At 46.7% G+C, this 118,266-nt stretch overlaps 2 protein-coding genes across 6 annotated transcripts; both read right to left on the bottom strand.

Moving 5' to 3' along the window:
* Positions 1 to 15,704: 15,704 nt before the first annotated feature.
* Positions 15,705 to 19,592, bottom strand: MYL7 (myosin light chain 7). The gene is made up of 7 exons (XM_075601726.1): positions 19,504 to 19,592; positions 18,655 to 18,765; positions 17,668 to 17,743; positions 17,120 to 17,224; positions 16,742 to 16,820; positions 16,559 to 16,607; positions 15,705 to 15,880 (listed from the first exon to the last, which is right to left on the bottom strand). The coding sequence occupies exons 1-7, from the start codon at positions 19,504 to 19,506 to the stop codon at positions 15,776 to 15,778; spliced, it is 528 nt and encodes a 175-aa protein (XP_075457841.1). The 5' UTR covers positions 19,507 to 19,592; the 3' UTR covers positions 15,705 to 15,775.
* Positions 19,593 to 22,735: 3,143 nt separating this feature from the next.
* GCK (glucokinase) lies at positions 22,736 to 117,017 on the bottom strand. Of its 5 annotated transcripts, XM_075601724.1 has the most exons (12): positions 114,548 to 117,017; positions 101,080 to 101,805; positions 98,521 to 98,868; positions 48,054 to 48,216; positions 45,567 to 45,721; positions 37,372 to 37,491; positions 35,881 to 35,976; positions 32,413 to 32,512; positions 32,026 to 32,209; positions 26,474 to 26,629; positions 25,997 to 26,230; positions 22,736 to 25,499 (listed from the first exon to the last, which is right to left on the bottom strand). In XM_075601724.1, the coding sequence occupies exons 4-12, from the start codon at positions 48,160 to 48,162 to the stop codon at positions 25,355 to 25,357; spliced, it is 1,299 nt and encodes a 432-aa protein (XP_075457839.1). In that variant the 5' UTR covers positions 48,163 to 48,216; positions 98,521 to 98,868; positions 101,080 to 101,805; positions 114,548 to 117,017; the 3' UTR covers positions 22,736 to 25,354. The 5 variants fall into 5 exon arrangements, with proteins under 5 accessions (XP_075457839.1, XP_075457840.1, XP_075457838.1 ...); XM_075601725.1 differs by lacking the exon at positions 114,548 to 117,017 and having other exon boundaries at positions 101,080 to 102,066; XM_075601723.1 differs by lacking the exons at positions 98,521 to 98,868; positions 101,080 to 101,805; positions 114,548 to 117,017 and adding exons at positions 85,465 to 85,532; positions 86,807 to 87,091.
* Positions 117,018 to 118,266: the final 1,249 nt, after the last annotated feature.

Genomic DNA, 118,266 nt, shown 5'->3' with positions numbered 1-118,266 from the left:
GGGGGAGAGAGAGCAGGGGGGGGGGGAGAGAGCAGGGGGGGGGAGAGAGCAGGGGGGGGGGAGAGAGCAGGGGGGGGGAGAGAGCAGGGGGGGGGAGAGAGCAGGGGGGGAGAGAGGGGAGAGAGCAGGGGGGGGAGAGAAGCAGGGGGGGGGAGAGAGCAGGGGGGGGGAGAGAGCAGGGGGGGGAGAGAGCAGGGGGGGGAGACGAGCAGGGGGGGGGGAGAGAGCAGGGGGGGGGGGAGGAGAGCAGGGGGGGGAGAGAGCAGGGGGGGGAGAGAGCAGGGGGGGGGAGAGAGCAGGGGGGGGGAGAGAGCAGGGGGGGGAGAGAGCAGGGGGGGGGAGAGAGCAGGGGGGGGGAGAGAGCAGGGGGGGGAGAGAGCAGGGGGGGGGGAGAGAGTAGGGGGGGGGAGAGTAGGGGGGGGGGAGAGCAGGGGGGGAGAGAGCAGGGGGGGAGAGAGCAGGGTGGGGGAGAGAGCGGGGGGGGAGAGAGCGGGGGGGGGGGAGAGAGCGGGGGGGGGGAGAGCGGGGGGGGGGGGAGAGCGGGGGGGGGGGGGAGAGAGCGGGGGTGGGGAGAGAGCGGGGGGTGGGGGAGAGAGCGGGGGTGGGGGAGAGAGCGGGGGGGGAGAGAGCGGGGGGGGAGAGAGCGGGGGGGGGGGAGAGAGCGGGGGGGGGAGAGAGCAGGGGGGGAGAGAGCAGGGGGGGAGAGAGCAGGGGGGGAGAGAGCAGGGGGGGGGAGAGCAGGGGGGGGGAGAGAGCGGGGGGGAGAGAGCGGGGGGGAGAGAGCGGGGGGGAAGAGAGAGCGAGCGGGGGGGGGGGGGGGAAGATAGCGAGCGGGGGGGGAAGAGAACGAGCGGGGGGGGGGAAAGAACGAGCGGGGGGGGGAAGAGAACGAGCGGGGGGGGGGGAAGAGAACGAGCGGGGGGGGGAAGAGAACGAGCGGGGGGGGGAAGAGAACGAGCGGAGGGGGGGGGAGAGAACGAGCGGGGGGGGGGAAGAGAACGAGCGGGGGGGAGAGAGCGAGCGGGGGGGGGGAGAGAGAGAGCGGGGGGGGAGAGAGAGAGCGGGGGGGAAAGAGAGCGGGGGGGAAGAGAGCGGGGGGGAAGAGAGCGGGGGGGAAGAGAGCGGGGGGGAAGAGAGCAGGGGGGAAGAGAGCGGGGGGAAGAGAGCAGGGGGTAAGAGAGCGGGGTGGAAGAGAGCGGGGAAGAGAGCGCGCGGGGGGGGGGGAAGAGAGCGAGCGGGGGGGGGGAAGAGAGCGAGCGGGGGGGGGGGAAGAGAGGCGAGCGGGGGGGGAAGAGAGCGAGCGGGGGGGGAAGAGAGCGAGCGGGGGGGAAGAGAGCGAGCGGGGGGGGGGAAGAGAGCGAGCGGGGGGGGGAAGAGAGCGAGCGGGGGAAGAGAGCGAGGGGGGGGGGAAGAGAGCGAGCGGGGGGGGAAGAGAGCGAGCGGGGGGGGGAAGAGAGCGAGCGGGGGGGGAAGAGAGCGAGCGGGGGGGGGGAAGAGAGCGTGCGGGGGGGGGAAGAGAGCGAGCGGGGGGGGAAGAGGCGAGCGGGGGGGGAAGAGAGCGAGCGGGGGGGGGGAAAGAGGAGCGAGCGGGGGGGGGGGAAGAGAGCGAGCGGGGGGGGGGGAAGAGAGCGAGCGGGGGGGGGGGAAGAGAGCGGAGCGGGGGGGGGAAGAGAGCGAGCGGGGGGGGGGAAGAGAGCGAGCGGGGGGGGGGAAAGAGAGCGAGCGGGGGGGGGGAAGAGAGCGAGCGGGGGGGGGAAGAGAGCGAGCGGGGGGGGGAAGAGCGAGCGGGGGGGGGGGAGGAGAGCGAGCGGGGGGGGGGAAGAGAGCGAGCGGGGGGGAAGAGAGCGAGCGGGGGGGGGAAGAGAGCGAGCGGGGGGGGGAAGAGAGCGAGCGGGGGGGGGAAGAGAGCGAGCGGGGGGGGGAAGAGAGCGAGCGGGGGGGGGAAGAGAGCGAGCGGGGGGGGGGGGAAGAGAGCGAGCGGGGGGGGGAAGAGAGCGAGCGGGGGGGGGGGGAAGAGAGCGAGCGGGGGGGGGAGAGAGCGAGCGGGGGGGGGGGAAGACGAGCGAGCGGGGGGGGGGAAGAGAGCGAGCGGGGGGGGGAAGAGAGCGAGCGGGGGGGGGGAAGAGAGCGAGCGGGGGGGAAGAGAGCGAGCGGGGGGGGGAAGAGAGCGAGCGGGGGGGGAAGAGAGCGAGCGGGGGGGGGAAGAGAGCGAGCGGGGGGGGGGGGGAAGAGAGCAAGCGGGGGGGGGAGGAAAAGAGCGAGCGGGGGGGGGAAGAGAGCGAGCGGGGGGGGGGAAGAGAGCGAGCGGGGGGGGGAGAAGAGAGCGAGCGGGGGGGGAAGAGAGCGAGCGGGGGGGGGAAGAGAGCGAGCGGGGGGGGGGAAGAGAGCGAGGCGGGGGGGGGGAAGAGAGCGTGCGGGGGGGGGAAGAGAGCGAGCGGGGGGGGGGAAGAGAGCGAGCGGGGGGGGGGGAAGAGAGCGAGCGGGGGGGGGGAAGAGAGCCGAGCGGGGGGGGGGAAGAGAGCGAGCGGGGGGGGGGAAGAGAGCGAGCGGGGGGGGGGGAAGAGAGCGAGCGGGGGGGAAGAGAGCGAGCGGGGGGGGGGAAGAGAGCGAGCGGGGGGGGGAAGAGAGCGAGCGGGGGGGGGGGAGAGAGCGAGCGGGGGGGGAAGAGAGCGAGCGGGGGGGGAAGAGAGCGAGCGGGGGGGAAGAGAGCGAGCGGGGGGGGGGAAGAGAGCGAGCGGGGGGGGGGAAGAGAGCGAGCGGGGGGGGGGAAGAGAGCGAGCGGGGGGGGGGAAGAGAGCGAGCGGGGGGGGAAGAGAGCGAGCGGGGGGGGAAGAGAGCGAGCGGGGGGGGGGAAGAGAGCGAGCGGGGGGGGGAAGAGAGCGAGCGGGGGGGGAAGAGAGCGAGCGGGGGGGGAAGAGAGCGAGCGGGGGGGGGAAGAGAGCGAGGCGGGGGGGGAAGAGAGCGAGCGGGGGGGGGGAAGAGAGCGAGCGGGGGGGGGGAAGAGAGCGAGCGGGGGGGGGAAGAGAGCAGCGGGGGGGAAGAGAGCGAGCGGGGGGGGGGAAGAGAGCGAGGCGGGGGGGGGGAAGAGAGCGAGCGGGGGGGGGGAAGAGAGCGAGCGGGGGGGGGGGGAAGAGAGCGAGCGGGGGGGGGGGGAAGAGAGCGAGCGGGGGGGGGGAAGAGAGCGAGCGGGGGGGGGGAAGAGAGCGAGCGGGGGGGGAAGAGAGCGAGGGGGGGGGGAAGAGAGCGAGCGGGGGGGGGGAAGAGAGCGAGCGGGGGGGGGGGAGAGAGCGAGCGGGGGGGGGGGGGAGAGAGCGAGCGGGGGGGGGGGAGAGCGAGCGGGGGGGGGGGGAGAGCGGGGTGGGGGAGATAAAAGGGGGAAAGCTCAGCCTCAACACTGACAGATCTGCAGACCATCGCTTGACAGTCCTGTTTATATATTCATATATACACATGGTAATTATATAATGTGGGGGGCATACAGTAGTAACTAGCATCCCCCCTCTATTTTTTTTCCACTCACCCTCCCGCTCCCGCCAAGGCTTCTCTCCGCCCGGCCGCACCACGATATGCCAGGGTTACTGAATCACAGTGCGACGTCCTGATAACGGCGCCATACCTTGGGAAGGTTAGGGGAATTAGTTTACAGTATTACAGAAATTAGGTGAACTTTTTGGCCGCCATATTGGTGGAGGCATAGAAACGTAACTGCAGATTCGCCGATTTGATTGAGTTTGATGCGGTGAAAAATTACATTTTGATGTGTGGGACTCCGTCATCTTGCAATTGAGAAAGACTAGTAATGAGCGACATTGTGTACTAAGTGGGTCACTGCCTATGGAATAAAAAAAAATGCAGTTTTCCCAGGTGGGGAGGTTAAGTGATTGTGTAACTGAGAGAGTACTAACTGTGCATATGTAGTCTCAGAGTAATGACATCTAGAACTGTGACAAACCAGCACCGAATGAAATAATCACATATTGTACGCTCCTGAAAAGTAACAGTCTAATCTGGATGTGAGGAAATACTGTGTCCTGGGATGTAGCTGGTATGAAGAGCGGAGAACAAGGGGTCAACGTGTTCCTGGGCAGTGGATATTCACAGTTGAGTGCAAATAGCCACACGGCTATTCGCACTCAGTAAAACATCCCAGCCTGGAATCGAACCCTTGTCCCCTTACGGCTATTCGCACTCAGTAGAACTTAACTGAGTGCGAATAGCCAAGCTGTTATGAACAGGTTTCTATGCCTTTATTCACCACGAAAATATCAGAAAGTCTTATAGCTCAGTGGTTATGCAGCAGTTATGCAGCAGGCCATTCGCATAGTGGACCAGGGTTCCATTCCTGGCAGGGATGTTTATTTTTTCCATTTTATTTTCTACTGAGTGCGAATAGCCGTGCGGCTATTTGCACTCAGTAGAACTTAACTGAGTGTGACTAGCCGAGCTAGTAGACTTAACTGAGTGCGAATAGCCGAGCTGTTATGAACACGTTTCTATGGAACTTAACTGAGTGCGAATAGCCGAGCTACTGAGTGCGAATAGCCGAGCTAGTAGAACTTAACTGAGTGCGAATAGCTGAGCTGTTATATACAGGTTTCTATGCCTTTAATCACCGTACTAATGGCCTGGAGCATAACCACTGAGCTATAAGACTTTCTAATGCTTTTTAAGGGCACAGAGGCATACAAACCTACTGACAGTACAGTGTTCCTAACAGCTCGGCTATTCGCACTCAGTCCTCAGTTCAGTTGAGGGCAAATAGCCGCACGGCTATTCGCACTCAGTAGGAAATAAAATGGAAAAAAATGCATGCGGCCCATGCACAGGCCTACAACGCGATCTGCGTTCTGAGGGGAGAGAGAACGTTTGCGATGGGAGGGGGGCGTGGCGGTAGGTTTGCGGGGGCGTGGCCATGATGTCCCCGCGGCTGGTACGCCCTCATTGGCTGAACCGCCGGCGCGGCCTGGCCACGCCTCCATCGCAAATGCCAATCTCAAACTCCCCTGCCAGCTTGGGAAAGGTGAGCGACACGGTAGGGACTGGGACGGAAGGAACTGGGTGGGCGGGGCTTGATCGCACAGGCCTGCGCTGTAGTACTTACTTGGACCGCAGCCTTCGGAGCAGCTTACGCGGTGCGTGCGCAGGCGTGTGTAAATGCCGGCGACAGCCCAAGTTTAAATATACGCGCTGAGGGGAGCGGAGGAGGGGTCACGTGACACCAAACATCCAATGGGGATGAGGGACTAGACTCGTCTCCCGCCCCACCTCCGCCACACCCTCGCCCCGCCGCCATAGCGCGCTCACTGCCTCACCTGTCAGGCCACAAAAAAGCACCAGCTTCTGTAGGCGAGGCAGAGCAGGAGCGCGGCCCGAGGCACCATGCCAGAGTCCTTAGGCGCGCTGCTGCTTGGCACTGAGCCTCTGCAGCCGCAATGAGAGCAGCTTTAGCAGGGGCTCGCGCACGCCTGCGGAAGCGTGTCTTAATAAATCTTTCGTTTCTTAGCTTGCCAGAGCGCAGGGCCGGTCACATGAACGTTTCGGCCAATGAGGGCGCACCAGATCCGTGACGTCACTGGCCCCGCCCCCAGACACGCCCACGGACGGCGCGCACTGTAAGGCCATGGAAAGCACTGCTTTCCCTCAGCCTCAGCGCACCTCCGCACGGCTTCAGTCTCTATGGACCTAAGCCTTAGGCTGCGGCCTGGGAGGGAGCGTGGCGTGCTGGCACACGAGCGCTGCGCCCTTGCTCGGCCTGTGCAATTTGTGGCTAGGTGCACGCTCATCTGGGGGCGCGGGCCACAACGGCACTGAGCTGGTTCGCCCTCATTAGGTGAACCTCTTGGAGGCGGCAAATTCAATTTTGCTTGCTCTGCAAGCGTCTCAAGCCCCGATGCTCACCCTGGCCAGACACATAAGGCCTTGGCCAGGGTTCCTGCTGGCGTGCGGAGGCGCGCTGAGGCTCAGGGGAAAGCGGGTGCTTTCCCTGGCCTTATACAGCGCGCCATCTTAATCAGGGCCGCCAACAGCGGGGGAGAAAGGGTTCTGGCGTCCCTGACCCGGCCACCCGGGCCCCAGCGCGGCCGGGCGCCTGTTAATAAAATAAAATAAGAAATTGCTGCAAAAAAAATGGCGGTGTCTCCCTGTGGTAGCGCCGGATGTAGTCATGGTTAAGTTTCCGGCACGCCGGCGTCAGAGGGAGCCCTGTTTCACGTGGGAGCTGGCGAGACAGGTGCTTCATGGCTGATGTCAACTGCTGTGACCCCCCATCGGCCCAGCTTCGGCCCGCCACCGCAGCACACTGGTGCGCGCGTGAGCAGTGGCGTGATGCCTGCAGCGGGGCTGGAGGCAACTGCTGTGACCAGCCTCCGGGCTCCCCGCTGCACCGCCACCCCCACCCTCTGCACCGCCACCCCCACCCTCTGCACCGCCACCCCTCCCTACCCCCCCATGACAGGGCTGTCCCGCCACACACCACAGTCGCCTAGACAACCCACGCAGCCGCGGGAAACCCCTGTACTGCCGTCCCCCCCGCAGCATTGTTCTCCCACCCGCAGTACCGCCACAACCACCCGCAAGCACCCTTGCGCCGCGCCCCCCCCCCCTGCTGGTAAGTCTGATTTTTTGGGTGTGTTTGGGTAATTTTTTTTATATTTATTTTATTGCAGCTATTTTTATATTAATACACATTCTAGTGAGAGAGACAGAGATATATATATATACACATATATATATATATATATACACATATATATATATATACACATATATATATATATACACATAAATATATATATACCACAAAAAGTCACATAAACACACTTAATACAACCTTTTTGTATTAACAATTTATACATTTACATGGCCAGATAGTGGATTTACCCTCTGGCCGAGCAACTATTGGCCCAAGCAGCACATGTGTTTTTTTTTAAATTTCCCGCGCTTGCTGAAACAAAAAAATACTCCCCCTCCCTACCATCTGATTGGCGCGCGCTCCCAGGCTTTGGTGGGCGCGCGGCCAGACTCTATATATTAGCCCGCCCCCAACGAGCAGCCATTCCACGGAGAACACGGACACAGTAAGTATTATTTTTAATTCTTTGTGCCTTTCCTCCTGTCCCGGTTATGTTGGTGTTAGCGGGGCGTTCTCCTGTCCCCGGCTCTCCCCCCCCCCCCCCCCCGGGCGGAAGATGAGAGCGGGGATGCCTCCCATGTCCCGCTTGCCCCTGTGTAAGGCCGCGGGGCGTTCTCCTGTCCCCCGCTCTTCCCCCCCCTCCCCCCCCCCCGGCGGAAGATGAGAGCGGGGATGCCTCACATGTCCCGCTTGCCCCTGTGTAAGGCCGCGGGGCGTTCTCCTGTCCCCCGCTCTTCCCCCCCCTCCCCCCCCCCCCCGGCGGAAGATGAGAGCGGGGATGCCTCCCATGTCCCGCTTGCCCCTGTGTAAGGCCGCGGGGCGTTCTCCTGTCCCCCGCTCTTCCCCCCCCTCCCCCCCCCCCCCAGCGGAAGATGAGAGCGGGGATGCCTCCCATGTCCCGCTTGCCCCTGTGTAAGGCTGCGGGGCGTTCTCCTGTCCCCCGCTCTTCCCCTCCTCCCCCCCACCCGGCGGAAGATGAGAGCGGGGATGCCTCCCATGTCCCGCTTGCCCCTGTGTAAGGCCGCAGGGCGTTCTCCTGTCCCCCGCTCTTCCCCCCCTCCCCCCCCCCCCCCCCGGCGGAAGATGAGAGCGGGGATGCCTCCCATGTCCCGCTTGCCCCTGTGTAAGGCCGCGGGGCGTTCTCCTGTCCCCCGCTCTTCCCCCCCCTCCCCCCCCCCCCGGGGCGGAAGATGAGAGCGGGGATGCTGATAAAAATGCTGATAGAAATAGAAATGCTGATAAAGGTGGAGCCCTTGTGGTTTTATCCACCCTACAATACAAACAGGAGGCATTACGGCAGCTAGGGAATCCGGATCAGTATAAACTTCTTAAAAAGGATCCAACACAGGACTTTATTAGTCAACTAGATGAAATTATTGAATTTGGAAAGATACTTTGTACATTAGACAAACATGAGATTGAATTTTTGAGAAGTCCACATCCCGTGATTCCGGTATTCCACCATCTCCCAAAGATCCATAAGTCACTGGTCGACCCTCCTGGTCGTCCTATAGTGGCAGGTATTGGATCTTTGGGAGATGGGTTATCGCGGTATGTGGACTCTTATCTCAAACCATTGGTACTGGCATTACCGTCATTCATTAAGGATTCCACGGACCTCATGGTAGATGTAAAGGATCTGGAAAAAAGAATACAGATGGGTCACCCTTGACGTGATCTCTCTGTATTCCATCATTAATCACGATCACGGGTTATTAGCTATCACGCACTTTTTAAATTTATCACATCTGTCCACTTCACTTTGCACTTTTCTATTAGAATCTATTAAATTTTTATTAACTCACAATTATTTCTTATTTGATTCACGTTTTTATTTACAATTATTAGGCACTGCAATGGGCACAAGTTTTGCACCATCATATGCAAACTTATTCATGGGGTTATGGGAAGCACAATATATATATCACAGTAATAATTCTTATCGTTCACAAATTATTTACTATAAAAGATTCATCGACGATCTCATTATTATATGGGACGGCGATGAATCATCACTTGTAGCATTTATAAACACACTTAATATCAATAATGTTAATATCAAATTCACTTATGAACAAAATATAAATTACATCAATTATCTGGACCTGCTCCTTTACATAGACCATGACATGCTAATCCAAACTGACATATTTCGCAAGCCAAACTCCCGAAACACACTACTGTCAGCCAAAAGTTGTCATCCACAATCTTTAATCAAAAGTATTCCGAGGGCCCAATTTGTAAGGTTGAGACGGATATGTTCTGATGACGAGAATTTCTCTTTGCAGTCACAAGCACTATTTGAGAGATTCCAAGCCAGGGGTTACAAATATACAGATATCCAGACAGCATACGAGTACGCTATGACTTTGGATCGCCCTGGAATCCTCGATAAAAAGAAAAAAGACAAACATCATAAGGGGTACATACAATCTAAGAGCAAGTATAGTGATATGAGTCCATTATTCATCACGACTTATAGTCGCCAATCCAAGCTTATATGCGACATTGTGCATAAACATTGGCACACCCTGTGCCTTGATAAGGATATTGCTGAGTTTACCTTGAAGGGACCAAAATTTTCATTCCGTAGGGCTAAGACACTAGCATCACACCTCTCGCCAAGTCACTTTCAAACTAAAACTGATCTTAAAAGAATTGGTAGTATTCCTAAAGGTTTTTATGCATGTGGAAATTGTTCCATGTGTAAATATGTTCATAGTACAAAATTTGTCCAAACTGACATCAATGGAAAAAAATATTTTATTAAAGAATTTTTGAATTGTAATACATCCTACACCATTTATCTTTTGAGATGTGGTTGCAAAAAATTATATGTGGGACGAACCATTCGGCCAGTCAAGACCCGCATTGCCGAGCATGTCAGGCTTATTAAAAAGAATGATGTGTCTCATCCAGTTCCCAGACACTTCTCCAGATGCCCTAAAGGGGGAATAGCCAACTTTTCCTATATGGCAATTGAACATATCCCTTGTAACGCTAGAGGAGGCCATAGAGAGGGGGTATTAAATAAACAGGAAATGTATTGGGTGTACACTCTGAACACACTCCATCCGGCCGGCATCAATCAGGAGTGGGAACTGAAACACTTCCTGATGGGGTAATGGCTAAGTTTTGGGGTGGGTTCACAGTGTTCACCCAATTACATTGTGATCTGGGAGGTGACATATTAAGTTACTGTCTGTCATGCGGTTGCCACTGTATTCATGGATATGAATTATGTGAATAAATTGATAAAATGTTTATATCCCTTTAAAGTGAATCTTGATACTGAAAATGCTTTATAAGTACAAAAAAGATTTTATAAGTACTAGATATATGAAATCCTTTGTTATACATCTGTATACTTCCATTAATTGATATAGCTTTATATAATAATAATGATGCTGGTAACTTAAAACATCGGTAGTTGTGTTTTTAAATTTATCCATTATATGTTCTGTTTTGTTTTTAAGATTTTTCATGTGTATGTTGTAAATACCTTGTTGTGCAGCCATTGCTATGGGGATTGTTGGGGAGATAGTTATCCACTTTAATGATTAATCTACCACAGGTGAGGTTTAAATACGTTCCCTGTTTCTATTGGTGGCATACACTCACCACTCCCTATATCTATTTGGCTGCCATACACTATCAGCACTCTTTGAAAAAGTCCATAGCCTGGACGAAACATGTTAGAGTGGTTGCCTGATGTTTGCTGCTAGCGATCAATAAAGTTTTTTTAGACATCCATGCGTTGGCTGCTGAAGTTGCTGTGAACCACGGACCATCTTACCCCCTTCTTCCTGTGTCATCATTTCCGGCGGAGCACGCTGACGCCAGCTACACCAGAGGAGGAAGCCGCTGCAGAATTCCCTGCACCAACAGGGACGGCTTTTTCGTGAGTACTCCTAACCTCCACGCGGTATTTCAGGGAGATTATTGAGGCGGTTAGTGCCGGGCTGTGATTTACTTGGGGGCGCCCCTTAGGGAGGTGTCCCCCTGTACCTCTATCCGGCTTACTATTACCCAACTCCCTGTTTTCAATACCGGAGGCTTATTGTTTCATGAATCATTGCTGGGTCTCTCTTCAATCAAGTTGCCATAAAGTGTGTGCACTACCTGTTAGCAGCCTCGGTATACTGGGTAATTCCATATTCTCTAGCAATCTATTTCTACCTGATGGCTCACGGGCAAGTGAATAAGTGAATAAGTAAATTGTATATGCTTATTTGGACTATCCTGGAAAATTCCAAAATATAAAGGACATTATTTACTCAAGAATTTAAGGATTACTGTTTTTTGCACTTAGGCTTCAGCCAACGCATGAGAGTTTTTAACAAGATATTAATAAATAATTTTTATTTTTAATTCAATACTATTATATTGTTTTTTTGCCATGGAAGATATTGATGTTGAATCAGAGGATACAAATGTGGATACATATGTCAATGCATGCGGGGATAATGCCAAACGTTCAAAAAAAGCTGCCCACTTGTTTAATGAAAGTACTGAGGTTATATGTGAGGAGCCTTCAGACCTCACACATTACTTTGTAAAGCTAGAAAGACTGTTGGTGTTGAATATACGCCTATGGTGGGACATCACCTCATTGAACAACTATATTAGATGTAAAAGAATACCACGAGGTTTGCGAATAAAAAAGACACCAACATTTGGCTTTACCAATATGCAATTTGAGCAGGACTGGACTGATACTCTAAACCAATGTTCCTTAAAGCTAATGGAACTAATCATTCAGCAGAAGTCAAAAGAAAAGGAGCAATTAATGTTGGAAATAAACCTTTTGAGGAACAACTTGAAGCCATTTACTAAAATGGATCAATTTATAAAAACCGACAAAACCCTGCTGACTAATATTGAGACCATAGAGGACACAATAAGTGACAAAAAACAAAGCAAGTTCGAACGAGACCGTGTAGATTATATAAAAGGACAAATTTATTGTTGGCAGAAACCTCAAACAAGAGAGAATGTGGGATCCAATACAGCAAGAGGGTTTAAACCTCAATCCAAAGGATGGTCTAAAAGCAACCCTAATAAGTCTATCTTAAAGGGAAGATCAGCTGACAACTCAGGTGCGGAGTCAGACTACTCAGAGTGCGAATTGAGATCTCACTCTGTATCTTTTGAAGGTTCTACTGAGAGTATACGGGATAACCATGGGAGATCTAGGAGCGACAGCAGGTCATCCATCACATCTAATGGGGCCAGATCAAAAAATCAGGAACAGGCTCCCTCTTCGTCTTCTTTTTTATCCACAGGAACACGATCACGCCGCGAACCAGACGATCGCGGAGAAAACGTGGAAACTCGCGGGAGACCAAAAAGAAAGAAGTACACATAGATGAGTGTGATAATAACGTCATTAATCTCTCAGGAGTGGAACTCTCCCATGCACAATTATCTCTACTAAATAAGGGACTGGGTTTTGCCCCGGTTCAGGACTTCCACTTGTTCCAGACTGTGATTGACCTCCAAAGGTTTACTCGCAAATTATCCTTAAAAAAGTTTTTTATATCAAGAGGACATTTTCAAACTAATAACTTGTCTGACTCTGATAATGATGTTGTATTACCCAATACTGATGATGAACTACCTAATATTGTTACTAATGATGCATTAACTAATATTTCTCTTGATACCTTTCAGGAAACCTGTGTATTATCAGACTTGGACGCATTACTTGAGCAGCAAGGCGAAGAAATCAATGCTTTCTCCCAACCTTTCTTTGGCACCCACTCCTCAGGATTTAAAAAGAAGTCTATCTTCTGCCCCAATGCCAATAGGGGGCCTTTCATTACGGCATTTGAAAGGTTGGTAGAAAGAGACCTTCAAATTTTATCTAAAGGTTTCTCCTGCTCATCTATGCATGCCAATAACCTGACATACACGGAGATTCATGAACTAGACACCTTGAAGCATAACAAAGACATCATGTTTAGAAATGCTGATAAAGGTGGAGCCCTTGTGGTTTTATCCACCCTACAATACAAACAGGAGGCATTACGGCAGCTAGGGAATCCGGATCAGTATAAACTTCTTAAAAAGGATCCAACACAGGACTTTATTAGTCAACTAGATGAAATTATTGAATTTGGAAAGATACTTTGTACATTAGACAAACATGAGATTGAATTTTTGAGAAGTCCACATCCCGTGATTCCGGTATTCCACCATCTCCCAAAGATCCATAAGTCACTGGTCGACCCTCCTGGTCGTCCTATAGTGGCAGGTATTGGATCTTTGGGAGATGGGTTATCGCGGTATGTGGACTCTTATCTCAAACCATTGGTACTGGCATTACCGTCATTCATTAAGGATTCCACGGACCTCATGGTAGATGTAAAGGATCTGGAAAAAAGAATACAGATGGGTCACCCTTGACGTGATCTCTCTGTATTCCATCATTAATCACGATCACGGGTTATTAGCTATCACGCACTTTTTAAATTTATCACATCTGTCCACTTCACTTTGCACTTTTCTATTAGAATCTATTAAATTTTTATTAACTCACAATTATTTCTTATTTGATTCACGTTTTTATTTACAATTATTAGGCACTGCAATGGGCACAAGTTTTGCACCATCATATGCAAACTTATTCATGGGGTTATGGGAAGCACAATATATATATCACAGTAATAATTCTTATCGTTCACAAATTATTTACTATAAAAGATTCATCGACGATCTCATTATTATATGGGACGGCGATGAATCATCACTTGTAGCATTTATAAACACACTTAATATCAATAATGTTAATATCAAATTCACTTATGAACAAAATATAAATTGCATCAATTATCTGGACCTGCTCCTTTACATAGACCATGACATGCTAATCCAAACTGACATATTTCGCAAGCCAAACTCCCGAAACACACTACTGTCAGCCAAAAGTTGTCATCCACAATCTTTAATCAAAAGTATTCCGAGGGCCCAATTTGTAAGGTTGAGACGGATATGTTCTGATGACGAGAATTTCTCTTTGCAGTCACAAGCACTATTTGAGAGATTCCAAGCCAGGGGTTACAAATATACAGATATCCAGACAGCATACGAGTACGCTATGACTTTGGATCGCCCTGGAATCCTCGATAAAAAGAAAAAAGACAAACATCATAAGGGGTACATACAATCTAAGAGCAAGTATAGTGATATGAGTCCATTATTCATCACGACTTATAGTCGCCAATCCAAGCTTATATGCGACATTGTGCATAAACATTGGCACACCCTGTGCCTTGATAAGGATATTGCTGAGTTTACCTTGAAGGGACCAAAATTTTCATTCCGTAGGGCTAAGACACTAGCATCACACCTCTCGCCAAGTCACTTTCAAACTAAAACTGATCTTAAAAGAATTGGTAGTATTCCTAAAGGTTTTTATGCATGTGGAAATTGTTCCATGTGTAAATATGTTCATAGTACAAAATTTGTCCAAACTGACATCAATGGAAAAAAATATTTTATTAAAGAATTTTTGAATTGTAATACATCCTACACCATTTATCTTTTGAGATGTGGTTGCAAAAAATTATATGTGGGACGAACCATTCGGCCAGTCAAGACCCGCATTGCCGAGCATGTCAGGCTTATTAAAAAGAATGATGTGTCTCATCCAGTTCCCAGACACTTCTCCAGATGCCCTAAAGGGGGAATAGCCAACTTTTCCTATATGGCAATTGAACATATCCCTTGTAACGCTACAGGAGGCCATAGAGAGGGGGTATTAAATAAACAGGAAATGTATTGGGTGTACACTCTGAACACACTCCATCCGGCCGGCATCAATCAGGAGTGGGAACTGAAACACTTCCTGATGGGGTAATGGCTAAGTTTTGGGGTGGGTTCACAGTGTTCACCCAATTACATTGTGATCTGGGAGGTGACATATTAAGTTACTGTCTGTCATGCGGTTGCCACTGTATTCATGGATATGAATTATGTGAATAAATTGATAAAATGTTTATATCCCTTTAAAGTGAATCTTGATACTGAAAATGCTTTATAAGTACAAAAAAGATTTTATAAGTACTAGATATATGAAATCCTTTGTTATACATCTGTATACTTCCATTAATTGATATAGCTTTATATAATAATAATGATGCTGGTAACTTAAAACATCAGTAGTTGTGTTTTTAAATTTATCCATTATATGTTGTTTTGTTTTTAAGATTTTTCATGTGTATGTTGTAAATACCTTGTTGTGCAGCCATTGCTATGGGGATTGTTGGGGAGATAGTTATCCACTTTAATGATTAATCTACCACAGGTGAGGTTTAAATACGTTCCCTGTTTCTATTGGTGGCATACACTCACCACTCCCTATATCTATTTGGCTGCCATACACTATCAGCACTCTTTGAAAAAGTCCATAGCCTGGACGAAACATGTTAGAGTGGTTGCCTGATGTTTGCTGCTAGCGATCAATAAAGTTTTTTTAGACATCCATGCGTTGGCTGCTGAAGTTGCTGTGAACCACGGACCATCTTACCCCCTTCTTCCTATTTATCCTGAGCACCTTTTCTCCCTCTCTCAGCTTTCAATGTTCTATCACGTGCTATATAACAGGGAAAGTGGTGGACGTGTGATAGAAATTGCGCCAAGTTTATATCACAGACCTAAACTTCGCCTTCTTTATTGTAAAGACGAAATTGTCTCTTCGTTTCTGCACTTCTCTCTCACTTCCATTCTAATTCGTAGGTTTTATTTCATATGCTGTGTCTCCCTCTTCCCACACTGGAGATTTTAGTCCCATCCAATTGAATAGATCTTATTTCTTTTCCCTCGCAGGGAAACATATTAAAGTCATATTTTGACCCTGAACACTAAAGATCACATGTATTTGGGTCATTGGAAGTTGGAATCTCTATAAAAAAAAAAACTTCCCCTGCAGTTCTAATGCACAGTACAGCTACTTTTTTTTTTTTGTCTAAAAGTCTTCTCCTGCAGTTCTAATGCACAGAGAGCTACTTTTTGGTGATGGACATATACAATTATTCCTTTAAAAAAAAAAAAAAAAATCAACTGAATCGTGTTGTATAAAAAAAAGAACATTTTAATTCAATGCTTGAGAAGGCAACTTCACAGCGTCTCTACGCCGGCCTTTTAAGAGTCTTCCTTCTCATCTCCGTGTGTGATGATGTAACACAATGACTTGTAGTCGATATTTCCGGCCACATCAATCGGAGTCACAGCAAACATCTGCTCCACCTATGAGGAGAAGCCATTAATATCTCCCATCTTAAAGAAGAAGTCAAACAGCAGATTCAGGGTTTTAGAGCAAAAGAGGGACTTATAGTGAGCAGTTATATGGAGTAATATGAGGAGTCGTTGTTGTAGTAAATCAATGAAGGTTGGAGTTATAGGGAGCGGTTCTATGAGGCAATATGTGTTCTATGTAGCAGTTACATGGAGAAATAGAAGGAGTTATATGGAGCAATAGGAGGAGTTATAGGGAGTGGTTATATGGAGCAATAGGAGGAGTTATAGGGAACGGTTATATGGATCATTAGGAGTTATTGGGAGGGGTTATATGGTGTAATAGGAAGTGGTTACATGGAGCAATAGGAGTTATAGGGAGCGGTTATATCAAGCAATAAGAGGAGTTATGGGAAGTGGTTATATGCAGCAATAAGAGGAGTTATGGGAAGTGGTTATATACTACAATAGGTGGCTTTATAATAAGAACATGTGGTAATAGGATGTATCAAATTGCATAATTTTTTCCTGTCTTATTGTATTAAATCTTCCCCCATTTCTATAAACCAGTTTTATTGAGAGGCGCAATACTTTTCAGGTGTGTTTTGACAACGTTTTACTCCAAAGTGCAGTGCACACCTGCCTCACAACTAGAGGGAGCCCAACTAGGGAGGGGCAAAAGCTGCTCACCTCCTCTGCTGTGAACCTGTCTGCCTGGGTCATCAGCAGATTCTTTAACCTGGAAACGAGAATAGGGAGCAAATTAGTTCGACTCATTCCCTGCCAGAGAAAACCTTCAATACATTGTGAAGCAGAGCTGCGCCATCCCAGAGATGCCTTGTTGCATCCTCCCCTGGATCTGGTTGGACTCACTCGTCTTTGTTGACATTGCCAGTACTGTCAGGGTCCAGCAGTTTGAAGGCACCAAGGATAGAATCTTCTGGGTCTGTTCCTGGGAATCGAGATCCAAAGATAGGAGTGAGGTGCATGCTGGGAGGGACTGGAGACTGACTGCATTACTGCTGGGAGTAACAAATGTGTCTGATTTCCGGTGGTAGAACCAAGGGGACAGAGAGAGCATGGGAGATGGGACAGTCATACAGAGGAAAGAGCATATAGGGGATAAAGGGAGTGTGAGAGAGTCGAAAGAGACAGTCACATGACATTGAAATAAGGGACAGAGAATGGCAGTGACAGAGGGGACATGTCATGCCATGATGTCATTGGGAGCAATGGGTCTCCTTCACTCACCATTAAGCTTCTCACCAAACAGCGACAGGAACACTGTGAAGTTGATCGGTCCCTTCCCCTCTTTCAGCATTTCTTCCAGCTCCTCGTCATTTGTATTCATCTTACCTGAGGGAGCAAGAAAAAAAAAAAAGCAGTGAAGTCAAGAGCAGGAAATTATGTCATATGTCAAAATTGCATGCACAGGAAGTGATGTCAAAACCCAAGAGTCTATGTACAGGAAGTTGGGCCACCATAGTGTTCTCCAAATAAAAAAGGCATACCAAATTATACATAACCCATTGGCCAATGGGCATCAAAAGCCGTGATGAGAGACTGATAGTTCTAAGGTGGTAGAAAGTCAAACTACTTTATATAAAATGAGTGCATAAAATTTAGTATGTCTAAAAAGTGCATTTTCTTTTCTTCTACCGAATAAGCGATTGGTATAAAACCAGAAGCAGATACCTCTCCCCACTTTATCAAGAATGTTTTTTTTTTTTTACTCTTTATGGATCAGACATTACAGTACCACTCATGTTTTCTTGCTGTTGCACAAATGGGAAACTTACCCAGCTGCATGTAGGTCTCTTTCAGGTCGGATTTGGTGATAATCCCGTCACGATTCTGATCAATACAGCTGAACGCCTGGAAAAGCACAGTCATTGTCCCTCTGGCAGTGAATGGGTTAAGACCCCCCTCTTCAGTGTTACATGGGCCGCTCCCCCAATAAATATATTAATTTTAAACCACACGATATTCATATCCCAAGAACCGGTGGTGGAAGTGTAATGGTACTAGGCGGGGTTATAGAGTAACTTTATCTTCACGCCTGGAGTACCACTGCCTTAGTATTTACAAACTTCAATTCCCATATTTAAACTATTGAGTATTTTTTTTTTACAGATCTGCTCTTGTCATGGCCTAAATATATTGCTTAAATCATTCTGAATTACAGTCCCAGGTTATTCCAGACCACTGTTCCTGAAGCCTGAGCAGTTATAGAGCTCTGCAGCTCTATGTCATGATATGGCGATCAGAGCGATGTTCTGCAGCTCTATGTCATGATATGGCGATCAGAGCGATGTTCTGCAGCTCTATGTCATGATATGGCGATCAGAGCGATGTTCTGCAGGTCTATGTCATGATATGGCGATCAGAGCGATGTTCTGCAGGTCTATGTCATGATACGGCTATCGGAGCAATGTTCTGCAGGTCAGTGTTTGGATATAAGTTATTAGAGCAATGCTCTGTAAGTCTGTCATGATGCAGTTAATAGAGCGATGTTCTCCAGGTCTATGTCATAACACAGGTTGTTAGAGAGATGTTCATTCTTCAGGTCTATGTCATGATACATTTGTAAGAGCTATGTTCTGCAAGTCTATGTCATGATACATTTGTTAGAGCGATGTTCTGCAAGTCTATGTCATGATACATTTGTTAGAGCGATGTTCGGCAGGTCTATGTCGTGATACAGGTTGTTATAGATATTCTGCAGGTCTGGTGAGGGGATGCTCTGCAGATCTGGCGACAGGGGGTGCTGTGTATTGGCTCCGCACCTCCTTGAACTCCTGGATCTGCGACTGCTCAAACATGGAGAAGACGTTGGAAGAGCCGCGCTGAGCTCGTTTAGCAGCAGCCTTCCCTCGCGTCACCGCTTTCCTGCTGGCCTGCAGAAAATATGGGGAAGCACATGAGACAGAGGGAGAGGAGGGAGCAGAGGGCAGGATGCAGGTGTATGTGTGTTGTCAGTACAGGGATAGAAGAGGGTGAGTAGGGCAGGGTGGCGGTGCACGGACAGTGCTGTGTGCGTATGTGAAGAGAGGTCAGTGCAGGAGTAGCAGACTGGGTTGCAGGACAGGAAGTAGGTGTAGGGATAGAGGTGTGTGGGGTCAGTACAGGAATAACAGAGGCAGACTGGAAGGCAGGGTAAAGGTGCAGTGACAAAGCTGTGTGTGTTTGTGTGGAGTCAGTACTGGAACAGGTGATGGTTCTGCATGGCAGGATAGAGGTGCAGTGACAAAGCTGTGTGTGTGTGGGGGGGGGGGGGGCAGTATGAACAGGAATAATAGAGGGTGCTGCAGGGCAGGGAGGAGGTGCAGTGACAGCTGTGCGTGTCGGTTCAGTACAGGAATAGCAGAGTAGGCTGCAGGGAAGGATGTAGATGCAGTGACAGAGTTGTGTTTGTGTGTTTGTATGTTGACTGAGTACAAGAATAGTTGTGGATCTGCAGGGCAGGATAGAGGTGCAGTGACAGCTGTGTGTGGGTTCAGTACAAGAATAGTAGTGGATCTGCAGGGTAGGATGGAGGTGCAGTGACAGATCAGTGGGTGGAGGGGGGGTCCGTCCAGCTGATGTTTGGGTTTAGTATAATGGGTACATACTCACAGCACGCACAGGTTACTCACCATCTCTCTGCTCTTCTGCTATCACCGGCCCCCTGCTCCTCAGACCCCCACTATATACTCCACCTTATCTCACCCGCAGCTAAAATAGCACAGGAGCTGAGGAACAGAACCAAACAAGGCCCTACAGAGCGAGGAGAGATAAGAACAAAAGAGCCCAGATTCCAGAGCGGCCTGCAGATAATCATACGTTACTGCCGTAAAGCTACCCATTATTACTGTATTACCAACCTTAGCACCTCCAAACTCTCTCACTGCAGTATTGTCACGTCTCATTCCTTCGCACCGCCCTTAATGAAACCTGTGTGTACTGTATATTCTGCATGTATACAAATCCTAAACCATGAAACACACAAGGTACTATGTAGCCATATTATATGAGAGATTATTTAGGTACATATAACAACATCTTCAGACCAGGAATTACATTGTCACATTATTTGCTTTGGCAGGTAAATTTACACTGTGTGTACCCTGTATAAGGCTGAGTTTATAGTGCCGGCGACGGTGACGTCACGCTGCGGTCACCGGAAAAATCAAATTGACGACTTCTAGCGATCGCGACCAAGCCGTCGCTACGTCACGTCGCTTCTACTATAAGCACATGCGACGGCGGCAATACATTTGTTTTGCCGCGATGTCGCGTCACCGGTACTATAAGCACAGCCTTAGGCTAAGGCCATACAGCCTTCGCCCGTGTGACGTCACCCGTGTGAAGCGGTTGTGTTTTCGGCCCATGGTAGACGCGCTGTGGGGGGCGTGCCTAGGGGCGTCACGGAGCTGGTTCGCCCTCATTGGGCGAACCGTTCACGTGACCTGGCAGTAGCGCTGAGAAATCAGCGTGGTCTATGGGCACGATCAATACCTTTAGGCAATTTGACCGCGCCCCGCGCAGACGCCTCCGCCCGGTCTGCGGCAGTATGGACCTACCCTAAGGGTGTTAGTGTGTTTCACTGATGTAATTTAGTAAGGACGCTCCCTGTGTGGTGTAAGGATAAAGTAACATTATATAATTATACTGTATAACACAAGACAGTGAGAACAAGTTTGCAAGTAAATGCTGCATTTATTAGTATTACAGAAAGATGCTTCTGTAGTGGAACAAAACAAAATGCAACTACAAGCCTATTACACATAAGCCAGTCTCTAAACCAGTGGTTTCCAACCTTTTTTTGGTTAAGGAACCATAAATGAAATTCTGAGGAACCCCCAACCATCTCTAATAGCGCGTCCGTGATCAGATGCATTGTGAATTCTTCTGTATTTGATACAATTTTCAAATGACCAGAAAATTGCAGGGAACCTTTCAGACATGCCCAGGGAACCCGAGGGTGCCTAGGAACCCTGTTTGAAAAAGACTGGTCTAAACTGCACATAATTCACTTTTTATTAACCCCCTCTGCCAGGGAAGTATTCAACGCATTGCTCTGTGTGTTATACGGTAATATTAAGCAGTGTTATGCTATCACTTTGCATGTTACTATATCGTTCTACGTGGTTTTTATATCGCTCTGTGTGTTCTATCACAATGTGTCACTGCCACTTCTGGCATCAAAGGGGTTAAGTTAAATGCATTTGATGCTTAGGTCATGAGATAAAAGGCAAAGAAGAAGACTTTCCACGAGGTCACACAGCCCTCGAGGATTCGGAGAACATCGCAGTCTGGCTATAGGCACGTTTGGTTTGATAGACAAATAGTTTCTCTCCGTTTCCTTTTTTTCTGGTGTGTCAGTGTATGCAGCATTGTACATAGAGCTGAGAATCTTTCTCAGGCACAGGGGAGATAAAGTGACTTGCCCAAGGTCACAAGGAGCGGACACCGGGCTTTGAAGCATGTTTCCCTGATTCAAACTCGTCATTGTTATCAATCAGTGCCTTTACTCACTGAGCCGCTCCTTCAGCCTTTTTAGACGTTTCGTAATAAAGTTTCTGATGCACCTTACAACTGACATAGCGATTATGCACTAATAAAAACGACAGACATGAAATCTAACACAACCCATTGTAATATGTGCGTTACTGACACTCCCAGAATAACGCAGGGACAAAATACAATCAATCTAATATGATACATTAAGGACCATGTAATAAGATTTAATTGTTTAAATATGCGCGTCAATAATTTAGTGCTTAAAGTAATACAAACCTCCATAAACGTGCTTAATACGCATGGAGACACAATATTTTGTTTTTAAATTATTTTTGACGCATCGTGTTGTATTTTGGATTTATTTATTACTGGTGTTAGTAACTATAAATGATTTGTGTCATATTATTTATAATAGCCATACTGTAAAAATAATACATTTTATAAACCTATATAAGGAAACATCCCTGCTGCGTCCCATACGTTTTCTGGGTCCATATAACATCTGCATGTACATACGCTGATGGCGCAGATGGAGATTTGTCAGTTGAATACATTATTAGCATTTTGCCGTGGGGTCACAGCTGTCCTGTGCAGAGGCTCTTCCTGTCACAGAAACCCTATGACATCATAACTCAACACAACACATGATCAACAGAGAACGAAATGTTCTATTGCCGAGGAGGGGGGGGGGGGAGGAGGGGGCAGTTTATTCTTTAACAACAATTTAAAACCTGAAATTGACCAATAGATTAAACACAAATTATCTAATTTTTTTAGAAAACAAATACATATATACATAATAATGTGATATTTAACAATAAATTAATTACTACTCCAAAATGAAGCAATACCGAACATAAAATGATATAATAATAATACTAACATTACACAGAGAAACTAGGACTTGGAAGGGCCCTTTTGTCTGGATAATGGGTGCCCGTCCCCTGGTACATTAAAGCATCAATCCCCCTCACCCACATAAGCTATATATGTTTACCTGATATAAATGTTAGTATCTTGTCCCCTGAGCAAGACCAGCTCTTTAAAATTTTTTTTTTAAAAATAAATAAAAATATATATATATACAGGCAGTCCTCGTTTTACAACGCTTCACTTTACAACGAATGGCTTATCGAACGCTATGCAATGAATACCTATATTCATTTTTACAACGCCAAAATGGCTTATCCAACGCTCTTACGACGCTTTGCAACGTTGTGTATGTGTGTATATATATATACACATTCACATAAACAACGTTGCAAAGCTTTGTAAGAGCATATATATATATAATATACTATATAATATTATATTATACTATATAATATATTATTTATTATGTTATATATATAATACAGTATATACACTATATAATTTATGTGTGTGCTGCATATCTTATTGCCTGCGTAAAATATTTGGTGTATTTTAGTGTTAAAAATGCCTTCAGGAACGGAACCTTTCATTTAAACAGTGTTCCTATGGGAAAACGTGTTTCGCTTTACAACGCCATTTTGAGTAACGCATTGTGTCGGATAACCGAGGACTGCCTGTATATATAAATCATGGGGGTACCATGGTAACCTTTAGACTGCTGGTTGCACTCTGTCAAATCTTAAAGATATGCGTACGACTTAATAGTCCTGTCTAAATGTACATATTATAGAGGATATAGGTGACCAGTAGCACACATCCCCCACTCAGTGGAGAAATAGTATACTAATACTTATACTTTTGAATGGGTTATATTTGTAAGTAATTTTTGTCGTCATTCTAATAATAAAACTTTATTATTTTTTGGCCAATTGGCTTTTATTAGTATACTATTTCTCCACTGAGTGGAGAGCTCCATTGAAATCTCCCGGACAGTTAATATTTTAAACAGTTATATCTCTTGAACAAAGAATCAGATTTAAAAAATAAAAACTGCCTTGGAAAGGACAAGAAGAGATATCCTAAAGTAAGTAAAGACTGCTGATTTAATATCCAGGGATAATATTCTGACACATACAGATCTGGGTGAGGCACCCTTTGTCAGATAAAAGTGACCCCGCATAAACTCGAAAAGCACAAACACATTCTATCTTCACCTGTGTTTGATATAGCAGCAGGTTAACATTCACGGTTACACTTTGATACACGCGTGGCCAAAGACACACGGGGAATGAAGTCAGTACATGGGTGTATCCACTGTAGGCCTGCATAACAGCTGTGTCTGGCTCATTAATTAAAGCAGCATAATCTATAATAAAAAGGTAGGGTCTGTAGTCTGTCCCCATTACCTGAACCCGTCCCCAGCTGGTTATTTAAAAAAGGTGCAATCCTTGTTAGTTTGCGCACACACAATTTTTTTTATTTTTTAAAAAACAACTTTTCGATATACTTGTCTTCCATATACAAATGTAACCAGACTAAAAGCAAAGATTCGCCAGTTTCGGCTTATTTGGAAATTAAGAATTTTCTTTTAATCGGGGGCCTATGAATGGGGGGGGGGGGGTGCACTTGTCAATCAAGTGTTTACGTAACCTCTAGTCCCCCTGTCCTGGAGGCGCTTTAGAGGAAGGAGAGGGGGCTTTGCCTGTGCAAACTCCTGTTTAACATATACTGATATTCAGAACGGAGCAGTCAGAGGAAATCACACCCCTCGTGGCAAATCTTCCTGAAAGAAGTGGTCAGATGTTGGTTGGTATAAACATGACATCTGCATACAGTTGTTACAGGGCTTTTGGCCTGGGTACTGCCCATACGGGGCTGAGACCTGGAGCCCTCCTCTGGTAACAAAAAGGGTCTCCAGCTCCAAATTTAGTAGTTGTAGAAGTGTGGAGCCAGGGCTCTGGTTCACCTTCTACCCCCTCCCTCAGGGGAGTGGGATCACCTACCCCATGCTCCACCAGGGCGTGTGGGAGACAGGGATAGACCTTTGGGGCCTCAAGCCCTGGGGGTTGACCAAGAGAAGATCAAGCTGAGAGGTGACACTCGGCTAGGTTATGTAGGGTCCAGTGGGGATAATCTCTCTTGCTACAAAGAGAAGATAGTGTACTGAGGTATACTGTATGATGTCAGTATGCTGATGCTGTACTATAAAGATTAAAGACCCAAGTTATCTGTGTTATACTCCTCCCTGAGGCTGTAGTTCTTCCGGGGGAGGGTGAGAGTGTTTTCCACTGGGAACTGCACCTATCTGTGATAGGCCCTGTGGGAATGGAGGTTACCTGAGAGTCCTAAACTGGGGAGGTGAAAAGGGACGAATAAGGTGGTCTGCAGAGACCGCTGGAGCTTCCACACAGATAACATCCCAGCAAGACGCATGGGGTCAGTGTTACTCCCAGACTGGCCGGTTTGGTTTAAATGAACAAGATTGCAGTCACCTAAAACACACAGTGATGCCAGAGCTGTCAACCTCCAACATCAGCGCGGTTTCTGGGACAAAACAAAATGTTATCTTGATGGAAAAGTGCAGACTGTTATCAGTGAGACTCCACTGAAATCTATGAGATGCTGGTGCTAATAATCCATGAGACTAACCCCAAACCAGTCAGAGGAGACAGGCCTGCTCACTAACCTCTCCTACTGCACTACATAATCATTCAAAAAGTGGGGCAGCCACGCACATGAAATATTTAAGCGTAAGATGGATGGTGGTGCTCGTTTATAAACAACGGACTTGATGTTAAAACGTTTCCGACACGTGGTTTTCGTCTCTGCCATGGAAGATAATGCTGTTTGGCATCGGAATATAAATGGGGCGCCTGGGAGTCGGTCATTATGTGGCTTCTTATTGCAGATATTACCACACGAGTAATTAGCGCCTGTGTCTGCAGATATACATGATATAATAAGGTGCAGGGTTGGATCAATGCACTGCAGGGGTGTTCTGCGGCGGCATAGTTATTAATGAAGCAACGCTCTGCAGGTCTGTGGGAAGCAGAGTTGGGTGGTTGTGTGCGGAGGGGGAGGAAGGGGTGGATCCCCTGGCTGGAACGCTCGCTAATGACCAATAAGAGCGGCCATCTTGTATGCCACCGCCGAGACAAGAGCAGCCCCCCGGCCGCTGCCCTCCTCTGATTGGATGAAGATGATCTCACAGCCTGGAGTCAGTGTATGCACCATAGCGTGGAACTTGGCTTTGAAGCTGGAATGAGAGAAGAGATGATTCTTCGCTGAGAGGGTGGTGGGTGCATGGAACAGTGTCCCAGTGGAGAGGGCGACAGGGGAGAACAGGTGAGTGGCTACCTTTAGTAGAGAGGCAGGGCCCATTTACTAAGCGGTCTCAGCCAGAAGACACCCTCTGACCCACTTCCTTGAATGGGCTGTATGGCGCCTTATGGTTTAGCACCACTTAGTAAATATGGGCTGTAATGTTTTAAGGCAGTGACTTTTGACCTGTGTGCTATGGGACCCAGTGCCTTCCAAAAAATGCATCGATGACTGATATAATTTATATCCTTTTCTAATTTAATAATTAAAAAGGTAATTATAATATCATATCATTATATATCATAATCTTATAGAATAATGTGAACATTTTAAATATGCCATAGTGTAGCAATATTTCCAAAACTTTCCTCCCCTACTTTATAGCATCAGGGTAAAGGTATGGGACTTCTGGTCACATCTGCTTCTTCTCACCTGGGGTGCAGTTTGTAGACTGAGCCATCCACCCCCACTGTGATTCGGAGCAGCTCCTCTCCGCGGTTCTGCCGCATGAGGTTCACGACCCCGGCGAGGCCAGAGGAGCACATTACGGCGGCACGGGTGGACACGCTCTCACACGCTAGGCGCACACAGTGGCAGTCCCTCGGTGTGGGCTGCACATCCAGTGTGTGCAGAATGTTAGAAGTCTGCTTGAAATCCGAAGAGTCTCTGCACGTGGGTGGGAGAGGGAGAGAGTGGACTGAGAGATAGTAGGGAAGAGACTGGGATAGGAGAGAGGTGAGAGGAAAGAGAAGGGCAGTAGAGAGAGACAGGATAGAGGTATAGGGGTCAGAAGAGAGGAGTGCAGAGCAGAAGGGGCAGTACAGAGCTGGTAGTAAGGAGGAGGAAAGTGGTAAGTGTGAGGAGAGGGGTCAGTGTCAGAGTAAGGAGGGCTGTGTTTGGTCTCTTTACCCTTCTATCTGGGACACAAACTGTGTTTCGAAGGCTCCTCTGGTCTTCAGTTTGTCAGATGCTTCGCCTCCAAACAGCAGGTTCTCATTCACCATCTTCAGCAGGACCAACCTCACTAGCTCCCCCATGTACTTCCCTCCAATCATCTTCTCATAGCTGCTCCGGGGGAGGAATGGGTGTTAGACTAGGGTTAAGGAAAGAGGGAACACCCAACTGGAGACAGAACTACATCCCAACTGACCAGAGACTCAGATACCCCCCAATAGCAACCCAGATAAACAGCTACACCTCAACAGTGACAGACATAGCTCCATGCCAACAGCCACATAGAGACACAGATACACGCCAATAGCCACCCGGAGACACAGCTACACCCCAACTTACCAGAGACACAGCTACATCCCAACCAGACACAGCTGCAGTCCAACTACCCAGAGACAAAGTTAAAACCCCAACACCTACCCAGAGACACAGATAAACCCCAACACCTACCTAGAGACAGAGCTAAACCCCAACACGTACCCAGAAACACTGCTAAACCCCAACACCCAACCACAGACACAGCTACATCCAACACCCATCCATAAACACAGCTACACCCAAACTATCCAGAGACACAAATAAACCCCAACACCCACCAAAACACAGCTATACCCGAATCCCAACAAGAGACACAGGTACACCCCAACATCAAACTAGAGACACAGAAACACCCCCAACACCCACCCAGAGACACAGCTACACACCAACACCCACCAGAGACACAGCTACACCTCAACATCTGGAAACACAGCTACAACCTAATACCGAGAGACACACACAGACACACAGTTGCACCCCAACATCCAGGGACTCAGCTACCCTCTAACACCCAGGGATACAACTCCCTCCAAACACCCAACAAGAGCCCAGCTACACACAAGCATCCACAAGCACAGCCACACTGCAACACCCAGACATAGATAAACCCCAATATCCACCATGAGAAACAGCTACACCCTGACACCAAACCAGAGATGTAGCTGCACCCCAACACCTAACAAGAGACACAGCTACCCCCCAACACCTAGAGACACAGCTACACCTCAGCACCCAGAAACACAGCCACACCCCAACACCCAGAGCCACACCCAACCAAAACACAGCTAAACCTCAGCACCCAAAGAAACAGCTACTTCCCAACATCCACCCGAGCCACGGGTACTCTCCAAAACCCAACCATAGACACCATTAACACCCAACCAGAGACACAGCTACACACCAAAACCCAATCAGAGCCACAGCTACACCCAACGCTCAGAGACACAGCTACACCTCAAGACCTAGATACACCGTCTCTCCCCAGCTACCCAGAAGAACAGGTACACCCCAACACCCAGAGATACAGCCACACCCCAACTACCCAGAGACACAACCTACTGAACCTGCTTGCATACTCAGGCAGACCTTTTGGACATAGAGTCTGTTCATCCCACAGCAGGAGGACACAGTGACAGAGAAAAAGGACTAATGTGACAGGGGTCCTTATTCTCTAAAGTAAGAGTACGTTGATTCAGTGCTGTTATACGGAAAGCTCCTTTGACTTCAATGTGGCTTTCTAGGGAGGATCGGCACTTAAACACTTTATAGAATAAGGGCCACGGAGTCTCTTCCCTCCCCCCCCCCTGCAGAGTGACACAGTGACAGCAGGGGTCACGTCCCCTATGTACTTCCCTCTGATCATCTTCTCATAGCTGCTCTGGGTGGAGGAACAGTTATTTGACTGGGGGTGAGACCGAGAGAGAACACCCAACCAGTGACACCGGTAACCCCTAACACCCAACCAGAGACACCGCTTCACCACAACACCTAGGGTTCCCTTGCAGGGTGACACAGAAAGGATCTATGTGACATGGAGTCGTCCCTTCAACCGCAGGTTGACCCAGTGACACAGACAGAAGGCAGCTATGTGATATGTTACATCAGGGGTGCGCAAAATGCAGGGGGCGTGGGGTTTACAGAGAAAAAAGACATACGTCCATCAAGATCAACCTATGCTAAATTTAGTCGATAGATACAGTACTTTATGCTTTCAGTATATTGATCCAGAGAAAGGGAAACAGAACACCCCCATGAAATATCATCTAATGATGTCTCATAGGAGGAAAAATAAATTCCTTTCTGACTCCAAATATTGTGAATAAGATAACTTCCTGGATCAACATCCTTCCCATGTTTAATTATTAGTTATATCCCTGTATACCTTTCCTTTCTAAAAAGATGCCCAACCTTTTTTTTTTAAAGATATTTATTGTATCTGCCATAACAGTTTCCATGGGTAATGAATTTCACATTTTAACTGCCCTTACTGTAAAGGAGGGGTGCGCAAACTGGGGGGCGAGAGATTGTGCTGGGGGGGGGGGTGCGGGCGGTTGCAGAGGCCCCGCGCTCTTCCCCTCGGCATTTAAATTAAATGCCGGGGATCGCGAGGCCTCTGCAACTCTTTACTGACCCAGATGCAGACGCTCTGTGGCTCGTCGCCATGGCAACTGTGGGGTCATGAAATGTGACATCACACGTGTCAAATGACGCTGCGGATCATGTGACGTGACGTTACATGGCCCGTGGCGTCATTTGACGCAGCTCTAAGGCAGGGAGGGGGGCGTGTGCATCGAGACAGGTATGACAGGGTGCGCAGCAGAAAAAGTTTGCACTTCCCTGCTGTAAAGAACCCTTTCCTTTGTTACTGGTGAAATTTCCTTTCCTCCAACCTTAACCCCGTGTGATTTGTACTGCCCTTGGGATGAATACTCCTTTTGAAAGCTCCTTGTACTGTCCCTGAATATATTTGTATATAGTTATTATATCCCCTCTTAGATGCTTTTCTTTTCTAATGAAAATAAATCTAATTTAGCTAGCCTCTCCTCATAAGTTAGATTGTCCATCCCCTTTATTAATTTGTTGGCTCTTCTCTGCTGTTTTTCTAGTTCCATAATGTTTTTTCTATGAAGTGGTGCCCAAAACTGTACTTCATATTCATGGTGTGGTCTTACTAATGCTTTATAGAGGGGCATAATTACAATATGTTTACTTCCTTTCCATCCATTCCCTGCTTAATGCAAGATAAGATCTTGTTCGCCTTTGCAGCTACTGCATGACTTTGGGCACTATTGCTTAGCCTGCTGTCTACCAGCACTCCTAAATCCTTCTCCATCAAGGATTCTCCTAATGTATCCCAATTTAATTTGTAAGTTACCTATTTATTCTTGTTTCCCAAATGCATAACCTTACATTTATCTGTATTAAACCTTATCTGCCATTTACCTGCCCACGTTTCCAAGTCCAAGTCCTTCTGGAGAGAAATTACATCCTGCTCTGATTCTATTACCTTACACACTTTGGTGTCATAAGCAAAGATAGAGACTTTGCTCTCTATGCCAACCTCAAGGTTATTAATAAACAAGTTAAAAAGCAGGGGTCCCAGTACCGATCCCTGAGGTACTCCACTCACAACTTTAGCCCAACCTGAAAAAGTTCCATTTACGACAACTCTTGTCTATCCTTCAACCAGTTTTCAATACAGGTGCAAATATTTTTACCGAGTCCAATTTGCTTTATTTTGTACACTATCCTCTTGTGGGGAACTGTATCTAAGTAGACCACATCAACTGCATTACCCTGGTCTAAATTCCTACTTACCTCCTCAAGAAACTAATAAGGTTAGTTTGGCAAGATCTATCCTTCATAAATCCATGCTGACTATTACTAATGATTTTGTTTTCCATTAGATATTCCTGAATATTATCTCGTATTAAACCTTCAAGTAGTTTCCCCACTATTGAAGTAAGGCTTACAGGTCTGTAAGCCTGTAAGCCGGTTGTGATATAGCTCCCTTTTTAAATATAGACACCACATCTGCTTTACGCCAATCTTGTGGTACCGAGCCTGTGGAAATGGAGTCCTTGAATATTGAATGTAATGGTTTGGCTATTACTGAACTTAACTCCTTGAGAACTCTTGGATGTATGCCATCGGGGCCAGGTGCCTTGTTTACTTTAATTTTATCAAGCAGCTTATGAACTTCTTCCTCAGTTAACCAAATTGTTAGTTAATGTAACGATTGGCTTCCTCCTGCGGCACTATTATTGCAGTTGATTCTTCCCTGGTAAATACAGAGGCAAAGAATGTGTTTAATACCTCTGCTTTTCCTTATCTCCAATAATTTTCCTACCCATCTCACACTGAAAGGGTCAAATATTTTTTTTTTTTTGTTTGTTATTAAGGTAATTAAAGAACGTTTTAGGGTTGATCTTACTTTCTATTGCAATCCTTTTTACATTTGCAATTTTTGCTTATTTGATTGCCCTTTTGCAACTTTTGTTACATTGCTTATAATTCTGATGATGCCTCCGTCCCTTCTGACTTTAAGAATCTAAACGTCTGCCTCTTCTTTTCCATTTCCTCCCCTACCTGTTTATTTAGCCACATTGGTTTAGACCAGGGGAGCACAAACCTTTTTTCCCTGCGCCACCCTGCCGGCAGTTCCCCTCTCTCCGCGCTCCCCCCCCCCCTTACCTCGGCTCCGGTGTCATGACGTCACGTTGCCATGGGACGTCACATGACCTCGAAGCGTCATTTGCTGCCGCGCTGCCATGGCGACGTGTCTAAGAAGCCGCCGGAGCCAAGGTAAGTGAGGTTTACAGAGGCCCTCGCCGCTTCCCCGGCACCTAATTTAAGTGCCTTCGGGAAGCACGCAGGGCCTCTGTAAACCCCACGCCCCCTGCAGTCAGTCTAGCACCCTTCCTGGGGGGTGCGCCTCCCAGTTTGCGCACTGCTGGTTTAGACTGCTCATTTTCCACATTTTCCCCTGCAAAAACATCATCCCAATTTATTCCTCACAGATTATTTCTCAGTTTATTAAAATTTTCCTTTGCAAAATTTTAAGTCTTTGTTGAACCCATGTAATATGGCTTTGATAATTTATTTCAAATGAGATCACCGTTTCCCAAATGTTTCCAGACTTGGATATTTCTTATTACTTCTACATTGTTTGATATTACCAAATCCAGTATTTCCCCTCTCCTGGTTGGTTCCTCAATAATTTGGGTCATGTAACTGTCTTTAAGCACCCCCAAAAACCTGTTTCCTTTTGTTGTAATGCTAATCTCATTGCCCCAGTATATGTCTGGATAATTAAAATCGCCCATCATGCAAACATGACCTAGTTTTGATGCCTTCTCCATTTGCAAAAGTGTTTTGGCTTCCTCAAACTCACAGATATTTGGTGGTTTAAAGCATATCCCTACAAACATTTTCTTTGTACTTTTACCTTCACTGCTAATTTCTACCCACAAGGTTCATCCATTTTCATCATTCCCTTCATAAACATCCTCCCTTATAATAGCTTTTAGATCTTTAACATATAAACATACTCCACTTCTTCTTCTGTTTGCTCGATCCTTTTGAAAAAGGGAATAACCCTCTCAATTAACTGCCCAGATATGTAGTCGGTCCATCCCCTGCATAGAGATACAGTGACACAGACATATGGGGTCACGGCCTTGTATGCTTACAGCTGCTGACCAGGATTTACAGAAGCCTCGTCCACCACTCTGTCGTACTCCAGCCTGAAATCCTCCAGCTCCCCCCTGTCCCCGAACGCTCCCCACTCCGTGTTCACACACATGCGTCCATCCTCCCCCTCCACCAGCTCCACATTGCGCATCTCCTCCATGTAACACGCATTGCAGCCGGTCCCTGTGGGGAGAGGGGGTAGGGTAAAGCGAGAGCTCCGCTGTTAATTCCACCCCCCTAGAGGTTAATTTATTTGTGAACTATATATGTGTGTTGTAAATGTATGTAAATGTGTGTATATGTATTTATATGTTTACACGTATGTGTGTGCATGTGTATGTGTATATGTATGTACTTGGTGCGTGAGAGAAAGTGTGACTACTCACCCACTATCAAGCCAACTTCACACTGATGGTCTTCATAGTAACAAGAGATCATTGTAGCGACTGTGTCATTCACCATGGCAACAACATCCATCTCAAAATCCTGCAGGGGACCAGAGACTTGGTTACATACATGACAGAGACCAGGTGTTATATAGTAACACATCCAGGAGGGATCTGATTGGTCAGGCTAAACCAGGCAGAGTATTGATCACGAAGAGTTCTGATTAATCACGGTATACCAGACATTGTATTGATCTGCGAAAGGTTTCATTGATCAGGATAAAATAGGCAAATTGATCAGCTTCTGGATCTGATTACCAGTTACTGTAAAACATGTTTGCCAAATATTGCCCTGGGACTTTTTCTTCCACTGGATAATGAAGATAATTAACACATGTACCAGCAGGACCCTGAACTCTCAGGTCGTCTGCTCAGAATGTGATGCTCTTGTACTATGCAGCTCAACCTGTGATGCTCTTGTACTATGCAGCTCAACCTGTGATGCTCTTGTACTATGCAGCTCAACCTGTGATGCTCTGGTACTATGCAGCTCAGCCAGTGATGCTCTGGTACTATGCAGCTCAGCCTGTGATACTCTTGTACTATGCAGCTCAGCCAGTGATGCTCTTGTACTATGCAGCTCAGCCTGTGATACTCTTGTACTATGCAGCTCAGCCAGTGATGCTCTTGTACTATGTGTCTCAGCCTGTGATGCTCTGGTACTATGCAGCTCAGCCAGTGATGCTCTTGTACTATGTGTCTCAGCCTGTGATGCTCTGGTACTATGCAGCTCAGCCTGTGATGCTCTGGTACTATGCAGCTCAGCCAGTGATGCTCTGGTACTATGCAGCTCAGCCAGTGATGTTCTTGTACTATGCAGCTCAACCTGTGATGCTCTTGTACTATGCAGCTCAACCTGTGATGCTGTGGTACTATGCAGCTCAGCCAGTGATGCTCTTGTACTATGTGTCTCAGCCTGTGATGCTCTGGTACTATGCAGCTCAGCGTGTGATGCTCTTGTACTATGCAGCTCAGCCAGTGATGCTCTGGTATTATGCAGCTCAGCCAGTGATGTTCTTGTACTATGCAGCTCAACCTGTGATGCTCTTGTACTATGCAGCTCAACCTGTGATGCTGTGGTACTATGCAGCTCAGCCAGTGATGCTCTTGTACTATGTGTCTCAGCCTGTGATGCTCTGGTACTATGCAGCTCAGCCTGTGATGCTCTGGTACTATGCAGCTCAGCCAGTGATGCTCTGGTACTATGCAGCTCAGCCAGTGATGTTCTTGTACTATGCAGCTCAACCTGTGATGCTCTTGTACTATGCAGCTCAACCTGTGATGCTGTGGTACTATGCAGCTCAGCCAGTGATGCTCTTGTACTATGTGTCTCAGCCTGTGATGCTCTGGTACTATGCAGCTCAGCCTGTGATGCTCTTGTACTATGCAGCTCAGCCAGTGATGCTCTGGTACTATGCAGCTCAGCCAGTGATGTTCTTGTACTATGCAGCTCAACCTGTGATGCTCTTGTACTATGCAGCTCAACCTGTGATGCTGTGGTACTATGCAGCTCAGCCAGTGATGCTCTTGTACTATGTGTCTCAGCCTGTGATGCTCTGGTACTATGCAGCTCAGCCTGTGATGCTCTGGTACTATGGAGCTCAGCCTGTGATACTGTGGTACTAAGCTGCTCAGCCTGTGATGCTCTGGTACTAACCAGCTCAGCCTGTGATGCTCTGGTATTACCCAGCTCAGCCTGTGATGCTCTGGTACTATGCAGCTCAGCCTGTAATGCTGTTACTATGTGTCTCAGCCTGTGATGCTCTTATAGTATGCAGTTCAGCCTGTGATGCTCTGGTACTATGTATCTCAGCCTGTGATGCTCTGTTACTATGTGTCTCAGCGTGTGATGCTCTGGTAGTATGCAGTTCGGCTTGTGATGCTCTGGTACTATGTATCTCAGTCTGTCATGCTCTGGTACTATGTATCTCAGCCTGTGATGTTCTGTTACTATGTGTCTCAGCCTGTGATGCTCTGTTACTATGATTCTCAGCCTGTGATGCTGTTACTATGTGTCTCAGCCTGTGATGCTCTGTTACTATGATTCTCAGCCTGTAATGCTGTTACTATGTGTCTCAGCCTGTGATGCTCTGGTAGTATGCAGTTCAGCCTGTGATGCTCTGGTACTATGTATCTCAGCCTGTGATGCTCTGTAACTATGTGTCTCAGCGTGTGATGCTCTGGTAGTATGCAGTTCGGCCTGTGATGCTCTGGTACTATGTATCTCAGTCTGTCATGCTCTGGTACTATTTATCTCAGCCTGTGATGTTCTGTTCCTGTGTGTCTCAGCCTGTGATGCTCTGTTACTATGATTCTCAGCCTGTGATGCTGTTACTATGTGTCTCAGCCTGTGATGCTCTGTTACTATGTGTCTCAGCCTGTGATGCTGTTACAATGTATCTCAGTCTGTCATGCTCTGTTATTATGTGTCTCAGCATGTGATGCTCTGGTACTATGTATCTCAGCCTGGCATGCTCTGTTACTATGATTCTCAATCTGTGATGCTGTTACTATGTATCTCAGCCTGTGATGCTCTGTTACTTTGTGTCTGAGCCTGTGATGCTCTGTTACGGTGTGTCTCAGCCTGTCATGCTCTAGTACTATGCAGCTCAGCCTGTGATGCTGTTACTATGTGTCTCAGCATGTGATGCTCTGGTACTATGTATCTCAGCCTGGCATGCTCTGTTACTATGATTCTCAATCTGTGATGCTGTTACTATGTATCTCAGCCTGTGATGCTCTGTTACTGTGTGTCTGAGCCTGTGATGCTCTGTTACGGTGTGTCTCAGCCTGTCATGCTCTAGTACTATGCAGCTCAGCCTGTGATGCTGTTACTATGTATCTCAGCCTGGCATGCTCTGTTACTATGATTCTCAATCTGTGATGCTGTTACTATGTATCTCAGCCTGTGATGCTCTGTTACTGTGTGTCTGAGCCTGTGATGCTCTGTTACTGTGTGTCTGAGCCTGTGATGCTCTGTTACTGTGTGTCTGAGCCTGTGATGCTCTGTTACTATGTATCTCAGCCCGTGATGCTCTGTTACGGTGTGTCTCAGCCAGTCATGCTCTAGTACTATGCAGCTCAGCCTGTGATGCTGTTACTATGTGTCTCAGCCTGTGATGCTCTGTTACTATGTATCTCAGATGATGACTCAATAAAAGTTTAATATATTTTTTGATACCGGAGGTCCTCTCCTTGCTCCCACTGGATCGTGCGCTCCTTAAACTATCTGCATCTTATGTACTACGTATCTCAGCCTGTGATGCTCTGTTACTATGTATCTCAGCCTGTGATGCTCTGTTACTATGTGTCTCAGCCTGTGATGCTGTTACTATGTGTTTCAGCCTGTGATGCTCTGTTACTATGTATCTCAGCCTGTGATGCTCTGTTAATATGTATCTCACTCACCCCGCGTCTTTTGATAGCATCTCTCAGAAGTCCCACCACATTATTTCCCTCGGCTCCCGATGCCTTGAAACCTTTGGTCCAGTTCAAAAGAATTCCCTGCAGGTAAAGGGCCAGTCAGTTCTAGTTGGTGGGTGGAAAGAATTAGGACCCCATTCACTAAACAGTGCTTCAAGTGAACTGGCCGTAAGGTGCCTTATATCTTAACGGGACAATTCCATGCAGAGGGTCACAAATATTAACAACTTCTCATTGTAATGGGGGTCATTAGCAAAGATTGAACCTCCCTTAAAGTGACCGCCTTAAAAATGTAGAGTGTATACGTGTATGATTTAATTTTGTATAATTTAATGTTTGCTAAAATAGTTGTTAGGGATATATATATATATATATATATAGATATATATATAGATATATAGATATAGAGATATATATATATATATATATATATCTCTATATCTATATATCTATATATATATCTATATATATATATATATATCCCTAACAACTATTTTATTTTATATATATATACACACACAGACACACTTGATGTTGTATCTGTTTATAGGGAAATTGTATGTTTGGAACCTGGTTCAATTCCAGGTGTTGGCTTCTAGTGACCTTGGGCAAATCACTTTATCTCCCTGTGCCTCAGGTACCAAAAATATAGATTGTAAGCTCCACGGGACAGTGACTGTGTCTGCAAAAATGTCTCTGTAAAGCGCTACGTAAAACCAGCAGCGCTATAAAAGAACAAACAATTATTATTATTATTATTATGAAGAGAAAAAAATAGGTGATTGCCTTAGTTTTCTGAAAAATGAATGTTTTGCTTTTCTCCAGGAACACCGACTTCAGATCAGATCAGCTACTTTGTTAATCTGTCTGACTAAGGATCGCTTTATAATTACTTTGCAAAAAGTAGACAAAGCAAAGCCTAACAATTTACTTGAGGCTTTAAGGACTGACAAACATGCCCAGTGTTAAAAAAATGTTAAAAAAATAAAAAGGATCATTATATTATTTTAAAACAAAGATGTCAGTCAGCTGCATGGGACCAATGAAACGTGTCACTGTCCTTAGTTCACTTTTACGGCTTTATAAAAATTAGCGACACTGTGTCTGATTTAATCATTGGAGTGAAGCTCTTTGGCCTGTATTTTGGAAAGATTTAAGCAATATGTGTACTGTAAAACAGAAGGGGAGAGGCTTTCTAAAGTAATCCACCTAAAAAGAAAGTAGGATTGTGCATATGTGAACAAAAAGCAGTGGCTGTCTGGGTGTGAAAATAAAAAGCAAGGACACCAGGTGCAAAAATGAAAAGCAGGGGTACTGTGGGTGTGAAAATAAAAAGGAGTGGTACTGTGGGTGTGAAAATAAAAAGCAGTGGTACTGTGAGTGTGAAAATAAAAAGCAGTGGTACTGTGAGTGTGAAAATAAAAAGCAGTGGTACTGTGAGTGTGAAATGAAAAAACACCTGTGCGGTGGGTTCACCTTGTCGATGTCCTCATGTCTGACAGGGAAGGAGAAGGTGAATCCCAGCGGCAGCTTCTTGTGCTTCATGTTCTGCTGGTCCAGGTAATCAGAGATGCACTCAGCAATGTAATCAAACAGCTGTAGGAGGCACAATGCAATGGAAGATGTCACCCTACACTGTCTGTGTCACGGTGTCCCCTTGCGCTGTCTGTTTCACTGTCACCCTGCGCTGTTTGTCTCACTGTATCACCCTGCGCTGTCTGTGTCACTGTCACTCTGTGCTGTCTGTCACTGTCACCCTGAGCTGTCTGTGTCACTATATCACCCTGTGCTCTGTGTCACTGTCACCCTGTGCTGTTTGTCTCACTGTATCACCCTGCGCTGTCTGTTTCACTGTCACCCTGTGTGGTCTGTCTCACTGTATCACCCTGTGCGGTCTGTCTCACTGTATCACCCTGCGCTGTCTGTGTCACTGTCATCCTGCACTGTCTGTGTCACTGTCATCCTGCACTGTCTGTGTCACTGTCATCCTGCACTGTCTGTGTCACTGTCATCCTGCACTCTGTGTCACTGTCATCCTGCACTCTGTGTCACTGTCATCCTGCACTGTCTGTGTCACTGTCGCCCTGCACTGTCTGTGTCACTGTCGCCCTGAGCTGTCTCTCTCACTGTATCATCCTGCGCTCTGTGTCACTGTCACCCTGCGATGTCTGTGTCACTGTCTCCTTCACTGTATCACCCTGCGCTGTCTGTGTCACTGTATCACCCTGCGCTCTGTGTCACTGTCACCCTGCGATGTCTGTGTCACTATCCCCCTGCATTGTCTGTCTGTGAGGGCTCCCGAACTCACGCGCACCATCTCAGTACCGGGGTCTTGTCTAGTTTGGGGTGAGCACAGCGTAACACTGTCTCACTGTATCACCCTGCACTTTCTGTGTCATTATCACCCTGAACTATCTGTGTCACCCTGCGCTGTCTGTTTCACTGTATCACCCTGCGCTGTCTGTGTCACTGTATCACCCTGCTCTGTCTGTGTCACTGTATCACCCTGCGCTGTCTGTGTCACTGTGGCTCTGCGCTGTCTGTGTCACTGTATCACCCTGCGCTGTCTGTGTCACTGTGGCTCTGCGCTGTCTGTGTCACTGTATCACCCTGTGCTGTTTGTGTCACTGTCACCCTGCATTGTCTGTGTCACTGTCACCCTGCGCTGTCTGTGTCACTGTATCACCCTGCGCTGTCTGTTTCACTGTTGCTCTGCGCTGTCTGTGTCACTGTCACCCTGCGCTGTCTGTGTCACTGTCACCCTGCGCTGTCTGTGTCACTGTCACCCTGCGCTGTCTGTCTCACTGTCACTCTGCACTGTCTGTGTCACTGTATCACCCTGCGCTGTCTATGTCACTGTCGCCCTGCGCTGTCTGTGTCACTGTATCACCCTGCGCTGTTTGTGTCACTGTCACCCTGCGATGTCTGTCTCACTGTATCACCCTGCGCTGTCTTTGTCACTGTGTCACCCTGCACTGCCTGTTTTACTATGTTATCCTGTCGTGTTTGTATCATGGTGTTATCCTGTGGTATGTATCACTGTGTCACACTGCGGTGTCTGTGTCACTGTGTCACCTTGCGGTGTCTGTGTCATCCTGTGGTGTCTGTATTACTGTGTCACCCTGCGGTATCTGTATTACTGTGTCACCCTGCAGTGTTTGTCTTACTGTGTCACCCTGCGGTGTTTGTCTTACTGTATCACCCTGTGGTGTCTTTATTACTGTGTCACCCTGCGGTGTTTGTATTAGTGTGTCACCCTGCGGTGTCAGTGTCACTGTGTCACCCTGTGGTGTCTGTGTCACTGTGACAGGGTGAATGTAAGACATCAGCCCTATGCCTGGCAACCTATGTGTATGTCTGCAGTCCAGCAGTGACCTGGTTAAACTCATCTGGGAAAAGGCTGGGTTAATTAGCCAGGTTCCAGCTGCCTCGTTAAGGGGCTTTAAAAACACAGGCTTCTCACTTTTGCCTGGGTCTGTCTGAAGTATGGAGATACACTGAAACTCTGGAGGGAGAACAGCTTGATTTAAGGTCGTTTTTCTGTGACAGTTTTGCTTATTTATGCTGAATTGCTTCTCTGGACTTTGAATAGAAGGGGCAAATACCTGCTCAGGACTTATGTTGCGTTACTTTATATAAGCTGAAGAAAAGCTCTGTTAGTTTTGTTCCATGTTTTTGCTGGCTGAATAAAGAAGCCTTTCCAGACTACCCTCGACTCGTTGCATTGTCCCTGCAACATATGGTGTTAGAGGTGGGATACTGAGCAGCCTCTACATCTAAAGGGCCACACCAAAAAAAAAAAAAATGGAACATTTTTAAAAGTTTCTGTGTGAACAGGCCAAACAGCATGCTGAGCGAGAGGAAAAACAAGCAAAGCAAAACCTCCTACTGCAGCAGCAAGCCCAGCTCATATCCCAGCAGCAGGCAGCACAGGATGAATGGATGGCCAAACTACTGGTTCAGTCCCCTTTGTCTTCCGGTCCCGAACTTCAGAACAAACCCCTGGTTCTCCGGAGGAAAATGAGTCCGGCCGAGGACACAGAGGCTTTCCTGTTAACATTTGAAAGGGTTTCCGAGGCCCAGGGCTGGTCTATAGATCGCTGGGCAACCGCTTTGGCCCCGCTCCTCATAGGAGAAGCTCAGGCCTCATATCAGGGCCTACCTGCGGATCAGGCCATGGACTATAACCAGGTAAAATTTGCCATCCTGGATCACTTAGGCCTGACCCAGAGGCCTACCGGCAGCAGTTTCGGAACTTGAAATACACCTCTAAGGTCAGATCCTGGGTCATAGCTCAGCGCTTCCTGGACTTGTGTACACGGTGGATACAGCCTGAGCAGCGCACTAAGGAGGCGATTCTTGAACAATTTGTTTTGGAGCAATTCCTACCAGTGATAACCCCTCCCGCACACTCCTGGGTAAAATGCCATGCAGCTAAAACTCTAACTTTGGCTGCCCAGCTCGTTGAAAACGTCCTTGCCGCCGAGGACCAGGAGAGTGAGTGGCTCAGACTCCACCAGCGCCGGCTAATGCCCAAAGTTGGAGAACGGACCAGCGGGTAAGCTACAACCCTTCCACTCACGACCGCCAAGTCCCATGGAAGGAGCAGTCGTTCCAGCAATGGAGAGGTCTGGACATCTTTCCCCGCCGAGACCCTCGTCTACTTCCTGATACCGGCTCATCGCCAAAAAAGAGAAACTTTAGAGGACGTCATACGCAAGACCCATCCAACTCCTGGTCTTCAGTATCTGGTCCAGCAGAGCGGTATATGCGTTATCCTCCGGTGTGAGAGCCCTCTCCATGTTCTACCTGTGGGAAACCAGGCCACCATCATATGGAGTGCGTACAGATTGTTCCTTCAGCACGACCGTCGCCTCAACCTTCCCCAGAGAAAGCTGCACGTCCTGGCTACTGCCAGTCCTGATTGGAGGTAAATCCGTCCAGGCTATTGTGAATTCGGGCTCTGGGAAAACCCTTGTTGTCAAGGAACTTTTACCACCTGAAGTGCTTTCCTATGACTCTCCGTGGAGCATAGAATGTATACACGGGGATATAAAATAGTACTCGACAGCCAACAGCCTGCTACAGGTAAAGGGTAAAGGGTCGAAAGGCCAGGCTAGAAGTATGAGTTGATTCTTGGCTCCCTGCCCTGGCCCTTTTTCTCTAGTTTACTGGTTCCCTCCCAGGAGGAGCCTCCTCTGATACAGGAGAAGCCCGGTAAACTGTTCCCCTTCTCTGCTGATCTATTCCCCAGTAGACACCAGGTACCAAAAATCTTGGAAGCAAAAACGCTGTGACAAACAGGACTGGTTACAGTGATCTGGGACTCAAGGTGTCCGTACTAATAGGCAGAAGTCACAGGTAATGACTGGGGATGGCCAGAAGGAGGGAGAGAGAGAGCCTGGAGATTTACCAGACCTGTATCTCCCTGATTTTTTGCCAGAGGCAGAGGGAAGACCCACTCCTTGCCAGACAATATGAGAAGTTGGTTAAAATCGATGACAAGTATTGAAGGCAGGTGATGGGGTGATGGTGTTCCCGCATTTTGAATTGCTAAATGATATTCTGTATAGGGTGAACAGGGGAGGTCACCAGACACATTTTGGTTCCCGAGGTGTTTGTTAAAACTGTCTTCACCCTAGCCCATACTGTCCCTTGGGGTGGTCACCTCGGTTGAGACAAAACCATGAACCATATTTTGTCCCGGTTCTTTTGGCCAGGGATGCATAATGATATTGCTAAATAAGGTGCGGTATGTCCTGAATGCCCCTTCTGGCTGGTTAGCTGGCAAAGACCAGCCACCTTGGTTCCTCTTTCCTTAGTCTCATTTCCCTTTGAGAGGATTGGAGTAGACTTGTTAGGACCTCTAGAGCCCTCTGCCAAGGGACACAGGTTTATTCTGGTGATAGTTGACTATGCAACAAGGTATCCTGAGGCGTTCCCCCTATGGACAGCAACTGCTAAGCAGGTAGCCAACAAATTGTTGGAGCTGTTCTCAGGGGTTGGACTTCCACAGGTTATGTTGACAGACCAAGGGACAAATTTTATGGCTAAACTGATGCGGGGTGTCTTAAAGTTACTAGAAGTCAAATCAGTTTGGACATCGGTCTACCATCCACAGACTGACGGATTGGTGGAAAGATTTAACCAAACTCTAAAAAGTATGTCGACTCTGAAAAGAGAGCTTGGGATGAACTTCTCCCCTTTCTGCTGTTTGCAGTGCGGGAAGTTCCCCAGGCCCCCACAGGATTCTCTCCATTTGAACTCCTGTATGACTGCCAACCCCGTGGTATCCTAGACCTCCTGAAAGAGTCCTGGGAGGAACAGCGGTCCCCTTCTAAGAATACCCTTCAATATGTGTGGGACCGTAGGAAGTGTCCAATAGTCATGGTTCCTAAACCGGATGGGAAGGTAAGGTTTTGTGTGGACCTCCGAAAGGTAAATGTGGTATCCAAGTTTCATGTGTATCCGAAACCAAGGGTGGACAAATTAATTGATGCCCATGCTTGAACTCACAAAAGGATACCGAAAATACCTTTAGAGGAGTTAAGGGCAAAACCGCCTTCGCCTCACCAATGGGTTTTTACCTATTAGTGACAATGCCATTTGGTCTGCATGGAGCCCCAGCCACGTTCCAGAGACGAATGGATAAGCTGCTGAGACCTCATAGGGCTTATGCCGCAGCCTTTCTAGATGACATTGTCATCTACAGTAAACACTGGCAGGCCCATCTAAACAGTTTGAAAGCTGTCCTCAGTTCTCTAAGAGAGACAGGGCTCACAGCCAACCCTAAGAAATGTGCCTTGGGTAAGGCCAAAACGAGATACCTAGGTTATTCAGTGGGAGGTGGAAAAGTAAGGCCACTGGCCAATAAGGTTGGTGCCCTGAAAGAAGTTCCAACCCCCTGAACAAACACTCAGGTACGCTCTCTGTTGGGCTTAGCAGGGTACTATCAGCGGTTTATTCCTAATTACTCTGAAGTTACAGCGCCACTAACAGACCTCACAAAAAAGTGTGTCCCTACACAAATGGTATGGTCTAGGGAGTGCCAGAGAGCCTTCAAGGAGGTAAAAAGGTGTCTATCAGAGGGTCCCGCCCTTATATGCCCAGATTTTAATAGGCCTTTAATCGTGCAGACAGATGCATCAATGATAGGGCTAGGGGCAGTACTGTCACAACAGTTTGAGGGGGTAGAACATTGTAGAGGGAGAAAGGGGGTGGCCCGGTATTAAAGGGGTTGCACCCCATATGGCCATCCCCTGACCTCACCAGAGAGACAAGGGGTTAACTGGACTGCGGTCCAGGGATGAGGTTTGCACCTTGTTGTACCTTGAAAATGTATGTTCCCCTGTTCCCATGTTTCATTATAAGCATGTATTTTAATGTTTTAAAGTGCATTTCTGTATCTCCAGTTCTGGAGGTCACAGAGAGTTCATATTTGGCCAATATGTGGAGTCACTGTAGGCATTAAAAACTGGCAAAGGCTGACCCACTGAGCCCACCAGAATGGAACTTATTAATATGTGTAAATATTAAAGTGTATATGTATTTTATTTTGGATCTGTTCTGAAAATGCAGACGCCATTTGCTAGGCTAATAAGTCATGAAGGGCAGACGGCTGAGTAGCCTAAGATCAAAAAGTAACTGCCTTGATTGTTACCCAATGTCTAGGGATTAAGTATTAGTCAATCAACAAACTCTGCCAGTCTAATTGTTACCTGAGGGCATGGGTTAGTCGGTTAGTCTGTGTCTCCACATTAGAGAGTGGATATAGATAATTGTTCACCAATAGGCTGTGTTCAATGTTAAGAATAGGGTTGCACAGGTATATAAACTGTGTCAACCCTACAGTTTTTAGTTGTGCTTCTGATACCATCTTGAATGTCACTGGATTGCTGGACTTGTGCTTCTGATTCCATCTTGAATGTCACTGGACTGCTGGAGAATTGCTAGCGGATACTTCTCCATCCCCCAACCCTAAGTAAGTGTTACCTTCTTGTCTGTTAATTGTACTATATTGATGTGTTCACCTTATTTAAGGAATAAATTATATTTTATTATATCTAAGCCTCGTTCAGTTCAACCCAGATATTTGGTGTTCATTATATCTTGTCATAAGCTATCGTGACAAGCTCCCAATCCTTTTTTGAGTAGGAAATTGTTCCAGAGGGAAAAAACGACTCTGTGATTGAGAAGGAGTGCCTTGCAGTGAAGTGGGCAATTGAGGGTTTGAGGCATTAGGCCGCGCTTATAGTTCCGGCGACGCTGACGTCACGCTGCGGTCACTGAAAAAATCAAATTGAATTGACTTCCAGTGGTCGCGACCAAGCCGTTGCGCCACTCTTATAAGCACACGCAATGGATTCAATGCATTATTTTTGACGCGATGTCGCATCGCCGGGATTATAAGCGCGGCCTTATCTGGCGGGAGTCCATTTTACTATGGTGACGGATCATGCTCCACTAAAGTGGCTACATTCAATGAAAGACTCCAATGCTATGTTGACCAGGTGGTATATGGCCCTCCAAGCAACATGAGCGCCTAACATCACGGCGCTCGAGCACCAGCGAGCACGCTCTCACCCTGGATGAGGCCTTAGACACCAGCCCTATGCCTGGCAGACCTACTGTATGTGTAAGTCTGCAGTCCAGCAGTGACCTGGTTAAACTCAGCTGGGAAAAGGCTGGGTTAATTAGCCAGGTCCCAGCTGCCTCATTAAGGGGCTTTAAAAACCCAGGCTTCTCTCTTATGTCTGAACTATGGAGATACACTGAAACTCTGGAGAGAGAACAGCTTGATTTAAAGTTGTTTTTTCTGTGACATTTTTGTTTATGCTGAATTGCTTTTCTGGACTTTGAACAGAAGGAGCAAAGCCCTGCTCAGGACTTATGTTGCGTAACTTTATATAAGCTGAAGAAAAGCTCTGTTAGTTTTGTTCCTTGTTTTGCTGGCTGAATAAAGAAACCTTTCCAGACTACCCTCGTCTCGTTGCATTGTCCCTGCAACAGTCACCCCATGGTGTCTGCATCACTGTGTCACCCTGTGCTGTCTATGTTACTATGCTATCACGTGGTGTCTGTGTCACTGTCACCCTGTGCAGGGCCGTTTTAAGACCTTCGTAAGCCCTAGGCACTTATTTCTAGAGGCCTGTGTGTCCGATATTTTTAGTAATTTTTATGCTAATTTCATCGTTTGCTTGTTTCTTTCGATACTAGCGATATTTGGCATCGATACTTTTTGTTTCAATATTTAAAGGTATCGATACTTCGAAGGCATTTTAAATTAAAATTTGCTGTTTTCTCTTATTTAGTGATTTTTTTTTTGTTTAGGTATTTTTTCAAATTAAATATTGTAGGCCCTTGGCACTGTGCCTAGTCGGCCTAATGTATAAAGCGGCCCTGACCCTGTGCTGTCTGTGTCACTGTGTTATCCTGTGGTATGTGAATGTGTCATTGTGTCACCTTGCAGTCTCTGTATCACCCTGCAATGCTTAGGAAAGACTCCATGTTTCCTACTCTCTATCTGTGTCACTGTCACCCTGCAGTGGGTGGAACAGTCCGTGTCCCACATGTTCCCTCTGCCTGCGTCACCGTGTCACGCTGCGGTGGAGAGAACAGGCTCCAAACCCCACCGCTCCCCTATGCAGTGGGAAGGAAAATCCGTGTCTCACCATCTTCGCAGTCCCCGTCATGGCATCCTCTGGAATTGAATACATCTTGTGCTTTGTCTCCACCCTCCACTGTCCCTCCACGTCCTCACCAACCTTCACCAACATGACACGGAAGTTAGTGCCACCGAGATCCAGCGCCAGGAAGTCACCCACCTCTGGAGGGGTCAGAGAGAGACACATGAACAGAGTTGACTTTTGAGGTGCCTTATTGCCTCAGAGAGCAGTGCGAGTAGGTGAGGTTAAGTCCTTGAGTGCCAGGTCTGTTTGTCATCACAAAGTGTCATTTGCTTTGACACAATCGGGCAGATTCATACAGTGCCAGTACGGGTTAGCGCACCTGACACAGCACTAACTCCACTTTAATTCAATGGGAGTTAACTCTGGATCGGGTGCATTAACCTGTACCGGTGCTTGATGAATCAGCCTCAATGTGTTTCATTGAAAAGTTAGAATATACATTTAATTTATTTTCCTTTCCTTGTGCATGGGGCTGTGTCACACAGGAATGGTTTAGTAATCATGTTTAATTTCACGTCATAGAACAACATAGGATGCAGCACACAGCCAAAGGGTCCAAAATGGTAATAAAAAATGATTTATTCAAAAAACATAACTAAAAAGGAGGTACAAGGGCCTTCCAACGTGTTTCGTACCAATAGGGTACGTTATCTCCAAATTCAGATCTTATCAGCTGCAGATAGTGTATGGGCATGTCCTAGCAGTAACATGTGACAGTGTAGAGGGGGAGGTATTTGGGCGGGGCAGGGGTTATATACAGGATAGTGCTGAACATCTGTGACTAAGAGGGTCACTTATATACAAAGCAGATACTCAGTATTAATACAGTGCAGATTAGTCAATTTAAGGGAACAAGAATTATAGAGAGATACTCAGTGTGATTGTATAGTGCAATATGTGCATTCTCTGGAGACTGGAAGTCTATAAAGATGCTCAGACTGACTGTATAAACATACTCATCAGCATTACATAACCTAACACGGGCATTTTTGGAAGATGTAAAGCGGATAGATATACTCAGTATCATTATTTCATGCAGAATGGCCATTTTCAGGGGTCTGGAAATGCAGACACATACGTAGAGGCCTATTCATTAAAGTGTTAAATAAAACTGTGCAAAATCGCCCCAAAACAAATGTGTCATGATAAAGATGGCGACTTCTTGCCATATTTGCAGTGCTGGGGGTCTGACAACACCAGAGTGCTCCAGAACCTCGGGCACTTCTGGGTCATGTGATTGCTCCGGCTGCAATCACATGACCGCATCAGGCCTCGGATGCCGGAGACAGAAATGGAGGGAAATCCACTTTCGTTTCGATTGGGCTGGCCACTACTTTGGAGTGGTCGGCTCAGTCTGCCCCCAAAACAAGGAACAGGTGCCCATGTAGTACCTGGTACACTATAAGGGCACTGTACAGGTTAATAAGAATTATCTATGCAAAAAGTTTCTACAATAAATCTCACTCGCATGCTACATAACAAAAATCATTTAATCGCAGGGTTTAAAGAGGCAATCCAAGCATGCTTCCGGAGATACCTCTTTATGGGGTGCCTGAAGCTGCTCCACTCGGCTAGCAGGGTTCATGTAATGGCGGCGTTTTAAAGCTCCGGTGCCCAGCGGGGTAAGAAGCGGTCACGTTATCAGGTTCGGCTTCCTATTGGCCCACGTGACACAGGAGCTGCTTTAAACTTTGGAGAGATACTGGCACCCCTTTTCAAGGTATTTATCTCGGGAAGCAGGGGGTCCCCGGAGCTGAAGTTAACAGGGTTCAGCTCCGGAGACGCCCTGCTTCAATCCTATGTTAAAAATGTATAAATAAAAAAAAGGGGCATGAATTGCTCCTTCAAACGTGCGAGATGTGTCTTTGTGCGCAGTTGCTGGTTTTCTCACGAAAAACTCCACCCTTGCCGGTTAATAAATAGGACCCTTAGTGTGAGTGCAATAATAATAACGATTGTAATACAGTTGGCACGGTGGCAGTGTCACTGGGTGGTTCTGAGGTGGCTGGCTGCAGTTACAGTACACGCATGGACATTCTTGTCGAAAAAAGTCTAAAATAAATAAACGACTGCAAGGGGAACAGAATTTAAATATTACAAATAACAGGTGACTGTAGTTTTTAGGAAGGGTGAAGGACACAGGAAGATGTGCACACCCGAATTCTCTGTTTGAACTGCCTGTGTTTGTTTTCAGAGCGTGCTCAATGATACATTCCCAGTCAAATGATGACATCGGAACATCTCATTACTGCTAAAGCCTGGTGGCAGGAAAAACCTAATATATTGGCAAGACCTGAGTGAACCCAGAGGGCAATGACACGGAATATACCCTGTGCCGTGCAATGTACCTCTTGGCACAGAACACACCCTCACTGTGCCACAAAATACCTTTACTGTGCCATGGTATTTACCCTCCGCATGCTACATTGTGTGTGTGTGTGTGTGTGACACTGCCCCCAGGCCTCTCACCAGAGCCGTCAGGTGTGGAGCGCACATAGGTGGGCAGCATTTTGACGCTGGCTTCCTCGTTTGTCTCCAGGCGCAGCCCCCGCTCCATCTCACTCTGCATCCGACACATCAGCACATGCAAATCCTCCTCCTGCAGTCGGAATTCAGACAGGATTTGATCCACCTGTCTCAGGAGGGAAGGGGAGGAGGGACAGCGAGGAAAAGGAGAGAGGGGAGGGCAAGAAGAGGGTGAAAGAGGATGGGGCAATACATTAATAGGTGCGAGTGATAATTCTATATATACATTATATACAGCACTGTGTACACAGTCTACACTGTACTAGTTGTTATTATGCATTGTGTAGAACGTGGCTGGGATTTGGGGTCAGTGCTGAAAAATGACCCCTTCAGGGGGTCAGAGACAGGGTTGTGACTATGAGTGCTGATCAATAACTCCATGTAACATGTCCTGGCCCTATACACAGCACAGATACAGCATGGGCAGCGGAATGCCAGCATCCCCCTCACACATACACACTAGTACATTTAGGACATGTATACACAGCACAGGTACAGCGCAGGCATAGGCAATACCAGCCTCCCCGTGACACACTACTACACCATGACATGTATACACAGCACAGGTACAGTGTGGACAGCGGCAGTGTCAGCCTTTCCTAATATATACTATTACACCATGACATACATACACAGAACGGGCAGTGTAAATCTCCACCTCACACACACTACTACACCATGATATGTATACACACAACACAGGAACAGCATGGGCAGCGAAAGTGTCAGCCTCCCCTCACACTACTACCCCAGGAAATGTTTACACAGCACAGGTATAGTGTTGGCAGAAGCAATGCCAGGCCCCCCTCACACACTACTACACCATGACATGATGACATGTATAACCAGCACAGAAACAGCGTGGGCAGTGGCAGTGTAAGCCTTTCCTACTATATATTCACACTACTACACCATGACATACATACCACGGGCAGTGTCAGCCTCCCCTTCACACACACAACTACAACATGACATACATACACCATGACATACACACAGGCACAGTATGGGCAGAGGTATTGTCAGCCTCCCCCTCACACACACCGCTTTACCATGACATATATACACAGCACAGGTTCAGCCAGGCTCCCCATCACACAAAGGCAGTGCCTAACCCTTCAAATGGCAATACTTTAGACTTAGCGTCCAATAAAAGTCAGTGCTCTGCAGAATATGATTGATTCTCGCAAAACAAATTCAGATAAGGGGGTAAAGTCAGTATTGAAGGCCATAGAGAGGTCCTCTGGCAGACCTCCAGTCTCCAGGCCCCCAATGTGTAACCCAGCAGCTCCCCTCTTCCATATAACAGTGCACGTGACATGCTCACGTTATAGGTTTGACAGCTCTCTCCTGCACAGGCATCTTACCTCATGCTGCACAGACTGTTCCATGCCTTCTATATAGAGGGTCCACAACACGACATAGAGGGGGTTAAAGAGGCACAGTGTGTGCGTTCCTCTGGGTCTCAAGGGCACTTTACAAAGGTCTGTGTGTCAGTGTATGTCAACCTGTGACTGTGTGTTTGCCACTGACTCTGTCAGTGCTATATACCCTGTGTCTGCCACTGACTCTCTCAGCGGTATATATACAGTGTCTGTCTTTCTGTTTGTCACTCAGAGGTACATGCCCTGTGCCCGTCTCTCAGTGGTATATACCCTATGTCTGTCTTTCTGTCTCTCAGTGGTACATGCTCTGTGTCTGTCTCTCAGTGGTATATACGCTGTATCTGTCTTTATGTCTGTCTCTCAGTTGTATATACCTTGTGTCTGTCTGTCAGTGGCAAATACTGTACACTATACCCTGTGTCCGTCTCTCAGTGGTATATATCCTGTGTCTGTCTCTCTCTGTTACTCTGGTATACAGTATGTGCTGTCTATTTGCTGTTGGTCAGGAGCAGTTCCCAGTTGAACTTGATAAAGGGTTCATGGGATGGTGCGAGAGAGGGAGGGAGAGAGGGCGGAGAGAGAGAGCGAGAGAAGGAAAGGGGGATACAAAGTGAGAGTAGCAGAGGGAAAGTCATGTGGAATGTGGAGAGACAGGAAGAGGAAAGAAGGGAGCAGAGAAGGAATGTCATCATAAGACTCCCTCCCTGTAGCGATGGGTATCTCAGCTCTCATATATTGCTGCTTCACACAGCAGTACTGTACTGCTTGGTGCTGCCTCTGGAAGTGCAGGAGTTAATCAGTAACTTATACACTACTTAATAATCTGTGCTGTGTCCCTCTCACCATCGCAGAACTGCTGAGAACACAAAGCCGGGGTCCACAGAGACACACATGCATTATGTATGTATGTATGTATACACAAACATAATTATATATATATATAACCCGGGTCCCCCTGGTCCCCCGTAAGCCCTTACCGCCACTGCGGCGATGGGTGCATCTGGTGGTTGCGCGGGTGGTTGCGGGGAAGTATGGACAGGTGTGGGAAGTAGTTGCCGACATCGCGGTCAGTCAGGCGAGGCGACCGAGTCTCCTGAGGTCCCTGGCGGCTCTCTTTGCAGGAAGCCACCATCTTGAATAAGCGTGCACATGCGTATTGTAAGTCCCGCAAGGGAACTACAATCCCAGTAGCCCCAGGGGCTGCTAGTCAGATGGAGAGAAACAGCCAATAGGGCTGCAGGATTCACAGAGGACTATAGTTGTTACATTTGGTGCCTTAAGGAGCATATCCAGTCGGAGCTGGGACAGTAGAAGGGTAGGGTGTGCATGTGCAGGGTGTCAGTGACCCCTGTACTATGCCAGAGTCCTCCTTAAGCCCCAGCTAGGCCCCCGACTCCCCTCAGCTTGTGGTTACTGCAGGGACAGGCCGATAGATAGGGACACTGCCCTGTAGTGACATTGTGAGGGATACAGACAGGACGCAGCTTTATCCTGGCATCTCGTAGTCTGGGATCAGATATCAGATCACCATCTACAGTAAAGAGACATTCTTCATGGTGGCACCATCCACGCGGGATACCACCCAATGTAGAGGCGGAGGCTATGCCAACATCGCTGGGATCAGTGGATCCGCTTCATCTTCTGGCCATACCTGGGTGCAGGAGCACCTGGGCAGGTACTCCAAGTGCACCAACTGTACACACAATAGTGCCCAGGGACACCACAGTACTTTGTAGTAACCACTACAGGGGTGAGGTCACAGTGTTGGGAACATGGTGAGGGGTTATGGCCGTGCGAGGCCTGGTGGGTAGCTGTAACCATTATTTAGCGCTATATAGCAAACTTGTTCTGCGTGACCCTGTGTGTACTCTTTATTATGTGTCCTGTAACTGGGTTATTCTACATATAGAATTCTATACAGGTGGAGGCACTACCGAGCACCGATCCAGGTGCGCCCCAGGTTCCCAGCAACGGAGGCTCAGCACTCTTGTGAGCCACAGGTATTGCACCACACATACGCTGTAGCTACACATCTCCCAAGGGGTTGGGGGAAAGTGTGTTACATATACACACACACACACACACACACACACACATAAGACCAACACAAAATTAAGTAGCGCTCAGGTGGATAATAGTGACAATATATATAGAATAATGATAATAAATTATATGAATCAATAAAAATCAACACACTTTTAACTACATATAACTTCAAACCATAAACAAAGTCCAAAATAAATGTTCCACTTGAAAAATCCAGAGAGATAAAGGTCCCAATTGATGATCCAGGAAGTGTCTTTGCAGCTTCAGATAAAAGTGGTATAGCCAACCACTACGCATCAAAAAACAAACAGAAGCGCAAGCTCCATAGCATGTAACTGTTTAAACAAAAGAGTACATTTATGAAAAAACTGCAGCCCAAAGGAAATGCACTTACAGAATTAAAAAAAGCAACCAAACGTGGGAGAGAAATCTCTGTGTGTAGTCATCTGCGGGGATGAGAGGGTCCCAGGTAGGTATGGTATATCTGCACAGCTTGTAGCCACCACCAACTCCTGTCACAAGTTGGCGCCAGGAGACTGAGTCAATCAGTGCCTCCATGTCCTCTGCTCCTGCATGGGATAGTTGCCAGCGCTTGAAAATGCAGCTAGTAAGATCACAGGAGTTGGTGGTGGCTACAAGCTGTGCAGATGTACCATGCCTACCTGGGACCCTCTCACCCCCGCAGATGACTACACACAGAGATTTCTCTCCCACGTTTGGTTGCTTTTTTTAATCCTGTAAGTGCATTTCCTTTGGGCTGCAGTTTTTTTAATAAATGTACTCTTTTGTTTAAACAGTTACATGCTATGGAGCTTGCGCTTCTGTTTGTTTTATATATATACAACAGAGGATGCGACATTAAAGAAATCTTTCCCAAACCTCCCATTCTTGCATTCCGGCAACCACCAAACCTCAAACAGAAATTAGTCAGCAGAAAACTTCACAACGATTTTAAAGACATAGATAATGGCACAAACCCGTGCAGCAACAAACGCTGCAAACTCTGCAAACACATTTGCCAAGATCCCACAGCCAGTCACAACCATAGAACATTCAATGTTAAAGGATCATACAGCTGCACATCCAGAAATATAGTGTATATGATTCAGTGCAACAAATGTGACCAAGGTTGCTACATTGAGGAAACCAGCCAAAAACTACAAGGAATACAGAAAAGATGGGGGAGCACAATGGTCGGAAACAGGCAGTGTTATATAACTAATAGTTACTTTTTTCTAAGGTGAAGCAATTGTAACCTGAGTAGGTGTGGTAGCTCAGGTGTCTAATGTCTAATTGGGAGGGTGGACACACATGAGTGTATGTGTGTTGGTGTAAAAGTGGAATAAAGGTATATAAGACTTACACGGCCTTGTGTAAGCCCAGTCGCATCAGAGTTTCTTTAGGAATCCCCTTGTGCTTCTGATGAGGCTTTTCTTCTTGTGATGCTGGTTCTTCTTCTTATTTTACAGTCCACTTCCTTCTTTGGTTCACAGTGCCGCTCCAGGGGAAATTTCCTCTCGTGTAAACAAAAAGGAGGATAGGGTTAACACATATAATTGTACACACGTCAATGAGGGGGGGGGGAATGGTGTGTTTATAAACCACCAAGATTTGTATTCTATATAATATAGTTTAGCACTCACACGGGCTAGTGTGAGTGTAATCCTATCTTGGTATCTTGTTCTAAAGAAGTTGCCCAAATCAATATCAGGTAATGAAAGGGTAGGGTATGAAGGTATTAATAATAAATATATCACAATACTCACACGGGCCAGTGTGAGTACACACTTCTAGCGGTATCTTGTTCTTTTTTCTTGTAGTCACCGATGGTGAAGGTGGGGTTTAACAAATAAAAGACACTAATGTCTGGGGGGTAAAAACTATCTTTAATAAAAACATGAAAAATAAAAACAAATTCAGAATACAAACGATTCTGTGGAAGGTGAAAGCAAGGGGTAGGCAGTGTGGTGTATAGTTGTAGGGGGTCTCTCTCTTCCGCGTCCGGATGGAGAGCTGCAACTTCACCTCTGCCTCCTCTGTAGTGTGCTTTAAAATGTTCCAAGTAAAGAGCAACGCGTTTCGTCCAGGTACTGGACTTCCTCAGGCTCTGTGATACACAGAGCCTGAGGAAGTCCAGTACCTGGACGAAACGCGTTGCTCTTTACTTGGAACATTTTAAAGCACACTACAGAGGAGGCAGAGGTGAAGTTGCAGCTCTCCATCCGGACGCGGAAGAGAGAGACCCCCTACAACTATACACCACACTGCCTACCCCTTGCTTTCACCTTCCACAAAATCGTTTGTATTCTGAGTTTGTTTTTATTTTTCATGTTTTTATTAAAGATAGTTTTTACCCCCCAGACATTAGTGTCTTTTATTTGTTAAACCCCACCTTCACCATCGGTGACTACAAGAAAAAAGAACAAGATACCGCTAGAAGTGTGTACTCACACTGGCCCGTGTGAGTATTGTGATATATTTATTATTAATACCTTCATACCCTACCCTTTCATTACCTGATATTGATTTGGGCAACTTCTTTAGAACAAGATACCAAGATAGGATTACACTCACACTAGCCCGTGTGAGTGCTAAACTATATTATATAGAATACAAATCTTGGTGGTTTATAAACACACCATTCCCCCCCCCCCTCATTGACGTGTGTACAATTATATGTGTTAACCCTATCCTCCTTTTTGTTTACACGAGAGGAAATTTCCCCTGGAGCGGCACTGTGAACCAAAGAAGGAAGTGGACTGTAAAATAAGAAGAAGAACCAGCATCACAAGAAGAAAAGCCTCATCAGAAGCACAAGGGGATTCCTAAAGAAACTCTGATGCGACTGGGCTTACACAAGGCCGTGTAAGTCTTATATACCTTTATTCCACTTTTACACCAACACACATACACTCATGTGTGTCCACCCTCCCAATTAGACATTAGACACCTGAGCTACCACACCTACTCAGGTTACAATTGCTTCACCTTAGAAAAAAGTAACTATTAGTTATATAACACTGCCTGTTTCCGACCATTGTGCTCCCCCATCTTTTCTGTATTCATTAACTATAAGGGTCCTGGATAGATCCTGCTGGGGTTCCGAGTCACAAGAGGATACCACCCGAAAACCATTTACAGGCAGTATTACACCATTCTTTTTATACTTCTGCACATTAGATATAACAAAGAGAGATAGCGCCCGGGTACCTTCGCAAAAAAACTACAAGGAAGAATGAATATGCACAGACACTCTATACTCCATCACGAAGAAGGAAGATACTGCTCACCTGTGGGACATCACTTCTCACAACCAGATCATTCCATAAATGATTTAAAAATCAAAATCCTCAATGGAATGTTTAAAAGCACCCAAGAACGGAAAACATTTGAACTCAGAATGATAAGACTCTTTGACACCAAAACCAAAGGACTTAATGTGGACATGGGTTTTCTCACACCCTATCAAAATTGTTTGTAATTATCCTGCTTGCCTCAATTCTTATCCACACTTTCTCTCCCCCCCAGCATCCCTTTCCCTCCCCACCTTTCTTTGACACTGTCCCTGGCTTCAAACACTTAACACCCTACCTTATCTACAGTAAATATCTGTTTTTTTTTTCCTCTCTCTACACTGCTTTAGCCATTGAATTCTTTGTATATCAGTATTGCTTGACCTGAAGAAGAGAGGAGAACTCTCGAAAGCTTGTCCTATGACATAAATTGTTAGTCCAATAAAAAAGGTATCACCTAATACTGAAGAACTAATTTATTCTGCACTATATATATAATACTGAGTTAAGTTATGGTGAGTAAAAAAAGTGACAAAAACCCTCCACAGGAAAGCAAATATGCAAATATAACAGGCTGTGCTCAAAGCTGTGACCATGCAACAAGCTTAAGCCTATAGGGAACCATGTTAAAAATGGTTATTGAGGCAAAAAGTGACACTGTGTGCTCATTTGCATGTCATTTCCCAGAATCCCTTGCTGCAGTGGAAGTGCTGTATGCTGGGTGATGATGGGGAGAGGCGGGGTTGCAGACCTGCCTAAGACATGCAGATGAGCATACTGTTATATTTGCATATATATATATATATATATATATATATATATATATATATATATATATATATATATATATATATATATATATAGTGGTGTGAAACACCCTCTTTGAATTCTATGGTTTTACATATCAGGACATAATAACAATCTGTTCCTTAGCAGGTCTTAAAATTAGGTAAATACAACCTCAGATGAACAACAACACATGACAAATTACAATGTGTCATGCTTTATTTAACACAAACAAAGCCAAAATGGAGAAGCCATGTGTGAAAAACTAAGTATATCTTATGATTCAATAGCTTGTAGAACCACCTTTAGCAGCAATAACTTGAAGTAATCGTTTTCTGTATGACTTTATCAGTCTCTCACATTGTTGTTGAGGAATTTTGGCCCACTCTTCTTTACAACGTTGCTTCAGTTCATTGAGGTTTGTGGGCATTTGTTTATGCACAGCTCTCTTAAGGTTCCGCCACAGCTTTTCAATCGGGTTGAGGTCTGGACTTTGACTGGGCCATTGCAACACCTTGATTCTTTTCTTTTTCAGCCATTCTGTTGTAGATTTTCTGGTGTGCTTGGGATCATTGTCCTGTTGCATGACCCAATTTCGGCTAAGCTTTAACTGACGGACAGATGGCCTCACATTTGACTCTAGAATACTTTGGTATACAGAGGAGTTCATTGTCGACTCAATGACTGCAAGGTTTCCAGGTCATGTGGCTGCAAAACAAGCCCAAATCATCACCCCTCCACCACCGTGCTTGACAGTTGGTATGAGGTGTTTGTACTGATATGCTGTGTTTGGTTTTCGTCAAACGTGGCACTGTGCATTATGGCCAAACATCTCCATTTTGGTCTCGACTGTCCAAAGGATATTGTTCCAGAAGTCTTGTGGTTTGTTCAGATGCAACTTTGCAAACCTAAGCCGTGCTGCCATGTTCTTTTTAGAGAGAAGAGGCTTTCTCCTAGCAACCCTTCCAAACAAACCATACTTGTTCAGTCTTTTTCTAATTGTACTGTCATGAACTTTAACATTTAACATGCTAACTGAGGCCTGTAGAGTCTGAGATGTAACTCTTGTTTTTTTGCAATTTCTCTGAGCATTGCACGGTCTGACCTTGAGGTGAATTTGTCGGAACGTCCAGTTCTGGGAAGATTGGCAACTGTTTTGAATGTTTTCCACTTTGAATAATCTTTCTCACTGTAGAATGATGGACTTTAAATTGTTTGGAAATGGCCTTATAACCCGTTCCAGATTGATGGGCAGCAACAATTGCTTCTCTAAGATCATTGCTGATGTCTTTCCTCCTTGGCATTATGTTAACACACATCTGAATGCTCCAGACCAGCAAACTGCTAAAACTTCGGCTTTTATAGAGGTGGTTACACATGCTGATGATCAATTAATCAAGGGCATTAGATTAGCAGCACCTGTCTGCTACTTAGCATCTTAATTCCTATGGAAGCAGTAAGGGTGTACTTAGTTTTTCACACATAGCTTCTCCATTTTGGCTTTATTTTTGTTAAATAAATCATGACACAGTGTAATATGTCATGTGTTGTTGTTCATCTGAGATTGTATTTACTTAATTTTAAGACCTGCTAAGGAACACATGATGTTATTATGTCCTGATATGTAAAACCATAGAATTCAAAGAGGTTGTACTTTTTTTTCCACACAACTGTATATATATATATATATACACACACACACACACACACGTGTGTACAGGACGGCCCCAATCATGCGGCAGGTTTCCCAGACTTTGCAAAGGCAAACAAGATCTTATCTTGCATTAAACGTGCAATGGATGGAAAGGAAGTAAACATAATTATCCCCCTTAATAAAGCATTAGTAAGACCACACCTTGAATATGGAGTACAATTTTGGGCACCAGTCCTTAGAAAAGACATTATGGAACTAGAGAGAGTGCAGAGAAGAGCCATCAAATTAATAAAGGGGATGGACAATCTAACTTACGAGGATAGGCTAGCTAAATTAGATTTATTTACATTTGAAAAGAGGCGTCTAAGAGGGGATATGATAACTACTGTATATACAAATATATTCGGGGACAGTACAAGGAGCTTTCAAAAGAACTATTCACCCCAAGGACAGTACAAAGGACTCGGGGTCATCCCTTAAGGTTGGAGGAAAGGAGATTTCACCAGCAACAAAAGAAAGGGTTCTTTACAGTAAGGGCAGTTAAAATGTGGAATTCATTCAACATGGAGACTGTGATGGCAGATACAATAGATTTGTTCAAAAAAAGGTTGGACATCTTTTTAGAAAGGAAACATATACAGGGATATACCAAATAAGTAAACATGGAAAGGATGTTGATCCAGGGAGTAATCTGATTGCCAAATCTTGGAGTCAGGAAGGAATTTTGTCATGGAACAAGATTTCATATTTCTCTGTCTCCCTTTGCAGCTTATGGGATTCATATCTCCCTAGTTTAGCTGCCTGTTATTTACCCTGTCCCAGCAGCTTGCTGCATGTGAAAAGGCAACATTTTTGATACACATGTTGTTTACACAGTCAGTCAGTGAGTTGCTATAGCAACCTCAGCCTTTCTCTCAGTATGGGCTAGTCTGCCCTCCCCCCTGCCTTGCTGACAGATAGTCTGTCCCCAGACAATTCCTGCTACCCAGATTCCCTCACACTTCCTTTTACTTCCTACATTGGCTGAGTGAGTACGTCTTCTGTTACCCCTCTACTGGCAAGGCCTCATCCTTTTCCCCTTTCCCTACTTTCAAGCACATTCACTATAGAGACATTCTCTCACAACACCATCATCCACAAGTGCCTTTGTGTATCTATGCTTTCCCCAATAAAATGAAGAAAAGACAAAGAACTTGTTGTGCTTGTAACAGGAATGAGTTGAAGCTATCTGGGTCCATTCATACCCTAGACATGACCCTGGGTCCAGAATAGTGAAAAAGGAGGACCGTGTGCCTTAAAGACACATACAGGAGCTGCTACTCAAAGACTTTAAGCTAACACAGAGCAGTCTCTGCAGACTGACAAGCAGCAGCCTTACAAACAAGAACAGCACAAGCTTATGCCCCACACTGCTATTCAGAGCAGCCTCTACAGCAGAAACAAGCGACAGCCTCAGGCTAAGGAAAGTGTGGCATTGCACAGCTTTACAAAGCAGCAGCTTTTGAAAACAAGCAGAAGTTTTAAATAGCAACCCCAGAAAAGCAAAACAACTTTGCACACAAGACAGCAGCATTGCAGACAGACAATTCATAGCACACAGAACTTTGATTGCCTTCTCTGTTTTTGAGTCCACCCTCTGCACAGTTTCTCAGCGAGGAGCTACCATCTCACCTAACCCTGCGCACGTTCCACGGCTAGCGTCACCAAGGGCCACGCCACTGGACACCGCCAGGACACGGGTCACAGCCACAGGACACCTGTAAGTACAGCTACCCCTACGCTTACCGCTGCAGGACACCTAAAGGCACTATCTGAGACAGTCATCCATCGCTGACGCAGGTAACAGACCGCATGCCACACGCACTGGCTAAAGGCCTAAACACACCTGCAGCATGGCAGAACTCAGACCCTCACCAGACACAACGCAGGAGAATGACCACTCAGACACAGAGACTGCTGCGCAACTGCAAACGGCGCAGGAAGGCGCAAGGCCTAAACATATAGTCACACTGACACAAAAAGTGCGTGACAAGTATGAAACTGACGTTGAAGCGCACTGTGCTAAATTAGAGAAGGCCTGGGAAACAACCACCCGGGGAATACGCAATGTTACTAGCATTGGCAACTATGCGCAACAGCTCGAGCAGGCAATAACGCAATTAAGGACTGATCACTCATGTTATCAAGAGCTGTCAGAGGCATACATCACTTACCTGACCAGGGCCAACACCAGCGAAAGCCTGCAAGAAAGAGACTTACAGAGTAACATTGACCTGACACGAGACAGCCGCGTGCGAACCACTATCACGGAGGCTGAGAGTAGGAGAAAAGACCTTTTGCTGGAAACCGCATCACAGCGCTCAAGCACATCTAGGCATTCATCAAGGTCAGCAAGGTCAGCAAGATCAGCGCAATCTAACGTGTCCAGCGCAAGCGCCAGCGCTACCAAGGCGCGAGCCACCGCAGAGGCCGCACGTGCCAGGGCCGATTATGGTCGGAGAGAGGCAGCCGTAAGGGCAGAAAGAGCGCGCATAGAAGAGGTGGAGCAGAACGCTGCCGCCAATGCCGCCACCGCCAATGCCGCCACCGCCAATGCCGCCACCGCCAATGCTGCCGCGGGGAGGAAAGCCGAATTTGATGCGGAACAAGAGGCCCTAAATCAAGAGAAGGAAGCCGCCACCGCCATAGCCCAAGCTGAAGTCCTAGAAGCAGCCGCGCAACAGGACGGCGGGGAGCAACCATACAGACGAATAGCTTCAGAGGATCCAGTACAACGTACCGAAGACTACGTAAGGAGCCTCTTCAGTGTAAACACCATCTCAACACGGAGGGAGTGATGCCACGGGCACCGAGGACTTGCTGGGTCCACGTGGAGAAAACGCTGTTCCTTTAAGGGTACACGCTTCCTGGGACAGCCACAGCCGCAACTGTGATCCACACGCCAGCACGCACACGGATGCACTGCAACAGGCTCGCAATCCATGTACACCCACACGGGAAAACACAGCCCCTCACACGGACCAGCAGTCATCACGCGTCCACGCCAAGGAAGAGGCGACCGCATGGGCCCTTCCACCAACTACCTCAGAACGTGACCAACACACCGATGCCTCAGGCCTGACAGACATGGCCAAGTACATGATCCAGCGTGACCTAGTGCAAACAGGACTTACCAACTTTGACGACCGTCCTGAGAACTACCGAATGTGGAAGTTCACATTCAAGGACGCAATCAAGAGCCTGAGCGTCTCAGCTAGGGAAGAACTCAGACTGCTAGCCAAATGGCTGGGAAAAGAATCCATGGAACACGCGAAGAGACGGGGCAGCAAATGCGAACCACCCCCAAGTAGGTCTTGACCTAGTATGGGAAAGGCTAGAAGAGTGTTACGGCAGCCCCGAAGCAGTCGAAGATGCGCTCTTCAAAAGAGTCGACAGCTTTCCCAAGATCACAGCTAAAGACTACTCAAAGTTACAAGAACTCGGGGACCTGCTACAGGAGCTGCAGTCTTTATTCAGGAGCTGCATTCTTTAACAGGTCTCACTGTCCTAGACTCGGCTCGCGGAGTGAGACCCATCTTGGAGAAGCTACCTTACAACCTCTAAGAAAGATGGATTTCACAAGGCTCCAAATACAAAAGGGAGAAGTGTCACGGTAACTTGATAGGATATAATATACACCAAATAACTGGGTTGAACTGAACACGACTTAGATATAATAACGAGAATTTATTCCTTAAAGAAGGTGAACACACAGGATAGTACAAATAACAGACAAGAAATAACACTTACTTAGGGATTGGGATGATGAAGTAATCAACATAGAGATCAGCAAGCCAGTACGACAGGGAGACGCCATGTCACCAAAGCTTTTCCTAGCAACAGTTGAAGAATTGTTCAAGACATTGAATTGGGAGAAATAATAAATCAAAATGAACGGGGAATACTTCAGTCACCTACGATTTACAGATGACTTTGTTATTTTAACCACAAATCCAGAAGATCTCCAGCAACAAATCAGAGAACTCGCCGAAGCAAGTAAGAAAGTGGGTCTCCATATACATCTTAGCAAGACTAAAGTGATGTTCAGCAAATGCGTCAACTCTGTAAAGATCGAAATCAATGGAATAAAACTAGAAGAAGATGAAAACTATTTCTACCATGGCCAGCAAGTAACAATGGATGAGAACCTTTTGAAATAAATCAATATGAGAATGAAGATGTAATGTAGCACATTTGGAAGAAACAAAACAATTTTTTAAGGGAACCTTCCACGGTGCCTTAAGAAGAAAGTTTTCGACCTGTGAATTCTGCCCGTGCTCACGTATGGATGTTAAACTTGGACCCTAAATGCTGAGATAATTCAGAAGCTTCAGACAACTCAAAGGAGTATGGAGAGATGCATGGTGGGTATTACCCGAAGGGACAGGAAAAAAAGATGGGGTGTTTGCCGAGCACGCACGTTCTAAGTGAAACTTCCTTGTGCTTTGTCACTGAAATTGTATTTCGATTTCGATGTTTTTGATTGAATGAAAGACTTTTGAGAGTATAATTTATTGTGGCAGGGTTGTTTATAAAAGTACTGGTACTGTGGCAGGTTTGCTTATAAATTGTCACGGGTGCTCACCACATACCAGGACCGGACCGCGAGGCTGAGGTGGGGATATGAAAACACCGACCTAGGCCGCGAAGCCGGGTTCGGGTTGCACAGCTCGTGGTCGTCGGAGGCCGGGTCCGGGCAGGAGAGGATAGAAGTGTAGGAGGTACTTGACGTATCAGGGTTGGAGAAGTCGAGAGTAGTCAGAGTCCGAAGCCAGGGTCGTGGGTAGGAGAGAGTAGAAGTCCGATGAGAGCGCCGAGTCCAAGGGTGCCAGAGGTCAGGAATCCGGATACAATGCCGGGATCTAAGTACAAGGAGACAAGACGAATGCAACGAAGTGGCTTGTAGCAAGCACAACTAAGAACTAACTATGCTCAGCAATCAGCCTAGGGCTGATTGAACTAAATACCAGTGAGGAGCCAATGGGGATGGTAGGAGGAGGTCACAGGTAAGTGGACGGCTGATAGGCCGAGGCTGGGTGCAGGGCAGGTGCTGAGGATTCCAAGCGATTGGTAAGTGCAGCCATATATATGCGTGCCCGCGACTGGAACTCAGTCGGGCGGCTGCCAGGAGGTGCTGGTGTGCGTGGCGGTCTGCCTCGGCGGCGCACGCAACCCGCAGCTGGAGCATGGGTCACCGCTGAGCGGGAGATGGCAATCCGGGCGTGGCGTTCACGCGACCCTGCGACAGGTAGTGCCGGTATGCGAGGAGCACGGGTGGAGAGGGTCAACTTGGAAGGTAAGGGACGCGGCACCCTTACTGTACCCCCTCATTCAGGGTCAACCTCCGGGCGATCCATACAAGTCTTAAGAGGAAATTTCCGATTAAATGCTCGGATCAACCTGGGAGCATGTACCTGGTCTAGTGGAATCCAAGACCTCTCTTCGGGGCCAAAACCCCTCCAATGCACCAAATATTGGAGTCCTCCTCTCGAGAAACGCGAGTCCAAGATGTACTGAACCTCAAATTCCTCTTGTCCGTTTACCAATCTAGGACGAGGTGTGATGTCTTGAGTATGTGGGTTAGGTAAGAATGGTTTAAGTAGCGAACAATGAAACGCGGACGGGATCCTCATGGTTGCGGGCAATTTCAGTCGATAAGTGAAAGATTAATCTTTTCCAGTTTAGGAAATGGTCCGATATATCTAAGAGCTAGTTTCGGAGATGTGACCTTTAGACGAATGTTCTTAGTGGATAAGAGAGGTCTAATCACACATAATGTATCAAGTCATTTTCTTCAAGTGCACAACAAGAACCCTAAGGGCCTTAAATGTATAGCCATCAAAGCCCTCACGCCTTTTGACGGGGAGGAAATATTACAAGTCTCTTGGGACGGCGTGAATCTTTTTGGATTTACGAACTTTGCACTCTGGCACCTTTGGGTCTTAATATTGAATTTGACCTAAAATCCTTTTTGGTAGACAAATAGACTCATCCTTGACAGAATAATAATAATAATGATAATGATAAATATAAAGAAGTCATAGTGGTAGATAATAGATAATTATGTATTGTTTATTGTATAATATATATATATATATATATATATATATATATATATATATATATATATATATACATATATACAGTGTTCGACAATCCTATACATTTACTCGCCCGGGGCGGGTGGATTTTACCCCCAGGCGAGTAAACATTGGCCCAAGCAGCACACGTGTTTTTTTTTTTAAATTTCCCCCGTTCGCGCTAAAATTTTCCCCTGCTCGAGCTGAAAAAAAAACTCCCCTACCTGACTGCTGATTGGTGCGCGCTCCCAGGCTTTGTGGGCGCGCGGCCAGGCTCTATATGAGCCCGCCCCCAACGAACAGCCATTCTTTCCGGCCGGAGCACTTGGAGAGTAAGTAAGTACTCTCCAATCCTCTGTCTTGCGGCCCCACTGCTGCTTCCCTGCAAGCCCCCTTACTCCCCGCGTGATGCAGGTGTTCCCCCTTCTCTCCCTGTTCACCCTTAACTTGGCGATCTCGGGCTGTCCCGGCTGTCCCGCGCGGGTCTGCAGATCGCAGTGGGGGTGTCCCCCCCTTCTCGGGCTGTCCCGGCGTCCCGCGCAGGTCTACAGATCGCAGTGGGGGTGTCCCCCCCCTTCTCGGGCTGTCCCGGCGTCCCGCGCAGGTCTGCAGATCGCAGTGGGGGTGTCCCCCCTTCTCGGGCTGTCCCGCGCGGGTCTGCAGATCGCAGTGGGGGTGTCCCCCCCTTCTCGGGCTGTCCCGCGCGGGTCTGCAGATCGCAGTGGGGGTGTCCCCCCCTTCTCGGGCTGTCCCGGCGTCCCGCGCAGGTCTGCAGATCGCAGTGGGGGTGTCCCCCCCTTCTCGGGCTGTCCCAGCGTCCCGTGCAGGTCTGCAGATCGCAGTGGGGGTGTCCCCCCTTCTCGGGCTGTCCCAGCGTCCCGCGCAGGTCTGCAGATCGCAGTGGGGGTGTCACCCCTTCTCGGGCTGTCCCAGCGTCCCGCGCGGGGCAGCAGATCGCAGTGGGGGTGTCCTCCCCTTCTCGGGCTGTCCCGGCGTCCCGCGCGGGGCAGCAGATCGCAGTGGGGGTGTCCCCCCCTTCTCGGGCTGTCCCGGCGTCCCGCGCGGGTCTGCAGATCGCAGTGGGGGTGTCCCCCCCTTCTCGGGCTGTCCCGGCGTCCCGCGCGGGGCTGGAGATGGTCACAGGGGGCGGTGGCGAGCGGGGCAGTGGTGGTGCACGGTCCCCGCTGCCTTTCCTCTTCCCTCTGTCGTGTGTGTGTATATGCATGTGTGTGTTTGCATTGGTGTGTGTGTGTGTATGCATTGGTGTGTGTGTGTGTATTGGTGTGTGTGTGTGTGTGTGTGTGTGTATTGGTGTGTGTGTGTGTGTGTGTGTGTGTGTGTGTGTGTGTGTGTGTGTGTGTGTGTGTGTATGCATTGGTGTGTGTGTGTGTGTGTGTGTGTGTGTGTGTGTGTGTGTGCATTGGTGTGTGTGTGTGTGTGTGTGTGTGTGTATGCATTGATGTGTGTGTGTGTGTCTGTGAGTGAGTGTGTGTGTGGGTGTGAGAGTGTGTGTGGGTGTGAGAGTGTGTGTGGGTGTGAGAGTGTGTGTGGGTGTGAGAGTGTGTGTGGGTGTGAGAGTGTGTGTGGGTGTGAGAGTGTGTGTGGGTGTGAGTGTGTGTTGGTGTGAGAGTGTGTGTGTGAGTGTGAGAGTGAGCGTGTGTGAGAGTGAGAGTGTGTGAGAGTGAGAGTGTGTGAGAGTGAGAGTGTGTGAGAGTGAGAGTGTGTGAGTGAGAGTGTGTGAGAGTGAGAGTGTGTGAGAGTGAGAGTGTGTGAGAGTGAGAGTGTGTGAGAGTGAGAGTGTGTGTGTGTGAGAGTGTGTGTGTGTGTGTGTGTGTGAGAGTGTGTGTGTGTGACAGTGTGGGTGTGTGAGAGAGTCAGTGTGTGTGTGAGAGAGAGTCAGTGTGAGAGTGTGTGTGTGAGAGAGTAACAGTCACACACTCACACACGCTGTCACTCACACGCTCACACTCTCTATCACTCTCTCTCACACACAGTGTCACTGAGAGTGAGGGGAGGGATGACTGACTGGGTGACTCACTCTATCTCTCTCTGTATCGCGCTCGCTGTGTCGCGCTCTCTGTGTGTGTGTGTCTCTGTGTGTGTGTGTCTCTGTGTGTGTGTGTGTCTCTGTGTGTGTGTGTGTGTGTCTCTGTGTGTGTGTGTGTGTGTGTCTCTCTCTGTGTGCGTGTGTGTCTCTCTGTGTGTGTGTGTCTCTCTCTGTGTGCGTGTGTGTCTCTCTGTGTGTGTGTGTGTGTGTGTGTGTCTCTCTGTCTGTGTCTCTCTGTCTCTCTCTTTGTGTGTGTCCCTCTCTCCCCTCCCTCTGTCTCTGTCTCTCCCCTCTCTGTCTCTCTGTCTCTCCCCTCTCTGTCTCTCCCCTCTGTCTCTCTGTCTCTCCCCTCTGTCTCTCTGTCTCTCCCCTCTGTCTCTCTGTCTCTCCCCTCTGTCTCTCTGTCTCTCCCCTCTCTGTCTCTCTGTCTCTCCCCTCTCTGTCTCTCTGTCTCTCCCCTCTCTGTCTCTCTGTCACCCCCCTCTGTCTCTCTCCTCTCTGTCTGTCTCTCTCCTCTCTGTCTGTCTCTCTCCTCTCTGTCTCTCTCCTCTCTGTCTCTCTCCTCTCTGTCTCTCTCCTCTCTGTCTCTCTCCTCTCTGTCTCTCTCCTCTCTGTCCCTCTCCTCTCTGTCTCTCCCCTCTCTCTCTCTCACCCTCTCTCTGTCTCTCTCTCAGTCTCTCTCTCACCCTCTCTCTGTCTCTCTCTCACCCTCTCTCTGTCTCTCTCTCACCCTCTCTCTGTCTCTCTCTCACCCTCTCTCTGTCTCTCTCTCTCACCCTCTCTATGTCTCTCTCTCTCACACTCTCTCTGTCTCTCACCCACACTCTCTCTGTCTCACACTCTGGATCTGGATCTCTTATTTAACCTATATATCTTAACTACCCTATACCTACACAGAAATAACCTATACTGCTTTCTTCCAGATCTGACTCAAGCGTCACACGGAAGACATCGGAATCCCCCCTAACCCAGAAGACAGGTAGGGAACACATCCCCTCCAATGTATAACATTGCGGGAATGAAGTACCTGGACATTGAGGGACTGCGGATCAGGTAAGATCCCAGGCGGGATTACTGCTTTAGATATTGGGAAGTGAGGCGTCCAGACACTGGTTAAGGGGTTCAGGAAACTAGTCATTCACACCTGGCTTTTATTTCTAGATCCGACACTTGCACACACACACACACACACACACACACACACACACACTAAATACATTTGTCAAAAACGAATGTTGTTCTGACTAGGAATTTATTAAATGTATTTTAATTATATATTTTATTTTAAAGCGGGGTTGGGGGCGGGACTAGGGGCGGGGTTGGGGGCGGGACTAGGGGCGGGGTTGGGGGCGGGACTAGGTGGCGAGTAGATTTTTTGGTTGGGCGAGTAGATTTTTGGGTGATTTGTCGAACACTGTATATATATATATATATATATATATTTGGGGTCCTCCTATAAGAAATATATTTTATTGCCATCATTGGATTTCTTCCAGATCAATATAGATCTACCCAAGCATATTGCACAATTTGGACTGTATCCACATAGTTCTATCCAATAATTATACTTCTCTGTACTTTATTTATTATGTTTTACACAAATTCATAGTATTAGCATTATTATCATACACGCATTTGATGTTAGTAGCACTATGCACATTTATGCACACTTATCCAGATTTAGATATTGGTTGGCGCACTGCACATAACCTAACATGAATAATTATTATATGTTTTGTTATTATCATGTATGACCCAAGTATTAACTTTATATATGGGTTAATGTAACAGGGGAGTTATCCCTGTTCAGGTAATGTACATCTAATCCAGCAGTGTGGTGGTTAACTGCTGGTAGTCAATTAACAAACACCACCTGCCTGATTAGATGGCTTAGAAAAGCCTGTCTTTTGAGACAGGAAGTGAGACTTCTTAGCTCACACCTGAGCTGAACTTGGAGACACTTGTCTTGAGCCCTGCCAGAAGAAACAGCAGAGCTGCTTTCAAGACACAGGGGGAACTTCTAAACCTGAATGCTGACAAACCCTGAAGAAAAGGTAGCAACCAGGGACAGAGAAGATTTTCCCTCCAAACCACAAGGAACAGATAAGACTTTTATTTACAAGACTTTTTATATCTGTTCATTTCATGCAATATGTTTGAGGATGGGAGACATGCTTATCTAAGGGAGTTGTGAACAGCATAGTATTTCACTAGAAATACTCCCAAGTGAATAGAAGCTTTATTTACCCCTTGTTTGGATGGTTTCCTGATGTTAAGGAAACAGGCGCAATAAAAGGCTTATTTAATTTCACTATAATCAATCTCCCGTGCATACCTCTGTGAGCGTCCGCCTACAGTTAACTTATTTTTCTTGCTTGTTAATCGTTTTCTATGTTTGTATATTGTTCTTGTTGTTTTTTCCCTCATTGTTTTGAGCTGGGATTTCTAACAGCACTGTAATCATCATTGCGCATGTCAGAACCGATCAACAGGTACACTGTGCCTTTTAATCAGGACTATAAATGTCATGGACTTACAGGGACCGAATCATTAACTTTTTGCCCCTGAGGAAGGAAGGTTTACTTCCGAAACGCGTAGTTTGGGTATCTGCTGGCCCTGCTGCCTACTCTGGTGACTATTACCGACAGAGCTACATCGTATATGCTGTTTGAAAGTTCAGAACGTGGCGAATCTGCCGCTGCTGTTTAGATCCTTGGCGAGATCCCCGTTTGGCGAATCTGTGGAGGCGGTTCCCCCTGCTCCCGAGCTGACTGCGCACCGAGGTCTGAGATTGCATGACCGGGAGGCGAACAGCACGGAAGGGAGAACTGAGGGACACTACAACCGCAACACAGAGGAGACGCCACGAGCTGGTTCACCTACACGAGAGGGGATACTCTCTGACTTATCCACTGCTCAACACTATCTTACGTCTGGTAAGCAGTCACTTCAGCTACAGCAGCAGTATTTCTAGCAGACCTCATTTCTGTTTTAACTATGGTTATGTCCTAATATGTTGTTTAACATTAATTGTGTATTAAATGTGTTTTAATTACCTGTTGTTTTCTCCCAGCTCTTTGTTTTAACTTGTTTTAGTTATATATTATTTTATTTTTTGTTTTGTTTTATTTGGTTCACTGTATTGACTCAGTGCCCATTGTTTAACAATATTACGCTATATGTGTTTTTATTTTGTTTCCAATTATATGATATCCTCTTCGTTTGGAGCACATCCCTACACCTGATCCAGTGCCTGATCTGGGTCGTATATATACTTTATTTTTGGGGTTATGTGCGGGGCGCCATAGATATAATATTTATGTCACTTAGTGGATAACCATACCTTTTGGCCCGGAGTGTAATTGGGTGGTTTCTGACAGTGGCGATCGGCCTGTCTCTTTTGCATAATGGTGGCCCGTCTAAGGTTATCCTGGATCTTCGCCCATGATGCCTGGCGATCCGAAATCCTTTCCTCAGCAGTCGGAACTCCTGTACTGGGACCTGACTTGGGAAGGACAGAAGGGTGAAAGCCATAGTTACAGAAGAATGGGGACTGTAAAGTGGACTCGCTCCTGGGAGTAGATCAAGTAGATCAAGACAGTTGTCCTGGGAGTCAGATACGAAACAGCGAAGAAACTTCTCTAGGGACTGGTTGGTCCGCTCCGTTTGACCATTAGTCTGCGAGTCGTACCCAGAAGAGAAATGAAGCGCCACGTTGAGTTTTTTACAGAAAGTCCTCCAGAATTTGGACACAAACTGTGAACCCCGGTCAGAAACTATGGTTTGGGGAGACCCATGAAGCCTGAATACCTCGGCTAATTTAGGAGCACTGGGTAAGCCCCTGAGGGGAATAAAGTGTGTCTGTTCAGTGAAGCGGTCGACCCCTACCAATATCGTGTCCATCCCCTTGGATTTAGGAAGGTCGACGATGGTCCATCGCGAGATGTTCCCATGGTCGATCAGGAATGGGAAGAGGTTGCATAAGTCCCGGAATCTTACAGCGTGGTGTTTTATTTTGTGCGCAGGTGGAACATGCTGTGACAAAGTCCTGAATGTCTTTGCGCATGCCAGGCCACCAGAAGGTTCGCTGTAAGAGATCTATCATCCTTTTGGTTCCTGGGAGACCCGCAGTCTTGGAGGCATGCCCCCACTGCATAACCTTGTGGTGAAGAGTTGGGGTGTGAATAAACGTCCGTCTGGCACCCAAAGACCTTGAGGGATCTGGTCTTGAACGTTGGCAATCTCTGACAGGGCATCAAAGGTGTTGGCCGAAAGGACACAGTTGGGGGGAAGGATAGTCTCTTGGTGGTCCTTGGTTATATCCTCCACTGCAAACTGCAGTGAAAGTGCATCCGCTTTCACATTTTTAAAGCCTGGGAGATAGGATATGAGGAAATTGAACCGGGTAAAGAAGAGAGACCAAAGTGCTTGCCGGGAATTTAAGCGACAGGCAGTTTCAATATACAGCAGGTTCTTATGATCCGTAAGAATAGTGATGGGGTTCTCTGCTCCTTCCAGGAGATGACGCCATTCCTCCAAGGCCATCTTGATTGCGAGGAGCTCACGGTTACCTACATCATAATTACGTTCTGCCGCAGAGAATTTTCTAGAGAAGAATGCACACGGATGCAGCCTAGCTTGTGGGTTCCTCCTCTGGGACAAGATAGTTCCAGCTCCTACGTCCGAATCATCCACCTCAAGCGTGAAGGGCAGTCCGGGATCAGGATGCACTAAGATAGGAGCTGAGACGAAAGCTTTCTTAAGGACTTTAAATGCCATGATAGCTTCGGAGGACCATTGTGCTGGGTTAGCTTTCTTCTGGGAAAGGGCTGTGATGGGTGCGACTACGGCAGAGAAATTCTTTATAAACCTGCGATAATAATTGGCGAAGCCTAAGAACCGCTGTACCGCTCTCAGGAGGCAGAGCGGGGCCAGTTTATGACTGCTTCTACTTTAGCTGGGTCCATGGCAAGGCCTGTGTCCGAGATGATGTATCCCAAGAATGAAGTAGATGACTGGTGGAACTGGCACTTTTCCAGCTTTGCAAACAGATGGTTCCTCCGCAACCTCTGAAGTACCTGTTTAATGTGTCTTGTGTGTTCCAGAGCGTTCTTGGAGAAAATTAGAATATCGTCCAGGTAGACCACCACGTGCTGATCTAGCAGATCTCTGAAGACGTCATTCACAAAGTCTTGGAAGACTGCGGGGGCGTTACAAAGACCGAAGGGCATCACCAGATACTCGTAGTGCCCATCCCATGTATTGAAAGCTGTCTTCCATTCATCCCCCTGAAAGATCCGAACTAGGTTATAGGCACCCCGAAGGTCGAGCTTGGAGAAGATAGTGGCTCCTTGTAACTTGTCAAAGTTCTGCAATCAGGGGTAGTGCGTACCGGTTCTTAATGGTCACCTTGTTGAGTCCGCGGTAATCGATACATGGACGCAACGTACCATCCTTCTTCTTCACAAAAAAAAAACCTGCCCCTGCTGGAGATGAGGACTTGCGAATGAAGCCCCTCTGTAAATTTTCTTGTATATCGTCTCTCATGGCCTAGGTCTCGGGAGGAGACAGGGGGTAACAGCAGCCTCTGGGGGAATAGCGCCTGGGAGAAGATCTATGGGGCAATCGTAGGCGCGATGGGGTGGCAACTCTTCGGCTTGGGTCTTGTCAAAGACGTCCCTGAAGTCACTATAGATCTCCGGGAGTTGGGACTTACTTGGTTCCGGAACAGAGGCCCCTTCTAGAGCTTAGGGAGCATCTAGACAAGTCTCTTGACACCTATCTCCCCAAGTGATGGGCTGTGACTGGAGCCAATCGATCTGGGGGTTGTGGAGCTGGAGCCAGGGGAGACCCAGGATCACATCTACCGCTGGCGTGTGGATGGCATCTAACCATGTATGCATCTAACTATGTATCCATTCGGAATGGCCACCGATCATCTTGTGATGGAGAGGGACGGTCTGTAGGGATATGAAAGTGAGCTGTAAAGGCCTACCGTCAATGGCCTTGAGGCTTACGGGACGATCCTTGGTTATCAGCGGAATACGATTCCTTCCTGCAAAACCCTGATCGATGAAGTTTCCGCTGAAGCCGGAATCCAGGAAGGCCTGTGTGATGGTGTTTCTGAAGTCTCCTGCTAATGTGACGGGATGAGTACCTTCGAAGGCATTTTGGGAGAAGACGGAGAGGTGACCATGCCCAGTGTAGTCCTCCCAATACTCACTGGGCTTTGGCGTTTCCCGACCTAGATGGACAGGTGACTGCCAGGTGTCCACTGTTTCCACAATAGGGTCACAGACCTGCGCGACGTCGGCGCTGCTTCTCTGCCGGAGACAGGCGAGTAACTCCCAGCTGCATGGGTTCTTCAGCGGATAAGGAGGCGGCATCCCTGCAGGCTGTATGAGGAACAGAAATCGGTTGCATACCTTTTGGGCGGTTTCCCCTCTCGGTTTTCCGCTCCTGTAGCCGCTGGTCCTTACGAATGCAGAGAGCGATGAGCTCCTCCAATCCGGTGGGACGTTCCAGAGCGGCCAACTCATCTTTAAGGGATTCAGTTAAACCCTGCCAGAAGACAGCGGCCAGCACTTCGTCATTCCAATTCGTTTCTGCCGCGAGGGTGCGAAATTCGAGTGCATAGCGGGCCACTGAACGGTTTCCCTGTAGTATATTGAGGAGAGAAGAAGCAGCAGTTACCCTCCTTCCTGGCGTGTCGAACACCTTACGGAACTCTCCGCAGAATCGATCCAGGTCGGAGATTAGATCCGGACGTTGCTCCCAAATAGGTGTGGCCCAAGCTAGGGTGTCGTCGGTAAGCAGGGAGATGATATATATGCCACCTTGGAGCGGGAAGAGGGAAAATGAGAGGGTAGCAATTCAAACTGTATGGCGCACTGCCCCAGGAAGCCGTGACAGGCTGAAGGATCTCCTGCGTAGCGATTGGGAGTGGGTAGGCGGGGTTCAGAGGTTACTGTCGGAACCAGCAGCTGTGGAGGAGGGGATGTAGGCGCGGCAGGGATGGGAGGAGGTACGAGAGTCTTAAGTTGGTCGGAGATGGTGCCTAGGGAGCGTTGAAACAGTTCCATACGCTCCTGATTTTGGTAGAGGCAAGCCTCTACTTGCTTGAATAGGCCCTCATGCTCTTGTAGGCGTCGACCCACCTCAGCGGGGTCCAGGTTTTTTGGGCTGAGCATAATGTCACGGGTGCTCACCAAAAACCAGGATCGGACCACGAGGCTGAGGTGGGGATATGAAAACACTGACTTAGGCCACGAAGCTGGGTTCGGGTTGTGCTGCTCGTGGTCGTCGGAGGCCGGGTCCGGCAGGAGAGGGTAGAATCGTAGGAGGTACTTGACGTATCAGGGTTGGAGAAGTCGAGAGTAGTCAGAGTCCGAAGTCAGGGTCATGGGTAAGAGAGAGTAGAAGTTCGATGAGAGCGTCGAGTCCAAGGGTGCCAGAGGTCAGGAGTCCGGATACAATGCTGGGATCTAAGTACAAGGAGACAAGACGAATGTAACAAAGTGGCTTGTAGCAAGCACAACTAAGAACTAACTATGCTCCCCAATCAGCCTATGGCTGATTGAACTAAATACCAGTGAGGAGCCAATGGGGATGGTATTAGGTTAGGTCACAGGTAAGTGGACCGCTGATAGGCCAAGGCTGGGTGCTGAGGATTCCAAGCGATTGGTAAGTGCAGCCATATATATGCGTGCGCGTGTCCGTGTGCCCGCGACTGGGACTCAGCGCTGGGGCGGCTGCCAGGAGGTGCTGGTGTGCGTGGCGGTCTGCCTTGACAGCGCACACAACCCACCGCTGGAGCGCGGGTCACCGCTGAGCGGGAGATGGCAATCCGGGCGCGGCATTCACTCGCCCCTGGACGGGAAGTGCCGGTATGCGAGGAGCGCGGGGGGAGAGGGTCAACTTAGCAGGTAAGGGACGCGTCGCCCTTACATAAATGTGCTGTTACAGTGGCAGGTTTGCTTATAAAAGTATTGGTACTGTAGCAGGTATGCTTATAAAAGTACTGGTACTGTGGCAGGTTTGCTTATAAAAATATTGGTACGTGGCAGTTTTGGATATAAAAGTACTGGTACTGTGGCAGGTTTGCTTATAAAAGTACTGTTTGCTTGCCTGATCGCATTTTCGTCTGCATGAACGACTTTGTGTGCTGTGTGAATTTTGAGCAAACGGGGCGCGTGCTCGTGCATATGCCTGACCGCATTTTCGTCTCCATCAAGGACTTTTAGTGCTGAGAATTTTGAGCCAGCGGGGGTGCTCGCGCGATCGTGCAGGCGCCTGATCGTGACACTTTTTCGTCTCCATGAAGGAGTTTTAGTCCTATGAGAATTTAGGTAGGTGCCAGCAAAGAAGTTTCACTTCAAAAAAGAATGAATGGGTTTGAAACCAAACAAAAGTCTGACATTATCACAAGGATAAAAATTTTTAAATGGCAGTGGGCCAGACATATCGGAAGAAGCGACCATCATTGGACAAATATGGTAGTCGACTGGATTACAAGGAAAATTAAAAGACCAAGAAGACGACGACCGAAAGTAAGATGGGAGGATGAAACCAGAAAATGATGATACCTATATATAAAGGGTATGTGAAGTACATGTGAAAATTCAAGCTTGTGCACGGGTGCAGTGCAGGGAACAGGAATGGATTCACAGTGAGAAGTGAAATCCTATGCGCATATACACACATATATTCATGTAAGAAATAAATAAAAATTAAAAAAGAACAATATACACAGACATGTATATATCCATGTGCCTACAACACACTCTCTGATATTCCTTTACTGACCCCCCCACCCCACAACACACACACAGCTCAGTCACTTCACCTCCGTGCAGCTTCCTCTGCTATCCCTGTACTGACACCACACACCGCTTGTCAATGCACCTCCATATGCTGCCCTGCAACGTACTATTCCTGTACACACGCACATGTTTATGAATGGGTTGTGTGTGCATGTCGATGTGTCACAATCCTGTCTCCACAGCAGATGGCTGTTTTTCCTGTTATCTTCCCTAATAGCCCCCTTGGTTGTAGGGCGATCCTATTAATCAGGGTGTTATGGCAGCTGAGAGGTGTTTACCCTGCAATGTATGCACATACTAAGATCAGAGGTCAGGAGTGACAATCATATGCATGGTTGAGGAGGGACCTCCCAGCGTGTGTGTGTGTGTTCATGACACTGTTCCCTGTAAGGCAGGGGTGGGCAACCTACTTTTCAATATAGCCACAGGTGTGGCGAATTAGAAGTGAAAATAGCCACACCATGTAAAAATTGAGGTATTATGTTGCGCATGTGAAAACAAGTTTATAAATTCCCAGGCCCGTTCTATAGTGTGTGTGCGCGTGCCTGTGCGAACGTGCGTGTACGTGACACATGCTTTTTGTGTGTATGCTGTGAGCGAGTGAGATACTGTGTGTACAGTATGTGTGTGTGTGTACAGTATGTGTGTGTGTGTGTGTATGTATATGTGTGTGTTATAACTACGTTTGAAATAAATAAATTAATACTTTAATAAATTATTTATTAACATTGTTACATGCGTACATACACACATACACACACATTTCAGCGGCGGTAGCAGCGCGAAATCTTTTTTTTCCTCATCTTCCCTCGTCAGCTGGTTACACGCTCACTGCCGCGCGCACGCGCGGCACCGTTATAGAAAGGCTGACTAACCTCAGCCAACTATAACTGCCGTGCGCGTGCATGGCGCAGCAAACGCACGCACTATAGAACGGCCCTCAGACCGCAAACTCCCTCATCCTCTCACCCCCCATCATCCTCCTCTCACGCCACCACCACTACCATCATCATCATCTCCTCACCCCAATCATCATCTCATTTAATCCCCTCATCTCCCCCAGCACCCTTTCCTCCCTCAGCACCCTTTCCTCTCCCAGCACCCCTGTCCTGCCCCCAGCACCCTTGTCCTGCCCCCAGCACCCTTGTCCTGTCCCCAGCACCCTTGATCTCCCCCAGCACCCTTGTCCTGCCCCCAGCACCCTTGTCCTGCCCCCAGCACCCTTGTCCTGCCCCCAGCACCCTTGCCCCCCCCCCAGCACGCTTGTCCCGCCCCCAGCACCCTTGTCCTGCCCCCAGCACCCTTGTCCTGCCCCCAGCATCCTTGTCCTGCCCCCAGCACCCTTGTCCTGCCCCCAGCACCCTTGATCTCCCCCAGCACTCTTGTTCTCCCCCACACCTTTGTCCTCCCCCCAGCCCCTTTCAGAAGTCCCCCTCATCATCTGTCCCCCTCCCCCATTCCTACCAGATCGTGGCACAGAGGCGATGGAGGCAGTGGTGGTGGGAGGGGGGGAGGAGGGAAGCGCAGCAGCACGTCAACTTCAGCTGGAGCCGGCACGGAGGGGAGCGCGGTAGCGCGTCAACTTCTGAAGCCGGCTCGGAGGGGAGGGAGCGTGCGCATTCTGAGCCCTGGAGCGGGCGCGCGCGCATTCGGAGCCCTGGAGCGGGCGCGCGCGTTACATGCTGGAGCGCCCGGGGGTGAGGGAGGGGAGCGCGTCACACCGCTGGAGCGCGCTCCTTCCCTACCAGGGGAGGAGAAAGGGGGGGGCACACAAGAAGTCCTGGTGGCCCTGTTCGCCACAGTTTCAATGCCAATTCGCCACAAGTGGCGAATGGCGACAGGGTTGCCCACCCTGGCTGTAAGGGGTCTGCTCAGAGCAGGTGGAAACTGCACAAATCGGGAGCTATCGTCTGATTCACTTTAGTGATCAGTCATCATAAATTTCCAGTACCAGCACAATTAAAAGGGGCGATCCTACGTACCCGGCCAGATAACAACCTTTTCGGAAAGAATTTCATAGTCTAATTGGCTTCCCTAAACAAATCTAACAATTTTAATAGCAAAGGTTTGTCTGATTTTATTTTTGGGAATAAATTATAAGCTGAATTTCTTTGTGGCCTCTGAACGGGGGAGTGTTTGTTAATTAAGTTTTTACCCTCTGCCCAACCCTGTGGCGACAATAAAGATAAGAGGAGCGGGGAAAAGGGGGCTTTCCTGTGCAAACGCTTGTTGAAAACGTTGACATCAGACAAAAGGGAGCAGGCAATGGAACCCCGCCCAAATCAGTTCACTATGTTTACACAATAACTAAAAAATTTAAATGTAATACACAGACATGTCAGATTTCAGTAAGGATAGCTTCAGTCTCCCAGATGTTACTCCTTAAACATGTAATTGGCATTAGTTCACTTTGATCCTAGGAGGGACTGACCCCTTTAATGCATTGCTGTGTATAGGGTACATGATGTGTGTGAGAGCATGTTAATTACCTGACACAATATAAATTAACAAATTAGAAGATGAATGCTGCACTCCCCAACAAAGAAAATAATAATAAATACCGGTGCTCCTGGTTCAGGAATCTCTGGGTGGTATTCCAAGTGAAGTAGGAAGGAAGAGCCTTCCTACAATTTAAATTAAGACAGCATTATGTGTATTTTATTTATTTATAATTAGTGTTAACAAATATAAATTATTAGTGTAATATTATTTATAAATAGCCATATTGTGAAAATAATACATTTTGTAAACCTATAAAATTAAAGATCGGTGATGCATCAAATACTTTTTTTGTTGCTACATAGCAACGTATTTCTGCGGTAACATTAGGGTTTATGCCCGGTTCAACATGGCAGACTATACTGATGTACTTTCTGTTTAGTATTTACATCAGTATTAACACCTGTACTCAAACCGCAGTACATTTCTATATGGACCGCCAAAAAGAAAAAGGTAAAAAAAAAAAAAAAGGTTACCACTTACAACAAATTTCTCTCCCAAAAGCAGTTTTATTTAAGGAACAACGAAGAACAACATATTTTAGATCCACTCAGTACCTTTCATCACATTTAGGTCATTTTTTGGGGTTGAATATTTTTACCACTGTTTGTCATAATTTCCATATGAGCAATAGAAGAATTTATAGGGAACGGTTTTATGAAGCAATAGAAGGGGTTATATGTAGCAATAGGAGGAGTTATAGGAGGGTTAAATGGAGCAATAGGATTTATATGGAGCGGTTATATGGAGCAATAGGAGGAGTTATATGAAGCAATTTAAGTTATATGGAGCAATAGGAGTTATATGGAGCAATAGGAGTTATATGGAGCAGTTATATTGAGCAATAGCAGGATTTATAGGGAGCGGTTATATGAAGCAAAAGGAAGGGTTATATGGAGCAATACGAGAAGTTATAGGGAGCGGTTACATGGAGCCATAGGAGGAGTTATATAGGAGCTATAGGGAGGGGTTATATGGAGCTATAGGGAGGGGTTATATGGAGCAATAGGAGGGGTATATGGAGTGGTTATTTGGAGCAATAGGAGTTATATTGAGTGCTTTTATGGAGCAATAGGGGAAGTTATAGGGATAGGGTAATATGAAGCAATAGGAGGAGTGAAGGGGTTAATGGGGCTATGCTCTGCAGGTCTCTGTCAGGGAAAGAGTTACTGTTTTTTCTGCCCCTGAAGGTCTGGTTAATGGTTACAGAATCACACAGGAAAGGTCTGCTACCCCCTCCCCTGTCTCTCAGCTCATAGTGATCCCTGGACGGGCCTCTGTACTAATGGGTCAAAGATTAGATGGCGCTTCTAGTGATGTAGTTATGTGTATATAGCTCTTGCAGTGTATATAGTGCTGTGTATATTCTATTCTATGTATTTCTGTGTATAGCACTATCAGCAGATATGGTGCAAATTTGTGTGTATGTAGCACTGTTAGGGTATACCGCACTGTATTTATATAGCAATAGCACTGTCAGTATATATGGTGCTGTATTCTTGTGTACATAGCACTGTCAGTGTATACGGCACTGTATTTATGTGTATACAACGCTGAAAGTGTATACAGTACTATATTTATATACTGTAGTGCTGTCAGTGTATACCACCCTGTATTAGTGTATAAAGCGTTGGCAGTGTATACAGTGCTGTATTTATTTTTATATAGTGCTGGTGGTGTATATATTGTACTGTATTTATTTGTATAGGGTGCTGACGGTGTATACAGTATTGTAGTTATGTGTATATAGCATTGGCGGTGTATTCAGTGTTTATTTATGTGTATTTAGCATTGGACATGTATACAGTATTGTATTCCTATTGCCCTATCAGTCACTGGTTTTTATGTATCGGATTTTTTTTAATTGGATGACCTGCAAATTACTCTTATTAAAACACTTTAACAACAATTTAACTACTAGACCACATCTTTCCAAGCAAATGGTTACTTGTGGGACCAGTTCATACCTCAGGGGGTGGGTTTATCAATGAAATGAGAGGGAGAGATATTAAGGTAGGAGATATAGAGGGATTAGTGTGGGATAGCTGTTGATGGTAGAATTAGAGAGAGGTGGTAGACAGGCGGGTTATGAAGGTAACATCACATTCCTAACAATATGAGAGTGAGTCTTACCTTCTGTACCTGGGCGGGCTCCATCCTGCTCCTGTTATCCAGCATGAGGAGACGAGAGGGGCCCAGAGGGTGGAGGGGCCACCAGGGAGCTGATCCGGTCACTTGTATCCCCTCACTCAGCTCTCCTACCACAGCCAGAGTAAGTCACTGTCCGAGGTGCTGAATGCAGATCAATGCTTTTGCCCCCAAGTCAGCCACTCTCACCAGAACACTTGGTTTTCCTTTTACATCTAACTCTCCTTCTCGCTGTCTCTTTATGTCTGTTGGCTGTTCTTGACAGTCACTCTGTTTAGGTCTCACTCTAATCCCCCACTGCTCCTTTTCCCCTCTCCCCTTCCTTACTCTTCCCTCGTCTTCCGGCTGTGAAATAATGAATACTCGTTACACTTTCACCTCGAGAAACAAAATAAAACTAGTGTGAGGATTACCGAGCCTGGCACCCATCAGAAACTTCAGGACTTCCCCAAACCGTTTTCATAACACACTGTATAGAGGGGTTTCGGACCTGGCCCATTTACAATGCCACTATTCCCTACCCCCTCTCTTACAACGTGCTGGCCTGTGAAGTGTTAGCTCTATATATAGCCTCTCACTCAAACACACTCACGAGTCAGTGCACCTGTAAACCTGCCTCTCCGTCGCTTAACTGCTTCATGGCTACAGGGGCATGGAAAAAACACAAAAGCCAAGCAATGGTTAACTACTTGACTGGTTTCAATAATTATAATATATATATTTTCTTATATAGCACTGGCAGTGTGCACAGTGTTATACATAGAATTTTACATACACAATGAGCCCCTGCCCCGTAGAGCTTACAATCTAATGTTGGAACTCGGGCACAAAGACATTGAGTAACTTGCCCAAGGTCACAAGGAGAGCTGACACTGGGATTCAAACTGGGTCCACCCACTTTAATGGCTGTGACATTACCACTGCTATCCCTTCACCCCACTTTTGCAGCAGGTAGACTTAATTATGATGCAACACAACCCATAATGCCTTAATGTGGCATATATTTGGGGATTATCTCAATATCACCCGGCATTGGGGCGCACGGAGATCGGTATTTCCAAGATAGAGGGGACTAAGATAATATCTAAAAGATCAATGGGAAGGTGGAGGAAGGCAGAAAAAGATAAAAAGTGAATCCAAAGACTGTGCAATATTTACATTATAGGCTTAAGGAAGCATGGACGAGTCCTGATTCAGCTCCGTGGTCTCTGCTCTGATATAATCAAATAAAAACCCTCCAAAACCTCACCTATGCCTCCAAAAAACACCACCATGGATAGGCCAACCTCCAGGCATGCCTTCAAAGAAGGACAAAAAGGTCCTGGTGCAGGAGATGTCCCGCTTCTTCCAAAAGGGCAAAGTACCTCTGAGAAATCCGAAAAATGGCAGTGAGGTGCGCATGCATGAGAGAGTCTATTCTGAATTGGAGCAGGAAGAAGAGGAGAATACACAGATAAATCTAAAAGCTCTTAAGGAACTCTTTAAAGAAATGTACAGGGTTTTTCAGACTGTCCTGGTCAAGGCTGTAGCTGAATTCAAGTCAGAGCTCTCTACAATAGCCACAAGAACAACCCAGCTGGAGAACAAATTAGATGTACCTCTCCAGTGTCAAGGTACCACTGACAATGAGGTTTTAAGGCTTACTGAAGAGGTCAGAAACCTTAAAGGCACGGTTGATGACCTTGATAATAGTGAGAGGAGACAAAGCCTCAGCTTAAGCCCGCGTCCATAGTTTGCATGACGGCACGCGCGACATTGCACGCGCCGCACACAAAAGCCTGTAAGGCAATGCGCCCGGCCATAGAGCGTGCGTGTGCGTGCATGGGCGCGACCGGGCACACCCACAAACATTGAATTGGAGCTGCTCTTGGTCGCGTCTTCTCCTCCAGACCCCACAGGCCACGAATCGCCTGCGCAGCAGGCGTGCGTGATGTCATGCGCTCTGTCACACGCCTACTATGTACAAGACCTAAGGAACGTCCCATAAGGAATTTCCACATAGGATCTGCAGCCATATTTCAAAATGCATTTTTTGCACATTGAATCTACAGTTCAAAAGGATCACATGCAGATGGACCCAGTGCTCTGTGTGCTTTGTCCAAGACTTGCCGATCCAAGGAAGAGCAGAGATGTGGTCATAAAAATTGCATCATTATACCACAAAAGAGAGAATTATTATGGGCTGCAGTAATCAAGTCTCAATAGAGTTTGAAAACTCTGCCATCCAAATCTTCCAGGAAATCTCAAGAACCACTATTGCAAGGAGAAGAGGCCTTCACCCGGTGACCCATAGCCTGAGAGATCGTGAGGTCTGAAACAGATGGGCATTCCCCTCCCGCCTGATTGCAAACAAGAATGTGAGACAGGGCTCCTTGAGGCGGCTGACTCCTTTCTGGAGTCCTTGGGCCTTAAATCCCGTCGGTCTGAGGTGCAGAGATCATAGAATCCCCCACGGCGCACAAGATCCCTAGTAGCATTGCCAGGACGTGAAAGACCAGAGGCCCAGAAGCGGAGTGGTCAAGGCAAAGAAACGAGCGGACCACAGGAGATGGGTTAATCCAGGGGGGGGGGGGCACATTTCAGTGTTGGGCCACGAGTTGGATGTAAGCAAAGTCCAGAGCCACCGGCTGCACCTATTTTGGTGCATTCCCCGATTTCGCCCCAAGTTGAGGTAACAAATCAGTCCAAAAGGTTCCTCCTGATGACTGAGCTGAAGCCTATGTCTGTGTAAGTACTATGGAGGGTTTGAGGCCCCTATTCCGGACAGTTCCTGGGTCCAACTGAAGACTCCCCATGTGAGATTTGGAGTAAGACATACTCTGGATTACATAGATACATACTTGTATAGTAGATGAGGTTGAAAAAAGATATATGTCTTTCAAGTTCAACCTATGCTTTATCCTATATTTGTATTTACAGTATATTGATCCACTGGAAGGCAAACAAAAAACCCCAGTGAAATATCATCTAATTATATGTCTCATAAGGGAAAAAATAAATTCCTTCCTGACTCCAAATAATAGCATTCAGATTACTCCCTGGAGTATGCAAATACAAAAACCTTCCCACCCACATACAAAAAAAAATCTCCCCCCAAATACATACAAACACCCCATCCCCCAAATACATGCAAACACCCCCCAAATACATACAAACTCACCCACATCCCTCAAATACATTAAAAACCTGCCAAATACATTCAAACCACCCTCAGATACATAAAGAAACAACCCCCACATACATACAACCCCCCACCCCCCAAATACAATAAAAAAAAACACCGACTGTCGCACGACGAGCTTCTGACGCCGTCGCATGCTGGGCCTCTCTCTCATGTTTGTGTGCATCGGAAGCTGATCCCAACTTGCTCCCGGCGCTCACTGACGTCAGAGAGGCCGGCCTGCACCAGCGTCAGAGTCTCGGCGTGGGACAGACAGTAAGGGAGGTCTGCAGCTGGGGGATAGCCGGGACCCGGTGGCAATGAGAGGACCAGCAGCCGGACAAAGAAGTCAGACCCAACTTCTTTGCCTGACCACCGGGCCCTCCGCAGCACAGGGCCCGTGACACTTGTCCCAGCTCTCCCCCCCTGTTAACGGGCCTGCTTCTGGAGAGAAATTAAATCATGCTCTGATTCTACTACCTTACACAATTTAGTGTCATCAGCAAAGATGGAGACTTTGCTCTCTATGCCAACCTCAAGGTCATTAATAAACAATTAAAAAAGACTCTGCGAGAAAATGGAGAGTTAGCTGGTGCCAGCTATAGGCCAATTTCCCTCCTAAACTCTGACTTAAAACTATACAGTAAAATCCTAGCAAATAGTTGAACCAAAACCTTCCCCGTCTGATCAAGTCAGATTTATTAGTGAATGTCAAGCTTCGGACAACACTTGTAAAATTGTTAACATAATAGACTATATAAACACCACTAGAGCTAAGGCCATGCTATTGAGTTTAGATGCAGAGAAGGCTTTCGATAAGATTAAGTGGCAATTCTAAATAGAATCCTGCAGGCCTTTGGTTTGCAGGGTTGCTATTTAACTGGGGTCTAAGCCCTTTACAAATCCCAAACGGCAACAATTAAAATGGCTTGTGTTGATTCTAACCAAATTCTGATCCAGAACAACACAAGACAGGGGTGCCCCCTGTCACCACTGTTGTTCACTCTATCGATCAAACCATTGCTGTCCACTATCAGGAAATGCCCAGATACACAAGGCATCCAGATAGGAGAGCAAACCTTTAAACTGTCACTGTTCGCAGACGACATCATACTGACAATCTCAAACCCACTAATCTCCCTCCCTACTCGGCAGTCAGCACTACAGGACTTTGGCTTCCTCTCAGGGTACAAAATTAATACCGACAAGTCAGAAGCCTTAAATTTAACTCTCTCGAGTCTAGAAGTAAAGCTGATTACACAAATTTTCAAATATCGCTGGCAGGATTCTAGATTCAAATATCTGTGAATCTTTCTTACTAAAAAATGACCACACATTGTACAAATATAATTACCCAGAACTATTCACAAAAATTAAAGAGGATTTACTTTCTTGGAATAACTCCACATGTCATGGATGGGCCATATTAGATTGGTTAAAATTAATACTGTATGTTGCCAAGGTTATTACTCCATTTCCAAACCCACTCGATTTCTTTTCCATTAAAAGTCATTAGAGAGATTCAGAAAAAGATCATCCAATTTATCTGGAACAATAAAAAAACAAGAGTAGCTAAATCAGTCATTTTCTCTCCAAGAGAAAGAGGATGCCTAGCTGTCTCAGACATCAGAAGATATTTCCTAGTAACACATCTGAAACGGATAATCTATTGGTTTTCAGAAGCAAAACTTCACAGCTGAGTAGATATAAAAAATACACTAAACCCATGCGACTGACGTCCCTCCTATGGCAAGAGAGGTCCAACAGCAGTGGCGTAGCTAGACATGTGCGGGCCCCCGGGCAAAAAAAAATTCAGGGCCCCCTCATGTCTCTGCTCTCTCTCCCTCTGCTCCTGCCTCTCTCTCTCTCTGCCTCTCTCTGACTCTGCCTCTTTCTCTCTCTACCCCTGTCTCTCTCTCTGACCCTGCCTCTCTCTCTCTCTGCCCTGCCTCTCTTTCTGCCCCTGCCTCTCTCTCTCTGCCCCTGCCACTCTCTCTCTGCCCCTGCCACTCTCTCTCTGCCCCTGCCTCTCTCTCTGCCCCTGCCTCTCTCTCTCTCTGACTCTCTCTCTACCCCTGCCTCTCTCTCTCTGCCTCGCTCTCTGCCTCTCTCTCTCTGCCCCTCCCTCCCTCTCTCTCCCTCTTCCCCTGCCTCTCTCACTGCCCCTGTCTCTCTCTGCCTCTCTCTCCCTCTTCCCCTGCCTCTCTCCCTCTTCCCCTGCCTCTCTCTCACTCCCCCTGTCTCTCTCTCTCTCTCCCCCCTCTGTTTGTTTCTCCCTCTCTCTGCTTCTCTATCTCCTATCTCTGCCTCTCTATCTCTCACTCTCTCTTTCTGCTCTCTCTCTCTCTCTCTTATGTATTTCTCACTTGTACTTCATTTTCTCTTTGTCTCTCTTCTTTTCTGTCTTCTTCCCTTTCATGCCTGTTTTTACCCCTGTGATATAACCCTTCCCCCCCTCTTACCTTTCCCAGCCTGTCTCTCAGGCTGCGGCTCTAGTCCCATGCTGCACTACTTGAGGCCCCGCCCACCTATGGAGGCTCTGCAGAGGAAGGAATTTACCCTCTGTCCTCTCTAGTGCATCCCAGGGCCCCGCCCCCTGACCCAGGTCCCACACACCTGCAGAGGAAGGGATTTCCCTCTGTGCTTCCTGCCCACTGAGAGCGGGCCCCCCAAGAGCATGGGCCCCCGGGCTTTGCCCAGGCTATAGCTACGCTCCTGTTCAACAGCTAGTCTCCCTTATTTGATTCGGAAACAATAAAATTCACATTGAACATATGGCATATGGTAAAATCTAAATTGCAAACAATAGTGAACCCCTCTACAATGATTCCCGTTATTGACAACCCAAGATTTGGTCCAGGATTTAATACAAATGCTTTTGACTCCTGGAAGAACAAAGATATTTTTGATATAGGGAACATGATATTTAAGGGTAAAATTTTGAAGTTTGAGGAATTCTGTGATAAATATTTAATTCCAAGATCTGAGATATTTAAGTTTCTACAGATTCACCATTGCATTCTCCACATATCCCCCAGAGGGGAATTGCCAGACTCTACAACTTTCCAAGGTCTCTGTAGACATAGGAAATATCAAAAAAAGGTTTAATATCAATACCAAGATCTAACACCTCTTAGGAGTTCTCCTTTCACTCACAATCATAGGTATATGGACTTATGGGCTCAGGATTTTCAAATTGAAATGACGATAGAGGAATGGGAGGATGTCAGAGAAAATGTGGCAAGGACTTAAATATGTATGTAACTGTGATTCCCCCACCCGGTGGGAGATTCTGCCATTACAGTGTGTGGTGCATGCTAGCTGTTGGTAAGCAGGAGGGCTGAGTCATGCGCCGATGGATGTGGGGACACAGGACAGGTTTCTGGCGTACATACCCCACATTAGTCTCTACTGGTACAGCGCCTCCATCGGCCGCAGGCTCCAGATGTATGGAGGCGATCTCCTACGATAGAAACAATCCCTCAACTTACGATAGAAACAATCCCTCAACTTCCCCAGTAAGATCACACACCAGGCAGGAGGTATATGAAACAGGAATGGTTTATTGGGTCAGAACTCGCAATCATGGCAGTGGCCTGCCCAATACAGTCTCTGGGTCGGCTACCCAGCTGTAGGATGGCCCCTGGACATCCACTATGGGTCAAGGGCCCCCACAGCTGTCCTTGCTCGTCCCTGACCCTCTAGCAGGAGCAGGGTAAAGGTCTACACTCACTCTCCCCCAAGCAAAAGAGGAACAGGGAAGGCCCAATATTAGGCAACCTGCTGTGTGACCTGCCTCTCTCTAGTGGAGAGAGGCACACCTACTACATTTGGGCGGCAATCCCCTTAAGTACAGCCAGGAGGACAGCACCAGGTCTGACCCTGGATTGGGCAACCCAGGCCTGGTTCCACCTCCTCCCCTGTCACTCACGGGCAACGCAGGGAGTGGGGAAAACCCATAACAAGTACTGGCAGCCTGCTCTTACCAGGGCTTACAGCCAGGGAGGGCAGACTGTTAGCCAAGAACCAGTCCTGGCGACATGTACAATTACAAAAGTGTAGTCCAAGTAAAGATGCACTCACAGTACCAGGTTAAAGAACGCCACGGGTGCATAGCAACAACAGTCCTGCTGGAAGCGGAACCACAGATATCATAAACTGGAAATAGAGGTATTCCACTGGTCTTCCAAAAATCATAGATTTAGCACCAAAGTTTCGGTTCACTTGCAAACCGTTATCAAGATGACAAAGTTTCGCAAGCAGACCGAAACATTGATCATTGTGCAATATATCTATGATTTTTAGAAGACCAGTGGAGTGCCCCTATTTCCAGTTTACAATTACAAAAAAAGAACATCGATAAAGTCCTTCACAGATGGTATCTCACTTCACAGAGATGGAGGCAGATATATCCAGAGGCATTGGATAGGTGTTGGAGGGGTTGCGGGATGTTGTGCGATATGACTCACATATGGTGGCATTGCCCAAAGATCCAGAATTTCTGGGGGATGGGGCAAAATCTGATCAGGGTGACCCTGGGTATGGAAGTTCCTCTTGACCCAGTTATATTTTTACTGGCAAAGCCAATTGAGAGCCTGAACCCGTCTACAAATAAGATCTCACATATTCTAACAGTAGCCCGGTGTTCAATAGCAGGGTCCTAGAAAAAACTCCAACCCCCTTGGAAAAGAGAGATTAACAGAGAATACATTAGATCCAATTAATGGAGAAACTTACCTCAGATATGAGAGGCATCACAAAGAAATTTAACAAGGTTTGGGATCCATGGGATAATGGATGTTATATTAACCTGCCAATCCTGTAGGAAATGTGCCAGGGTAGATGAGGCTAAAAGACACAGACTAAAACAAAAGAGTTAAATCCAACAATCACTCATGCTTGGGACCATTAGCGGGTGTCTTGTGCACTAAGGATAAACAAGATGACAGTGCCCACCGATGTGATGAATATGAAAGTCTGTTGTGGCAAGCTGCCAATGTTAAACTTTTTGAAAGAAGTGTATTAAATGGTATGTTCCCCCCCCTTTTTTTATTTTGTACCTCCCCCCACCTCCATTTTCCCCTTTGAAAACTAAAATAAAAAATAAATGTAGACATGGAGAGCAGGGTGTGGTGAGGGGACTTGTCAGTGGGGAGAACAAGCTGGTGATACCACTCTACTGAATGTCAGTAAGTCTTCTGTCCAATGCCACATCTGAAGAAGCACGAGAGGAAACAGACAAAGAAGAGGAGTCTGGGGACGAGAATATAAGATGGTGCATCTTATGAGATATTAGGATCTTAACGTAAACCGAGACAGAAAAGGGGGAGAGCGAAGAAAGGTGCCCATGCACAAAGAAGGCTACGACAGATGTATGGTTAGGTCTGGAGTCCTGGCCCCAGTTCTTAATGTCACTTCACCAGAAGATAATGGCAAGAATAGGGGTAGTATAATCATATCATTGTAAGCTTATTGTAAGGCCTAGGAAAGATCCCTTCATCTCCCTGTGCCTCAAGCTCAAGTAATTTGATTGAAAGCTCTTTGGGAAAGGATTATGTGTCTGCAAAATTCAGTTTACAGTGCTGTGGATAGAGATGAAGCGCTCAAATGCTAGGTATATTAACCATTAATAGCCAATGCCAAAGCCCAAGAATGATCCAAAATCAATAACATTAGGTGAGAATAACATCCAGCAATATTGGGTAAAAAGTCTCCTGAAGACAGGTAATGGGTGGGTGTAACCCCCCCACGATCAGTCTCATTGGAAAACAACCCTGTAGCAAATAATGTACTCACAAGTCCTTAGTAGGGGCTGGCAGGATGTGCAGCTTCCAGTAGTAGCAGATACAGGAAATAGAAAGGAGCGCACGATCCAACAATGTCCAAATAATGTACTCACAAGTCCTTAGTAGGGGCTGGCAGGATGTGCAGCTTCCAGTAGTAGCAGATACAGGAAATAGAAAGGAGCGCACGATCCAACAGGAGCAAAGAGAGGACCCAATGCAAAAAAATATATAAACTTTATTCTGTCATAACCTTAAAATCCAACGCGTTTCGAACGCTGGTGCGTTCTTTATCAAGGATAACATACACTGTTAAAACACCCATTTTTATATCTCTCTTACCTGCGATCCTTTCGCACCAAAACGGAGCACCCAATGACGTCATGACGGCCGCGCGTGCTACTGCGCATGTGCGAACCGCCCGAACGAATGGGCAGTCAGAAGGGGGGAAGTGAAGGCTGAGGCAAGAGGGGCAGGGAATATACTAAAGGCACAATAATAAACAATGTTGAAATAACGGTGGCCCAAAAGGGGAAAAAAAATGAAACCAGCAATAAGATCAAATGAAATAAGGTATCCAAATAATTGGCCCTAAGAATAGAAGAAAAGGAAAGGAAAAGAAAGGGAAACTAAAAATAAAAATAAAGGGAAGAGAGAAAAAGGAGAAAAAAGGGGGGGAAAAGGGACAAAAAAAAAGGGAAAGAAGAAAACAATAATAATTGAAGCAAAAATGGAAATAAAAAAGCACGAACACCAAAAAATGAAAAAATAATTAAAAACAATATTGATAACTTGATAAGAAAATCGGGATACTGCAGAACTAAATATCTAATAAATATAGTGGCATATTATTAAATAACTCATAATATATCAAATTAATATAATAATCACAAGAAAAAATGAGAAAAAAAATGAGAAAAAACATGAACATAAGAAACATATATATATATATATATAAAAAAAATCAGAGCAAATAATGACATTTAAAGTAAGGAACAATAATCAAAGAAAATGACTCAAATGCCATTCAATGTTCAAACCGAAGGGAGAACGTGTTCTAAGAATAAAAATCCAATAAGCCTCCCTTCGGTTTAATAAATTGATATGGTCACCACCCCTCACTTTATTACGAACCAATTCAATGCCCAAAAATGAGAAGTTGCCCACACTCCGAAAAGTGCTTGGAAACTGGATGATTCATATCATTCATTCTAATTAATCTTAAATGCTCTAAAATTCTAATTTTGAGAGCCCTGATGGTCCTACCCACGTATTTTTTCCCACGTCCACATGTAATCAGGTAAACAACAAATTTGGTATTACAATTTATGAAACCATTGATATAATATTTTTTAACAAAATTGTCAGCCCGTACATGTGGATGTGGAAAAGTATCAAAAAAGGTCGTTGATGGTGTCATGTGTTTGCACACACTACAGGTACCACATTTAAAAGAACCTTTGGTGGTAAAAGTAATGTTGCTGGTATTGGGAACTGTGATGTCACTGGGGGAAATATAAGAACCCACTGTTCTCGCTCGACGATAAACAAATTTGGGACCCGATGTAATATACTTATGCAAGACTGGATCCATGGATAGAACATTCCAGTGTTTGGAGATAATAGATTTTATCTCCCTACTTTGTCTGTTGAGGATATCCGAGAGTAAACTCCGAAAAGACTGATGCTGCAAATTGTGCACATATAATATCCACAACGTATCACAGGAGAAATATGTAAATGAATCCTTAAATGCGCTCCCGATCAGTGTACCAATAAAACATCCATTATAGGCATGTAAGTGAGTGAGACTGTGTATATGAGACTGACCAACGGGAAGGGGCTAGAGTGTGGTAGGGAGAGCCCGACAAGGCAGTCGAGCCGTGTCCCCTGCGTGGGAATCCGATACGGCTGGCCGCCACTGCCCTCCGCCACTGCCCTCACAAACCCGGCGTCTCCTACACAATCACAGATCTCCAGAGAGAGGAGTACTCACAGTGTTGACTCGCCGGGTTCAAGCTCCAGAGTGATGATGACGGTGTTGCCGATCAGGTGCGCAGAGAAGCGTGCTCCAGCCAATGGTAATAGCAGTTAAAGGGAAAGTATCAGGCGGTTCACAGCTACCGTAGGGGCACAAAACTGGTTGCCAAACGCAATCAAATAAAAAGGTTGTTTATTAAGTGCATATACATCAAATCTTCTGCTACAGAGAAAAACTCTGACGCGTTTCGTCCACCTATAGGGACTTTATCAAAGAGTACCTGGTTCAGCCCACAGTGATGCCTATATAGTGAGCCCAAAGCCATAATTGGACGTCATCAATTGGTATGAAAAAACTAACACACCAGATGAATAATAAACTAATCACTTCCTTAGAAGTGCATCCAAAACATAAACCCCATAGTAGTAATCACCTATAAGGGCTCATTGTGAACTATATCCAAAGCAATTGAAAAAACATTTGTAAAAAAGACAGACAAACCACACATGGAAATAATTAAAAACAAAACATAGCATAACAATACCGTCCTAACATATAAATGAACAGCATATTATGCAAGACACCAGTAACAATGTAGCAAAAGCGCAACATACATAAGTATCCAAAAGTGATAAGTAAATATAACAAAAATTGATCACTAAATAAATATAAAATAACTAGGTAAGTAAATTTAAAAATAAAAATAGAAATTAACATGTAGGATGAAGAGAACAATGAATGATCAAAACCTATGGTGTGTAGTGAAATCACAGAATACACCTTAATAACTAGGACCCATATTGAAAAAATTACCTATATGTAGAGATAGAAAACATAATAAAAGAAAATATAAATAAAAGCAATGAAAAAGTATGAATATTAAAAATATCAATATTAAACAATTAAATACCCACTAAGAAGTAACCAAGTGACTACAATAATAAATTAAACTAAAGTGTTTAAGGTCCCACTCCACATTAATACCCATAGGGCATAACATATTCATAGCATAGATCCAAAACATTTCCCTCATATTAAGTTTATGTAATCTATCTCCGCCTCTCGGATGTATACCCACATATTCTAATCCTGAGAAAGAAAAATATGCAATATCACCATGAGAACAAGATGCAAAATGCCGTGAAACCGGATGTGATAAATCTTTCTTCACAATGAGTCTGATATGTTCTTGAATTCTAAATCTCAATGGTCTAATCGTACGACCAATATATGACATTTTACATCCACATTGTAAATGATAAATTACATGGCTAGTATGACAGTTAATAAAGCTTCCAACACGGTGGTTACCATCACTACATTAAATATTCTTAATAGATTTTGCATATTTACAAACCGAGCATCTCCCACAAGGGAACAAACCTTTAGGAATGTTACATAATTGGGATCTTTGAGGAACAGAATTAAATAAACTAGGTGAAAGGTGAGTACCTAAAGTTTTAGCTTTTTTATAAATAAATCGAGGTCCTACATGTATGACAGATGCAATGTCCTTGTCTAAAGTGAGTATCTTCCAATGTCTGTGAAAAATCTCTTTAATAGCTTGAGATTGTCTATTAAAAGTGGTGATAAAGGATGGACATAAAGAATTATCCTCATATTTGTATTGATTCTTCTTTCTAGATGGTTTATATTTAATGATTTCCTTCCTATCCAATGAATCTGCATAATCGAATGCTTTAATGATATCATCATCCTTGTAACCTCTTGCTCTGAATTTATCCGCCATAACAAGTGATTGGGATCTAAACATCTCATTATCTGAGCATATTCGTTTAAGCCTAATAAATTGGGCCTTAGGTATACTTTTTATCAGGGAAGGTGGGTGACAGCTAGTTGCACAAAGAAGAGCATTCTTGGACTGGGGCTTACGAAAGATATTCGTTTGTATGTTCTTGTCATTATCAATGAACAATGTAATGTCCAAATAATTGATATGGTGCATATTATGTGTATATGTGAAATGTAAATTAAAATTATTAATATTAAGGGTGTTAATAAATGTGACAAGTGACTCAGAATCCCCATCCCACACCAAAATAAGATCGTCAATAAAACGTCTATAAAAAACTATGTGATTACGAAATAAATTAGAATCATGATAAATATATAGTGACTCCCAAAAACCCATAAAAAGATTAGCATAAGACGGAGCGAAAGAAGAACCCATAGCAGTGCCTAATTTTTGTAAATAATAACGTGAATCAAACATAAAATAATTGTGAGTTAATAAGAAAGTAACCGACTCCAATAAAAAAGTGCATAAAGTGATAGACAAGTCTGATAAATCGAAAAAGTGTTGTAGTGCATTGATGCCATGTTCATGTGTAATAATAGAATACAGGGAGGTCACATCCAACGTGACCCACCTGTATTCCCGTTTCCATTCTAAACCCTGTAATGACATAATAAGATCTGACGTATCCTTTATAAAGGAGGGCAGTTGATAAACCAATGGTTGTAAAAACCTGTCCACATAGCGCGATAACCCATCTCCCAAAGATCCAATACTCGCCACTATGGGTCGACCAGCGATTTATGGATCTTTGGGAGATGATGAAAAATGGGTACCATGGGATGTGGACAGGTCAAAAACTCAAATTCTTTATGATTAATAACTTCAAGTATCTTGCCCATATCCAAAAGCTCCATATATTGACTCATGTAATCCTCAGTAGGATTACTCTTAAGACATTGATAAAGTGATCTATCATTCAGTTGTCTATAAGCCTCCTTTTTATATTGATCGGCTGATAAGACCACTGGGCCCCCCCCCCCCTTATCCGCATTCTTTTGTGAAATGTAACTTTAAGGATCAATGTCTTTTATCTGATATGGAGGACATTCTTGAACAACAGGGGGAACAACTTAATATATCTTCACAGCCTTTTTTTGGTAATCATGATTCTGGTTTAAGGAAAAAATCGATTTTCTGTCCCAGCTCTCAGAGTGGTCCATATATTACGACCTTTGAGAAACTGGTGGAGCGAGACATTCGTTTATTGGGCAAAGGTTTTTCATTTGCTAATGTTGTGACTAACAATCTTACTATTTCAGAGGTTAAACAATTGGAGGTTCTCAAAAAGGATGAGAGATTTGTCTTTAAGAATGCGGATAAGGGGGGGGGGGGGGGCCTAGTGGTCTTATCAGCCGATCAATATAAAAAGGAGGCTTATAGACAACTGAATGATTTTTGTAAATAATAACGTGAATCAAACATAAAATAATTGTGAGTTAATAAGAAAGTAACCGACTCCAATAAAAAAGTGCATAAAGTGATAGACAAGTCTGATAAATCGAAAAAGTGTTGTAGTGCATTGATGCCATGTACATGTGTAATAATAGAATACAGGGAGGTCACATCCAACGTGACCCACCTGTATTCCCGTTTCCATTCTAAACCCTGTAATGACATAATAAGATCTGACGTATCCTTTATAAAGGAGGGCAGTTGATAAACCAATGGTTGTAAAAACCTGTCCACATAGCGCGATAACCCATCTCCCAAAGATCCAATACTCGCCACTATGGGTCGACCAGCGATTTATGGATCTTTGGGAGATGATGAAAAATGGGTACCACGGGATGTGGACAGGTCAAAAACTCAAATTCTTTATGATTAATAACTTCAAGTATCTTGCCCATATCCAAAAGCTCCATATATTGACTCATGTAATCCTCAGTAGGATTACTCTTAAGACATTGATAAAGTGATCTATCATTCAGTTGTCTATAAGCCTCTTTTTTATATTGATCGGCTGATAAGACCACTAGGGCCCCCCCCCTTATCCGCATTCTTAAAGACAAATCTCTCATCCTTTTTGAGAACCTTCAATTGTTTATGTGGACAGGTTTTTACAACCATTGGTTTATCAACTGCCCTCCTTTATAAAGGATACGTCAGATCTTATTATGTCATTACAGGGTTTAGAATGGAAACGGTAATACAGGTGGGTCACGTTGGATGTGACCTCCCTGTATTCTATTATTACACATGAACATGGCATCAATGCACTACAACACTTTTTTGATTTATCAGACTTGTCTATCACTTTATGCACTTTTTTATTGGAGTCGGTTACTTTCTTATTAACTCACAATTATTTTATGTTTGATTCACGTTATTATTTACAAAAATCATTCAGTTGTCTATAAGCCTCCTTTTTATATTGATCGGCTGATAAGACCACTAGGGCCCCCCCCCCCTTATCCGCATTCTTAAAGACAAATCTCTCATCCTTTTTGAGAACCTCCAATTGTTTAACCTCTGAAATAGTAAGATTGTTAGTCACAACATTAGCAAATGAAAAACCTATGCCCAATAAACGAATGTCTCGCTCCACCAGTTTCTCAAAGGTCGTAATATATGGACCACTCTGAGAGCTGGGACAGAAAATCGATTTTTTCCTTAAACCAGAATCATGATTACCAAAAAAAGGCTGTGAAGATATATTAAGTTGTTCCCCCTGTTGTTCAAGAATGTCCTCCATATCAGATAAAAGACATTGATCCTTAAAGTTAAATTTCACAAAAGAATGCGGATAAGGGGGGGGGGCCTAGTGGTCTTATCAGCCGATCAATATAAAAAGGAGGCTTATAGACAACTGAATGATAGATCACTTTATCAATGTCTTAAGAGTAATCCTACTATCCTCAGTAGGATCCAACTGTCCGCCCTCAAAAAGGTGTTCCACAAATAATTGAAGATCCAGAAATTCAATATGGTGCGTGTGAAAATTAAGAGTGAAATGAAGATTATAATTGTTATTATTAAGTTAATCAACAAAAGATCTTCAATTATTTGTGGACATCAACAAAATTATACAAACGGATACTTATAAGAAGCCTAATTCGGGGAACACCTTTTTGAGGGCGGACAGTTGCCATCCTCGCCATGTTATTAGGGCCATACCCAGGGGACAGTTCCTCAGGCTGAGAAGGAGCTGCTCTACTTTAGATTGTTTTCTTTCTTAGTCTGAGAAACTTGTCCAACGTTTCCTGGATAGGGGCTATCTTTTAAAAAATATTACTGAGGCTTTTGAAGCTGCTTTAAATACTGAGAGATAATCTGTGTTGCCCACTCGTGATGTTTTAAATTCTCAGTTAGTTACTCATAATGTAGCTGATGCTGGATTGGATTCCATGGGTGTTAGAAATAAGAGACCAAATAAAAGACAAAACAAATTTGAGAATGATTGTCCACTTTTTATTTCTCAGTTCAACAGACAAAGTAGGGAGATAAAATCTATAATCTCCAAACACTGGAATGTTCTATCCATGGATCCAGTCTTGCATAAGTATTTTACACCGGGTCCCAAATTTGTTTATCGTCGAGCGAGAACAGTGGGTTCTTATATTTTCCCCAGTGACATCACAGTTCCCAATACCAGCAACATTACTTTTACCACCAAAGGTTCTTTTAAATGTGGTACCTGTAGTGTGTGCAAACACATGACACCATCAACGACCTTTTTTGATACTTTTCCACATCCACATGTACGGGCTGACAATTTTGTTAAAAAATATTATATCAATGGTTTCATAAATTGTAATACCAAATTTGTTGTTTACCTGATTACATGTGGATGTGGGAAAAGATACGTGGGTAGGACCATCAGGACTCTCAAAATTAGAATTTTAGAGCATTTAAGATTAATTCGAATGAATGATATGAATCATCCAGTTTCCAAGCACTTTTCGGAGTGTAGACAAGGAGGTGTGGGCAACTTCTCATTTTTGGGCATTGAATTGGTTCGTAATAAAGTGAGGGGTGGTGACCATATCAATTTATTAAACCGAAGGGAGGCTTATTGGATTTTTATTCTTAGAACACGTTCTCCCTTCGGTTTGAACATTGAATGGCATTTGAGTAATTTTATTTGATTATTGTTCCTTACTTTAAATGTCATTATTTGCTCTGATTATATATATATATGTGTGCATGGGTTGCTTATTATTATATGTATGACATTATGTTTCTTATGTTCATGTTTTTTCCCTAATTTTTTCTTGTGATTATTATATTCATTTGATATATTATGAGTTATTCAATAATATGCCACTATATTTATTAGATATTTAGTTCTGCAGTATCCCGATTTTCTTATCAAGTTATCAATATTGTTTTTAATTATTTTTTCATTTTTTGGTGTTCGTGCTTTTTTATTTCCATTTTTGCTTCAGTTATTATTGTTTTCTTCTTTCCCTTTTTTTTGTCCCTTTTTTCCCCTTTTCTCTCTTCCCTTCATTTTTTCTTTCTTTTTAGTTTCCCTTTCTTTTCCTTTCCTTCTATTCTTAGGGCCAATTATTTGGATACCTTATTTCATTTCATCTTATTGCTGGTTTCATTTTTTTTCTCCTTTTGGGCCACCGTTATTTCAACATTGCTTATTATTGTGCCCTTAGTATATTCCCTGCCCCTCTTGCCTCAGCCTTCACTTCCGCCCTTCTGACTGCCCATTCGTTCGGGCGGTTCGCGCATGCGCAGTAGCACGCGCGGCCGTCATTGGGTGTTATCCTTGATAAAGAACACACCAGCGTTCGAAACGCGTTGGATTTTAGGGTTATGACAGAATAAAGTTTATATATTTTTTTGCATTGGGTCCTCTCTTTGCTCCTGTTGGATCGTGCGCTCCTTTCTATTTCCTGTATCTACAGTGCTGTGGACACAGCTGAGATACAGAAGTATCAAGTATTATGATAACAATATGATTACGCTTCAGGATCTGACTCTGTAACCCCACCCCAGCTCTTTCAGTAAGGACTTCCAGCCCCCCCGTGTTACTGGACATTAGGGAGGTCATGCAGAATCACGTCACACAGGTAATGAGGCATCACCTCCGGCAAACACTTAATCTCCCAGCTCACATAGCAACCTCTTCTCTCCCAGACATGTTTTCCAGGCTGCTCCCACTATTCAGCGAGATACTCTGACGTCAGCTCCCTGCACACTGTGGGGTGGGGGTCATACGGATTTAGGTAGCAGCGTATCAACAAGATTGCATTACCACAATACAGACCCCTCAGTTATTTAAACACTTTTAGTGCTGGAGGGGCCAGTAATGCATGTTATATCGCTCTGCATGTTATTATAGCACTCTGCAGACGTGTGTTATTACATCACTCCGGCCTTCCTGCCTCTCACCTGTCTTCCCTACGATCTATCCTAAACGCTGCTGCCAGAATCACTCTACTCTTTCCTAGATCTGTCTCAGCATCTCCCCTCATGAAATCCCTCTCCTGGCTTCCGATCAAATCCCGCATCTCACACTCCATTCTTTTCCTCACTTTTAAAGCTTTACACTCTTCTGCCCCTCCTTACATCTCAGCCCTAATTTCTCGTTATGCCCCATCCAGACTCTTGCGTTCTTCTCAATGATGTCTTCTTTCTACCCCCTTTGTATCTAAAGCCCTCTCCCGCCTTAAACCTTTTTCACTGACTGCCCCACACCTCTGGAATGCCCTTCCCCTCAGTACCCGACTAGCACCCTCTCTATCCACTTTTAAAACCCACCTTAAGACACACTTGCTTAAAGAAGCATATGAATAGTACTGTGGATATTCTGAACACATGATACATAAAGCTTGGCCCCCTGCAGACGCACTTACCAGCACTCCCTCCTACTGTCTCTGTACGTTCTCCCTACCTACCAATTAGACTAAGCTCCTCGGAGCAGGGACTCCTCTTCCTTAATGTTACTTTTATGTCTGAAGCACTTATTCCCATGATCTGTTATTTATATTATCTGTTATTTATTTGATTACCGCATGTATTACTACTGTGAAGCGCTATGTACATTAATGGCGCTATATAAATAAAGACATACAATACAATCACTCTCCATGTTATTATATCTCTCTATGTGTTATTATATCACTCTGCTTGTTATATATCTCTGCATGTTACTATGGCGCTCAGCGTGTTTTTATAGCACTCTGTTTGTTATTATATATCTCTGCATTTTATTATATTACTCGATTGTTATTATAGCTCTCTGTGTTACTATATGACTCAGCGTGCTATTATATCGCTCTGCATATTATTATATCTCACTGTGGGTTATTATATCTCACTGCGGGTTATTATATCGCTCTGCATGTTATTATACCAATCAGCAAGGTATTATATTGCTCTGTATGTTATTATATCACTCTGCGTGTTATATCTCTGCATGTTACTATGGCGCTCAGCGTGTTTTTATATCACTCTGTTTGTTATTATATATCTCTGCATTTTATTATATTACTCGATTGTTATTATAGCGCTCTGTGTTACTATATGACTCAGCGTGCTATTATATCGCTCTGCATATTATTATATCTCACTGTGGGTTATTATATCTCACTGCGGGTTATTATATCGCTCTGCATGTTATTATACCAATCAGCAAGGTATTATATTGCTCTGTATGTTATTATATCACTGCGTGTTATTATATCACTCTGCGTGTTATATCCATGTGTGAGTTATTATATCACTCTGCGTGGTATTATATTGCTCTAAAAAGGTGATTACCCTAACTCAAGCGCTAAACCTATTAAAGTGTAACATACATGTGAAAAAACAAACCAATTGTGATTGACAAGAGGCCAAAGCTGCCGTAGGCTTCCCACAATGCAAATAACCTCAATTTGCAAACAAGACTGTAAAGGTGAAATGAGGATACCTGGCGCTTAAAGAGTCACTGTGTCCATAGGAAACAATCCAATCTTTGAAAGATGTCTCAAAATCCAAAACTTGAAGTGGATAGCTGTAGTGTTTCTTTGCTGCTGCTATTCTTCAAAACACCTGAAATTGATAGAAGGGTACAACATTGCGCAGTACTACTGATGTTTGTTGTTAACCCCTTAATTCCAACTTCCCCAGTGTGGACTGAATACACTTACAGGAGTGTCTCTTTCAGGGTACAGTGGAGACAATCTGTGCTTTATTCCCTTTATGTTCTTATGTACCACGAATCCCCTGGGTACTTCCTTTCTCTTTTCGGATTTCGTGATTCCCAGAATCACCCGAACTCCACGAGCCCACAGATAAGGAGAGTGAACAATTGCAAAAACGGGGGGTCACAAATTTATTAAAAAACGGCTTAAACAAGCCTAACAAAACCGGCTGATTAGCCTGCACTAAAAACAAGTGAATGGTTACTCACATAGTAACCATTCACTTGTTTTTAGTGCAGGCTAATCAGCCGGTTTTGTTAGGCTTGTTTAAGCCGTTTTTTAATAAATTTGTAACCCCCCGTTTTTGCAGCAAAGAAACACTACAGCTATCCACTTCAAGTTTTGGATTTTGAGACATCTTTCAAAGATTGGATTGTTTCCTATGGACACAGTGACTCTTTAAGCGCCAGGTATCCTCATTTCACCTTCACATTATATTGCTCTGCATGTTAATATATGGCTCTGTGGGTAATTTTATCTATAACTCTACATCAGGCCTGCACAACACGCGGCCCGCCTGCACTCACTGTGCGGCCCGCGGCGGCTTTCTGCTCTCCCCCTCCGTTCCGAGTCCGCTCTCCCCTCTCCTGCGAGCCCGCTGTCACCCTCCCCCGAGAGCCCACTCTCCCCCTCGCAGGGTAGCAGCGCGCTCTAGCATTGAGGCACTTCCTGCCTGCTGCTTGCTAGAGCATGCGTGCAGTCCTGCCTGCTCTGCCGCCTCCTCCACCGCAAGGTAAGGGGGGGGGAGCGAGATGATGTGATTTGAAGTGCAGGGGGGGGGGCGATTTGAAGCGCAGGGGGGGCACTTGAAGTGCAGGGGCGTGGCCATTTGAAGTGCAGGGGGGGCGATTTGAAGTGCAGGGGGGGGGGCGATTTGAAGTGCAGGGGGGAGGGTGATTGGAGGTGGAGGGGGGGTGATTGGAGGTGCAGGGGGGGTGATTGGATGTGCGAGGGGATGTGATTGGAGGTGCAGGGAAGGGTCATTGGCGGTGTAGGGGGGTGATTGGAGGTGTAGGGGAGGTGATTGGAGGTCAGGGGGGTCATTGGAGGTGCAGGAGAGGGTGATTGGAGGTGCAAGGGGGGAGAATGATGTGAGGTGCAGAGGGGGGAGAATGATGTGATGTGCACGGGGGGAGAAGGATGTGAGGTGCAGGGGGGTGGGATGTGTGTGGTGTGCAGGGGGGTATTGTGTGTTTGATGTGGAGGGGAAGTATTATTTGTGTGGGTGAGGGGGAGAGATGGGGGTATGAGAGGTAGATGGGGAGTATCGCAAAGGTAGATAGTGAGGGGTTCTGGGGGAGATATGAGGATGATGATGAGGGGTGCTGGGGGATATATATGAGGATGATGATGATGAGAGGTGCTGGAGGAGAGATGATGATGATGATGATGATGATGATGATGATTTTACCCGTGCGGCCCAAATTTTTTTTCCTTGGAGCAGTTCGGCCCTTCTCGCTTTACGAGTTGTGCAGGCCTGCTCTACATGTTACTATATCACTCTGCATAGAATGTTATCACTCTGCATGTTATTGTATGGCTCTGTGTGTGATTTTGTCACTCTGCGTGTTATTAAATCAACCAGCGTATTATCATATCACTCTGCATGTAATTATATATCTCTCTGTGTTATTCTATCGCTCTGCGTGTTATTATATGTGTTATTAAATCGCTCATGTTATTATATATCTGTTTTATTTTACCACCCTGCATGGTACTATATCACTGTATTATTATATATCGCTCTGTGTGATATATTTCTGTTCAGGTTATTATATCGCATGTTGATGGCACCTCGTAAAGTAGCAAAACATGAAACATCCTATATGTTTTTTTAAATAAATGAGTTCTATAGTATTAGATAATACTGTTTGCATTTTTTTAACTCCTAATGCCATTTTTAATGATTTGTTTTGTTACTTTTAATTAGCATTTTCATATCGGGGAATCATAACAAAGACAGCACATCAAATTAAAATGTACAGGGTAAAAATAAATTACAGAAATGTAAATAATAATAATAGGGGGTGGGGGGCGGGTCCCAGAATTGGTACAAAGAATACATTCTATTTGTTGAGATTTATGCATCTATTGAACAAATACAGAATATCTCTGGCGAAAATATATGTGCGACACAGACCGGCTTGCAACTCCGTTCCTAATTACTGTCTCTCAGCACATAGTGAAAAATCCTTCATCCAGTTGTAACATGTTTCCCCCCACCAATCTCACATAGGGACTAGTGCTGAGGAGATAGGCGTATTACCAGGTGTGTGGGGCTATACCTGTAGGCTGCAGGAGTACTGAGTCGTCTGCTAGTTGGTAATGAGACAGGAACAGGACAGGCTTAGACAGATCTCTGGGTTCTTCTTACTGGCTGGTCTCAGCACCTCCAGCTGTGATGGAACTCATGGTATATGGGTGTCAGCCTCCATCACTGCACTCTTTACCCCTCCTGCCCAGGAACTGACACCAGGCAGAGGTATATTTGAACCAGATTTATTGTGGTGATTGCTGCAGCAGTTCTTCATGGCAGCATAGTTTCTCTGAGATCCCAGGACCTCTAGATGGTGCTACCCAGATAGGGTGGGGCTCTGATCTGGGTGGTCTCTAGGCCGTTTGGCCTAGAGTGGGCCTGTTTCCCCCAATGGGAAAGACTGACAGCCTCCCTCTCTCCTTGGGGACCAGGATCAGACTCTCTAACTTTTAGCTACTCCCCTTGTAAAACTCTGGAAGGGACGGGCTCACGGACTGTACCCACCTCCAAGGGGCTGTACACAGGCTATGAGTCACCACCTTCCTTCCTTCACTTTCAAGGGAAGCAGAAGGGGAGTCACTGGCCCATAGATTAACCCGCAACTGCCTAGAACTTAACAGGACGTATATAGCAGATATACTATGTGGGGAAAGATAGTATAACATGGTATGTCCCATGGTACCTATCTCCTGGGTGAAATTCCCAACGACCTCGCTTGGGTCCGAATTTGCTGCACCATCTGTTATCCTGAAACCTGCAGAATGACAAAATAGATACATCAGTATATTAATACACACCATCCTGTCATCCATTGATAACAATGAGGATAATTAGTTGAACATAACAAAAGGTATCACACTAATGGTAATACCGGGGGTCCGGCTTTTTTTTTTGTAACAATTTCTTTTATTGGTCATTTTTCCAAACAAATATTACAGACAGTGTTATCTTGAGCCCAAGATAGTTGTATTTCGTGACCAATGTCTTTTTCTTGTTTTCCACTGAAGGAAAAAGAAAGGGGTGAAAAAGAGAGGAAGAGGGGGGAGATGGGAAGAAGGAAGAGAAGGGAGAGATGTGGGGAACACTAACAGAAGGGGGGGTGGGAGAACTTAGGGGGGGAGGTAATGGTAGGGGGGGGGCAGGAGGGGCCTGCGGCCGAGTCTATGTCTACTGCTCAAGAGTGAGGCATGTTTTTTCGGTCTTAGGACGTCTTTAGTCTGGACTGCTCTAGTTCTGTCTCCCTAGCCAGGGTTCCCATGTATTCTGAAATTGGGGTATCTTTTTCTGGAGCATGGCCGTGAGCTTCTCCATTAACATTACTTCGTTGATTCTCCTGATCACCGTCATCCTTGAGGGGGGTTTGATATGCTTCCAGGCAGCTGCAATTGAGCACCTGGCTGCTGTTAATATGGCCGTGATGAGCCTGGACATCGGGGGGGGGACATCTTCCATAGGTTTGCCCAGCACCAGGGTCAGCGGGTCATCCGGGATAGCGAGTCCCGTTGTGTCCTCCACCATTGTCTGGATCATGTTCCAGTACTTCTGGATCTCTGGACATGACCACCAAATATGGGCCATATCCCCCTTTTGCCCACATCCCCGCCAGCAGAGGTCCAATGCGCCGGGGTAGATTTGGCTCAGTCTGACTGGAGTCAGGTACCACTGATATAAAATTTTATAGATGTTCTCTTTTGTTATTGTACATATTGACGGTTTTTTAGCGTGTTCCCAGATCTCCGCCCAGTCTTCCTGATCTATTTCAATATGGAGGTCCTCAGACCATTTTTGCATGTACCGGTGAGTAGGATCCCGGGATCCTAGCTCCAGGCCCTTGTAGATCTCGGATATCAGGCCTTTCTGGTATCTGTTTTTGATGCAAATAGATTCAAACCTGGTGAGGGGGGGGAATTTTGCAGCTGGGGACAGTGCTTGTAGGAAGTGGCGGACTTGTAGGTACTTGAATAGGTGGAGGTCATGTAATTGATATTTGAGTTTAAGCTCTTGATAAGTCAAGATCTCCTCTTTCTGCAGCAGATCAGCAACCAGCTTAATGTTGTGATCCTGAAATTGGTCGAATTGTCTTGGGGAGCACCCTGGCGGGAAGATGGGGTTCCCGAAGAGTGGTGTGAGCTGGGAAGGGGATGCTATCAGGCCATACTTCCCTTTGCTTTTGAGCCATATATTCCACGTGCATCTCATTGCTCCTAGATCCAATTTCTGAGAGCCAGTCCTGCTGCTGTTAGGGGTCCACATTACCACCTGAAGGGGACTGTGGCGCGCGTAGTAAGTTTCTATTTCCAGCCAGGAAGCTAAGGCCGGGTCACTATTCCACACCACCGCCTGCCTCAGCTGTGTCGCTTGGTAATACTTGACTATATCAGGGACCCCCAAACCTCCTCTCCCCTTTGACGCGAGCAAGATTGATCTGGGGACTCTGGGTTTTTTATCATTCCATATAAATTGGAACATTTGGGATTGGAGATTTTTTAATACTGCTTGTGGAATTAAGATTGGGAGGGTTTGGAAGTGGTAGAGTAGCCTGGGCAGGATATTCATTTTTATAGACTCTATCCTTCCAAACCATGATATTTGGTGCTTTCTCCAGGCTTCTAGGTCTTTCCTGATTTGGTCAAATAAGGGGGGGTAATTATGTTGGTAGAGTTTGTTATAGGAGTTGGAGATTTTGACTCCTAAGTATTTTATGTAACTAGTGCTCCATTTATATTTATAGTTAGCTTGAATAAGCTTCCATATTTGGTCGGGCAGGGATAGGTTTAGAGCCTCCGACTTGTTCATATTGACTTTATAGTCTGAAACTACTCCAAATTGGGTTAGGACTCTTTGGAGGTTGGGGAGAGAGTTATGGGGGTCCGTGAGCGTCAAGATCACGTCATCCGCAAATAGGGAGATTTTGTGCTCCCTTTCCGCGATTAGTACGCCCCTTATGCTTTTTTCGCTCCTGATTGTGGCTGCGAGGGGTTCTATAGTTAGGGCAAATAATAGGGGGGAGAGTGGACAACCTTGCCTGGTCCCGTTCCTAATTTGTATTGGATTTGAGAGGCCCCCTGGCATTTTTATGTGGGCTGTGGGGTTGTGATAAAGGGCTCTCACTCCCTCTAGGTATGGGCCACAGAAGCCGAACCTCTTCATAGTTTGATCTAGGAAAGTCCATTTGATTCTGTCGAATGCCTTTTCGGCATCTAGACTTAGAATCATTGCTTTTGAACCTGTGAGATGCACGTGGTCGATTATATCAATAATTTTGCGGGTATTGTCGGAGGCCTGTCTTCCGGACACAAAACCCACTTGATCTACATTTATAAGTCTAGGGAGAATAGGGTTTAACCTGTTTGCTAAGATCTTGCTGTAAATTTTGAGATCTGTGTTTAATAGGGAAATGGGTCTGTAGTTTCCACAGACGAGTGGATCTCTGCCCTCCTTGTGTATTATGGCGAGGTTTGCCGCTGTGATGGTAGCTGGGATTGGTTCACCTTGTAAGAAGGAATTAAACATGTTGAGGAGGTGGGGCGTTAGGGTAGATCTAAACATTTTGTAATAGGAGTTGGAGAACCCATCTGGTCCAGGGGCCTTGGATGGCTTGAGTGAGCTTATAGCTAGACTTAGCTCCTCCTGTGTTATTTCTCCGTTGAGTGTTTCTAATTCCTCCCGAGTTAATGTTGGGAGGGAGCACTGCTCTAAGTAGCCAACAATTGTTTCAAGGCTCACTGGGTCTCGGCCTGGGGGGTGGAGGTTATATAAATCGGAGTAGTAATCCGCAAATTCCTGCGCTATTTCTTTTTTGGCGAATGTAACCTGTCCCTTTCTTGTCTTAATTCGAGTTATTTGGGATTTGACCCTAGTTCCTCTTAGTTTGGCGGCCAGCAATCTATCTGCTTTGTTGCCCTTATCAAAATACTTTTGTCTAGTCCATCTAAGGGCCTTTTCAACGTCTTCTAATTGGGACTGTTTGAGGGCCGCCCTAGCTAGGTTTAAGTTTTTAAGTACCTTTTTTGATGTTGTGGCTTTGTGCTGTTGTTCCAGTTGCGCGATTTTTTCTGTCAGATCTTTCTGGTGTTTAGATTTGGTCCTTTTCTTGTATGTGGCTATTGAGATTAAATCTCCTCTTATTGTGGCTTTATGAGCCTCCCAGAGCATGGCTGGGGTGGAGACAGACCCTATGTTTTGCTGGAAATATAGTGATAGTTTCTCACGTATAGTTGCCTCTGTGTCTGGGCAGTTGAGCATGGAATCGTTTAGCTTCCATTTATATTGCGTGTTTTTGACGAAGGGGAGGGTTAGAGTTAGATCTATGGGTGCGTGGTCCGACCAGGTGATTGATCCTATGCTTGACTGAGCGGAGGCCTGGAAAACGTTTCTTGTACCCAGAAAATAGTCGATCCTCGAGTAGGACTGATGAGGGGAAGAGAAGAAGGTATAGTCCCTCTGACCCAGGTGCTGGGCCCTCCAGATGTCAACCAGCGTGAATTCCTCCATGATGTCCCTAAATTCTTTAGCTTTCTTTTGTGACTGCGAGATGTACCTAGCTTGGGGGGGCGGTTGGGCATTGCTAGGGGGGGTTGATTTATCTTGCATATGGGAGGCTACCATATTGAAGCCCCCTCCTATGATGAGTGACCCCAAGGATTGTTGTTCTAGGGATTCCAGGAGTTTTCTAATGAAGGGGACTTGATTGTCATTGGGGGCATAGATATTCACCAGTGTGATTGGTGTGCCCGCAAGCGTACCCTGGACTATTAGGAATCGGCCATCCGGGTCTGACTGGGTCTTTGTGAGGGCAAATGGTGTCCCTCCTCTCATGAGGATGGCTACTCCTCGCTTTTTACTCGGGGACGAGGCAAAGTATGCCTGTGGGAACATGCTTTTAAAAGTGTTGGGGGGAGTTGGGGAGTTAAAATGGGTCTCCTGAATAAGGATAATGTCTCCTTTGGATTTTTTCAGGTCTTTCAGGACTAGTTTCCTTTTCTTCGGGGAGTTAAGCCCCTTGGCATTTATTGAGATCAATTTAATGGAAGACATTTTTGTTATTTGGTTTCCTTCGAGGCCCTAGGCTCCGAAGCTCTTGGGATTCCCATGTCGAGATTTTCTTGGGCCTCTGTACTCTTAGGCCTGATCTGTCGTGCATAAGGCGGCTTGTTAAGCCTCATACTATGGAGAGAGTGGTGAGACACATAGGGGACGTCAAAGGAAGCTGGGGGGGGGGGAGGGATTGGGGGAAAGACCTGGCGGGACAGGGTCGCCAGGGAGAAATAGGGTGGAAAAAGGGCCTGGATAGGACCTATTAGTTTACTGCCGGTTAAGTTGACCGGCCTGTGGGCAAAAGGCCCAATGGGAGAAATCCGCTGACCTCTGAACCGAGGGAACGGACAAGCCCGGGGTGCAGACTCTCCAAAACTATTTACATCTTACCCTATCAGGGAGGGTTGGCGGGGGAGGGGGAGTGGGTGGAGCGAGGGAGGAGGGGAATGTGGGGGGGGGGAGAGGAGGGGGGGGGCAGGGGGAGGGGGGGTGGAGGAAGGGGGGGGGTGGAGGGGGGGGAGGGGGTGGGAGGAGGGGGAGGGGAGGAGGGAGGAGGGGGGAGGAGAGGGGAGTGGGGGGGGAGCGGGGAGTAGGGGGGGAGGGAGGGGGGAGAGGGGGGAGGGGAGTAGGGGGGGGAGGGGGAGGGGAGTGGGGGAGGGGAGTGGGGGAGGGGGAGCGGGGAATAGGGGGAGAAGGGGGGAGAGGGGAGGAGAGGGGACGGGGAATAGGGGAGGGGAGTGGGGAATAGGGGGGGGGAGGGAGGGGGGGGGAGGGGAGCGAGGAGTAGGGAGGGGGGGAGGGGAGTAGGGGGGGAGGGAGGGGGGGAGGGGAGTAGGGGGGGAGGAGGGGGGGAGGGGAGTAGGGGGGGAGGAGGGGAGTAGGGGGGGAGGGGAGTGGGGGTGGGGAGGAGAGGGGGGTTGGGGGGGAGCGGGGGAATTGGGGGGGGCAGGGGGGGGGGCAAGGGGAGCATATCTCTCAGTTGTTTTCACCCAGAGCCATCATTCAATACCAACATTTTTAACGAACATTGCAACAGTAAAACATAGGAGTTTTTTTGTTACTCCTTATACCTTAGGATTGGGTTACTACGTTTTCTCTTAGCTTTTAATTAACATGTTATGCTATGGCGATTTTAATGAATAGCAAGAGAAGGGGGGACGGGGGGAAGGGGGGTCCCGTAGCAGGGGGGGGGGGAGAGGGGTAGGGGAGAGGGACGAGGAAAAGGGGCGGGAGGCAGGGGGAGGGAGCGGGGGGGGGAGACGGGTGGTCAAGGGGAACATATCACTTAGTTATTCTCTTTTAGTGGCGACATACAATATCAACACTTTCAATAAACCTTGCAACATTGTGACATAAAAGTTTAGTTACTCTTTAAACCTTGGGGTTAGGTTAGGGGAGGGGGGTGGATTAGGTCAGGGGAGGGGGGGGGGGCGCGGGTGGGCAAGGGAAGCATGTCTCTCAGTTGTTTTCATACAGAACGAACACTCAATATCCACATTTTTTAAACAAACATTGCAACAGTTTAACATAGGAGTTTTTAGTTACTCCTTATACCTTGAGATTGGATTACTACGTTTCCTCCAACCTTGTGATTCACATGTTACGCTATGGTGATTTTAATGTATATCTAGAAAAGGGGGGAAAGGAATAGGGGGAGGGTAATGGTAGGTTCATAGAGGAGAGGTGGTGAGGGGGGGGGAGTGGTAGTGAGGGGGGGGGACGACGACGAGGGATCCCGGGTATCGGGCCGCTTATTACGATAGCCATGGCTGCTTGTTCAACGGTTCCGGGGGGGGGGGTTATTCCCGCTCTTGGGGGGTATTCGTTCAGGTGGGAGGTAGGGGTGGTGTGGGACGGACGGGGTGTATTATCAGGGTCCTGGGTCGTACCTCTGCCTCTGCTCCCCTCATGTTGGGGGCAGGACTCCCTCCCAGAGGGGGGAGCGGGTCCGGGGAGAAAAGTACTTACAGTTAGGCGACTTGACTGGGCTTCAGAAGATCTCGTCTCTCCTCCCCCCACCCCGCCCCCCCCCAGCGCCCGAGCCCCTCAGCTTCGGGGAACCCAGCTGCCTTGATTTAAACAGCAACCAACAGAAAAAAAAAACTTGAAGAACTGCAGCAACCATTCAAGCCGCTTTAGAACTGGTGGGCTGACGCCGGTGACCCACGGGCTTCCGTAGGCGTCTTCCTCCACGAGCGGCGCCCATTCCTCTGTCAGCTTGGTGAGGTGCCGCTGCCCGCATCATCGTTGACTGGCCTCCGCTGGGTGTTTGGCTACACTGGCAACGATTGGGGCTGAGTCGTGTGCGGCTTCAATCTCCTCACCGTCTGAGCTTCCTCGCGCTGGTCGGGGCTTCTCTCTGTCCTGGTTCGGTGTTAGCGTCTCCCTCCTCCTCGTGCTGGGCTGAGGCGTGGCGCTGATCCGTTATCCAGGCAGCTGGCGGTGTCAGACCCAGGGCACGGACATACTGGGGCATGTCTTCCGGGGATCTTATGGTAAGATATTTACCTTTGTTGCTCGCTGTTAGCTTAAAGGGAAACCCCCATCGGTACCTAATCTCCTTCTCCCTCAGGAAGGCCGTCAGGGGCTTCATCTCTTTTCTTCTTAGCACCGTTATTCTGGACAAGTCGGAGAAGATTTGGATTTGTTCATTTTGGAAGGTAAGTTCCTCTTTCCCTCTGCTTGCCATTAGTATTTTTTCTTTCGTAGTATAACTGTGCAGGCGCACAATTACATCCCGCCGCCTATTCGGGTCTTCCGATCTGGGCCCTAGGGCCCTGTGGGCTCTGTCTATTTCCTGGTCACAGTTCTCAAGGGAGTCACATATTGACCCAAAGAGGTCCAGTAGGTAAGGGCGGAGGAGGCCAGGGAGAACCGTTTCGGGAACGTTGCGAATGCGGAGGTTTTGCCTCCTGTCCCTGTTCTCCTGGTCTTCCTGCGCTTCCCTGATTAGGCCGATTTCTTCCCGGAGTAGAAAGATCTCTCTCTCCGCTGCTGACTGACGCCGCTGGTACTTCTCCATTTCGCCCTCCAGCGCTGCCGTTTTGTCGGTTAGGCCATTTATTTGCTGGGTCAGGTCGTGGACGGCCGTTTTAATCTCCGCCTGGAGGGAGGCATGTAGCTTCGTATGTTGTAGCGCCATCAACTCCTCCATGAACGCTCTGGTGATCGGCTGTTCTTGTGCCGAGGCCTCTCTGGGCCGGGCCTCTTTGCTCTGTGGAGCGTGGTCTCCGCGTGCGCCTCCGCCATCTTGGATCCCTGGCTGTGTTTCAGGGCTTTCTGCTGCGGGGAGAATATCTTCGCGATCGCCTGTGTTGCCGGCTTCTTCGTTTGCCTGGACATGCTAGCGGTCGTGCCCCTCTCAGGGGAGTACAATTTGAGGTGGATTTTTAAGTGTAAGGGTGCTAAAGTTAACGATTATGCGGGAGAGTCTGCTGAGCTCCCAAACTAGCCGTCCATGTCAGCCGACGTCACCGGAAGTCCAGTGGGGGGGTCCGGCTTTTTAACAGGCTACCCACCATCATCCTCTACCTATATGGAGTAGACCTTGGTTACACCAGCTTCCTGGCGGACCTCTACCCTGTCTATATAAATACAGGTTCCTATCACCCACTCTCCCATGATGGAACATATACGAGACTCGGTGATAAACTCTTTGTAATTCATTTTGCGCTGCAGGTATTCGGTTACAGCTAACCTTAGCCCCTCATGGCGACGGTTCTCTGTATCCTGCATTATGGGCTCTAGAACATATAGGAAGTGGTACCCGTGAGACTGCCGGAACCTAGCTCTTAAAGCCCGGTCAGCTCTGCTTAATCTAAGTATCTTTCGACCAGCTCCTGGCCGGGTAGTACCCCAAAACTCTGGATGTTGTGGGTTGATTTTCCGTTTAAGACGTTCAGAACCCTTAGGGATGCGTACCCCCAATTTGATCTCGCTCTCTCTCCTACAGAGCTTCAGCTGACTCCTCCCTAGTGAAGGCACCTTCCTCCCACCAATGGTCTACTATAGGGCCACTCCGTAGAATGAACCTTGTGTACTTTAACTCAGAGGCTTACCCCTGTGACAGAGGGTACCACCAGTTACATTGATCAGATGATAGGGGTTCAGACCCAGCACTGTCAGATCTGGCATGCACAGGTGACAAAGCATTAGATGAGCTAGACACTGAAGACATTAAAGACATTCTGACTGCGACCCTGAGGACCTCCTAAATGACTGAAAGGATCCTTTACTCCCCAGTCTCTTTACACATCTAGCCACTGGCATATCTCCTTTTGACTCAGAACTTTCACTTAGCCATCTCCCAGTATCTATATCCTCAGGAAACGTTGTCAGCATAAATTCCCGAACTGTGAAATCTTTATATCTTACCCTCTGTGAGCTACACGTGATTGCAGTGGCAGGGGCAGAGTGGCCTTGATAAAGTCTTAATGTCCAGCACTGGGGTAGTGACAGGTGGAGCGTTGGGCGCTAGGGCTGGTGACTGGGGCTTTAACACTGCCATCAACTGGGGCACAGAAAGGGGCTTAATTTTAGATGCTGCCACTCGGTGTCCCCTTCCCAGTCCTGCAGGGGGTGGCACTGGGGCAGGAACGCTCAGTTTTGTAGTGATGTAGCTGGCCTTCGCCGGACTGGCGACATCTGCTGGAGACAGGCCCACACTCACCGCTTCAGAGCCCAACGGTGGTGCGGCGGATCCGCGGACGCCATCTTAGTGACTTCGTGGCCAAGCGACAGTCTCACAAGACCACCAGCACAACACATGCCCGGCGCCATTGATGACGTCACTTCCGGTAAGACCGGAAGTTCGTCACCCAGCTGCGCACCGGACGAGGCCGCATCCGGTGCCTCAGGCGACTAGGAGCAGCTGAAAGGTAAGAGCTGGACGGCACACCAACATCAAGGTAGGGGACGTCCATCGTTCCTCCGCAGCCGGTAGGCAGATAGCTCCGACGTCATCTGGGAAGGTGGATCTCGCCGTACACTCCGCAGCCCCCCTGGACGGACGCCTCTGGACCAAAACTCGTCTGGGATGAGCAGATAAGCGGCAATTTCTCCTCAACAGGTCCCGCAGAGTATAGGTCTTCATCTAGGGCAGGCATGCACAACTCGTAAAGTGAGAAGGGCCGAACTGCTCCTGGAAACAAAAATGTGGACCGCACGGGTAAAATCATCATCATCTCCTCCAGCACCTGTCATCATCATCATCCTCATATCTCCCCGCAGAACCCCTCACTATCAACCTTTACGATACTCCCCATCTATCTCTCATACCCCCATCTCTCCCCCTCACCCACACAATACTCCCCCTCCACATCAAACACACAATACTCCCCCTCCACATCAAACACACAATACCCCCCATCCACATCAAACACACAATACCCCCCTCTACATCAAACACACAATCCCCCCCTCTACATCAAACACATCCCTCCCTGCCCCTCCCATCACTCTACCCCCCTGCACCTCCCATCACTCTCCCCGCCTGCACCTCACATCACTCTCCCCGCCTGCACCTCACATCACTCTCCCCGCCTGCACCTCACATCACTCTCCCCCCCTGCACCTCACAAGTAAAACAGAGTCGAGCCGCACGGGTAAAACAGCATTTATTTTTCTAAATATAACATTTATTTCCAATGTTTACTTGAAACAAAATTACATTTAAAATACTTTAATTCAAATTAACTAATTTCCTAATCATCCATGTCAGCAGTCCCCACCAAGTCAGCATCCCCCCCCTCAAGTCAGCAGCCCGCCCCCTATGTCATTTCAGCAGCCCCCCCAGCCCATTTCATTTCAGCAGCCCCCCAGCCCATTTCAAGTCAGCACCCTCCCCCCCCCAAGTCAGCATTCCATGTCAGCATCCCCCCCAAGTCACCAGCCCACCATGTTATTTCAGCAGCCCCCCCAGCCCATTCCATGTCAGCAGCCCCCCCAAGCCAGCATCCCATGTCAGCAGCCCCCCCCCCCCCAAGTCAGCATCTCCCCCAAGTCAGCAGCCCTCGCAGCCCATTTCATTTTGGCAGCCCCCCGCATGAATGAACCCCCCCAATGCCTACCTGATGATGTGATGGCGGCGGCAAGAGAGGTGGCGTCGGCGGCAACAGAAGCGTGGGGAAGCGCGCTCTAGCAGTAGACCCGGAAGTTCCGGGTCGCGCTTCACTGCTGGAGCGCGTCCCCCTGCTGGAGCAGGCTGAGTGGGAAGGGGGGTTAGGGGGATTAGAAGAGAGCGCGCATTCAAACAGATTGCTGAAGCGCTCTCCTAAGCTGGAGCGCGCTCTTCCTTTCCCTACCAGGGAAGAGGGGTGAAGGGGGGGTTGAAGGGATCCGTCGTGGGCCGCAGAGGGTGCCCCGGCGGGCTGCATGTTGTGCAGGCCTGATCTAGGGGGATACCTCCACCAGGACGCGATGACGGGGCGAGCCAATCGCCCTGGCGACCATACTTATGGAGCCACCATGCTCCGCGGTCACCTGGGGACTCACACCTGACAACCCTGGGGCAGTTAACTCACAAGAGTCGGCATCGGAAGGTACTGGATCCAGGCTTGGGACCGACGGTACCATTGTAGTAGGCCGGAATGGCCGTTGTAGAGCACGCGGGCCCACAGTAGGGTCCGCAGCTGAGGTAGTCTTTGTACTAGAGAGAGGTACCAGACCACTGGAGCCTCAGGTTACATTGATAAGGGCGCACGGGCCCGCAGCATCCGTGACAGCTGAAAACAGGAATGAGACCACTCCCGTCGGGGTAATGGCTCGGGAGACAGGTACACATACCTCCGCAGGCACTGGGCTGGCAGGCCGCAGATAGTAGGTGCCACAGTTCTGACACCGCGCTTCTAGGCCGACAGGGCCACCAGGCAAGCGACAGTGGGCACAAATGCATCTTAGGTTTATGCTTCCTCCGACCCTCATCTTCAGGCAGCTGGATGGGAGGGAATAGTTGGATACTTCTAGGTCATTAGTATTGTTAGAGGCAGCCATATTGCAGTAAAGCCTCACTAGCATATAACAGCTGTTCTCTCTTGCTTAGCTCACAGAAGAATGAGCCTGCAGAGGCAGAGATAACTCCTCCTTGCTCTAACTTCTCTAGGATTGGCTGAGTACTTTCGGTTAGCTCCTCCCCTGGGTAGATCTAGAAGCAGAGGTGGACCAGAATATGACCTGACTCCAGCCTAGCCAGTCACAGTGAGGGGCGGTGCAAGTCAGTTGGCACCAAAATGACGCACTAATTTGGCAAACTTTTGCAAATCTGGAACTTGCAAACCATGCGGTCTACATGCGTTGGCGGGAGCACCATTTTGAGTATCTTAAGTGCACACCAGCACGCAGTGGCAGCCATTTTAGCTCGCACATAAGGTGCACAGGACCCCTGTGGTATAATACAGGACCTGTCCCTTTTTACAGTGGAAATTGGGGTACACACTCCCAGAACACACAGCCCTGCTGGGAGCTCCCAATATAGGACATGAAAACATGGGTGAAGGGTAACCACGCTCCCCGATGCTTTGTGCCACCAGGGTACGTCCTAACCCCATTGATAAGTAAAGGTTCAGGGATCCCTCTACTCTCCACACAAGGCCCAGTGAGGAGTCCCCCTTTCCCGCACAATCTATGTGCTAGGTACCCAGGGCTTCCCAATACATAATGGGGCTTACCCCTGGCCCTCTTACCCAGAAGCGAACTATGGGTGCCCAAGGGTCCCTGGAAACATCCCATCAGAGGCCCTGGCCCCTTTTTACAATTGCTGCTGCTTTGCTGCTTCTGAAAGCCTGTCCTGCTTACTGCTATCTCAGCAGTGCCTCCAAATGTAACACGTCTCCCTCCCCCCCCCCCCCCCAACACACCAAATCTCACATAGGGACTAGTGCTGGGAGATTGGCATATTACCAGGTGTGTGGTGCTATACCTGTAGGCTGCAGGAGTACTGAGTCGTCTGCTAGTTGGTAATGAGACAGGAACAGGACCGGCTTAGTCAGATCTCTGGGTTCTTCTTACTGTTTGGTCTCAGCACCTGCAGCTGTGATGGAACCCAAGGTGTGTGGGTGTCAGCCTCCATCACTGCACTCCTTACCTCTCCTGCCCAGGAACTGAAACCAGGCATAGGTATATTTGCGTACGCAGACCGTAGGCCGCGCATGCGCAGAACGGCGAAAATGCCGGTTTGCGCATGCAGAGAACTGAAAATCGCCGGATCGGTTTTCCGGCGATTTTCACTATACGGCGGGCCCCTAGAACGGAACCCGCCGTATACCTGGGGCGAGAGAGAGAGAGAGCGAGAGAGCGCGAGAGAGAGATTGGAGTAGCGCCTTAGTATACCTGATTTGGATATTGATTAGCTGTGTCCGACAGATTTAGATATCAAGGCTATCTGACCAACTGATCCGCAATCCCTCAATGTCCAGGTAGCCTTATTCCCGCAATGTTATACATTGGAGGGAGGTGTTCCCTACCTGTCTTCTGGGTTAGGGGGGGGATTCCGATGTCTTCCGTGTGAAGCTTGAGTCAGATCTGGAAGAAAGCAGTACAGTATAGGTTATTTCAGTGTAGTTTAGGGCAGTTAAGATATATAGGGTAAATAAGAGATCCAGATTCAGAGAGAGTGTGGGTGACAGAGAGAGAGAGAGACAGAGAGAGTGTGGGGGAGAGAGTGTGTGGGGGAGAGAGTGTGTGGGAGAGAGAGAGAGAGACAGAGAGAGAGTGTGGGAGAGAAAGAGAGAGTGAGAGTGTGGGAGAGAGAGAGAGCGCGAGAGAGAGATTGGAGCAGCGCCTTAGTATACCTGATTTGGATATTGATTAGCTGTGTCCGACAGATTTAGATATCAAGGCTATCTGACCAATGAATCCTTTATAAAGCAACTAACCTACAATAAATTGTAAACTGGACTATATGACATAATAAATTTATAATAAATCACATCAAAAACTATTAATAAAGAAAATAATACATAAATGAAAAATAATAATATAGTGTGTATAAAAACCAGATAACAACTTAAAGTCCACAAATGTACTTAGTCCACTGGAGACTTGCAACCCGAATGTAAGGATCACCAAATCCCAAAGATATCTGCAAAAAAACAAAACAAAAACAGGCGCACTCCTAGTGTAATAAAGTATTAAAAGTTTTATAGGACTGTAAAATATAAAAAACGCACTCACAAACAGAGTAAAATTTAAAGCATGTGTAACACCTTTTCCCACCCCCAATCGCAGATAGGGACCATGTGGGGAAATCTACACTTGTGTTACCGGGTGTGGTGCGTTAACTGATAGGATCACAGAAGGCCTGAACCTCAGCCACTGGGAACCTGGGATTACCTGATCATTCGTACACAGCGCCTCCACCCGTAAGGGTTCCAACCTGAGTGGGATGGTCCTCTTACAGGAACCACAATAATAAGGCACGCACACAGTGTATGCTAACACCTGTTTTACTATTGCTACTAATAACCTTGGTACCCTGTACCACACAGCAGGATGCATATAACCAAACACATGGAAGTGCACCGGGTGCACACATCACCATAGATATTCCCTCCTCCAAAGTACTTGGGTGCTGGACACCAATTCCCTGATGTCCCTTTATGTCCACACCCAATCAATGTGTTGGAGATAGCGCTATCCCTTGACATGTTGGTGCACTACTATAGATACCTGCCCGGGCTCCTGCCACGGGTGCCGCAATACAACTGGATTGGATCTGCCTGATCCGACGCGACGTCCTCCTACGCGTGGGGTGAATTCCAGCGTGGATAATATCACCATGCACCGCACCGTCTCCACCTTGAGTGGATCAGTATGCTGCCGGCAGGCCGCAGTCACTTCTTGGCGTGGCCTCCGTGAAGATAGTCTCTATAAATAGAGGGGTCTGAGCCCAGACCCAGGAATCAGACTGCGTGCCACTGAGTGCTTCCTTAACTTAACCCAAACAGCTAAAGGGGCAGAACCACTCACATAGGGCCTGTCCCTGAAGCAACCACAAACTGGGGCAATGGTAACAATTATCTGGGGCCGATGGGGGTAACTGGCCTAGTGCAAGGGGCTACTGTTCCCTTGCACCCTCACTCACCCAGCTCACTGCTCCAACTCTCTCACTGCCAGCCCGCGAAATGTATCTATCTGCTCTTGCCGAGAATCCTTGCCCTCATTGGCTGTTCTGGAGCACCTGGTGTTGTTGTCCCTAAGCCTCATGGGAATTGTAGTGCCGTGGAGGCTACTATTGTATATGGGCCGCGTGCGCGATCCCACTGCGCATGAGCGACTCTCTAATGGCCGCCGCCACTCCCGCACTCATCTGCGCATGCGCGACCACTGCGCATGCGCGTGCATATACAATGGCGGCCCCCGCTAGCCGGGTGCGCCGCAGAGCCTCCCAAGCCTCGGAGCGCTCTCTGCTTCGGCCCCCACCCTTGCGAACAACCGTCGGGTCCGTCGCTGGCTCCGGCGGCACCCGCGACCGCACTGAAGGCAAGGAGGGGGGCTCTGGGAGCCCAAGGGGACCAAGGCTACACATGTATGAGATATACTCAATCGCCAGAGAGCTGCAGGGGGTCCACGCCAAAACGTCCTGTTGGTGCCACCTCTGATGTGTCCGTTGATATAGCAGGATGTATTGGTGCTTCAGGAACCGGATGATGTCAGACTCGGTGTCTCGGTCAGAGACTCCCCCCGGCTACACCTCCTTCAGCTACCACTGCTCACCAGCAGACAACCGCATTACCGGAATGACGGCAGTCCCATGCAAATTTGCAATAACCTCAGAATGAGCTCTCCTTTCGTGTAGAATAAAATCAGCTACAAACTCGCCACTTTGGGAAACGCCCTACGCGTTTCGTCACTGAAGACTTCGTCAGGCTTAGGAGTATATCTCATACACGCTTTAAATTTTACTCTGTTTGCGAGTGAGTTTTTTATATTTTACAGTCCTATAAAACTTTTTATACTTTATTACACTAGGAGTGCGCCTGTTTATCTTTTGTTTTTTTTGCAGAGATATATTTATATACAGTGTTCGACAAAATCACCCAAAAATCTACTCGCCCAACCAAACAATCTACTCGCCACCTAGTCCCGACCCCAACCCCGCTTTAAAATAAAATATATAAATAAAATAAATTTAATAAATTCCTAGTCAGAACAACATTCGTTTTTGACATAAATGTATTTATTGTATTACATTATACTACAATTAGTCCTTGTTACACGTGTGTGTGAGTGTGAGTGTGTGTGTGTGTGTGTGTGTGTGTGTGTAAATGTTGGATCTAGAAATAAAAGCCAGGTGTGAATGACTAGTTTCCTGAACCCCTTAACCAGTGTCTGGACGTCCCCGCTTTACAATATCTAAAGCAGCAATCCCGTCTGGGATCTTACCTGATCCGCAGTCCCTCAATGTCCAGGTAGCCTTATTCCCGCAATGTTATACATTGGAGGGGAGGTGTTCCCTACCTGTCTTCTGGGTTAGGGGGGGGTTCCGATGTCTTCCGTGTGAAGCTTGAGTCAGATCTGGAAGAAAGCAGTACAGTATAGGTTATTTCAGTGTAGTATAGGGCAGTTAAGATATATAGGGTAAATAAGAGATCCAGATTCAGAGAGAGTGTGGGTGACAGAGAGAGAGAGAGACAGAGAGAGTGTGGGGGAGAGAGTGTGTGGGAGAGAGAGAGAGAGACAGAGAGAGAGTGTGGGAGAGAAAGAGAGAGTGAGAGTGTGGGAGAGAGAGAGAGCGCGAGAGAGAGATTGGAGCAGCTCCTTAGTATACCTGATTTGGATATTGATTAGCTGTGTCCGACAGATTTAGATATCAAGGCTATCTGACCAATGAATCCTTTATAAAGCAACTAACCTACAATAAATTGTAAACTGGACTATATGACATAATAAATTTATAATAAATCACATCAAAAACTATTAATAAAGAAAATAATACATAAATGAAAAATAATAATATAGTGTGTATAAAAACCAGATAACAACTTAAAGTCCACAAATGTACTTAGTCCACTGGAGACTTGCAGCCCGAATGTAAGGATCACCAAATCCAAAGATATCTGCAAAAAAACAAAAGAAAAACAGGTGCACTCCTAGTGTAATAAAGTATTAAAAGTTTTATAGGACTGTAAAATATAAAAAACGCACTCACAAACAGAGTAAAATTTAAAGCATGTGTAACACC

This window comes from Ascaphus truei, chromosome 5, assembly GCF_040206685.1.
Source record: "Ascaphus truei isolate aAscTru1 chromosome 5, aAscTru1.hap1, whole genome shotgun sequence".
NCBI lineage: Eukaryota > Metazoa > Chordata > Amphibia > Anura > Ascaphidae > Ascaphus > Ascaphus truei.
This window is presented reverse-complemented; position numbering and strand designations above follow the sequence as displayed.

Coding starts and splice junctions, on each gene's coding strand:
- MYL7 (XM_075601726.1), bottom strand. Junction 17,225..17,667: donor AGAGACCTACATGCAGCTGG/GTAAGTTTCCCA, acceptor TTGCTCCCTCAG/GTAAGATGAATACAAATGAC. Junction 16,608..16,741: donor GGCAATGTCAACAAAGACGA/GTGAGTCCAACC, acceptor TCTCGTTTCCAG/GTTAAAGAATCTGCTGATGA.
- GCK (XM_075601721.1), bottom strand. CDS start 49,501: ATGGAACAGTCTGTGCAGCATGAG. Junction 26,231..26,473: donor TTTGTGTCCCAGATAGAAGG/GTAAAGAGACCA, acceptor ACCCACGTGCAG/AGACTCTTCGGATTTCAAGC. Junction 25,500..25,996: donor GTCTACAAACTGCACCCCAG/GTGAGAAGAAGC, acceptor CTCTCATTCCAG/CTTCAAAGCCAAGTTCCACG.